This window comes from Drosophila takahashii, chromosome 3R (genome assembly GCF_030179915.1).
Source record: "Drosophila takahashii strain IR98-3 E-12201 chromosome 3R, DtakHiC1v2, whole genome shotgun sequence".
In the NCBI taxonomy this organism is placed as follows: domain Eukaryota; kingdom Metazoa; phylum Arthropoda; class Insecta; order Diptera; family Drosophilidae; genus Drosophila; species Drosophila takahashii.
The window spans coordinates 32,746,055-32,890,233 of NC_091681.1; the positions used below are offsets into that span (position 1 = coordinate 32,746,055).

The 144,179-nt window shown below is 40.7% G+C and overlaps 3 protein-coding genes, 1 long non-coding RNA gene and 1 other non-coding gene across 8 annotated transcripts; 3 read left to right on the plus strand and 2 right to left on the minus strand.

Moving 5' to 3' along the window:
• The first annotated feature begins 2,259 nt into the window (after positions 1–2,259).
• Positions 2,260–3,163, plus strand: LOC108060413 (uncharacterized). The gene is made up of 3 exons (XR_011419230.1): positions 2,260–2,485; positions 2,544–2,589; positions 2,650–3,163. It is a non-coding gene; the product is annotated as an uncharacterized protein (transcript).
• A 141-nt stretch (positions 3,164–3,304) lies between these two features.
• On the plus strand, positions 3,305–5,337 carry LOC108060423 (uncharacterized). 4 transcript variants are annotated; one of them, XR_011419126.1, is made up of 5 exons: positions 3,305–3,493; positions 3,555–3,600; positions 3,653–4,585; positions 4,643–4,688; positions 4,742–5,337. It is a non-coding gene; the product is annotated as an uncharacterized lncRNA (long non-coding RNA). The 4 variants fall into 4 exon arrangements; XR_011419125.1 differs by having other exon boundaries at positions 3,555–3,575; positions 3,606–4,585; positions 4,742–5,336; XR_011419128.1 differs by lacking the exon at positions 3,555–3,600.
• A 308-nt stretch (positions 5,338–5,645) lies between these two features.
• On the plus strand, positions 5,646–7,596 carry LOC138913525 (inactive CLIP domain-containing serine protease A8-like). The gene is made up of 4 exons (XM_070217459.1): positions 5,646–5,828; positions 5,896–5,941; positions 5,996–6,155; positions 7,456–7,596. The coding sequence occupies exons 1-4, from the start codon at positions 5,648–5,650 to the stop codon at positions 7,465–7,467; spliced, it is 399 nt and encodes a 132-aa protein (XP_070073560.1). The 5' UTR covers positions 5,646–5,647; the 3' UTR covers positions 7,468–7,596.
• A 17,635-nt stretch (positions 7,597–25,231) lies between these two features.
• Positions 25,232–28,093, minus strand: LOC108060433 (nuclear transcription factor Y subunit beta-like). The gene has a single exon (XM_017146141.3). It carries the CDS (start codon positions 28,091–28,093, stop codon positions 27,743–27,745), a length of 351 nt encoding a protein of 116 aa, XP_017001630.2. The 3' UTR covers positions 25,232–27,742.
• Positions 28,094–28,105: 12 nt separating this feature from the next.
• On the minus strand, positions 28,106–120,074 carry LOC108060432 (cytotoxic granule associated RNA binding protein TIA1-like). Its single transcript, XM_017146130.3, has 9 exons — positions 119,961–120,074; positions 118,711–119,137; positions 67,250–67,337; positions 40,834–40,909; positions 31,484–31,586; positions 31,212–31,404; positions 29,032–29,376; positions 28,211–28,379; positions 28,106–28,147 (listed from the first exon to the last, which is right to left on the minus strand). The coding sequence occupies exons 1-9, from the start codon at positions 120,054–120,056 to the stop codon at positions 28,106–28,108; spliced, it is 1,539 nt and encodes a 512-aa protein (XP_017001619.2). The 5' UTR covers positions 120,057–120,074.
• Positions 120,075–144,179: the final 24,105 nt, after the last annotated feature.

The window sequence follows — 144,179 nt, forward strand, 5'->3', positions numbered from 1 at the left end:
CAAACCAAAGTCCGAACCAAACGAACGATGGAGAGCGCAAACAAATGCGCTTTGAGGCCTTTCACTCACTTTGGCTAGGTAGCAATTACTGTTTGTTTATGCATTTGTTATTGTTGCCGTTGCAGCCAAAGAAGTAGAATTGAAATTTGAAATTCATAATTCAATTGAAGTTGTGCTTGGCTGGCAGCATCAACAAAGACCGAGACCAACAAATGGAATTACACAAATAGCACAGAAAGAAATACAAATTTTTTTATCTTGGTTTTCGGAAAAATTCTTCAGTTAAAGATCACGGAATGTTTGGAATTGGTTATGAGTATTATTTTCCCAGCTTTACAAGTTAGTTGAGGTTCTTAATAAATTTCAGTTTCGAAGTAGCTTAGTATTATTCAATAAAATAGAAGAAATTAATTTCACTTGATAAATTTTTAAAGTGAAAAATATGTGTATATTGTAAAAAATATGTAATTTGAATAAAGATAAAATGTTTTTTCAACTTTCAAGGGAATTCTAAAATTTTTGTATTTTTTTTAGTTAGGTATTTTAATAATCTCATCTTAATTTCCTTCTGTGCACTGATGCTGCCGCAGAAGGGGGCGTGGTCGCCAAGGGCGGACGTGTATGTGTGTTAATTGAATGCAGTTGCAGTTGCAGCAGGAAAGCAACCGAATGCATATTGGCAACTGGAATTTCTTTGATCATTTGGCCGGAGAAGGAACGAAAAATGTACGATGGCAAAAAATGCCAGCTCCTTTATATGCAAACGTCCATTTGCTGACATTTTGTTTAAAATGCATAAATCATCAAATGCTGCAGTGTCATAAACGAAGCAATGCACAAATACACCGAGACAATAAATAGATATGCGCTTGCATACGAAAATCAAACACGGGATATTATTATTTTGTGAGCTCGGCAAAAAGCAACAGAAGCAATGAGCAAAAAAAAGGCAAAAAATGAGGAAAATAGAGAAAAGAATTCAACTAGAACGAGGCGAAACTCGAACTCTCTTCGCCAGTTGCAATAAATCTGCTGGGGCAGTCATAAATATTGATTTCGAAATTGTCCCTTTGCATGGTGTATCCTTGTGTGTGGGTGTGTGTGTGCCACGCCCACTCCGACCCACTTCACTTAGATTTGTCGCTCATATTAGCTGCAGAAATGAAAATCGTTTTCCAATCGTATTCTTGTCGTTTACCTTTTGCTCTTGCCGCTTCCGACCCCGCTTTTCCCATTTTCCCACTGCCCTGTGTTCCATTCAAGTGTAATTTGCAGTTGCTTTGCCTGTCGTTGTTATTCTTTTGCTGACAAACGTCCTTTTGCCATACCCTTTCAGATTCAAAGTCCTGCTTTCTGAGTAATCAGTAGAAAACAGTAACATTCACCGAGAGTTCTTAAATTTAAAATCTTATATATATTCTCGAACAGGTTAATCATATTTCTAAGATTAAATAAATTATGAACAGCTTCTTTTATTTCTATTTATATTATTATACATTTTTTTTTTGATTATCATCTCTTTATTTATATTAAATTTTATTTGATTCAAATATTTTCATAAAAAAAATGTAATGGTATTTCAATATATTTTATAATTTTATGAACACTGGTCAATTTAGGATAAAGTTTGAAAAGAGCATTTAGCACTCGGCTTTGTCCTAAATTTTCTTCTCGAGTGTTGAACTCAATATTTTCAATATGATGGCAATCGGTTTTTGCGTTTGATGCTTTCGTCATTGACCGTCAATGGTTCCCATGGATTCATCTTGTGTCGCTCATCTTGAACCATTGTTGTTGCCTTTTGTTGTTTCTACCGCCGTTGTTTGGTAGAAAAGTTTCGAATTTATGATCCGTCACTGACTTTAGAATTATGGCCAATGCTTACTGGCAGGTGGTTTGCCAGTGGAACAGATACTCGCCAAGAGAGAAAGGGTAAGCTATCCAAGGGTCGACACATATGGGTCTGGGTCCAGACTGAAATTGAAATTAAAGTCATAATTCATTGCGGGCACGAGTCATGGGCGTTGACTTCGGCTTGAAGCTGCCACTGGTCCAGTTTCTGATTCTAGTTCTTAGATGACACACGGAAAAAAAATATATGGAACAAAATGTCTCGGGAATTCCATCCCTGCAATACGAACAAAAATGTTATCGATGAGGAGCTGAAATTATTTCTTTCTTGTTAATAAGAGAAATAAAGAAGACTGTCAAGTGCACTCTTATCATCTTCTGAATAAATGAAGTAGACCTCGAGCTCAGCTCGCGACGTAGAATCAGTTGTGTCGAGGATTTTCACTTGGAAAGATGGGTACTGTACGATGGTTGGCTGTTTGCACTATTTTGCTGTTTCATCAGGGATCGACCCATTTTCTAGATGCGGATTGTGGACTTGTGAATTCTTTTGACAAGTCTATTTCCGCTCCTTGGTTGGCCGAAATTTGGAGCGGTTCTAAGTTCATTTGTCCTGGCACTCTTATAAGCAAACGTTTGTATATTATCAAGAACTTTTACTTTGGATCTTTACTATTGTATTTATTTTTTAGGTTATGTACTGGCTGCAGCAAGTTGTATAATAAATTTAAAAAAACCGTAAGTTATTAAAACAAAAATCACCTAAAATAAAATGTGTAAATGAAATTTTTTTCACAGCGTAATTCGTTTAGGAAAAAGCAAAGATAAGAACAGCTATACAGACTTCAATTCAACAGAGGGCTACATTCACTACTCATATTCCGAAGATAGGAAAGAGAATAATATAGGCATGCTTAGGTTGGAAAAGGAAGTTGAATATAGTATCTATATCCGACCAATATGCATTACTACTAAGCCTGACAACCACAAAAACAGGTTTACCTTTGAAGAATTGATTGAGAAGCCAGATGTAGGTTTTTTTTGCGGGTTGAGTAGATCTTGTGTTAAAAACGAAAATGCCGTTAAACTGTTATCCAAGCCCATTGGTAGTCCCTGGACTAAAGCAATCCCGGACGGACCTTTACAGCGCTACGCACAACACGGAATCCTAAGTTATCATGATAAATCAAAATATGCTCACGTTTACACCAATATTCCCGCGTATAGCGACTGGATAGAATTACTGGCGTTAGACGCTGAAATCATTATTCAAGATAATAAAGTACTGTACTGAATTATTCTTATTATTTGAATTAAACTCGTTTTCTTTTGAATAAAATCTTATCTTTGCTTTCCAAGAAGGCGGGAAAAAAACAGCTTGAGTCACCGATAAGCATGAAAACCTCTGTGAGCGCAATCGTCGTTCAAATTTAGTTCTTCATTGTATTTTCGTTCGAAATGATGAGTGGCGCACTGTGGATTGCTCTTGGTTCCTTGCTGCTGTTTCATCTCGGATCGGCACAATTTCTAGAGGACGTTTGTGGATTTTATAATCCCCATAACGGGGGTAAATTCCCTCCATGGTCGGCCGAAATTGGGAACGCTTCTAAGAAAATTTGCTCTGGCACTCTTATTAACAAACGTTTGTTTCTATTGTATGCAAATTTACATTGGATATTCAATCAAAGAATTTTATATTTTAGGCTTCGTTCTGACTGCTGCAAGTTGTATAATAAATCAAAAGCAACTGTAAGTTATAATTATAATTACCTTAACAAAAAAATAATTTTATCCTCCGCAGCATTGTTCGTCTGGAAAATAGCAATTATGCGGACAACTATGTAACAAAGGCTTACATCCACAGGTCATATTCAAAAGGCAAAAATGAGAATACCATAGGTTTGCTTAGATTGCAAAGGGAAGTGGAATACAGTTCTCATATACAACCAATATGCATTTCTACAAATCCGGAAGATCAAACAAGCGAGTCTACCTTTGAAAAAATTAATGAAAAGCCTGAAATAGAAGGTTGGTGCAAGTTTGCATCATTTTTTGGTGATGCTTGTGCTGATAAGAAAATTGAGAAATATTTAAAATCCAAGTTTATTGGAAGTCCCTGGAATGAAATAATCTCAGATGGACCTTTACTACGCTACGTACAACACGGAATCCTAAGTTATCGCAATCCAGAAACATATTCTGACGTTTATATCAATGTTTTTGCCTATATCGACTGGATACTGGAAAGGCTATCAACGTCTAGTTGATTTCATTATTCCACAATCCATACATATTAAATAAATATTTGGGCACATTCAAGATTTACAGTCTTATTTAATTTTTTTTAGCGTCTTTCTACGTTTGATCTGGAAATTTAATAGGATTTCCCGGATTCGAAAGAATTTAATTGAGTGTTTAAATGTACTTATATTTCTTTGCAAGTAAGCCTTATCTTGAGAAAAACCAGCTTGAGTCACAGATAAGCCTAAAAAAGTCTCTCAGAGCAATCTCGTCGTTCAAACTTAGTTGTACATTGTATTTTCGTTCGGAATGATGATTGGCGCACAGTGGATAGTTTTTTGTTCTTTGCTGCTGTTCCATCAGGGTTCGGCTATTTTTTTGGAAGAAAATTGTGGAGTCGTTGACCCAAAAGTAAATCTCAATCCTTGGTTGGCCGTTATTCAAAGCAAAGTTAATCCTAAATTTATATGTACTGGAACGCTTATTAACAAACGTAAGTAATCAAGTAATTAATTTAAAAGATCTTGAAGATTGTGAACTTTATTTTTAGGTTATGTACTTTCGACTGCTAGTTGCTTAGTCAACCAACGCGAATTGTAAGTCAAGAATACATTTTTCTACAAAATATTGACTACACTTTTTTATACAGATTCGTTTGCTTGGGGAAGTGCGACAGACCACAAAATAATCGTTATAAAAAAATTGATGCTGTGCACGTCCACGTCCACGAATCATATTTATCAAGCAGCCATCAGAATGATATTGGGTTGCTTAGGTTACAAACTGATGTCGAGTATAAGAAACATATAAAACCGATATGCATTGTCGTAAATCCCCAAGAGATATGGCCTAAATCAAAAATCACCAGCTTGCGGTCAGGCATAAAGGCCAAACCAAAATCATTTGAATCCTCATGTGGTGGCTTACCATGCAAGTCTATTGGGCAACCCCTGAGCATACCGTCTAAATCCAAAAAATATATCCAACATGGAATCCTAAGCTATCGCAACGCTACAACTTATGATTTCGTGTATACACACGTTATGTTCCATGCCGACTGGATTGTGCCACGCGCTCTGGATGTCGATATTAACATCTCTCCAGAAATTTAATTATTAAACAAAATTATATAAAACAACTGAGATCAGGATTAGATCGATAGCTTTGGCTTAAATTAAAAACACATACTAGAAATTCGAAAACGTTTCGATGTTTTCTAATTTCTATAACTATAAATAGCTATTAATAGTTTTGTTAACCATACTTAATAAATATAAAACTTTGTACGAAATTCTTACACCGAATTAACTCTAATTGAAATATGGGTCATAGTTTCATTTTTTAAAACTTATGAGTAGTACTTACAAAAAATTATGAATCATACTTGATTATATTATGCGTCAGAGCACACATAGAAAGCTATGAAATTCTTAAAAACCCTGATAAGCATATTTATTATAATAATGAGAGCGCCAGCTTTAAAGAGCTTTCAGCTTTAAATGGTAAAGCGGCTTTTCGTTATAAATATTTCAACGGAGTCTTTTAGTTTAGAATTATGAGTGCCGCACTCTGGATTGCTTTCTACATTCTGCTGCTGTCTTATCAGGGCTCAGCTCAATTTTTGGAGCAGAATTGTGGAGAATATAAGAATATTCACATTCCCTTTCCTTGGCTGGTTACAGTTCGAAATCCAACGAATTCTACATTCATCTGCGCTGGCACGCTTATCAACGAACGTTAGTAGTTAAAATAATTCTATTATTTATAGTAAATAAATAATTACAAGTTTCAATGATTTTTAAGGGTTTGTCCTGACAGCTTCGAGTTGCATAAAAAAAGGAATCAATCTGTAAGTAACATAACTAGGCTCATGGAGCACAAATACATTGTATTTTCTTAACAGCAACGTTCGCTTGGGTGAAAACAATATAAATATCACATATGAAGAATACGGGGTAAAGAATGCGATAGTGCACAGGTCACCGGAGCTGAATGATATAGCTCTGCTTAAACTGAAAGAGAATGTTGTGTATAAGTCTCATATACAACCGATATGCATTAATGTAAGTTTGGAAGAAAAATCCATGGAATCAACCTTTGAGATCAGCAGGGAAATTGCAAAAATGCCAGAAGAAGTCAAATGTAACTGGTTCAGAAAATTTCTCTCATATTTTAAATTAGCTAGTCCTTGTCTAAGCAACAAAAACAATGTCAATTTACCCCCCGAGCTTTTTGAAAAAGGAAGTCCTTTGGGCCAAGTAAACAACAAAGTTTATCATCAGAAGGGAATCCTCATCTATCATAATGATTCAACAAATAAGGACGTATACACCAATGTAAGGGCGTACGTCGACTGGATTTTACGAATCGCTCTGGAAGTGGATATCATTATGGCTCCAGAACTAAGTTTGTCACAAGAAGAGCTTTAGTTATTTTTACCAATATTGGTAATACTATTTAAGATAAAATATTAGATACATCAATTTGAAGCTGAAAATAGAGAAAGATTATTTTAGGTGTACAGTTTGGCTATTGGCCTGCTGGGCATCTTTTTGCTGCTATTTAATAGGCTTTTATGGTCTCTGACCAGAGGTCAGGATGGGTAATCTGGCCCCCAGACAGGACACCACACACACACATATCTGGCTGGGGTCCCTTTCTTTTATTGGCCTGCCATCGAATCAAACTTCGTAGTTGGGTTGTAAAAACACCATCATACTCATCACTAAATGCTGACAGTTTTTGCATTCCTCAGGGAATGGTTGCTCGGACTTAGGCGGTTACTAAAGCTTATGTCTTATCAGTCCGACCCCTCTTCATATCCGTTTCCTTAAGCTTTGATTAGTTGTCCTTTATTTAATGTCTTGCTAAAGAAAATAAAGTTTGTTTCACTCTAGGTAAGATTAAAGTAGAAGGAAAGTTGAAAAGATGTATGGGTGTTAATCTCCCTTTAAAGGAAAATTTGTTTTAAAGAATATATATATTTTTTTATGAGTATATTAATCATTAGTATTTTCCCCATTATTCTCAAAAATTAGAAGTATGAATCATTAAATATAACATGCATAATTTATATCACGAACTACGAACTAGATTAATTGAATTTCCAGACCTAAAAACCCATATCAAACGCCAACTATCAAGAAATTTGATTACAAATCGATTGATTTGAATCATCGTTTATTAAATTTCCATTTTATCGTTGACCGCAGCTGATTGGAAAAAGTGTTAAAAGGGTGCCGCAAAAAAGTCAATTTATAATTTTATCACACATCCTGACAGAGCATTCCCCCTTTTTCCGAATCTAAAAACTATTTCTATATAACCCAAATACACGACCACGGAAATTTTATCCAATTACAGCTTAACCTTTGACTTTAAAGTGAAAAAGTCGTTATGGAATTGGGGCGAATAACCCGGAATATGAGTCACATAAATTGCCTGCAGCTCCTAAATCCTCGTTCCCCATTTCAGGACCTTTGCGCCCTCGTGTGTGTCGCATTGTTTTTAAATATTGGCACAAAATCAAATTATCTGCTATTTGTCAATAAATAACTAAGGACAAAGGCGAAACTTTATTAAAATTCACCACAAAACGTTGCAGTTTCCGGTTTCAATTACGCCATAAATTTTCGGCTCTACACACCCGCACTTGGGGGCGGTTGGAGGAGGAGGGGCGTGGTCGTGTCGGTCATTGGATGACATAAATCCCATATTGAAATTTAAGGCCCCGTTGGCAACCTGTCGCAATTTACAACCCGTGTCCTTCCCGAGTCGACTCGGTCATCCCTTCTCCGGTATCCTGTGCCATTGCCCAAATACAACTCGTTTCACGAAACACGAAATATGAGCCAATATAAAAGCAATAAAGCTCGACATGCAAATAGAGCAATATCAAATCTGCCTAAATCGAAGGTAAGCCAATGAAATCCGAATATAAGTGATACCAGTACACTTGGGGAAAAATATTTAGAACATTTAATGCTCTCATGTTTGAGGATAATGATAATAAATTAGCCAACCATATATAAAAATTTAAAAATACATAAAATTATGTACAGTCAATTCTTTTTCTTCTAAATATACTTATCCTTATGTAATACTTCGATTAATTCTTATAAAATTTAAATTGCCAATGTACCCTTTTTAAAAGTGAACTCAAGACCTGCTAGCCTTCCGTTATGAATTATTGTAATGGGCGCCAAATGAAATTATAAATTTCATTGGCCAAGTAACTGGCACAGATCAAACGGCGACAGCATGCGGCCATAAACATTAATAACCAATATGCCAAGAGGCACGAGGTAGGAGGATTCGCCCGGTAAAGACAGGCGTGTGAAGCGCATAAACAAGCCGCAAAGGATTGCAGCGAAGAAAGGCCAGATCCTAGTTCTCCGGAACCCAGTTCCCCCGGCAAAGCCACTTTCGCAATTTATGGCAGCGGGGAAAAGGTGAAAAAATCGCTGGCAGAAAAGCGCGGCAGAGCAAGGAAAAGCAAAGTTTGTTACTTTGGCACGGCTTTCACCGATGATGCATTGATGCGGATTTAAAGTTTAAAAGGTTTCGCGGCCGCAGAAAAGAGAGAGAGAGAGAGATTCCTGACAGCCATTTGGCGTTTTGGCGCATAATAAATTCGAGCGGTAGACACACGGTTTAATTTATCATCAAAGGCTGCAAAGGCTGCTGACTGGCAATCAGGGCCTAGCGAGAGGCGAAAGGGAATTTATTGGACTAACTTACGGACAAGCCAGGCTTCGTGGCTTCCAAAGTGGCAGCAAGGTGTCTGTGCATAGTTTATTTCAAATTGGTTGCCTCTGCCAGCGATCCGCCAGCAGATTGATTGGACTGACGAATGAATGCTCATGAGGAGCGGGCTGCCCCTCCATCCCCATTCATTGTGCCTGGAATGGAATCGAGCTTAAAAATTCCATTATATGGTTTGCTGTTTTTGCAGCACTATTTGCCTTCAATTGGTTATTTATTGGCATTCATATTGGAATGTTTAAACAATATGCGGGGTCTGCGGAGGGGCGAGATTCACAACACAAAGGCTTCCACAGTTAAATGAAAGATGCTTTCGCTCAATTGTTATTTTTTGTTTGGCTGTAAATAATATCTTTTACTTTCTAAAATAGCTACCTAAATTTATTATAACTGAATTTCATATGGTTTAAAGTATTATATATTTTTTTTTATTTTTATTGCTTTTTTCATAAGGAGTTCCATAACGTTATTTTGAAAAATATTTGTGTACAATTTGTTGCTTGGTTTTGGACAACATTTTTTAAGAAAAGTTAGGATTAAAAATAATTAGGGATTTATATAAGAGCTGGAATAATTTTCTGATATTTTCGATCCAATTAATTTTATTACAAAATCCACATCACTTTCCGATAGATTTGGAGAAATACCTTTAGTAGATTGACTTTAATTTTCATTTAATGTCCGTTCATTTTATAAATGCTAATATTTATGAAGAGGTTCGGTTTGAAATTAAGCCCAGCAGCATAGATTTTTTTTATCTAAGAGTTCTAAAGGGGAATGTAAAATTCAGATTAGGACCATGAATGATTTTAATGTGCCGCGCAAGTCGTAACTGAAACCGTTCTAATCATCGGCAATGACGGCGGAAGACAAACCAATTTCTTGGCAATGAAAGGGCCTGGAATAAGAGGGGACTCATAATTTGCAGCGCGAGATAAACACATGAGGATACTCGAGGACCAGGCATGACTCGGCTGTATTCTCGTCTATATGGGATAGTAATAAAAGGGCACGCTTCGATGGCCAGAGACGACGGCATCCTCAAATCAGGCAGAAAAATGCTGCCGTGTCTGACTAGCTGCTGATACTGGGATAGAGTCAGTGTGTGTTTGAGTGTTCCACATTTCATTACGCCGAACATGACGTTGCTGGAAGCACGTAACAAGTTTAAATTGCGCTCGTTGACTGTTGACTGCCGTGCGGAAGATGCCGATATCGATGCCCCATATCCTCTATAGCCTCATAGCCTTATAGCCATACCCACAGTCGATTCCTGATTCTGATTCTGTTTCCAATGCCGGCCAAGTCATGGCCAACAGCCGCAATTGAACCAGAAAAGTGTATTTATATGTAACGGAAATGATGCTGCACTTATGTCCTGCCGCATGGAGCAGTGTGGAGCGAATCGAGTTGGCCATCCACTGATTTGCCTTGCTAATAGATGATTATGATACTGTATATGGAGGATAGGATATATATGTAGAACACAGCCCACTCCACGTTGCCATCTTGTGCGGTCTATTGGGCGGGCGATAAGCGCTGTATTATGCATAATTGTAAGTGGAAAATCTGAAAATGGCTGGAGCGGCAATGATAAAAAAAGTAAATAAAGATGGAAGCTGTGAGTACAGAGACAGAAATGTGTTTAAAAATATTCTGGTTATTAAATTCAAATTTAAAAGATCTATGAAATTGTTGTTTGCTTGCCTACGATTCAAAAAAGAATATCCGTGTTCCCAATGCAAGATAGGCGTGTGTTATGACTTAATTTTATTTATTATACCCGTTACTCGTAGAGTAAAAGGGTATACTACACTCATAAAAATATTTTTCTACATTTTAGAAAATCGCCCTAAAAAATTTTTCGCCTTTGAACTGAGAAAAATTTTCTATTTTCACGACAAATTTGCCATAAATTTAAGGCAGGTGACCATAAAAAAATATTTTTAGGGTTAATTTTTCTATTTTTCTAATATTTAGGGCGGTTTTTTTCGATTTGCTTCGTTTTGACCTTTTCTAAATCCAACGGCGAATTGCCCTAATTTTTTTTCTAAAATTTTTCTAAATACAAGGGCGATTTGCCTTAAAAATCACTCCAAAAGTGTGAAATTCGGTAGCCCAGCGGTCTAATCACTTGCGCTTTCAACTTTGCTATATGAGGACTAAGGTTGTGGGTTCGAACCCTGTGTGATTCAACTTGATTTTTATGTTTTTTTTTTTTTGTAAACATTATAATACTGAGGACATTTTTTCGTCCGAATTTTAAATTAAAGTAGTCTTTAAACCTTAAAAACGTATGGGAGTTCTGAGTTAAAAGCATACTTTATACGGTTTAGTTGCCTTTAGTCATATTATAACGTAGACCTCAAGAAAATAAGATATGTGCAGAGTTTGTTCGTCGTCTTGCGCGATGGGTCTGTGGTGCAGCGTTAGGACGTTAGACTCTAAACCGAGAGGTCGTGGGTTCGATTGTCGCAATGACCAAAAAAAGTAAGTAGTTTTTTCTCCTCATATTTATTTCCCTAATTCGTTTACAAACACGATTTTTCAGTTCTAACGGCTGTTCTGTATAGATCGGGCCCCCCTCTTAGCGCAGCTCCCATATAAACTACACACCAATACAATAATATGAAACGGTGTCCTCCGCCGGTGTTGTTTAATTAAAGCAGTCCCAGTTCCCAGAATATACACGATTAAAAAATACATGCTTCCCAAATTCAGTTAAGCATGCTCAAACTCGAATTTTTTTAATTTGTCTAATTTTTTAGGGCATTTGCCTTTAAAAACAGAAAATTCGCCCTTAATTTTAGAAAAATACACCTTAAAATTAGGGCAAATCACCCTAAAAAAAGGAAAATATTTCTTATTTCAAGAAAAATCACCCTAAATTAAACCAAATTTCCATCGGGATTTTTTAGAAAATTTTTCTAAATACACGGGCGAATCGCCAGCGGATACGATTTATGGGCGATTTTCTAAATCCACGGGCGAAAAGTCAGTTTTTTAGGGCGATTTAGGGTAAAAATTTCTATGAGTGTAGATTCGTGCAAAAGTATGTAACAGCTAGAAGGAAGCGTTTCCGACCCCATAAAGTATATATATTCTTGATCAGGGTCACTAGCCGAGTCGATCTAGCCATGTCCGTCTGTCCGTCTGTCCGTCTGTCCGTCTGTCTGTTGAAGGTTGAGGTTGAGATTTCCCACACATATTCTTTGGCTTCCTACGCAGCGCAAGTTTATTTTAGCCGAGCGCCACGCCCCCTCTAACGCCCACAATCGCCCACTAACGATTTTAAAATGGGTCCTGCGCCCACATCTTTAAAGATTTCCGAGAAGTATAAATGCAATTTTGTTGTGTATATTTATACCTATCGAAATGTAGAAGACATTTTTCAAATCGGACCATTCATTAAAAAGTTATACGCTTTATAAATTGTCAACATATATCTATCTCCCTCGCACTCCCTTTAGCTGAGTTACGATTATTAGTCGGGACACCAACCCGACACAGCGTTCGCACTCTTTTTAGCTGAGTGACGGGTATTAGATAGTCGGGACACGAACCCGACTATAGCGTTCTCTCTTGTTTTAAATATTTTTAACGCCATTCACCCAAGATTAAATTAAATTTGCCATATACTTAGAGTAAAATCAAAATTATTTTCTCTCTGTAAAAGCCCAGCCATTGCTATGGCATTACTTTTTATGTAGTTAAAGTTGAATTGATGCGAGTGTGTGTCTGCTGTGATTTTGTTTTTACTTGCTGTGCCTAATTTAATGGGAGCCTCCGCTCATCTCGCTACCCGAGATTTGTTCGCCTGCTCACCTGTTCACCTGGCAATGGAATAATGGCAGACTTATCGCTCCTGCCAACTCTGTTGATTTTTATGGCATCTCGGTTTCGGCTTGGGCTTTCGGTTCGTGGGAATGCGTAAATGAAATTATTATCTGTGGGATTTTTGGCAAGCTGAATAAATAAATTTTATGTCTGCGGCTGTGTGTATTTTTATGGCTTGCTGGGGCAACGGCAACTCTTGCAGTAAGTGTTGCCTGTTTGCTTAGCATTTGCATTTATTGTAATGGGCCAAAAGTTTGCCTATATCAAAGTCATGCACGCTGTCAAGCATTAAGCGTTTCACACATACTCGTACACCAACGGCAATACCACCTACACAAATAGCACGAAGGACGAAGGACGCGGGACAGGTATGCATGCTAATGTTGCGTATACGTTATATTTTCAGCTGCTGCAAAACGCGACTCGCTGCTCTCTCAAATATTTGTGCAGAGCCAAAAACGGGCACACAAATGTGTAACCAACACGCTATTTGCTTGAGGCAAACTCACAGATACAAACGCTCATATCAGATACATATACCAGATACATATACACATACGGATATGCGGATTCCAGATGCGACACAGTGCAAATAAAAATCTTGGGCAAAAAGGTGAAACGTGTATTAAATAATTCCTTTGTCGAGCACATTTTAATCGTGCAGCGGTAGTGGCTTGCGCCACTGGACGCAAGCCCAAATGTCCAGCGGGCAGAACAAACATGGCACTCGGAACATGGCCCATGGCCCATGGCCCACACCCGCCACTTAAGCACCCTTAACCCTTTCTGCACCCCGACAAAAAGTGCAAACTTTGTAAAAATTCAGAAGCAGAAATTTGTTGTGTCCACGTACACGGGCTTTTTGGTCTGTGGTCGCGCATGCCAACTAAGTGGACTCCAGATCGCTGCACTGGAAAAAAGCTAAAAAATAATCAGTCAATGTTTTAATATAACAGCTTAAATTTAAACCTCTTAATAACTTTACCGTCCTTATTTTTAATTTACCTCTTTGATTTTTCAGTTAGAAATGGATAGTTTTAAAATTCAAGCGAATTTGTATTATGAGAACTTATTATTTTTTAGAATTTCTAAAAATATTATTAATAAGTTTTAATCGATTTGGTAAGTTTTGTAAGCTTATAATATTTTAGAAAGGTTCTACAAGAAATCTATGAAATTATTTAAAAGATTCTAATGACATTACTGCTGTTCTTGATAATTTGTAAAAGGCTTCGCTTTAAAAAGTTGCACATTTCTTATGGATTTAACTTAATATAGTTCTTATAAAATAAATATTTTTATATTTTCTCTGCGTGTGTTTTGGACCAGGGTTAAGCCTAGCGAATAGATGACAGCGGTGCAACGGTTTGACAGGCGTGTGAAGACAAATTTCTGGGAATTTTCGCTGGGGCGACGAATTCAAAGCAACGAAAAATGAAAATATAACACTCGTTCTCTCACTCACACACGTATTGTACATATCTACAAATGTTGTGAAAACAAATAAAGGCGAAAAATGTACCCCCTTTTTGTTGGTTGGTGTGTGTTTTATACCTTCAACGTGTGTGTGGGTTTTTGAGAGGGCCCGTTGCGGTTTTGCAAGCATCAGCATCAGAAATAGAAGCAAAAGCAGAAAAAGCCGAAACTGTGGCAACGGCAACGGCAATGACAAAGCCATGCCATCTTTTTATTTATTTATTGTTTTTGTCTGTGCTGCTGCATTGGTGTTATTAGTGGCGTTTTCCTGCTAGTGTAATAAAGTACAAGCCTCACACACACAAAATACAAAAACTGTAGCGTCAGCTGGCATCATTCAGCATTATATTTCTATATTTTACGAGTGCGAGTTGCGCTTGTAAGCCAAAAAAGCGATTCAATTTTTGATTGGCATGGAAAGTTTTTCCTTTCTATTATGGGTTTATTTTATGCTATAAAACCTTTCAAAGTTTAAGAAAGATTTTCCAAATAAAATTCGCATTTAAACAAATTGTCAATTAAAATTAGCACAGAAGAAAAAGTAGAGAAAACCAATTAAAATTCTAGTTATTTATTAGTCAACACCATTGTGTTCAATTACCCACTTTCTCATACATTTAACAAACTATTTTACAATTAGGAAACAATGGAAATTAAATGAAGTTTATTTTAAGTGCATTTAGTTTATGCAAATGAAAAATTTGTAAATGCCAAATGAATATTGTAGTATGAAAATTGAAAACGAACAAAGCGTAGATGCCTTGGCTAGCATTATATTTGATAAAATTTATTGATATAATTATCCGAGCAATTTGTGGCCTGCATTTTTGATGTCCCTTAGGTAAATAACATTATTTTCTTGTTGTCCCTGACAAGAGTTTCCTTTAATCGACTGTTCGTTATCGTCCTCTGCATTTGGTTTATATAAAATGGGAAATTAAATAAAAAACTATGTAAATTACGGCAATAAATTTCATCCGTTCGATGGTTGGGCCCATAAAGCGAAATCAGATAATGGCAATTATCCATCTGGCAGTTAGTTGCCTCGACAAAGGCTTTGCAAAAATTTTAAAACTTGGCAAACTCGTAATCAGTTTTATGCAAATGAAAAGATAATAATTACATCCCACACACATCACTTTTGTGTGTGTGGCTTTGGTTTCCAAGCAATTAATTTACAATTTTCGGTTAACTGGCTGCCAAGAATAACAAAACAATTAATACAATCAAACAAACTTCCCAAAGAAATTAAAGGCAAGTGCCGCAAAACCAAATAAAGTCCTTTACAGTAATATCCCGTTCCACCTGTCTGAGTACTTTTAGGTTTTAGCTTCGTGTGGCAGCTACTAAATGGAAAGCAACAAAAGTACAGCCGCAACAATGACAACAAAGGGGCACTGTGAAAAAATAGGAACAAGGTATGTCCCACAATCCAAACTTAAAATTTTTAAATTTACTGTTCAGTATTTAATATTGAATATTTGATATGTTATTTTGGAAAATATCAGTTAAAACCTTCTCCTTTTGTTTAATTAAATTGACTGAATATTTTTCCTCTGTGTAAAATGTGACCACTGAGCATTGACCAGTTTAGTTGGCTTCTCATTAAAGATTCAGTCCGGTTTCAGGGGAGGCGTAAATCAAGAGGAGCCCTGCCCCCCAACCGCAACAACATAATTTTATGTGAACTTAAATGCTTTTAGCTCGAGTGGGCGACTAACTCAAGAATCGAACTCACAGAAAATTCTCGGCTTTTGAAGCTGCTTTTCGGCAAAAGGCTGTTGCATATTTCATGCAACTCAACCGGTGAGTTGTCGGTCTTGTTTGACTTGAATAATTTGGCAAAGCGAATGAATTTTCCTTTCTCGATTTTTTGGCATGCCTCTTTTTGTTGTTTATACTTGACCGATGTCAATTGCTGGCAAAGTTTAGCATGCATGCCAGAGCGACCGTAAATATTTTAAAGTCAGATGCCAAACTGTTGCATACTTATGGGAGTCGCAGGCCGACGGAGAAACGGACAGACGGACTGAGTCGGCTGAAAGGCATTTCCATTATTAATGTCATTGAGGCTCTGGCTCTCCGAAAGGATCTCATCTCTCAACTGCTGCGTTGTGGAATTTTAATAAATCATTTTCCGTGAAATGCGTATCCAAAAATGAAACGGAACGAAATCAAATGAAATGAATGAATGCCTTGAATACAGTGGGAATGTCTGCCGAATGGTTGGGGAAGCGCCTCCAGTCCGGAATACAAAGCAAATTAGGATCGCTTAGCTGGGGCCCAGGCCCACGAAAGAGGGGGATTTATTTCAGTGGAAATATTTAAAAATTTTCGGGGGTATTTGCTCGGTGGGTTGTAAATCAAAATGCCAGGGCATTGCCAAAATATTAAAGTACGACGAGAAGGAAGGCATCAAAATGTAAATAGCCCTGGACTTCCTTACTCATTTTATGTTTTTACAGGGTTTATGCGGAGCTTTAACAAATTTTTTATTAAGAATGTTAAGTTAAGTACAGATTAAATAAAATGAAATATTAAAAATCTGCTTAATTTACAAACAATAAAATATTTAAATTTCTTAAAGCCTTCTCTTGATATTCCATGGTATAAACTTACCATGTTTTTTCCATAAATTTATGTTGGGGTCTTGAAAGGCCGTTTCATTCATTTTATTGGGCCAATGAAGCTGCTTTTTCCTCGATTATCAGGCTTTGGGCTTGTTTTTTCTACTGTAACTGGAAAAGAGTATAAATCAGCCAAATCACTTTGCTACAAATGTTTCACAGACTCATGAAGTCAAAAAAAATCTTATTTTTTTTTTCCGAATGTAAATGTTGATATATGCTCGTCATGTCAAGGGACTGTTTTTGGGGACACTCTTGTCAGGCTCTCGATTTAAGCATTCATTTGTCAGATGAGCTACAATTTATTGAAAATATATATTTTTTCGCTTAGTCAGCGATATTCCTTTGATGAAGGAAATCAATGAGATTGACTCAGATGGGGTTGTTAGTGCATAGCAGACTATTCTATGATTGTTAAATGGGTTAATGGTCGAAAGTAGCAACCCTAAAAGCCAACAACTTTTTCGCGCATTGTTTAATTTACAATTTGCGCATTAACTTTGTCACATAATTCTAATTAACGCTTTTAATTACTTTATGAGGCACTTTGCGCCGCACCCTAAAAATATGGCTGGCTCAAATTGCCCCGGCAACAACGGCTTAAATGTCATCGCTGCTCCAGCTCCTTTTCCATCTCCTGCCCATCTCTTACCCACATTCACCTGGCCAAATAGCCGAGTGCCTCGTTAGGGGCCAGCATTCGAGGCGCCCACTATTTTCACGCTGATGTTGGCAACTGAGGCCGAAGCCAAAGCCGGGGCCTGGACAAAGTCATTAAATGCGACGCAAATTAGATTTATTGTACGCCACTGCACTTGCCAGGTGACTGCCGAGATGCACGCGAAAAAAACTTGAGATAATTTTTTTAAAAAGCAATGAATCGATGGGTTAAAGGACCTTTCTGTAGTAAGAGTCTAATAAAATAAAGTATAAAAAAGGGAATAAAATATTAATGAATATTTATTTAATTTTGTTAGTAGGCAGTTTTTCTTAAATAAATTTTAACTTGGACTAAAAATTTGTTTATTGAAAATACATAGTGAGCCAACTTTGAAACTAAAGATTTAAACAGACCAAATTATTTAGTTATTAATTATAATACTTGCTTTAGGAATATTTGTTATACAATTATGATTATGAATTATGAATAATTTTTTCCAGTGCATTAGTGGGTGGTTCGGATGGTGGTTTTGTGGGGCCGAATGCCGTGGTGCTGCTGCGGTTACCGCGTTGACCTGCCCGGCAAACGTGGTTCGTGGCCAGGCCCCCCATCCTCCAGTCCACCGCCCACTTTTTGCTTAACAATAAATTTACATTAGCAGAATGTTACATATTTGCAGTGCTCGGAGCGCATTTTAAAAGCGGCCTCGGACAGGCTGCCAACATCCAACATTCAACTGCCAACACCGCAGAAACATGCACGCACCACTAACTGAGCCGCGTCCTTTTACTGCGAGTGTATGTGTAAGTGTGTGTTTGTGGTGAGCGCACTCACCGTTAACTTGCGAAATGATATGCAAATAGGGATAAATTCGTCACCCATTGTATGTCCTGCCACCCCCCAACTGACATATCAACTAAGCTCCATCTTAGTTGTTTGCAATTTTATTTTGTTATTTGTAAGAGTGAAATCAAAGTTTTGTCCATTTAAACGGCAAAAAAAGATTTATATTTTCTTCTTGAGCACGAATTTTCTTTTGCTAGCTATAAAGAAAAGTGATATGTAAATAATGCCAAATTAATATTTTATTTTATTGTATTTGGATGAAGTTACTTTACATTAGCTTAGAAAATATATTTTCTAAAATATGAAATTAATTAAATAATGCATTTTGATCTTCGCAAACTGTCTTTCATATTTTCACTTACCTTTCTAGAAAAAGTTTATTTTATTTTCAGTTCAAACTATTTACCAAATGAAATTCATTTCAAAAGTGCTACGTACGGCCTGCCATGTTGTCTGTGCATTGAGGCTGTGAGCCCGGTCAGGAAATCGTATCTCATAACTCACGTCATTTAATTTAGCAAATATCACGACCCCAACAAAAGCCATTGAATGCAACTGCTGCTGCTTTGGCTTTTGGGAATTCCAGAGTCGGTCGGCGTAATGAAACAAGAAACAGCAGCAGAGCAGCCGAGATAAAGGCCAAAAGGGAGGAGTCTGGGGACAGGAGACTGTGTGCTCGGGAGACGTGCAAAGCGAGACAAATGGTTGGCTTTCTCCTAGATCTCCGCCTTGCAGTCGTCCTTAGTCCTTCTTTTTTGTTTCGGTGGGCAGGTGGCAGGTGTCAGGCGCATGAGTCTAGGCAATGCTGAAGTTTTCGCATAAACAAAGGCAAATATTGCGCACTTGTGCAATTTATATTGCAAAACAATTGTCATTAGAAAATGCCGCACGAACAAAAACGCCGCAGACAAAAGCGCCGTCGTCGACGGTCGACTGTCGACCCACCAAGGACCAAGGACCAAGAACTAAGGACTAGGAGCCGAGGACTGAGGACCGAGCACCATGGACTTCGGTAGGTAGCAACTGCAACTGTCACATGTGAAAGTGGGGCTGTGCTGTGCTGCAAAGCAAATGGCAGCAGCATTTTATGGCGCAGCTTAAGTGCTTCAAAAATTCCACGTAATGCACTCAAAGCAACGTCTGCCGACCCTCAGAGAGAACCGGCCCCCAGATCTGTCCCCATTCCCAGGTCCCTCGCGTCCTGGCCCCAATACAGATGGCAAATAAGAAAACGTGCGAGAAGCAGCGCAAATTAAAGCCATTGCCGGTTGCAGCCACCTAACCCCATCCCCCATCCGCCCTGCACTGAGCCAAAGAAAGGGATATTCAGGGACATGGGTAGGAAACTAGTTAATTAGCTGGGAATAAATGTACTCAAAAAATCGGATAAAGGACAATGGGACCAAATAAAGAATTGGGCAAAAAAATGAACAGTTTAAGGGTCCTTAAATTTAAATAAATAAGAATATTAATTAAAATATATAAAAAGATCTCAAAATATTTATTGTTTTATAAATACTTGGACTGTAAAACTTTAAACTTTAAATTATAAACAAGTTTTTTGGATTTTTGGCAGTAAAATCAATTTACGTCTTTTACAGCGAAAGGCTAAAAAAGGTCATTTGAGGTCACATCATACTTTCGCTAATAACATCGTTGGATATAATGCAACAATTGTTAGAAAAAAAAGTAGGTAGTTTATAAGTAAATAATAGGTTTCGAATGACTAACAAATCCTTTTTCTATAGAAATGTTCATATATGAACATTTTTGTTAAAAATGTTGGAACACTGTTAAATTATTTACTTTATCCATATGTACTTTCAGATATTTAAAGTATATTAAATAGTTTAAATATAAATTATATTTCTCGCAGTTTAGTGATTCTTTGCCTGCTGACAGAGCAACGTGTTCCAGGCCTTCCTTTGCCTTTCCTTTGCCTTTTTCCTTTGCCTTTGCCTCCAGTTGACTCCACCGCCATCGCCAGCCGTGTGTCATTCGTCCGCTGCTCCTTTTTCATCTCCCAGCGAGTGCTGTGCGGCATTTTCTTCATTTAGGTTTTTGTCTGTGCGATTTTCACACACTTTTTGTTCATTAGTGGATAATGAACAATTGCAGCATTATGACAGCGCCAGCAGAGGCAGTGGAAGCCAAAGCAGCTTCCGTGGCGGTGCAGTGCAGTTGAGTTCGCTTTCCCGCTTTTCCGCTTTCCCGGTGGCCGGAGCATTAGCAGCCTGCATCTGGCCAGTTTTTCACCTCTTGCTATCCAGACGCAAGCATTTTTATTAAAATTCCATGTCAGAACCATTAATTTTCCCGCACTGTGCACTCACTCTCCCTGCCTCTCCTGCTTCGTCCTGGTTTTTATGCACCTCTTGGCTTTGCTCTTTTTTCGGTTTTAGATGTTTTGCTGCCGGTTGGGTTAAGTTTCGGTCGGTTTTATTGCAGTTTCGAACAGGCTGTGTGCTTGTTCTTTAATAAAGTCTCTGGAAAGGAATTAATAGCTTTTCGTGTCGAATCCTTCATGTTTTTAGAGCGGTGGGGGGAAAAATGCGAATGGGGATGGGCGAACTCTCTCCTCTTCTGCGTTCAATATGCAAATGATCCGGCTCGGATGGCCCGTATCTGGGGGCGCAATCAAAGTTTTGTTTGGCACATTAAACCACAGCTGGCAATTAATTTGGCTTAGTTTAGTTTAGTGCACTTCCGTTGCGCACAGCGGCCATTTTGTCGCACCGCCATCGCCATCCGGATGGACATCAGCCATCCACCATCCGCCAGCAGTTGCAGCTCTGGCAGCGCTGGCGAATTCATGACCGCTCAAAAGCAGCTTTAGTTTTTATTACCATTAAAAGTGGGCGGTGCTTCTGCTGCCGCTGCCCCGCCCCCAAAACGAAAAACAGAATGTCGCTCATAACTCAAGGCATAAACACACAGAGACTGCATATGAGTGCTGGGGCTATGCACTCTGAAAAATATTATACGAATATTAATTAAATTATGTAATGGGGATTTTATTAAAAATATCTATCGAAGAAAATATTCGTGTTTTTATTCGTGTTTATGCCCAAAAGTATGCCACAATATTTTTTGAGTTAGGAATTACAGGGCTTTTATTCTGAAAAACCCCGTTTTATTTTTCACTGCATACTTTTAGGCAGCCTAATGAGTGACTTTCCTGAAATTGGTTTTCACATTAAACTTTAGCCTAATTAGGCTTAATTTTTTTAAGGCCAAATGGTATAGGTTAAATGGTAGATATTGTTTATTTTTTAACGTGCCTTGTAATTTTTTTACTACCCACCTAAACTTTATAAACCTTGTTCTGCTTGGTTTTACAGCTACAATTTTTATTTTCTCTGTGTACCTGTATGTGCCCCCTGCTGGCTCTTTCGGGGCAACGTGTATTTAACAATTTTGGCAATGCTCTTTGCTGGCATCACCTGAAATCCAGCCCTCGGCTGTGACCCTATTGTCCACTCCCCGGGTCAACGGCGGCTTTGAAAGCCAAAACTGAAATCAACTAACAACATTAACATGGCAAAGCAATTTCCACGCATCCAGCGAGGACGCGGAGGTGGTTGAGAAGGATGGGGATGAGGAGGACCCGGCTTTTGGGCCACACACAAAAGCAGACAATAAGCGAGCTCTCTTCCATTGGTGACGGCTCCAACGGTGGATGTGGATGCGGATGAGCCCAGTCGAGCCCGTGGTGGTGCTGGTGGTTATTGCATATGCACACACCACGCACGGCGACATGGGTTAAATAGGCGAGAGCCCAGCAGGCAGAGAGTGTGCCAAAAAAGAAGGACACACAGTCATGGGAGTGGGTATCCTGGAGTTGGAGCTGCATTTAGGTACTCAAGCGCCGTTGTCATAGTCATTTGCCATGCGAACGGGTTTCGTTTCGGGGCGGAGATGGTTTTAGGTGTGTTAGCTGGGCTACGGATCGGCCCTTTGGCTTTCCATCCAAACGCCGTCACATATGCTCCTAACGATAATAGTTTTCTGCGTAATTTGTTCGCCATTTTAGAGGAAGCTCCGTCGGATGTCGCGCTAAAAACTTGGCCCACGCATCGGATCCGAACCACGATTTTTGGCAGTAGGGAGTGGCTGTTTCCCGACGCTGCGTATAATTTAGTAGCCCAGCAGAGGACCCTGTGGGTGGGCGATTGCAAAGATAAATAGAAAGTGCACTGACAAAAAAGTGAAGCGTAAAGAAGAGGGAAGTTAAAAGACCGTTTCATCTTATTTCTTAAATTAAGTTTTTAACATTATCTTCTTAAACATTTTTATTCAGAAATTCCGATTGTCATAAAACCCGCATTTTTAAAGTATAGATTTCCTTACTTGTATTTTCCTTGTGAAGTGTGGGTTAGATATCGGTGCTGAGAGCGTCCTTTACTTGCCGACACTTTTCGCTTTGACTCGTTAAAATTCATTTCAATTTGGCCCTGCCCCGCTCCGCCTGCTGTCCACCGCCACCAATGGGTTAAGAGGTACTGGGATAGCAGGACTTTGTCTCTATCTCCGCACGTGTCACCGATGCCGCCGCCGTCGCCGCATCCTGCGTAGCTTTATAAACAATTTTGAATTTTGCGGTTGTGCGAAAATTAATGGATGCCTCGCTCTTGTGCGGTTTTTGGCCGCGCTTCCAGACACGCCCCCCCTTCCCGCCGCCCCATTCCCTGCCGCCCCCGGCAAGTGCTGGGCAAATTTTAGCATTTTGTCATTAGCGTTCGCTTTTGCGAAAACGAGATTGTTGTTTGTCGTTGCGGCTGTGGTGCATCGCTGGTGGTGCGATTTTGCAGCTTAATGGCGAGTGAACTATACACGGAAAGGAAGATTATATTAAATTGAGAAAAAATATTAAAATGTTCCTTGTTCATTCGATGGAATATTTAACATGCAAAGAAGGTTATATGTTTTAAAATTTTAGGAAAAATGATTTTGAAAATGTGATTTTTTTTTTGGTATATGGGTAATAATTCCTAAAATTATTATAAGGATATGATTAAGATTCTTAATTTGGGATTTTATACTAGGTACGCCAATGAAGTTTTAAATTCAGTAATAAAATTGGAGGTATTTCGGTTGAAATTTTTCTTGTAAAGGTTTGGGAAAATTGGAAACAAAATAGATCTTAAAATCACAGCCGTAGGGCTCACATATTTTTCCTGTGCTTATTCAAGACAACCCGAGGGGAACAGAGTGCAATCAATTAATGCACCAGCCGACTCCGAAGAAGGCTCACACACATAAAATTGTTGGCCAAGAGTTTTGGTAGTGGTGGTGGTGGTGGTGGTGCAGCACGAGTGCAGCTTCCACATGCTTGTTTCTGTGAGGGTGAGTGTGTGTGTTATGAATAAGGCAGGACGAAAACTTGGGCTTTTGACTTTGGCAGCGCCAAGGAGTCGAGTCAGGCAGCCAGGCACGGTTAATAAAACAGACAAACACTCAAACTTTTGCTATAAAAATTTCGAGCTAGCGTGTGTTTGTGTGTCTGTGTGCGTGGAGGGGGCCAGAAGCGAGTTTTTTAAGTTGCCAGCGTTGTTTGCTTGCTAAACAAGTGCTATTAAAAGAGCATAAAAAGGTGGAAGGTGAATTGCGATTTGGGGAATGGGCCAATGGGAGATGGTAGATGGGACCAAAGACAAAGGAAACCCAGGCCAGCCTTCAGGCATCGTTAAGGTCCTGGTTGCAGGATATGCCCATCTCCTCCTCCCCCGATTCGTAATAAGCCCCGGCAAATCTTCATGCAAACTCCGAGTTTTTATATTTGGCAGCTTAGGTGCACTTCTGCATCTGTCCTTTTGACGTTTTTAATGCACTGCACACACAGAAAAAAAAAGAACAGAATGCATAAAAAGGAAACAAAAGCCGAAGGAGCAACTACATGATGCAGTGAAATTTTATGCGCTTAGTTTTTATTGCGGAATATTTTGCATGGCAGGGCAGTATAAAGAATTATCCACTAAAACTGCTGTAAAGTGAGTCAAGTGTTTGTTAAGAAGTACGGCCCGTTCCTAACTCAAGAGCCGCCCCAAACTTTCATCCCCCGAACCGACGACCCTTTTACGGTGCACCCAATTTCCGAGCTCGATGCGTTTGCCGTTTGTGCGGCCAACGGGGCGTATGAGTAACATGTGCACTTTATGGAGGGAGGGAGCGAAAAGAGGGGCCTATTTGTTTTATTTATATTTCAGCGCTGTGCCATTTTGAGCGCGCATATTAAACAGGACATGGCTGTGTGTGGCCATGGCAGCAGGACAGGCCAGCGGGCAGGATAACAGAGGCCCAGAGACACGGCCAAAGTGCAAAATGCAGTAAAATATTGAAATTGTACAGTTCCCGTTGTGCAATGAGCCGCAATGCCAGCGACGTTTCAGTGTTTCTCTCTGCATTTTTTTGTGCACTCACATGTGGGGAAAATTTTTGATTTTACGTGACTGGCATGCGACGATTGCAGCAGTGTCGGGGGCACTGGCAAAAATAAAATGGGGGATCGATTGTGGGCGGGTGACTTCGAAGCAGCTTTTCTCTTATTTCCAATTAGCATTGCAAATTCATTTGCAGTTTATCGGGCTGAAATAATTCCACGGAACCCTGGGTGGAAATTACCAATAATTTTAAATTCTGCATACATCCATTTTCGTGTTGAAGTTTGACAACTGACAATAAATCTATAAATATAAAGTGTAAAAAAAATATTTAAAATAAACTTAATTAAGCTGTCTTACTTTATGCTAAAAAAATTACAAAAGTTTTTAAAAATCAATTATTGATTTAGTCGACAATAAAACTGTCTAATTTGTAAAATTACCTTTTTTGAAATCTATCCAATTGTCCTTCAACTCCGTCTTAATAGACTTTAAACTTCCGTTGAAATCTTAGCAACCCCCCAAGAAAATAAGAAGACGTCAAATCATTTGTTTTTAATTTTGTTTTTCTGTTTTTTGATTAACATTTTTCCATTTTATTTGATTATTTCTCTCTTGCTCGGCTGCAATCGCTGGCAGCGCCTTTTTCTATGCATATATTAACGTGTTTGCAGCCACACACTCAAGTGTGCTTGTGTGTGTGATTGTGTGGGTGTTGGTGTGGGCCGGTATGTGTATTTGTATTGGTATTTGTATTTGTGAGTTTGTTCCGGGGGCTTCGTTCGGTTTTGATTGAATTGGATAGGCTTTTGATAGGCGCTTAACATAATTATGGCATTTTGCTTGCACACTTTTCATAATTCTCTTTTTTTGCTGTACGTTTTTTATGCTTGTTTATATTTTTTCTTCTTCGATTTTTCCTGCTGCTGTCACAAATGCAATTATATAGCCGTGTTGTTGGGTTGGTTGGTTGGGTCTGATGGCGCTATTTTATGATCTATCATATGTCTGCGCTGGGCCTTTGCAAAAACAGATGCTCTCCTGCAGCTTTGTTTGCACTCGGCGCTTTTTTTACATTTATATGCAAATATTAATACAATCTTCTTGTTAGTTAGTTTGCCTTTGTTATGCGCACATATTTCTTGTTTTTAATTATATGTTTTTTTTATATATATCTTTTTTTATATATTTATATGTACATACACAACATTGAATCATTTATTTATATTCCTTTTGCTTACACCATAACTATGTTTACATAATTAAATATAATTATGCTATTATGTATATGTCGTAGAGTATTTCTGATTTTTTCCATCCATTTCATTATATTTATTTCGTAATTTTACCATAATTTTCCAACATTTCCAACATATGTTCAGCTACAATTTTATTTAATTTCCATTGGTTTCTTCATATAGTTTTTATTTATTTATATTTATATATTTATATTTACGCATAGCTTGTTCTGACACACAGTTTTCTTGTCTGCTCAAATAACATTTAGTATATATATATATATGTATGTATATATATAGGTGTATATATATAGATTTGTATATATGTAAAGTGATGCATTCGTCGATGCACAGTTTGTCGTTGGCCTTCAAAAACACGTTATGCCAAGTTGAAAAAATAAATCAGTTTCCTTTGTCCGTAACATCGATTTGCTCTCATCACAACTTATAGAAATTAGACTGGCTTCATCTTGGCTCTTCATCTACCTCGATTATCCAATTGAAAGTTCTCTAATTTTGATTTATCCGTTTTTCCATTTTGAATTTGTTTTTCTCTCGATTTTTGGTTTTCTTTGGTATGTAAAAAATAGTTTACAATTTGTATTCGCTTCGTTTTCCGTTCCTTAGCCATTTCGCCTTTGTAAATACCATAAATAATTGTGTTTAGGTTTACATTTTAGTGTATAGTGTTACAGTTACGCTTACGATTCTTAGCTAAACATTGACTACATTTTGTATTTTGCTTTTGCTACACGTTTTCCTTTCATATCCTTTTCTAAATATTTCGCTATTTCCTTAGTTTCTTATAGGTTTCCCTTAATACATTTACACGTTACACAAACACAGATACATGAATAAGGTTCCTTATGTGTGCGTGTGTGTGTGTGTGTGCGTGCATGCGTATGCGTGTGCCAGTGTGTGTATGTGTAGTAGCCTCTTCTATGGATATCGTTTAGGATATATAGTTTTATCTAGTCATGGGTCCGTCTACATATATATCTATGTATATATATTCTCTGGCTCGATCGATCCGTTCTGTTTTCGATTTTCGGTTTTCAGTGCAATTATCTACTCGATTTCTGGTGTGTTTTCTCTTTTGGGTTTGGTTTAGTTGTCGGTGCTTAACTCAGTTAGTACATTTACTTTGATATTTCTCTAGATAATGCTGGATAAACACTCATAATCGTGAATCAACTGATCGAAGCCTTGATTACTTGCTAATTCTTAGGCCTATGCACGTCGATATATCGGTAATGAAATGATACTATTGGGAAATAATCGGTTCCTTATGAATTTCATCGAATATGAGTCAAAATTTCCAAAATGAGTTCTCAGTCAACGAAACAGTTTCTCTTAACCTTTGTTTGGTTTTTCTTAACCTATGCTTAAGTATTAGTTTCCAGTTTGTTATGCCTTCTTTTGCCAACTGAAAAGCAAGCCCTGGTAAATCAAAACCACCTCCTTATAGCACCCACTCTATTCTTACTCTGGTATATACATACCTACATACTCGTGTATATGTTTATACCTACTAAAATACATTTAGAGCTTCTGGTTTTTATATTTTACTTTTCTTTTTTACTGAAGCGACTTCCTCGAACCGCAGGAAAGCCCCTCAAAAATAGACACAAATAACACACATTCATAACTTTGGTTTTAGGGTTAACCATTTCGGTTTTCGATTGATTAGATCAACTTTGGATTATGGCTATTGCACTGGCTGGCCTGTGTGGTTGCTGCTGTCGCCATTTCGAATACTTAATCTACGGTTAGATTGGGTTTACGTGTGTTCCTGTTCCTGGCCAATAATGCTGCTTCTTTTTACACTTCGGGCATGCCATAAACCTGGGCCACTGGTGGTTGTTGCTGCTGCTGTGCTTGTTGCTCGTTGTTTGCGACCTGCTGCTGCTGCTGCTGTTGCTGCTGTTGTTGCTGCTGCTGCTGCACCCAGTGCGATGGATAGTACAGTTGGGGGATATAGTGTTGCTGCTGCTGCTGCTGGTGATGCTGGTTGTGGGACTGCTGCTGCTGCAGTTGTTGATGCTGCAGCTGCTGCGATTGGTAGGGCTGCTCCTTCACATACTCCCCGGACGTCTGCTGCTCATGTTGCTGCTGCAGCTGCTGTTGCTGCTGCTGTTGCTGCTGCTGCTGCTGTGTGGGATACATGGCCATCCCTCATGGCAGCTACACGAGCAAACTGGGCGCCAGCCACTCGTCCTCCGCCAGCTAAACGATTCACAATCGTTAGGCACCGCCATATCATAATCATCGCAATCGGCGAGCACTCACCTGTGGACTGACCTGGAACTGCTGCATCGGATAGGCAACCACTCCGGCCGCCTGTGGCAGTGCGCTGCCCACGCTCTGTGTGATCTGCGGTGCAGTGGCTGCCGCTGCACTGGCCAGCTGAGGCTGGGGCGGCACACTCTGCCAGGTGCCCGGCAGCTGGACGCCCATTCTGAAACGGAGCAGGAATACAAACGTATAATTAGTTGTACCCCTCAATAAGTCGAAAATAATAGGATCCGAACTAGCAAAATTTATGTTTTACTTTACTTCTACTGTTTTGCTGAAATAGTAAATGGTTTTTACTTTAATTGTTTGGTGTGTTTTAAATGGGGTTGGAATTCAATATAAAAATCTGGTGTTTTGTTAGGATATTGATCTTGCGGCAAAATCATAAACTTTTCTTCATGTTTTTATTACGAAATTTGTCACAGCTACTAGCAACCTAAGCTATCAATCCACATAACTTTTTAAAGGGTTAAATTTTTTTAATTTTCACAATTTTTTTTTTTACAAAATCTGAAAAGTTTAAATTCTTTAGAGTTGAAAGCCAATCGATAGGGAATTTTATTACGAACTCAACGAAATTCTGTGTTGGAACAACTTGTCTCTTAGTTATAGATACAAATACTGCTAATTTTTTAACAAAAAGTTCGGATTATGGATTTAAAAGACAGGATTTTTGTTTTGTGCGTTTTTGAGATTTTTTATTAGAACATTATAAGTAACTAAGAATATTAAAAAAAAAATGTGGTATTCAAAAAGAATGCAACATACATTTAGTTTTGAAAGCCCCTCGCTCTTGGTAACGCCTCTGAACTTACCCCATGTATCCCGCCTGCTGGTAGCCGGCGAATTGACCGTAGGTGAATCCCTGCATGCCCTGCAGGAACTGGCCTGGCTGAAGGGCGCTGGCGGGGGCTGCCGCCGGATATGTGGGTGCTGGCGGGTACCAGTATCCGGCCACCTGCTGTCCGTAGGCAGCCGCTGCGGCCGCCGCTGCCGCCGAGCCGAAGGGGAATCCCTGGGCCAAGGCCCCGCCGGCGATGGCCGACATGTGGTTGGGGTCGCCGCTCTCCTTGCCCCACGCACACTTCACCGGCTGCTGGTTGATCTCCGTGTTGTTCACGGCCACGATGGCGTGGGTAGCCGCCTCCTTGGTGGAGAAGCTATGGGGTTACAGAGAAAAATAATATTGGTGGTTAACAATAAATTTTCTGCTCATATCTGATGAAAAAAGCTGTCATGTTTCAAATACATCCTTGTACAAAATATGATAAAATATTTTACATATTTTTATATTGATTTTTATGGATAACCTGAGATTTTATAATGATCTAAACTAATGGGTTTATCTTTATTATTGTTTTGCATAGGTTTCCTGTCTTTTTTTTTTTGTTAGCAGTCAGCAGATTGGCCTGGTTTAATTTCCGCTTAACCCGCTGCGGCAACAAAGCGCAAAAGTGGTACAAGCGTCTGTGGAATTGTTTCGTTGTTGCTGGATTGGTTATAATGATGCAGCAACTCTGCCACAGCTGCTGCTGCACTTGTAGTCCCCGAGCTCATTATGTTACAAAATGCCAAACAATGCCTCCGCTTCGCTTCAGTCGCCCCTCTTTCGCCCACTTTCTCCCTGGCTTTCTTTTCCCCCATGCCGCCTTTTTTTGCATCACGTTTGCAACACACAAATGAGTTTTGGAGCAGTGCACAAAAGGCGCCCATGGACATGGCCAGCAACTGCAATGCGTTTGTTGCCCGCCCTTCGCTCTCATCACACTTCACAGGTACACTTGGAAAAAAATACATTTCATAAAAAAATTAATTAGTTTTTTAGTAACTATAGATCATTTTCTAAAACTATTTATAATGTATTATTTCTTAAAGAACATAATTTTTATTTGTAAAAAACATTGATTGCATTGATTCATTTACTTTAAATACATTCAATTTGTAAAAATATTAATGAAACAGGAAAACCTCTTAGATTTAAGAAACTGATTTAAATACCATTATTTTTTGATTTTTTTTATTGTTTTCTTAATTTTTGTACCTTTTCTGGATTTAGTAATATTTTGGCTTAGTGAACGAATCCTATCCGTTTCTGCCCTTTTGGTTGCGGTGGGGTGAACTCAGTCCGTCGTGGGCCAACGGCTGCCATTAAAACCCTATCAGCATTCGTGACGGCAGCTGCGATCTCCACCGCCAACACCACCAGCACCACTGTATATCCAGCACCACTGACTCCTTGGTACGGTTTTTTGCTCGCTTGTACCATTTTTCCTTTTTTTCCCCCCTTTTTACTCTTGGCCGTACCATCGTTGTCATCCCTGTTATTGCGGTTCATTGTTCTGTTTGTAACTTCAAATTTGCCTCCCGTTGTTGTCGTTGTTGTTGCTGCTGTTGCAGTTCTTGTTATTGTTGTCGAGTGTAAAAGTGTTGTTGATTTATTAACGGCGGGCGGTTTGGATGGGGGCCACAAACACTCGCACACTCACACACATACTCGGCGACAATGACAATGGGAATTCAGCGATGACACCGCAGACCGCCGCACACGCACACTCACACAATCAAACGGCAAATCAAAATGGCTGGCAACAAAGGGTTAATGTAGCACACTTCTAGGGGCACACAAAATGGGGGAAAGAGTAGGGCGACTCATTGACTGCTCTATTATTTGATCGATTTCTTGATCGCTTTTTCTTAAGATGTACTCAAAAAAATGGTATAGCCATAGTTAAAAAATGTATAATATGATAAAATAGTTACAAGTTGATTTGTAATAAATTCTGTTTATTTATTTTCAACTAGACTTGCTATATTCTCAAACCAAAATTAAGAAATATTTGTAAAAGATATTGATATTTTTAAATATATTTAGTATGGAAAAGAGAGTACCTATAGCTTTTATTTTTTTTTTTTTGATATTGATCCTCATTTTCTCTTTTCATTTATCATTCTCTGATCTCCTAGTACTTTTTTCCCAGTGCACCTGTCAACTTACCGCACAAATGCATATCCTTTGTCCTTGAAGACCCGTATCTCTTGTATTGTGCCGTAGGGCGAGAAGGTCTTCTGCAGTATCTCCTCGTTGAGGAAGCCGGAGAGGGCTCCGTTGATGCCGCCACAGTAGACAGTGCAATTGGTGGGGCTGCTCTGATTGTAGACCTCGTCAAAGGTCAGCGGCTTGGCGTTCACTGCAATGGGGAGCATCAAGATGTGACAATGAGATGCGGGATGGACTGGTGGAATGGCTGGGATGGGATGGATACTCACTGTCTGCCTTGGTTGCCGGCGGCTTTCGTGTGGCCCAATTTGTGCGTATCGAGCGCGAGCCCAGCCATTGGCCATTCATTGCAGTGATGGCGGTTTCCGCCTCCTGCAACGGGACAAATTAAACGGAGAGCGCAATTAGCTAAAAGCCCATCCCATTTACGCGGGTTTGTCTAGCCGCTTAAGCCGCTTACAGCGGCTGCTAAGTCGGCTCCCAAAGACTTCCACTGCTTTTTCAGCGAGGCCAAGCCGAAATTTATAAACAAACAGCTCAGAAAGTGTTAAGGAAAGAGCATCAAAAATAGCGGCACACTCGGAAAAATATAATTGTTCCTTAATTATTGGAAAAGGATTAATAAAAGCTATTTCACTGAAGAAAATAAAATTTGTTAATTAAAACTTTTTTATTTAATTTATTTGTTGTTGAAAAATATATAAAATAATTGTTTTAGAATATTTTTTTAAGCTTTTATTTGGAAAAAATATAAGATATATTTAGATAACAAGAAAAGTCTACAGGAAAAATGTTTTAAAGCTAAAATTTCTAAGAATTATATTTTTAAAAATCCCCATAAATTCTTTAAGTGCTCAGGCAGCTACAAAAAAATAAAAAAGACATGGGAAAACAATCGCGTTGGCTGGAAAGTTGCTCCTTGTGGTAAGCAGGCGACATTGTTGCTGCCGCTCTTTGATATTCCTTGGCTGTGTTTGGGCAAAGCAAAGTAAAAGGAAAGTAAGAGCGGTGGAAAGTGGGTGGTAACAGGGTGTAGGGAGTGGGAGGCTATATACGTAGCATTTACAAGGCCGTGCACAAATTATAATTTCAATTTCGCATAAAAGGTAATTCGTGCGTATCAAACGTGATTCATGCCGAAATGATTGCAACTGCCAGAAGGTCTTGCATGCAGTCTGCCTTTCAATGTGTGTGTGTGTGTGTCGGAAGGGCGAGTGTATGTGTGTGTGGTGAGCGTTTCATAGCAATTTACTTGCGGCACACCAAAAGACCGAAGACCGAAACCGAGTGGAGCCAGCTAAAGCAATGCAATGCAATAATGGCATTTGCGGCGCTGCAGACGCTGCAGCTGCTCATTGCACGTCCTTTAAATGGCGCAAAGTCGAATCCGCATCCGCATCCGGCTACGACTGCGGCTGGCAGCAGCAACTGTAACTAGGCACCTACGTACAACAGCCCACCATCCACCCACCCACCTTTCCCCTCTTTTTTTCCATTAATTTTCCTACTCTTTGTGGCGGCTACGTGCAACGCTCGAAATCAGCGTTGACGTGCACCGGCTGAAAAACGACGTTTTCAAACCGAAACAAGACTCGAACTTTACGAGCGAGAAACTTTCGAGGGCTGCTCAAGAGCAGATCTCATTCGTGAGGGTCTGTAATTGCTAAGCACTATAAAAGCTTATCCTTATTTTCAACTTACTTAAGCGATCCTTAGTATCAAAGGATCTATTGTTTCTGGTAGAAGAATGTAAGGTAGCAGAGTTCTAACCAGAAATACTTCATATTATTATGTATATCTTATCAAGTGAAATATTAATGTAATAAATACGGACTTCTGATAAGAGAAATGTAATATATTTATTACGTATATCAGACATATAAGTTTTAAATCCGAAAAATGCGAATTAAAGTGAAAACAACTTTGAGCGTAATATCGCATTAAAGACTTTTGTTGTATGTACAATGGCTTTTGCATGGCTCTTAAATTCCCTCAGCATAAATTGCTGTGTATTGGTTTTCTTGGGCCTTTAATTTAACCACTTGAGCAAAAGTCAACAATTGAGTGCTTGCCCCGTCAGCGATAAACCACGCAACTGTCGCCCAACTTTGGCCGTAATTTAATGTCTGCATGTGTGAGTTGTATCAGGGTGTGTGTGTGTGTATGGTATATGTGTGTGTGTTTTTTGTACAAGTGTGCGTTTGTTCCCGGGCAACGTCGCTCAGTTTGCGTGCGTGCGCATTTTTATGCATTGCCAGTTGCATTTTTCATATTTGCATAAACTATAAATTTTACATTTTTTAAGCGATACGCATCGTTGATTACATATACACTCACGTCCCCTTACAGCAAATGCCACAGCAACAACAACAACGGGAATGGCAACCACAACAAGAACAAGTCCAGCAAACAATACCGCAACAATATATATATATACATATCCCTCGTCCTGCGATTTTCTGCCGGGCATGAAATGTTATTTTAAATATTTCACCATTGACTTTACGGCAGCTTTAAGCCTGGCATTTTCCCCCCATCCGACTGTTTGGTCCCTTTTCACAGCGGGAAACATCATTCAGGACTTATCAAAGGACAGACACATCAAGTGCAGTTACAAGTGCCTTCCCTTCTTCGGCTTTTTCTTTTCTTTGCCAATTCCAATTGCAATCGCATGTGTCAATGAAAATTGTCTTGCCATGATTGTGTGAGGATTAGAGGAATGAGACAGGGCGATTGTTAGAACAACTTTGGCCAGGGCTAATGCAATGGCCAGAAAGTCCAGACACACACAAACACACGGAAAAGCTTGTACTGAGTGCAACGGACATTTTTGGTCGAGTTTTTCCAGTTTTCCCCAGCTTTGACAAGTCTTTGAAGTCAGCAAACTTTATCAATCATTTTGGTGGTAAATTGCTTAGAAAACAGGAAGTGGATGCTTGTGTAAGGCGAAAGAAAGTTAACAGAATAATGGAAACTAATAAAAATGGTGAAATGTAATGATAGAAAAATATATATTGTGTAATAATAAAGCTTTAAATGGTTAAAATATTAAAAAAAAATTAAACGTTGCAGGATCAAACCAGTTAAAAGTTCACTAAACTGAAGTTCGCACCTTAAGTTAATCCCTTTCGATTCGGAAATCCCCAAGCACCCTTAATGAGTTGATTATAACACAATTCCGGGGCTCAAGAGTCTCTCGAGTAATTTACCAATTCATCTTGCTCAAAATGGAACCTCGACGACCGCAATATGGCACCCACTACGACTTGTCAAACTATTTATGAAAGTCGTGGGCCCCGAAAGCCGAAAACCGAATCGAAGCCAAAACTGTTGTTGGCAAGAACGTCTAAGCTAATTGCAAATCTACGGCATTGGGTCAAGAGGCTGACTGCAGAGGCAGACGACAATGGAAACTGTTTTCGGGGTTTTGGCCCATACGCCTCATTGGCAGTTGGAGCGACACATTTTCTTTGTGTGCGGCTTTGGCTGTTGTTTCGGCTGGGAGAAATTAATTAATGGTGAATGGCAAATTTGCAGCTAATAGGAGGAAAACTTGAATCGTTTTCTGGTCTGTAGCTGTGACAACCAGTTAGGTTTGCACAGAAAGAAAAATAGTTTGATTAAATCACGAATAGATTTGATTTGATATAATTTTTTCCTTGTATCTCACTAGTTCCTCTTTCTGTACTGATTCACAAATTAATTCCCCTTTGATTAAAAGTTCAGGCCTTCGTCGAAGTTTTTCCTTGTCGCTGGAAAATTTCCTAAATGACAACTTCCGCTTTCGAGATAACTTAATTAATTTTCATGGACATGGCTGGCTGGCAAAACTTTTCCGCCGCGCGACACTCAAATTTAAGAACATTTTAGCCGTTGCGTACAGATTGAATTTTCAGGCGAAACTTGTGTAAAGTCAACTGAGACCGAGAGTTAGGGCGCTGGGTCTTTTGTAAATATTGATTACTTGATAAGGCGCAGAATCCTTTAATGCTGCGGACCATGGCTAACAACGGAAATGGGTTGGATGGAGGACCAAAATTTTGGAAGGGGGGCTCAAGAAACAAGACCAAAAAGGCGAAATACCTTCATTAAGCGAATGAAGAAAAGCAAAAGTAAGTTGAAGAATTTTTAAGTGGTTTAAAAGGGTTTTGTCATACTTTTCATGTGGATCTCTCATCTCATCTCGTCTCGACCCGACCCCTTTATCTTATGGCCACAAAATGGGGGCTGCCGCTGGTTGCGGCTGACGTTTCGTGTGTATTTGGTATTTGGTATACAAAAAACACCGTAAGCCGAGAGCAAGACATTTTAAATGTTTATTAAAACAATAAGGAAATGGTTTGTGCCGCAAAACGGAAAAAGGCCAGGCGGAAAAGGAAAAACTGTAGCGAAAGAAGGTGAAAAAAGGCAAGCTCAACACACACAAAAAGGGGATAATCCCCCCTACCAACACATAGACACCCTGGCACATGGACACATTCGCATTCAGGGAAAATACGAAAATAAGAAGGTTCTGGCTTTGGCTTTGGCTTTTCTCTCTCGGCGACCGTTTTGTCTTAAAAAGGTAGCAGACGCCCCAGTATTTAGTGTGTTGGCCCCTTCTATATTTCTTTTCCTTTTCGGCTAAAAGGTTTTCTTGCCTTCGTAGCTCCTAAGCCGGTTTAGCTTTGTTCTTCGGTCAGATTCATTAACGTGGCTATTTAGATAAGCGTGAAAGTAACCAACCATCCCCAAACCCCAAGTTGAATATTAAAGCTGTCCAGATAAAACTCCAACTCAAACCCGAGACTCGCAGTTCCGATGATGATTTTTTGATATTTATAAAATAACTCAAGTGGCAAATCGTTTGCCCAGTGGAAATGCCCGTCCATTTGCCGACTTCTTCTTGTCAAACGATAATGATGGCCAGCATGATGATGTTCTGATGTTCTTATGGTGGTGGTGGAATCATAGCCAGCAGATAAGGCCCAGTCATCTTTGAATCTGTCTGGCCCAGTCAACGGTAAAAACTGTTTTCATTCCGCTTAGGCCCAAAACGCTTTTCGATTTTTGACCACACACACACACATCCATGATTCGGGTTTGAGTTTTGGGTTGTGGGCGGGAATTGTTGACCAAAAAATCAGTATTTCACGCTAGAACGCATTTTTGTCAAGGCATAATAATTCCATGGGATTTATTTATGTATGTATGTCAGTTCTGGCCGTTGTTTCTCATTCCCATTCGGCATCCATCTCCCCGTCTGCCCCTCACATTTTGCACATTTTTTTTATAGTTACTGCCTCCGAGCTTTGAGCTTATGCGTGTGTAGGCAGTTTGTAGGCCCCCAAATCACTAGTTCCTGAATTATTATGGAAAGCATAAAATGAATGTCCAGGCCATTTATATTTATAACCGAGTTTTGTACGCTTCAGCAAATTTATTGCCTGGCTTGAAATTAAATAAATTGAAAAGGGGGGAGAAACTTTAAAGGGCAAGTGGGGACTAAAGGGAAATATATTAAGAATAGGTATTGAGAAATGGACAAGAAATCTGTTTGATCAATTAGCTGTGATATCTGCATGTGTTTTGTGACAGAGTAGGGTCAATTAAGGTCTAATTGATTTATTTTCTTGAGGAAGTTATAGAGGATTTTTAGGGAAATCAAGTCTGAATACTAATAGATATTTGTTGAGAAAATTGTAAATCTTTAATGGGGGAAAAAATATATGAGAAATAAAACTTAAGGACTTATTATGCTGGCGAAATATTTAAAATCGAAGGGGATATTTTTTGGGAAAGCCGTCTATCTTTAATAAATTATTCCTTTTAATAAGCAAAATGATATTAATGATACTTTACACTCAAAAAAAAATTTTAGAAAATCGCCTATGGATTTGCTTTACTGGCGATTTTTTTCTATATTTCTGGAATATTTCTTGAATTTAATGAATTTTGATTAATTGGAAGAAAATTTTCTTTACCAGTAGAAAATTTTTTTATTTTAAAGAAAAAAATCGCCAGTGAAGCAAATCCATAGGCGATTTTCTAAAATTCAGGGCGATTCATTTTCTGAGTGTAAGAACAGGCTTATAGCATCGGAGGGGTTAATCAATCTCCTGGCGGTTGATGATACAATATTTCTCATATTTTTGGCTCTGGCAAGACGGCACGTAGCGCAAATTAAGGCCAATGTATGCGGAATGCTTTTTAATTTAAGTGCACATGCACATGACAAGGCAGCCAGCAGGAGCAACACGCAACGGAATCATAAAAGAAACATCACAACTGGCATTGGAATGGGTGGTGCGGGTGGTTTGGGTGGTTCTGGGTGCTGTGGGTGGGTTGTCTGGGGGTGGTGCGAGGTTAACCACAGGCATTCTGAGCTCCGCGACAACGGCAGCAGCGACAACAATAAGAACAAATGATAATAATGCAACAATGAACTGCACAAGAAGATGATGAAAAGAATGAGGGGGCGTGGCCGGGAAGTCGACATTATATCTTGTTCGCTGCACACATTGTCAATTCGTTTGCCTTCTCGTCCTGCAGCTTTTTTGTTGCCCCGCCCACTCCCTTTTTGTTGTGGCAACTTTTAAATAAATTTAAGTGCATTATACAACGAAAAATCTGTCGTGGAAAAGCGACAGAAGCGAAGGCGGTGGGGAGTAATGCGATTAAATGCATCTCGGGCCCTGAGCCTCTGCCTTTGTCTCCATAACGCTGGCAAATCAGTTTTGCGTCAAAAAGAAAAGCCACTCAAGATGCAGCAGGCGGTGATTTCCTTTTTGCTGAATTTCCTGATCTTTTTTCCTTTGCCATGTGAGTATGCAATAATATGTTAATATGCCTCGGCTGTGTGACAATAACAGGAGCCGTCGACAATGGCGGCAGACATTAGCATTTCGGTTGGAGCTCAAGGAGCAGGAAGTACAGATGCACAGGAAGAAAAATGATGGTCCTACATTAGTAACTTTTAACACACCTATCTACAAAAACCAGGTATAGGAATTAAATGAAATTAACATTAATAAAAAAGCGAATATAAATCTCCAGTATTTATCGAATCACTTCAAAAGGTGCTTTAAAGTATGCAACAAAATATTTTAAATCTTACTTATTACAGCATACTTTTAGCCACTTTCCTGATAAACATAAAGTACATAGCGATATGATAGAAAAATGTTTATAAAACATAAAACTGATATTAAACGTGTTTACATTTTTCTCTCTGTATTCTCCTCCTGGCATCGACATGTTTATTGCGTTTAATGTTTGCGTAAATTTTTTCGTACTTGCTGTCTTTCTTGCTGTTGTTGTTGTGATTTATGATGCTAATGACACGCAGACAGGCATCGTCTTCCCGAGTAGAAGAGCTTCTCCCCATGCAAATGCTCAGCTTGCCTTGATGGTTATTAAATTATGGCAATTTGTATGCGTCGCACAGGAGGAACAACAAAAAAAATATATAACAAAAAAAAATAAAGGGAGTAATGGCAGCCGGAGAAGATGTGCTGGTGTTTATTTAAAACATGTTGCCAAACAATTTGCGTTAAATATTTCTAGAGATGCTTGAGCGGATTTGGCATTTCGGCATTGGGTTTATGCAAAGCCATGGCGATTGGCAAAATTTCATGCGCCGGCAAACGGAAGTGCTGAATGAAAGAAAACTGTTTCTTCCTTTTCCGCTTGCAGTTGCCATTGCACACACTCATGTGTGCGAGTGTGAGTGCAGTAAGCCATTCGAAAAATAACTTTTCAATTTCCGCAAAACCACAGAAAATATCAACTTTGCACAAAAATTTAATAAAACTTTTCGCATAAATAAAATTTGCATTAAATCAGCTGCAAGCGACGCCGGGACTCTGGGACTCAGGGACAAGGGGGCGTGGCGGCTTAGGGCGTACGACTGTGTACAAAACGCATGTCGAGAAACTTAATTTGAAATATTTGAGTTTGCTATTTGGTCTGTAAATGTGTGTGTGTGCATTTGTGTGTTTGCACTTCTTCCTCTTTTCGTTTGCATCGAAACTAATCGAGAAAGTTCGAAAATTGGCATCCCATTCCCCACTTGCAGCACAAAAAGTTAACTAGTTAGCTGGGGAAAAGCATTAAGTATACGCCGCATTGGCCATAATTCCAACTAAAACAAGTCAGTTGCCAAAAAGGCTTCGAGCGTAAAGTTCGACTTTGGCTTAAATATATCTTTCTGTCTGTCTGTCTGTCTGTGTGTGTTTAATATCTACACGGCTGAATGACAGCTGGGGCGGGGGCAAGGATGGGGGCGTGGCAGCAGCCAAGTGTCAGAGATTATGTTGTATTTGCACACGACACATTCCAACGCAAATCCGCGCTCATCTGCTCGATGTCAAACAAATCATTGGCTTGCCTGCCAAATTATTGGCCCGTGTCTGGCGCACACTTCATGGCATTAGCATTAAAATTTAATTAATAATTTGGATTTTGATTTTGAGCATTTTGCCATTTTGCCGCCTAATTGACTAGTAGCAGCACCTTTGGCTTTTACGCCTTCGCCGGCATTTCTGATTTGGCTTTTCCACGAAGTAGATATGAGTGTAGATCTCCGTGTGAGGCTGTTTGATTTTGTGTTCTAAGCCTTAAGCTTGCGCATTTTTTCTGCTCCACTGACTGGCAATCTGCTCCAATTCGTTTGGCTTTGGGCTGCCTTCTTTGATGATTTAAACCGCGTTTATGCCTTGAATTTTATGAATTCTGAATTAAATTATTTTTGTATGTAATATTTTTTCAAATACAAAATACATTTTAAGCTGTAGAGTAAAGTTTCTTATTCAGAATGCGTTCTATAAAATTTCTTAACCAGAACTTTTTGTGAAAAGATTTAACCACAAGGACCTCACATAAACTTGCTTAAAGTCGCTGTCTTTCGGTTTCTTGGGCTCTTTTGTCAAATTTTCTACCTATTAGGCACATGAAATTCAATCACAACACAAACACACACTGGGATACACTGGGTTATGGGACATGGAGTCCTGCCAGCAGTTACTTGGACCCTTATCAGTTGCGGTTTAAACATATTGAATATGATGTGTAAATGTTTACAGTGCCCCCAGGGGTGGTTTTCTTTTCCAGCCTCGGGAGCCCGTGAGATTCGCTGCATCTGTGGCCATAAAAAACATTACAGATTCGTGAGCCGCACGCTTTTGATATACGAGTGTGTCCATGAGGAAGAGAATAAAATCAAATACTCGCCCCCTGGCAGTTAACCAGTGGCGTAGAGAAAAGGAAAAGCGGAATGCATTAAATCTTAAAAATGTGTGCGCTTCGTTTGGTTTTTCCTTGGCTTATGTATATCTTAAGCAAACGAAGGGGAAAGGAAATATATGCGAGAGAGTGTAGGTGGGGATGTGTGGGGTGTAGGAAAGGAAAAGCCACAGGTGTCTTTTGATATGTTAAGTTGCTGGGACGTCAACCGGGATTTTAGCTAAAGTTTCCACTTGTTTTAATTAAGATTTCATTCGAGCAGCTTTGTGTGTGCGTATGCTTACTTAGAAAATTAAACTTGTGTAGCGACTAATGCGAATTTGATTGAAACATTCACTAATTGCCGCCGAAAGGAAGCCTTTGATGTTGCTGGGATAAATCTGCTGGCATAGCTTACCGATTTCTTCACAAAGCTGACAAAGCCATAGCCCTTTGATTTCAATGTCTGCGGATCACGCACAACTCTGCAGTCTCTGAAAGAAAGAAAGGGAGAAAATATAAAAATATTTAATCTTGAGAATAAAACTTTTTTGCTCTGATGAGAAGGGGAAACAATTAAAATGTAATTTATTTAGGTAATTTAGAGTTATCTGTTTTATGTTTATACACTTTTGACCCAGGAAAGGTCTTCTAACTGGGATAACAGGACCCTTGAGCAAATTAAAAGGCCAGCGTTTGGCCAAAGTAAAAGTCAAGAAGCAAAGTCGATGTCGACATTGGAAATCCAATGGAATTACGTGTGAGGAAATATGAAGCGGTGGGCAAACGGGAAAGGGATTTCGTAAGTGGAAGTGCAGAGATATAGAGTGCAGGCCACCGCCTTGCCTTTTCCTTTAAGGGTGTATCAGAGGGCGTGGCCAAAGGGGATTTGCTGCGGCCTCCATTCCCCATTCTGCGTTCTCCGCTCTCAATTCTAAATCCCATTCCGAAAGCCATTCCGTAACCCCGCCAAACCACCAAACCACGTGTCGTGCCATGTCGTGGACGCTGCTCGAGAATCGGGCGTCAGCATTCGGCTTAAATATGTTGGCCCGTCCAACCTAAGCCACGAAGAAATATTTAGCCCCCTCCACCACCCCCTTTGGGTTCGACAGTGTGTGTGTGTGGGCCAACCGCAACAGCAACAACAAGCTGGCGGAGCAACTAGGCAACCAGTTTGGGCCACTCCAAAAAACATGGTGTTCTCTTAAGATAAAAAAAAATGTAAAAGCGTTATGAAAACCAAAATTGGGAAAAATAATTATTTTAAATATATTTTTTTATAAACAATTTTCTTCCAAGATTTGTCTTTTTTTAAATTAATAATTTCTTCAAATTAAATACTTTTTTTTTTAATTTTAATAGAACTTTGTACAACAATATTATGTTCCAAAATATATTCTTCAATTATTTTCGCATATCTTTTTTTTGAAAGTGCACTAGAAGCCGGGAAGGCAAAGCCCGCATGTCGACCACGGCATTTAAAAAAGGCCAACTTGATTGTAAATCACGATAAAAGTCAATTTTTAATATGAGTTTTAGTTTAGACCGTGTTCTCCCGCCCCATGCCCACATCCCACCCACCATGTTAAGTGGCCGGCGAAAAAAAAACAGAACCGTATTTTAATGGCCTTTGGCGCTTTGGCTTTGGTGGCGGCGCTGCAAGGTTGTAAATTTATGGGTGGGCCGGCCAGAAGCTAAATTGCAATGCGATTGCCAGCGAGATTCAGTCGATGCACACACATAAATATCGAACAAAAAACATATTTAATTAAAGTTTAATATTTATTAGCTACCAGAGGAATTCGGCAGCAATTGCTCGGGGCCAGGCCGAGGTTTGTCTGGTTTGGTCAGGCGAAAGGATTTTCGACTGGCACGCAAACCAGCACACAAACACGGCATGCTAAAGCACCAATACAAAAGGGTTAACAAACACTCAATGTGTATTTAAATACACGTTGGAAAAAAAAAAATATAATAAATATATAACAAGTTTTAGAAGAACAGGTGTAACATAATTTTTAATTTTATAATATTAATCAATCATTAAAATTTCAAGAAATATTATAAATAAATATGATTTTCTCTCCAAAATTATTTGTTAGATTTGTTCATTAAACCTTCCCAAACAAATCAGAATTATCCAAAAAATATGTTCTCTGTACAAAAGCCTGCACACATCCTGTCAGCGGGACTGACTGCCATTGGGAAGGATTGTGCTAACAAATTAAAGGCCAGAACAGTATGTGCACTCCCTTTGGGACCTACCACCTCCCACCGCCCACCACCCCTTCCCCGGAGTATATCATATTTCACAATCGATAAACATCACAGTTCATATTTTCATAACGTTTTTGTTTGAATATTTTAACATGCAGACACAAGAAGAGCAGCGGGTGGAGGTATACAATTTCCTGCTTGCATGTAAATACAAGTTCGAAAATGTCTGCAAGAGCTCTTCGCCTTGGAACACAGCCCCTTCCCCTTCCTCCACATTCCACATCCACATCTCAGGGGCTGCAATAATATATTTGAACATTTAACAGAAAACAAACACAACCTTTGTGCCTCGGGCCAAGAGATTTCCGTGGAGGAGCATCGATGGCCCTCGAACTGCGTTCGCCACACAGTTTGTTATCATGCACGAAATGTTTGGAAAATTTCATGCAACGGCTGCAGCAATGTGGGCGGGGCACAGGGCTTTTGGGGGCGTGGCAGCAGCTGCGCCCAATGTTTGTCCAAAGAATTGAGCGACGAAGTCGATGGGGAAAGTGTGAGGCGCTCGGGAGATGCAAAAGACAACTGCGAAATGAGGATTTCTTTGGCTGAATTTGATATGCCCTTTAAATATCATTTAAAAAAAGAATTTTAATTTAAATATAAAAAAATATTTCTATGTTTTCCGAGAAATTTAAAATATAAACCATACATTACCAATTTTTAAAAGTGTATGCATTTAATTTTCCATTAGCTAAGTTAATCACTATTTAATAGCAATTTTTAAAATTTGTTTTTTTATTTTAACTAAAATTAAATGTTTTCATTAAAAATTGTTTCAAGAAGTCCAAAGTTTTCCTCTTCAAAAAGCGCTAAAGGACAGGATAAATGCAAGTGCATAAGTAAGATCTGTATGCACATGAACATGCATATATAAGCCTTTTCCGTCTTCTTATTTCACCCTTTACTCTCTCAACTCGACTCAGGCCAATCAATATATTTTTTACAAATATTGGCAAAAGTTTTGCTTTTGGCTTAAACCCTGTGCCTGATACTCGAAAATAAATTTAAGCAGAAGTGAAGGAAAATATTTTGCCATCTTAAGTGCATAAAACTATAAACGTTAAACAAAATATTTCGCATACACGCACGTATCCGTACAAATGTGGTTATTTATACTGCATATACATATATATATTTTTTTTGGCTTTATTCCCAAAGCCTTTGGCCCGGGACTCGAGTAGCTTTTGGCCCGACCGATCTATTTTTTTTTTGGTGGGGGCTTTTCGGTACGAAGGAATGTTTGCGGTGCGCGCTGAGCGCATTAGTTGTGTGGAGTCCTCGCTATTTTTGGCCTTTGCAATTGGTTTATGCCAACAATGCAGCTCAGCCCCGGCCATGTGTTGGAAATTCTTTTGTATTTGAATTAAAATTGCATACATGATTTATAGACGCTTCGAAGAGTTGGCCTGGCGAAATAAACTTATGCATGGGATTTTTGTGTGCGCCACGATAGTGAAATGGGATATATGCAATTGATAACGGCGCAAGATATAGCTCTTGAGTTTGAGTGGGAAAATAAAAGGATAACAATATCCACTGCTTCTCCATATATATTTATCCATTTAAACGGAAATTGTTGTGTGGCCTTTGGCTTCTCTCCATATCAACCATTCAAATATAGACATAAGGCGAGCTGAAATAGCCAAGAAATCGAGTAGTAACATATTTATTAGGGCGTAACTTGCTTACGCAACTTAACCAGCAATTTGCAATTTCCTGGCCACTTTAAGAGCATTATCTGCACCCCATCGGCACACTTGGCAGACATATAATTTACAAATCGGGGGATCGGGATCGGGATAGGAATCGGAATCGGGCTGGCAGGACATGCTAAACACATCAACAGCAATGGCAAACACAAATTACTCAGCAGAGCAAACAAATGAAAAGCGATAATATCGCGTACAGCACAAGGGAGAATATTGAATGGATAATATATATATTTGGTGTGTACGAGTATATGTAGGATAAGTTAGAGCCAAGAGCCGAGTCAAAATCCCTGGCACTAAATCAATGAATTGCGGTTGTCCTTCAATTTCCTTTTTGGCCAAGTTAAGTAAAGCGAGAAAGAGGAGCTCGAGCTCGGGCTCATCGCTTCTCATCCAGCATTGGCATCATCATCGAATCGACATTGAGTTGCGTGTTTGAAATATTGAAATATTTTTGTTGGCCATGTTTACACATCGGGCTATTGACTGCGCACAGTTATTCCCCATTTTTTTCGTTTTTCGTTTTTCGATTTTCGTTATTCGTTAGCTTTACAGTTTTGAATTTCCAAAGCGCATTTTTTGCCAAGCATTTTTATTCGATTTGTGTTTGTCTCGTGCTTGCATTTTATTGGCTTCCTCTGCGCCGATAACCCTGATGGCTGATGATGATGATTTCCATTTCCTTGTTCGATAGCACAGGGGGCGGGTGGAGTAGTGAGGGCGTGGAAGAGTTACTTCAGCGCCCGTTCAAATACCAAATACAGTTGTAAATTCAAATGAAATGCAAGCGAGCGCATTGTTTGAGCTTCGGAATGGGTCGAAAATCGGGGTGGTGGTGCTTCAATTCTGGCTTTTTGGTTAGCCAAATATTTAAAGTGGATTTCTTGGAGCATTTTATGAGCTTTCCACTGCGGCTGCCTTCTTTTATTTGATTTGATTTTCCGGCCAGTGGCATCTGTGCCGTCGCCATTGCCATCGCCGTCGCATTTGCCGTCCCAGAGAATTAAGTAATAAATTTGGGTTCGAGAAAATATGTTTGCGGTTGCCGGAATCGAAATGGAATGGCAGACCGTGCTGAATTGCTGTGAATTACAAATCCGTAAACGTCGCATCTTTGATGCGGCATGCACTCTGCGAAATGGCCAAAAGTGCCAGAACCGAAAACCCAAAAACGAGATGAAGAAAAACCAGCAAACACAATCGAAAACGGAAAAACCGGATAAAAGTCGGGCTCATCACGTCCTTGTCCTTGTCCCTCCGCCTCAGACATCGTTACATTTATTTACACCAACATGCAAAACTCGCATTGAGACAATTTCATGCTCATCTGCATAAAATCAATTCCATTTTGGAGACAATTTGAAGATTGGAATACAAATTTCGAATTATCAACATGGGACCCGACGTCGGGGAGTCGTGGCAAAATGGCCAAACCGGCAGCGATCGCAATCAGCATTGCGACCTGACCCCAACCTCTCCCATTTCTCCACTCCTTTAGCTATTTGGCACTGGTAAAAAATTTTAAGTCTATTTTGAATTTTGGGAACAAAATAAAACAATTTTTTACAATTTATTTTTCAATAGGTGGAAAGTAAAATTACTAAGATTCCCTTTGAAATTTATAGCCCAGCTTTTTACATATTTTGTAGCATACTTCTAAAAACCTTCGTAATTAATTTTTAAGTCTAAGTGATTTATGTATGATTTCTTTAATAGCGAATAATTCTGTATAGTAACAAAACATTTTTAATATTTTCACGGCATAAAAAATTAAAAATTAATGTAATCTTTTAATTAATTATAACTAATTTATGTTGTGAAAATATTAAAAATATTTTGTTGCATACTTTTAGACACCTTCAGAAATAATTTTTAAGTACTAGCGGTTCTTTTATTATTTTAAAGTAAATAATTCTGAAATATTTAATTTCCTTTTATTTTATTTTTGGTAATGCCATTTCCGAGTGTATGTAAGACCATCTATCGCTTGGCTGGTGGCTGCGGCTGCGACTGCTTGACTTGTTTTGCTAGTTTTCCGCTTTTTTGGGAGGAGCAGTCGCAGGCTCTTGCTCCTGTCCAGGCATTTACGCCATTCACGATGCGACGCGGCTGCTTTGGTGGCCGCTTCGTCCTTTTCGTCCTGCCAACGTCATGCATACGTAATGCGCCTGGGGATCCTGGCAGCAGCGACTGTCTCACTAATTCCAGGCCAGCCATTACGCGTCCGTCTGGCTGAGTGTGTGTGTGTGTCTCCAGTGCAGCGGGAAAATTATGTGGTGTGTGATTTGCCATGGACACTGAACGTTTCCCGTTTGCCGCCCCTGCCCCAGCCCACCAATCGCTTTTCCTCCTCGGTCCTCCCCGCTTTGCTATTGAAATTTCCCTTTGAGAGAGAGCAAGAGGCGGAGCTGATATTTCAGAGCAGAAAACGAGAAACAAAAAGGAGAAATTTGCATGCAACTCGTTACGCTTGGCACTTGTGTGTTAAGCCCGCTCACCCCATAGCCCCATGGCCCCTTAACCCCTGACACCCCAACCCTTTTTTGCAAGCACGTAGGGAAAAGTGTGATGGAAGGGGGAAGAGTGGGGGCAAAAAGCCATATCGATTTTGCAGTAAATAAAACATTCAAAGATTGAAGTTGCCGCTTTTGAGCTTAGCCGAATGGTGTGTGGCCTCCTTTTTTATGGAGTGCGCTTCCTTTTATGGCTTCCGTTTCTATAGCAGCTGCCGCTGTGTGGTGGCTCCACTGGGGTGGGGATAGCGGGGTTCCACTGTGGCGCGCTGAAGGGACACTGCCGCTGCCAAATTGTAAATATTTTTGTCGGCCACGTAGCGGCGCAGGAGAAAATATTGCATTTCTCGCTTGGCATAATAAACGATGTGCCGGCACACAGCAAAAAAAAAACAAAAAGAAGAATAAAACACACACAGAAACCGAAAGAGCACCGCCAAAAACCACGCAGAAATACCAACAGCTGCACCACACAAAGAATACCACATGTACACACTGGACAATGCCGGGATCTTTGAAAAGGACGAAGGGTAAACAATATGGTCGTGGTGGTCAGCTAAAAAAAAAGTAGCAAAAACTGTTTTATGAAAGCGACGGTTTAGCTGAAAAGGCGATTAAATCTATTTTTCGGCCAAAGTAATGGAAATCTATCTTGAAGTAATTGCTTACAGGGAGTTATCATTGTAATCATATTAATAACACGGTGTCACGAAGGACATCTCAACGTATCCTTTATAATAGGGTGCTAATGAGTTAAAGGTCAAAAGAAACTATTTTGTGACAAAGTTACAAAACAGTAAAAATATATATTTTTGTGCCAAGTTCAGATCCTGATTTAATGATCAAAATATGGAATCCCAAATCTTTTTGACCTCGTAAAGAAACTATAAGAAAAAATTTCTAATATTTTTAAAAACCCACATAATTATCCACACAATAATAATCCGAAATAATGGAATTATCCATTCAAACATTCATCCAAGTATTGACCTGTAAAAATATAAATTTAATTTTTAAATATTTGAATTTATAAATCTCTCTGCGAAAGAAAATGGAAAATAGATTTCCCATTTGCGTAATATCCTTTGCCTACGATTGTGCCTTGTGCCTGACATTTGGCAATTCTTTTTATTCAATTTGCGTCCGCTTAGTTGAATTCTCATCAGCTAAAATCCTTAAATGGTCAGTCCTGTCACATATGGCCAAAACGACGCCAATGGCAGACGGCGGACAGAGCTCAGAAAAAGGAAAAAATTGAAATGGTAAAATCAAATTAAAATGGCGCCGAAGACCATACATACACGCAAACCCAGCAACTTTCCCTGCCGTATGTGTGTTCAATAAATTATATAAGATATAGCACGGCTATATTGCTCTCTCTTCCTTTCGGCATTGATTTGACATGAATTATTGCAGATCCTCGTTCTTCTTCTTCTTCTTGTTCGGCCCGAGGAGGACAAGAGCGAAATCCTGAAAATCTTTCTCGTAAACTTTAAGGCTTCCGTGAGAATGGATAAATTCCATTAACCGATGCCAGCCGCAGGCTAAACGTTGAAGTGCATTTCCCAACCATCGACCGAATGAAGCGGGCGTTATTTATAACGCAACAGTCCCCCCATGCGAAACCCCGTTTTATATATCTCCTTGAATCCATGGATCCATGGATCCAGTCCCCCCATTCGCTCCCCCTTTGGGACCACGCCCGGACACACGTCAATAAAACTGCTTCAAACTGTCCACATTGAAGTTGCTGGCCGCTGCAACTGAAGCTGATGCCGTGGCGATAAGGCTACTTTAACGCTGTCCCCGATTTCTGCATGATGCCACACACGGTCGGCCCCTTTCGTGTTTGCCCCCAATAGTGGTTGATGGCCAGTGAATGGGGTGTTCGAGCGATGTTGGGGGGATGTGGGGTTTCTGGGTGGTGCAATGGTGCGATGGTGCAATGGTGGATGGAATGGCGGTTTCAAACATGCAAATTGCTTGCGGTTCGCTTCGGGTTTCCCCGCCATCGCTTTTCCCAGCCCCTTTTCCCCTTCGGCATTTTTCGCTTTCATTGAGTGCTCCGCTTACAGTTAACTCGACTTTATCATGTGTGTGTGAGTGTGTTTGCTTTATATGCACGAGTGCAAAATGCAACAACAAAAATCCATTTAGATTAATTAGTTTTTAAGCGAACCAAGGCGACGCCGAGCTCCTGCGGCATAGCTTAAATTTCACCAGGCAAAGCGGTAAATTCCAAAAGAGAGATTCCCTTTGATTTGTTTTATTTATAGGAAATAAATCCGTCCCTTTTTGTGAGTTAGGAAATCAAAAAGTAGGCATAAAACGCCTAAGGTTGGCCAACACTTTTAGCGATAAATCAGTTAATTTTATTATTATTATTTTAATAATGTGCATCATTCATTTTAAGTTTTTTAATATTTTTCTTTTTATATTTATATTCACATAACAAACATTTGTTTATTTCGTAGAGAAATAAATGTTATTGGAATTAATATTGTGCAAAACGAATACTTTAAGTCTAAAATGTTGGTTTCCTGAAGAGCTTCTTTTTTTAGTATTCCTGCCTTAAACAGGGCGTCTGGCAGTCATAAAAGCTGAAATATTCGCCTTTGTATCTTGGCCCGGACAAGTTGAGACTCACTTTCTGCCCGACTGCACTTGGCTAACTCCGTTCGTCGGCCATACGCCACCTGCAGAATCCCCAACTCCCCAACTGCAGCGAGTGGCGTCCGTAAAACGGCGCTTAATGATGCCAAAGATGAGCGACCCCGGCGTGTCAATGGACTGGATGCGACCAGAGACCAGCGACCGGCGAACAGCGACCCCATCTTCTACATCCACATCTATATCATCTACATGGCTAACTAAGCGTGCCATGTTCGGCTGCTCCTTTGGTGTTAAACTTGTCGTACATGCACCACTCAGCATCGCTTCCCTTCCGAGTGGCTCTGCACAAAAAATACGATGCGAAAGTAGTGAACTAAAGTTGGCTCAAAAGTTTGTTTATTACACCGACAACGGACACACAAAAAACTCGAGTGGCTTTCACTGCGACCAACTTTATGGAGTCGTTTGTGAATTCATCATCTTTTCAGCAGTTTATGCGCCAGTTTGCTGCCTACTTTTTCAGGGGGGCTCGGCAGCTCTTTGTTTCGCTCTATTAAAAACTTGTTACAACTTGGCTCGTTATCCATATTTTTTGGTAAGCATAATTTCATCCCGCCATTCGTTTGCATGTCACATCGCTGGCCATAGTTTTATTGATAGCCGAGTGCTGGGTAGCAATTAAGCGGCAGTTCGAAGAGCCAGTTCAAGACAAATGCCCCAGACATTTACTTGAGCTGCGAAACTTTGATTGCTTCGGGCTAAGAAAAGGCTAAGAAGCGGATAGGAAGGAGGCTGTAAAAAAGTTTTCTTGGCCAAACTGTAAGCCACGGTGACTGAGATAAAGCTGAAGATGGGAATATGAAAAAACAGAGTATCTACAATATCTGAAACTATAAGGTACCCACTAATTTATTTAAATAATATTATAAATTATTTTAAATAAATATACATAAATATGTTTTTAAGTCATCCAGCAACTACATCTGCGATTTCTGGCTTTAAGCCACTCTCTAAGTTTGAACGTCTTCAATATACCCCAGTTAGCAAAAAGTACTTGGTACAAGAAGCACATTTTACAGCATCATTAAGGATAAGCATCGCTGGCTGGCTTTGAATTTGTTTGTTACCATTCTGTGCCTGTGCTTTGTGCGATTCACTTCCTTGAGATAGAATTTTTGTGTTTCGGGCCTCCCCCGCACAAAAGGCAGAAAGATAGAGTAAACTTTAATCTTGAATTCAACACCAATCGTTGAGGGGGTTCATTTGGAATACTTCTTCTTGGCCTCCCCAAGCCAATTAAGAAATAATTTAGAGCGCCAACAAGTTAACAAGTGTGACCTTTCAGTGCCACCTGCCACTCGGCCAGCTCCTTTTGTTTTTGCTTTTGCCGCTGCCCTCCATGTGGATGGCCAAAAGTCCGTAAATAAAACTCGAGATCTCCAAGCTGACCTGGGCCGTGAAATCCTAGCGAAATCCTTGGAAATGTTTTATTAGCCCTACGTACGCTTGAATAAGCCAGCTTAGCGGAAGCTATCGGATTTTATGCTTTTGACTTTTGCAACGAGTGCAGCGGCGTTCTTAGCCCTCTCAGCTGACCTGGGAGTTGCATTTCCCCGATTTTCCACCCCCTTTTCCCCCGCTTTTCCACCCCCCTTTCCTGTCTGTCTTGGCCAGTCCATCGCCGCTTAAGCTGTGTGCCTTGCAGCAGCTTTTTCTTGCCGCTTGTTGGTTTTTGTAGCTCTTTGTTTTTCGTTTCGTTTTATGGGTTTTGGTGGCGAGTGCACCTCTGGGTGCTGATTATCTGTACGTGGCTAATATTTGGTTTTCTTTTTGGGCACTGGGAGAAAATTGGAAATTGTATTTTTTTTAATTAATTAAAAGCAGTTGGGTGAGGAGAAAAGTTCAATAAATGTTACAAATTAATTGTAAAATATTTTTAAAATAATAATTAACTTCCTCTATTATTTCAATATTTTTTTCTATATTTTCCCTAAGTGTAAATGTTGCATTTCACAATGCTTTTACCAGCTTTCACCGGCCAGTGTCCCGATCATTAAGTCGCTGGCATCCCTAAGAGCATTCCACTGCGGCTGGGATTTCCTAGGTGGATTGCAATCGGAATTTCAGTGCGGTGCGAGGGGGCGGGGTCCACAATGTTATTGCACACATTACTGTATTGGCCAAATATTTATTTCATGAGAGCTGCTTGGCCGGGCATCAATTTTCGGTATTTCGCATTGAATGGAATTTCAGTGCAGTCTCGGGTCTCGGCAACATATGCTGGGAAATACACGCATCCTGGCTGGCATCCTCATGCTCCTGAAATGCGAATACAACACAACAAAGAGCAAAGAGCCGGCTTAATCCAGCAGCAACAGCAATGCCCACGATGATGGAGCCCCCAGATTTTCCCTCCTTTTTCTTCTGGCCCGGCTTAGTGAGTTCGCCTGTGTGCGGGTAAGTTAGAAATATTGAAAAATTTTTTTATTGAATCACGATATATGAATCGCAGACGCAGAATGTGCTGCACAGCAAAGAAAACAAAACGTGAAATCAAATTCCATTGCAAAGGAGTAGGAGCTTTGTTGGGAAATATTTTAGATTTCCAACAGATGTTCTCGTTCGTAAACAGATTTTTAGAAATCGTCTCCCGCCGTGATTTGCATAATGCTCGTGGCGAAAGAAGAGCTTTTCACGCGTTATTGAGAACGAAATCGATAAGGTTTGCCTGCTTTTAAGAGCTGTGTTTATGAGTTTCTCCCCCAAGAGTGTGTTTTGCATATACCGTCGCAGCGGAAGTTGCCATTGTCCTTGTCATTAATTATTCACCGGCAGGAGGAGGAGGAGGATTTTGAACAGGATTTACCAAATCATGAGGTGGGCTCGGCTCTCTCATGTTGCTCTCATTTCGCATTTCCCGTTTCCCATTTTGGCAGCAAAATAAAGATACGACGTAGACAAAAATGTAACTTCCGGTGGCCATAATTGATGATGTGCTGCCACAGATAAATACAGTGGGACCTGGCTGAGCGAAATTTAATATTGACCCCACTGTTTCGCTCGGCAGCAAACAGGAAGCAGCCACTCCATATACATAAATATTCCTCAGCTAATAGCACACACAAAAGCGAACACTTCCGCTTACGAGATGTAAACTTGAGGGTAAACTTTTCCCCCGATTTCCTAGCTGATTGAAGACCGATTGCGTGCGTGGGTAGAAGAGAAAAAAGATATATAGAATTTCGTGTTAGCTAGACAAACATCAGCTTCATCATATTTATAAATTAAACGTCATCGATACGATACATCGATTGAGGTGGGGGAATAAATGTGTGGAGAGCCCGCCAGACCGAAACATAAAAATGAAATATTTATCATCCAAGGCGGTATCACTCGACGTCCCAATAACAATCCTCGATTGCGAACGTGCGTTGGCATCTGCCGATTGTCGACTGCCGATTGCCGGCAATCAGTGCCAAAAAGGACGAATGCTGACAAATACGAGTGTGCGGATACGGATACTAGTCCTCTCAAATTTGTCATCATTTTGTCATCGACTTTTCGGTGTGGGTTCTCCGCTTAATTTCCTTTCGAGTGCCTGTGATTGGGCAAAAGTCGAGGCCAGCAAATAAGCAGCCATCGATGGTCATTTCATTTATTAAAACTGAGAAAAAATGCATAATCAAATGTGAAATTTATCCGCGATATAAAAAAAAATTGTATTATAAAGCAATAAATGAGAGGATAGTAAATGCATTCGGGAAAACACTGAAAAATATTTTCCCCTTTTCTGCTGGCTTTATTTCAAGTTATTAAAAATTCCGAATTTTATTAAAAACAAAATATACTATGTTAGCTGTTTAAATCCCCAGTGTTCAAAGCAAAAAGCCCAATAAACATGTTTAAAGAATTGAAAAAATTTAACTCACAACAAGAAATTTGTTGAAATGGCATCAACTTTTTTATGGCAATCAATAAGAAGAGAAGGCAGCCAGCAAAAAAAGGCAGAAAAAACAACTTGTACCAATTTGGAGTTTTGTCATAAAAAATTGAAAATGTCAAAAACAACGTGGACGTTTTGCCAGTTTGCCACCACACATGTGTATGGTTGTATGGGTTTATGGGAGTGTTTGTGTGTAATCCAGAGTGTGTTTGTGTGTGTGTGTAGCCGGCATGTAGTTGACATCATTGATTGATTTAGCTGTCAATTGCATAATCACTCAAGCGTTATTGTTCGACCGCTGGGTTGTAGTCAGCCTCTCGCTCGCTTTCAGTTTTGGTCGCTTTCCCTGCCCCGCCCACTTTTCCGCCGCCCACCTCCTGACTTCTGTTTGTCTGACTTGGCTGGGCCAAATCAATGGGCAAACCGGGGGTGTGGACTGGAGTCCACGTGTGCGGGGCAAATAAAGCAGCTGCCCAGTGTCAGGCAATTGTCAGCATGCCGCCGGCCCACTAGCAACTACCCACCACCCACTGCCACCCAAACCCAATCGAATGGCCACCCACCAAGTTGCCTTGCAGCCTCTTTTGTTGCCTGCCCTTCATGCTGCCGTTGCAATAGTTGTAGCTGCAAACCGCAACAGCGCCAGCTGTCGGTGAGATTGTTACACAAGCATCCCGAGTCCAGAGTCCTGAACGGGTGTCTATGTGTATGTGCACTGAGAAAAACTAATGGTAATGCAAATAGAATTCAATAAAAATATGAGCATGACCTTTAGTACAAAAGCTCTTAATAAAAGTATCTCCAAGATATTAGAAAACTTGGATTTGTGGAATAACATTAAAAGGATAAGTGGTATTTAAGGAGTGTGCAAAAAAATATTTGTTCTAAACACGCCACTACATTGAACTAGACATGTCAATGGCATTCTATTTCGATTTCAGACTCTGGTGGAAATTTCCCAGGGGGCTATGACGGCCTTCACGGGGATCATAATGTGATTAAAAGATTCGATCGAAGAAAGGATTAAATGCTCTCGACCATAAATTTCTCCCCCCAAGTGAAAATGTACAGGAAAGGTGCATTGTATTAAGGTACAGTTTCGGGATTTACTGGAACCTTAACCTTCGACAGCATTGTGTAAAATTAATTACTAAATCTTCGTCACACAATGGCCGACGATGCAGGCTGCACATTAGAATCGATTCCTTTAAGCTGGTTAAAGGGGAAGTAAGATATTAATTTCACTAATTTCACTTCAGCAAGATAAACGTTGATATTGATAAAACGACTATGTTGATAATACTTATAATAAGGGAATAATAAGGGAATTAATATAAATAATTTGAAGGAACTTTCTACAGTACTTCCATTCCCCCAATTTTTCTCAGCGTATGGGTGCGCCTTTGATTGTAAGCGCTTCGCTTGTTTGTGCATTCGCCTCGCATATTGGCAACAGCAATTGATGTGGCAACAAATTAACATGCCGCAAATGGAAGTAATGGCCAAGTATTAATTGTTGTATGAGTGCGGCATACACACATACACACACAAATCCAGCCACCAAACAAAGCATTCCCCCATTTATAGCCATTTAATAATGACGTGATTTAAAATTGATTTATTTCTATTTCGGGGAGGTGAAAGACAGGAATTGACCCACAGAACAGAACAGAAAAATCAAGTCACAAAAAAATAATAAATTACCTTCATGGCAGCCCGATTGTCGTTGTTGTTATTTGCGTTGCCTGTGGGCCAATGGCCATTGTTATTCCAATAATACACAAACACACACACAGGGCAAAGAGAAGGACCAGCATAAGTCCTGGCAAATAGAAAAGGAATGACCAGGCAGCCGGAGGGGCCAGTGAGCTTGTCTAGGCTTGTAAAAAATGGATATGTCAACGTCCGGCATGTCAACAAGATAACATGACCATGCCCACATCGGCTGGCCCTTGTCAAAGAAAAAGGAAAAAAGATGAACAAAAGTTCAAATCAACAAAAGCCAAGTCTCAGGCTCTGGGAGCAACAATTGTGGGCAGAGGCATTCAGCTTTCAGTTTCTATTTTTCGCTTTTTTCCTATTTTGTGTGGCATCTTGTATTGCTTACCGAAAATCCAACTCAAAGTCAGCCGAAAGGCTGCTGAAAACATCCTGAGTGGGTGACCTGAATAAAGCCAAGATTAAGCAGCCAAACGGGATAGTTGAATGCAACAAGGAATATGAGTGCACTGGGAAAATAAATGGGGCCTTAAAAGGGATTGTGTGTAGCACGTCTTGGAAAACATAAATTTGGCAGAAAACTAATGATTTTAACCAGTCAATTTAATTTTAGGTAAAAGTTAAAAATAAATTAGTTAAACTATAAATATATCCCAATCTTGAATACATATTGTATAATAATATAATTTATCAATTATCTAAAGACTTATTTCATTATTTATTGCTTAACTTTTTTCTCAGTGTATCAATTGCGGTCGCAGGGACCGGGACCCAGGTCCAACAAGATGTCCTCGAAGTGGACATAAAGCCTCTACTGTGGGCCGGAGTAATCGTCCGCTGCCAAGTATCCGTTTACGGCCAATGCATTTCGGCTGCTTGTCGTGTCATTCCGGATATCCGGCGGAGTTGCAAGTGCATGGCGCGGACCATAAATCTTTAAGGAGCGGCGAGCGGTAAAAGAACAGCGTCCTCGAGTCCACGACGAGTCCCTTAATCGTGTCACAACAGAACGGCCAAAACAGCTTTCACCGAATTGCAGTGTCATAAAAGTGGCAGCAGCGTTTTCTCTCTCGTTTTGTACTTGCTTTCTATTTTCTTTTTTTTGGCCTGGCCAAAACATTTTATCGCTCGCTTTGACGGCTGATGGGCTCTTGTTAAGTCGACCGGCGGAAGCGCCTAAGCAGCTCGCATTTCTGGCATGTTTTTTAACTGCCAGCCCAGCCGCATGCAAAATAAATTCGCAACGCGAGCTGCTGATGTGTGGGTGGTTTTTGTGGGAGGTTGTGGCAAACGGCAATTGCAATTGCAGCCAATGAAGGCTTGTTGCATACGCGTTGCAATTGCACGTCAGTGGCATGTTTGCACTTGACAATTCATTTCATTGTTTGTAGATTGCATTTGTCGCCCCTTCCCCCTTTTCTCGGCAAATTGTTAACGCAGTCTGAAAGGGGGGAAAAGGAGGCGTGGTCGTGCAGCAGCTCCGAAATTGCATTCGCAGCACGCGATGCGCGCATTTCACTTGGCCACCCCCTTCTATGATTCCCTTTTCGTCTCCACCTCTTTTAAATTCACTCAAAAAAATATACAGTTATTTTATTTGGTAATAAAATTAACACGAGATATTTATTTTGAATTTTGTTACACTCTTAGGCTATTCAAAATATTAATTTCCATTTTTTAATGTGATTTGTGGACCTTAAACTTTAATTTTCCTCTATTTTAAATTCTAAAAATATATATTTTTTTAAATATCTCTATTTTCTTTGAGTGTACAGTTCCCGCTGCCTATTCCCGACAAACACAAAGCGCCGGAGTTTATTTCCCAGCTGCCTTTGCCTTTTACTTATTTTGCACTGTCGCCAGTCGAGGTTGCTACCTTTTTCATGTTTCTCCTGCTCCGGCGAAAATGCAATTTTCTTGGCATTTTTCGGCAAAACTTGAGTTGGGTTGTTTGAATTGCAGTATGCACGTGGTCAACAGGTTATCCTGTCCGGGTAACTGGTCCCTGGTCCTTGTTCCTTAGTCCTTGGCTGCCTGCCTGCAACGTTTATTTCCGCTTTTGTACCTTTTTGGCATTTTTGCTTTCTTTGCTCCCGAGTCCTTGTGCCTCGGCATTTTTTCTTTCTTTTCTATTTTTTGTATATTTCTGTGTTTTCTGTTTTGTCGGTTGCTGTTGCATTGTGGTTTTCTCATTTATTTCGCCCTGCACTATGCCGCAACATATTGTTGTTGCAACAGGAAATGACTTCAATTTGCTGTTAACAAGTTTAAAATTTCGCAATTGCAACGGAAATACACAACATGATTTCCACCTGAGCTCGAGCATTGGGGCACATAATTACTCAACCCGGGAGTTCACTTGAGGTGTGTTGGCGAATTAATATCACCGACTTGATTTAGAAAGAGAGTTTAGTTGAGTTGGCGAGAGCTGAAGCTAACTAATCTGATGACTTCATCTTCCCATTTTGCTTTTGCAAGGCAAAAAGGAAGCAATCAGTCGGTCTCAAAGCTCAGCATCTTGGCATCTGGCTCATCCGGTTTTGGCCAAAGTCCGAGGACTTTGCACTGCAGCAGCTGTTACCCGATGCCAATGAACTCCGCACTTCACATCTGCTTACATCTGGAAAATAAATTCACGCCATTTGGCACAATCCTCGCAACTCGCACAGCCAGCTCTTTGTGGACATTGTAGGGCATATATACTACATAGTATATATTCATATGCCGTGTCTGGGATTCTTGGAGTGCGTAGGTGTGGGCGAAGTGTCTGTGATAAATCAACAAATTCATCAGGCCGAGACTGGCAGCAGCTGGCGACACTTTGGTAACAGAGCAAGACATTTAAATCCTGGAGAGCTTTTTCAGATTTTGTTTTACCAGTTTCTAAACAGAGATAAATCGACTAGAAAGTTTTAGTTTTCAGGGGTTCTTTTCGAAAGATTAAAAATTAATAAATAAATTTAAGGTTTTTCCATAATAATAATGAATCCAGCCTTAAACATTTGGGGATTTTTTATTTCTATCACCTCTTTAAAAATAATTTTTATCAGAATCGTGAGCCACCTTAATGAGCTTAATAACCCTTTGTCATTCTGAGTACCTATGTTAGCTTTTTAAAACTCCTTAATGCGTTCCATTTTTTCTCAGAATCTACGAGTAAGGTAGAAGCCATTTAAATGGAAATCAAATTAACAATTTTAATTTAACCTGCTTCGCCACCTTTGCGTCATCGCTAGCATTTTGGGAATTGTCACTGGGTAGGTGGGTACTTCATATAAATTGTCAACGTTTTTATTTAATTTGTTGTGGCTTTGCGCCTCAGTTTTTCTATTTGGTTTAATTAATTTAAGCGCGACCCCACATTCTCCTCCGCATGATGACAGTGCCGAGCGAGAGGCCCACACATGCACAATTTTATTACCTATTTTAATCATAAAAAGCGCGTGGCCATGTGGCACAGACAAATTGACATTATCATGGCCAGGAGCAGGGGACTACCAACCACCCATCCACGCACGCATTATCCTGGCCATGTTTCTGTTTCGCTGCAGATGCGTAAGTTGATTATTAACTGGTGCGAGTGGGTGATGAAGTGGTGGATGGGCGGGTATGTTGCTTCTATAATTACGAGCGTGCCCAGAACCAGACTTTGCTCATGGTTCATGCCCAGTTAAATACAGACATTAGGCATGCATAGCTATTTAGCTATACAAACACATCTCACTCCGCTTTCTTTTGTACACGGCGGCTAAATATATGATTATTATAATAGCTGGTCGATTGATGATCAAATTAAATAAAATATTTTTTGAGCTCCCAAAACTTATTATTATTATTACAGGATGGTTATTATATTCTGCTTCAAACTTAAAACCTATTTATATAGGTTTCACCCTTCCTTTTTTTCTATTATCAAATTAATGATTTTTTCTCCCTGTGTAGCTGGATGATTTTATTAAAGCGCGTGCGTTCGAGGATTTCACTGCGGCCGGGTCTCAATTATAATTTCGTTTGATGGCAGCCCAGAATCGTAATGTCCTTCGTGCGTTTTGCAATAACAACAAAGAAATGAAATTAGCTCAAGGCACAAATTAAGCGTCCTTACATATACGAAGAGCTCTGTGTGTGTGTGTGCGTGCCGAGAGGATAATCTAACGCAATTAATCGACTCGTCACTACGCACACATGTCACTGTCCTCCGTTGGCTGTGTAGTTGGAAATGTCAGCGGTCTAATATGCAAATTAATCTGAAATTACAGCGCACTTCGAGTGGAGGGGGCGTAGACTTTTCAGGCGAAAGCCCTACCTATTCTTTGGGGGCGTGGCATCGCCCTCCATCGCTACTCATGTGTTTTAATTAATTTTAATTGCAGACAAACGCCGGAGTGGAGTGGTTCTGCACCGAGGCTTTGCGGCTTTGCGAGTGAAAAAGATTAATTTGAAATGCATTCAATTCTCCATTGTTGGGCTGGGTTCAAAAACAAATTGATAGACCCTCGAAACTAAATGCAAATCAAAAAGACATTATGCAAATTGTTTCTGGCCCCGAAAAACACATTAAATTGATATCAATCTACAAGGAAATAATCTAAATATTAAATATGTATGGCTGCTGCTGGACCCGTAGCTCCATGGCTTCACTGTGGCCATTATGCCGGATGACGAACCGGAACCCCTGAACCAAAGACCTCCCACCGACTCCAATCCCAGACAAATTCAATCAATCAAACAAGGGCCAGGCCAAAAGCAATGCCAATGCCGTTACGTGCCCGTAATGAAGTCCTGTCCAAATTTGCCTTTTTCTAAATTAGCACAAATGTTCTTTTTACGACGAGGAAGGAGGAAAGAGGACGTGGAAGTGGCAATGGTCCTGCCATCGACTACGGCTCCTGCTACGGCTCCTATCTGCGGCACTGTGGCTCTGACTCTGGCATTGTCTCTAATTTCTCATTAATTTGCAAGCGAAATCAGTGAACACGGTGCGGCGCTAGCGAAATGACAACAAGCTGAGAGCAGGCACTGAGCGAAAAAAGCTGTCTTTATTGGGAATTTTATAGATTAACAAGCTATCAGCTATTTATCAGTAATCCGAAATATTGAAAACTATTTTTTATTAAATTTTAAATTTGTAATCGGTTTAAAAAAATAGTTTTTGTCATGAAAATCCCAAAAAAAAAATAATAGATCGATTGATTAAAAATAAGTACCTATTTAATAATAGGTAATTTAAAAGCCTTAAAAAAATATTTCTTTTCCTACGAATATATTTTCCAATGCCTTTTTCATCACAGTGTCAGACGACAGGTTCAAAATGTAACGACAAAAGCGAAACGAGGCAACAGGGCGTATGAGCGCTCTGTGCAAACGGCGGTTGTGAATGGGCGAGAACGGGAAGGAGATGGAAGTCGATGGCCAGCTGAGGGCAGGTGGCATCGAATGAATGCTCGTCAGGTGTTTGCGGTGGTTTTTCGAGTATTTTGCCAGAGACCAATGCCAACGAACGCTGTCAGCGGCACAGCCACTGCCAAAGTCAATAAGAGACAACGGCGGAGAATGGTGAATCGTGGGCAGCTGCTGCTCCGGCTTTCGACTTAATTGAAAGGCGTTTATTTGGCTTTAAAAACGTAAATCAAATTCATTTAATTCGCCCCTCTGCCATCTTCGCTGCCCTTATCTTTTCTTTTCTACTTTGAGCCCCGTCCCGCCCCTTCGGGCGTTTACCTTTGTCCGGCAATTACAGGGCACTCGACACTTGGCCGTCTCTGTGGCAGATCTGCATGGCCGTCCTCATCCGCATCCGCCAGATCCGCATCCGCATCCGGCAGCTCATTTTATAGCTTGTATTTTAAATAAATGTCTACCATCTACCGGGGCCCTTGAGTCTGGCCAAGCAAATTTCCGCGCTTACGCCACTTGGGGCAAACAAAAGGCGCTTGACATTGCTCGGCATTCGCTTTTGTTGGATTAGCTTTGATTAGATTTCTCTTGTTTGCAGCTCCATCGCCATCCTGCCGCAGAGTGTCACTCAAGTGGGAGGGTCACCTGTACAGGCGGCACACTGGAAAACCGTGTAGTACTAAATTAAATGTAGACAAATTGTCTAGACTGGCTAAAGGATTACTTATTTCCAAAGAATGAAAACCTTAAATGACCTCTTATGGGAAAGTATCTTAAAATACAGGAAAAATAAAATGTGGTACTAAAATTGATATTGATTATTTTCAGGAAATGTACGTAAAAACTTTTGAAATATTTCAATTTTTTATTTTTAATATTTCTTTATCTATTTTATTTCTGTGTACCGTCCGACTTTATTGGTCCATGATTATATTATTTTGTGCCTCTCCTGCTAATTTTTTTCCAGGCTCAAACTTCTGGAAGCGTTGCCCCCGAGGTCGTTGAGTGCTTTAAAATTACATTTCCGTGTCGAAATTGCACCTGTGACTTCGGCGTAGAGCCGGAGGCCCATAAAATGGGCCACTCAATCTGTGTGACTCATTTTGTCAAATTATTTGGGGGATTTATGCGTTGGCAGCCATTTTTTATTCGCTTACTTTAATGGCAGTCAATTTATTGCCAATAAATTTGTAGCCAAAAGTTTAGAGCAAGGCCGTCGAGTCGAGTGAAGGCCCGAGTAGCAAATTTTTATTTGGCCAAGTGATAAACTTTCAACATATGTGCGGGCCCCGGAGGGTCGACGCCGCCGCCGACGACGACGACTTGTTTTTTTGGCAGCGGCTCAATTGAGAAAGGCGGGCAGAAAGCCGAGGAGGCCCAGAAAGTGCAGTTAAATTCAATTTGTGCCGCGCTGCCTGCAAATGACAGGCAGCCAAAGTGCCATTTTAAGCGCCAGCCAAAAATTGTCGCCCCTCGTCCAAGGACGAAAAGGACTATACTCGTTGTCGTCTTCATTGCAGCATAATTTCTGGCGCGGCTTTGTTGGCGCGATAAAAAAGTTTTGGGCTGCTGTGCCACTGCTACTGCTACTGCTGCTGCCCTTATATCCCTCTTGTTGTCCCTTTTATTTCCGTTGATTTAATTTTAAAAGGCGCCGCCGCTCCTCTCCGCAGCGACTGAAGCACTTTTATTTATATACATTTAGCCGCTGTGGGGCGCCGTTTTGCAAACTGTTTTGGCTCCGTTTAGTTGGCCCCAAAAACGCAGGACATTGTCAGTCACTCAGTCATTCAGTTCGCTCAGTTTGCCCGGCATTTGGCAACAGACACTGTCCAAAAGGCAGCCAACCGTGCTTGGCACTCGTGTTTCGCCTTTGTCAATTTTAATGAATTAATGCGTATTTTATGGGCAAAGTTGCCTCTGCCGTCGCCTTTGCCGCGGCATGAAAGTAAATTAAATAAATTTATGCCCCAGGACCCAAGTCGCCACCACCATTCGCCGCCTGCTGGCCTTCTGTCTATTATCTAAGCATTAAACCTGTGTGTATTGATACACAATCTGTACAAATTGAAAACGTTGAAAATTGTTTGCCATTTAATGATTGTGCAAACTTTGCCGGCCATTAAAACGATATTAAAAAGTTTACACAGCCGAATGTACTCGGAGCCGATTTCAATTTGCTTTAATTTGCATTGAGTGGCGCTTTAAAGTCGCCAGAACTTGGTCCAACTTTTGACACTCGCCACAAATATAAATCGTCGCAGGCGGCATGAAAAAGTGTCAGGCTTTTGCGGCTGCAACACAAACTGCCAAGACTCATTTTTCACACTACGCACAAACAGAGCGAAGGATTGAGAGAAAATCCGGGAAAGTCACAGAGAGAAAAATACGCATTAGTAAATACAATTTTCTAAAAATCGTAAATGAAAAAATCTGAAAGTTATTTTCAGCAAATAAAAACCATTTTTGAAAGATATATAAAAATTGATATAATTTTTATGTTATCCCTTGATAACAAATTTGTTGTTGATTATTTTTTGAATACCACACTTCCTTTCACTTTTCACCCGAGTGCGTGGATATTTATCCCGCTAAAAATGCTTCTCATGCTTCAACTTCATAGGCTAAGCGATTAAATTTTTTAAATTATTCTTTACTTACTTTTTAAACTTGATCGGGAATTCTAAATATTCACTCACATTCTTTTTTTTAAGTGCATGGGAAATCGCGAAGAGTGCCAAGGAGAGATGCTTGACTGATTGTGCGCGTTTTGGGGCAAAAGTTTTTCGCATTAACTTCCGCTGCACGCCGCGTCGCATTTGAATGCGATTTTGATTTGTCACTCGCCGCCTCGCAACAAAAGCCGCCGCCTACTTAAGAGCAGAGTTAGATGGCGCGGGCCGCTCAACTTTTCCACCATTTCCGCCGCCCACTTGTCGCCGATCATTGGTTTCCGTTTCCCCTTTTCTCTCCCGCTCTTCTCGGCAACTGAAAGTCGAACTGCAGAAATGCAGAACTGCAGAAAGGAGCCAAGTTAACTTGACGACGTGCACAAGCGCATTTTGAAGTTTATGAAAAGGGCTGAGGCCGAAGAAGCTGAATCCATCGGTGGAGCTGAATCTGAAGCTGAAGCTGAGGCAACTTTCTGAATAGATTAAGTTGAAAGTTTTGCTCATTTTCAGCATTGCCCCAATCGAGAGCTGTCGCTAAAACGGGGCGACAAAATTATATGCCCCGTTAAAACGAAAAAAACAACAAAAAAATGGGGAAGGAGAAGGAACATCAACGTAATGACGTCGTGGCAAGGTGGCAAAGGAGTGCAGTCTGCAGTCTGGAGATGGTAGACAGCAAACCAAAATCAAAACTTTTCCAAGTGTCATTAAAAGTAACCGAAAAAAAAGCAAACGAGATAGCGAGCGAGTTTATTTCCATTCGCATTCCCATTCCCAGTCGCAACTATCAACTATTATCTTGTTGATTTCTTTGCTTTTTTCCGGCAACCTCTTCAGGACTTTAACACACAAGTTCAGCATAAGTTTTGTGTAGGTTATACAGGGAAAAAAAGGGATTTAAAAAAAGATTTAAATATACTATTAAAAAAAACGTTAAGTTCTGATGATCTTTTAAATATTTAGGTAATAAAATTTAAAATTATTATATACGTCATGTTGAAATACCCCACATTTCACTGTGATTTTTTTCCTTGTGAATTTTGAAATTTGTTTGGTCCAAACTTGAGCACAAAAGGCCAAGTTAAGCCTTTTGTGGCCGACAATGAAAGGCGGCAAACAGCAACAAGCTAGAAGGGCTGCCAATTACAGGCCGAGAAGGCCTCGTTAGCCAGGCAGCACAAAAATGTAATTGAATTATGAGAGGCGGCAACAATATCGAGGAAACTAATCAGGCAAGGACCCACAGTGGAAGGTCCTGCCGGCCAAATGGCCAGGACGTGTCCATGTCCCGCTCGCTAATCAATTTGCCCATTGTGCCGGGCCTCTTTGTTTGTCTCTCCTCGGCACTCATGATTCCGAATCCGATTCTCATTCTGATTCCGAATCGGATTCTGGTTTTATTTATGAATACGGCTGGCAACGAGTGCCAAGTCGAGGAGGGGTCAGGTCAGAACATATTGCATGTGATTAATCAGGAGTATGGCATTCTGTGCTATCTGGTTATGGTTTTTGGGCTGCGGCGACTGCATCGACAAGCAGACGCAATTTGAGCCGCCCACCGCAGGCGGATAATTGAATTTCAGTTTTGTGCTCGGTCACGACTATGGTATTATATGTATGCTATATGCTATATGCCATATATATCGAACTGCCTCTTGAACTGCCCGTCATCGTCTTGGCACTTTCGGCCATGGCTGCTGCAGTCGATTGGTTTCTGCGAATATTACCCTAATTGGCCGAGCAAGAAGTGGTTATGGTTTGAGTTTCATTTTGATCCTTTCGAACCAGCCAAATAATTAATTAGCTGCATTAAAGCAAGCACACTCCGGGGCCTTGTGTTTTATGGCCATTATAAGAATGAGCGCCTCGGCATTATATTGTCTAATCGGATTTTTGGTGTGTGCCAGTCCATTAAACAGTTGCGATAAGGAAACTATATATTAGTGGTGCCCCAGAGGCAAATTGTCTGATGCTCCTACCGCTTCTGTTGCTGGGAAAGTGGACAAGTGTGCGCTCGGTGGTTTTGATTAAGCACAAGGTGTTGATTGATTTGGAAACTCAAAGAGACTTAATTATTTTGAAGGGATTATGAGGGCGATTACGGTTGCCATTCCGATTGCGATTGCGTTTGCGATTGCCAAAGGGAAGCAATTAATTGGGGGATTAAGTTTCTTTTGTTTCCGCCGCACAGCCTTTCCTTTTCAATAATTTTCCATCGACTTTCATAATGAGTTCTGTCTTCTGTGCATCGCCCGTCTGCCAAACTAAAACCACAAAAACTTTCGGTTATGGTGAATTTTCCACACACATATTACTTTGTAAAGTTTCCACTGTTCGCCGCCGCAGTTGGAAAGTTAAGCCAGTTAATTAAAAACGAGCTCAAGTCTGGGGGCGAGATTGTTGTATAAATTTAGCTTGCCAAATGAAAAATCCACCCATGAGTGCTGTTAACCTGATGATGAAAAGTAGGTAATGCCGGGAATGGGACGACAACATATTTGCGATTATTTCCCACGCGGGCACTCAAGGCATAAAGAGCAATAAATTAAGAGGCCAGGCGAGGATGGAAGGATGTCCTGGCAAGAGGATGTCTTTGAAGCGGGCTCCTTGGATTCCTTGGGCCCCGCAGGCAGCGCGGAACCACTTCAGGTGTAGATGAAAAATGTAATTATTTCGTAGATTTGCTCCCGCTATAAAATAAACATGCGGAAGAACAGTATTTGCAGATGCCGGGCCGCGGGATAAACCGCTACCAAAAATCCAAGCCAGGCACTTCAAAAGGCCAAGCCCTCAAAATGTAAAATAAACGTTTGACAATGCACAAGAAAAAAATGTATTTTTAGAAATTAGTTCAGTTCAGAAATTAATATTAAAATTTGAAATATCTTTTCAACTTAGTTTTTAAAATTTATTTAACTTTAAATTCTAGAATATACAAAATATAATCTTAACTTAACCTGTATTTTAAACTTTAAGCCCTTATATCGTTAGCATTTTTCTTTTATACTTTTTTTCCCAGTGTGCTCTCGAATAAATAGTTTCTGGCAAAATGAGTTCAACGTTTCTCAAAAGAACCGTGAGCAAATAGCGAGGGGCGAATGGAAGACGGAGACGAAGGCTGATGCTCATTAATTAAGGAAGTGGCAAATGAAAAGCCTGCGAAAAACGCTCCCATGACGTCTTTTTTGGTTGCTGACCTGATCAGCAGGCATAAAAATATATATATATAAGCAGGGTAAGGCGCGGCAAGGTAAGGCAAGTTATACGTATTCCCCACCTGTACAGGTATGTATATAAATCAGTTTTATTTGCTTTCACTTGTTCTGCTCTAATATTTTTTTGGGCCACTCGCCCGGCATCATTTGTTTGCCCCGGCGTCGACAGCTGCTTGTGGCTTTCAACTGGTCCCGGTCCCTATTGCAGTTTGTTTTTCCCCCTTTCTTGTTTTTTTTTTTGCTTTTTGCTCTTTGCTGCTCAAACAAAAAAGTCGAAAATTAAATTATTAATTTATTGCCCGTTGCTCGGGAGCCCCACGTTTCTATGGACCATTCACTCGTGATTTTCAGAAGCAGAAAGCCAGCAGGAAAAAAAAAACAAAAGCAAAGCTAGAAACGAGAGAAATTCACGTTGCTGTGGCCCAACATTTCGCGGTTTCCTTCGACATGCACCCTCGGCTCGCTAATTATTCATAAATTAGGCGCAGAAAGACGGGGGACTTCATTTGCCGTTTGTTTGTTTATTTAACAATTTGCTCGGCCGGCACAAGTGCGGCAAAATGTTCTTTGATTGGAGTTAATGTGCTGGCCGAAAAACATGGATCGATGGTGGAAAAGGTTTTTGCTAATTAAGAAGTAAGTAGCCAGGATCCTTGTTATAAATTAAATCAGAATGAATAGCACTATTTAGAAATTTATGTATTTTATAAAAATATCTTTATTAAAATTATTTCATAAAATAATAAGTTTATTATCGTTCACTTAGTACTTACGATATTTCTCCGAATGGGGTGAATGCATCTTTCAGCTGTTGCGTCTCGATTTCGGCACTCAGATCGCCCACAAAAATGTGAAACTGTTCTGTAAAGACAAAAAGCGGAGACAAATTCAGCGGCAATTACAAGGAAATGGGGGGGCAAGTGTTAAACTATAGTTGCTTAGTTTTGCCATCGGCCATCGGCTACCAGACAAACCGCACTCGACGATGGCCCAGACAGACACTTGAGATGGGATGGCCATGTGTGCCCGGCCAAGTGGCAACCGGCTGAAATCGCAACGTGCAATTGTCCACCCCCGATTCTCGAGTCCCCCAGTTGGCTGGTGTCTGTTGCTGATTTGGGGCCTGACATTATCAAATGCCGCCTGTCAGCCCGGCTGCCTGGGATCTCTCTGCCTCCGCCCAGAATCGCTTCCCTGAGACCCAGAGCCCGTCACTCTAGTTGCCACTTTGCTTGCCGGTTGTTGCCGGCTATTTTCGGCACTCCGGCTCCAGCTCAGAGTCAGAGTCAGAATCAGAATCAGCCGAGAGCCCAGAGCCAGAGCTTCTGGTTCCGCATCCGGTTGCAGCTGCAATCGCAATCGCCAGGGTGAAAAGTGCCAGGAGCCGGCTGCCAGGTGGACACGAGTGCCATCACAAGTGCGCCAACGTGTCATGTTTGCATGCACGCGCTGCCAACAAATACAGGCAAACGTCGATAAGTTGGTTTTCCAATGAGGGTGTAATTCAATAAGATTTTATATATGTTAGCTTACTTTTCAATAATAATGTAAGAGTTACTAAAACTCTTTAATTTCTTTATAATACATTAGAAAAATTCCATTACCTATAATAATTTTAAAGGTAGTCGAAATATAGGAAATATTCCTATTTCTTATTGTTATCAATAATAAATTGTTATAGCAAAAATCTTTTTTTTAATTGAAAATACATTTTTTAATTTTTCAGGATAGTTTATGGGGCTTGCCTGTACCTAGGGCCCCATCCGGCATCCTGGAACTGCTTTTCGGCTCGCGTCCGTGCCAAAATGACATAGTTTCGCATTACAAGGAAATTGCACTTGAATGTGCCAGTCAGTGGTGTACGGCTGATGGGCGTGGCGGCCCTAAACTCCTGCACCACCGCCCCCCATAACCCCACCGCCAGTACCCAATTCCCAACCCACTGCCCACCTCATCATGTGTGCAGTGGAAACAGAGTTGACAAATATGCCAAAAAAGAAAACTCCCCCAGCGACATGAATTACAATTCTGGTGGGTGGTGGCTGGGTGGTGCTGCGCGTCGTCCCGTAGCTGTGGATACTTTCATTTGTCCGTTCGTTTGTCCGCTTGTCCGCCGAAGCGAACAGGAAGTTGTGCTAAGCGTCATTTCCGTTGTTTTGAGTGATTGCAATTGAGATACGGTTTTTGCGGTTTCTTTTTTCGGCCACCGCTGGGGATCCGCATGTCTCCCTGTCTGGCCAATGGAGCACGTGTCGACGCTTCTCTTTTCACTTAAGCGGTTTAAATTCCTCTCGAATCGGGTGTCTGCCTAATGTGCTGTAAAATGTGCCCTTAAAGATTCACTCAGGAAAAATTTTTCGACGAAGTTAGTTATTTGAAAAGGGAAATTAAATTCAAAAAAAAATTAGTATTTGAAATTAATTTTGTAGAAGTTGAAATGCTCTTTCTTTAAATATGCGATAATTATAGCTCCTAAAATCCCTAAGAAAATCCCTTAAAAATTCAATCCACGAAAACCCTTAACTCACAAAAAATGCTTTCCGTGTAGGTCACGCAAAAAGGATTAAGGGAAAAATATTTGACTGGGTCGGGCATTCGACTGGAATGGAATGTTGCCATTTTGATGTTGACACTCAAATGCCTTTATCTCGGTGGTAATAAATTGTTCGGCAAATCCCCCAAATCAATCGCTGACCAATTTATTTTATGCAATCTCTGCATCTGACACATCCCCTGCCCCCCGAAACCTCCGAAAATCCCGCAAACCGAATGGAGCTAACAATTTATTGCCCTAACTAACAAAACTGCAGCTGCAATCGCTGCTGCGTTTACAAACCTTCCCCTGACCTTTCACCCTTTCATCCAGCAATCCTTTCATTCCCCTCCCCACCACCCCTCTCGAAAACAAAAACAAACCGTGGCAAAAACAAATGCACATTAAATCTGCACCAGTTACAAATTTTTGTTGGTTTTAGTCAATTGGTCAGTCGCAAAACAATTTGGACAGGGCATTTTATTTGCCAGCGGCAGATTTTTCAGCTTTTTCTGTGTGTGTGGGCCATTCAAAAGCGGGTTAGGGTTGGGGTTCGGGTTTCTGTCCGGGGCCAATTAAGTTCCAGTCCATAAAATTTGCATCAAAAGGCGACCATTGACCTTTGGGCGTGTCCATAATTAAGAGCCCAAAAATATACCCATCCGGCGTGGCCTGCATTACGCACAATTCAGTTCAGTTCCACAATTAAAGAGTCCCGAGTTCTGGGGCTCCATTAAAAGCAGGGCCAACTTCCCAGCGAGTGGGCATAAAGCAGCTGGCCAAAAGAATTCACAGCCAAACACCAGAGCACGAAAATGAGCGAACATCAACGGCGGGGGAATGGGAATGGGAATGCGAATGGGGATGGAAATGCCGGGTGGTACGTAATTCGACATAAAAATATCGTAAATCTTAAATTAGAAATTTCGCACATTAAAAACTTGGAAATTGCATTTGGCTTTCTGACTTCAACTTGCTCGTCCGCTGGCTTTCAGGCAAAAGGCGAGAAATTCAAGCGGAAACAGCCGAAAATATACATAGGGAAAAATAATTTATATATGTTTTGTTAGAATTACTAATTAATTATATTGATTATTTTCTTAAGTATTTGTTACTTCAGAAATGATTGGTGTTTAAAGCAGCATAAAATGTGAATTAATTTTAAATTTGTAATTAATTGTTTTGAAATTTTCCTTTCAATGTTGAAGTATTTTTGCCCCGATTCTGTTTATATACCAATGTGTATGTGTGGTAACAGAACGAAGCTTGAGCCAAAATCGTAGGGGAGAGGAATCAAGGATCCCCGGACTGGCCTGCATAAAGTCCATTGGCGCACATTTTTAATGAGTTGGACATAAAAAAGTTTTAGCTTTTGAAAAGCTGCTGTTGAAATGAAGCCAATGAAACCCTCGCAAACACCCAAAGTGCCAAGGCAAATAAGGGAGACGAGGAGGATAAGGATGAAGGACAACGGAAGGAGGCCTTTGTCTCAGCGGGGATTTGAGTGTTGTCCTGCCTGCCGTCTGCTGTTTTATTGCATAATCGTGAGTCAATCAGCGGCCGGAGGGAATCCTTGCCATTTCCTAGGACCTCTCATCTAGCGAACAACCCACCACCCCCATATTCCTTCCCCCTCTTTCAGTGGATCACGCATTCGCTGGTTCGACCTTCATCAATGCACGTGAGCTAATAAATACGTGCTGCATTTTGCCCTGACCTCCCCAGAGAGGAAAAGCCAGAGAGCAAAAGGGGAATCGGTCCCCCATGCAATTAAATTTCACTTCAGCTATACCGGTTCGCTTTAATTTGCCGAATTTAATTGAATTGCGAGCACATCAAATTGCGCATACGCCCCATGGTACGTACGTAAACACACAAGTGCCGCACACACACAGGCGGGCGCAAAAAGTTCGAAAAACATCGCATTGCGATAAAAATGTACTCTAATTTCGTTGGAAATTATAGATTTGTATGGTAATGCGTTTCAATTTGCCGGCATTTCTAATTCATTTCCTGCGCTCTCGCGATTATCGAGCCCAACCAAATTCAAATGATGAGCCATTAAACGAGGAGTGGCTATCTAAACTGCGGCGCTCTCATTGCGGACTATAAATAGGCGATTCCCGGGCGATCAATATGCCACAAATGTATGTAATTATAAAATTTGTTTCATGCTTTTGTCAACTATTCAAAAAGTGAGATCATAATACTTTAAGGTAGTCAAAAGTTTCGTTGGCCTTTCTTCTTTCAGGCACTTGAATTCTTTTTTGGAGCCCCTGTTTCGTTTTTTTTTTGGCGTTTTTCCAAAACCGGAGTGACTACAAATGTGGTTGAAATGTGCGCGAAAAGCGGCAAACCGCAAAAGTAGCTGAACAAACAAAAATGTGCCAGGCCAAATCGACAGAGAAAAAAGCGATAAAATGGGTTGTGGAACGGAGGTAAACACTACTACATGTTCACCGACAAGTGTGACGGACATGGACATGTGTATGCCACGCCCCCTCAGCCCCTTCCACTCGACGGCAGAAAATGCAAAATGCAAACACAAATATAAACACAGATGCTAACTAACCACATCAACATATCTGCCTGTGTGTGAAGTTTAGACTGCTGTGCAAACATATGAAAATGGAGATTTTCACGATGGTCCATTTTGATGTATTTTGCACGGAAATTATGTTACAATGCCACTCGTATTTGCATCGCCCCCCGAAAAGCCGAGCAATTATGCCGGAAAAGCGGGGATAACAGATCCCTTGAATCGCTGTACACTTTTCATACGGGCCCTCGACATTGGAAATGCATGGCCTCTTGAATTAAATCAACAGCAACTCAAGCTGAAAATGCCGTGTAAACGAAAGCGGTGAGTATACGTATATCCCGGCTATGCCCCGATCCTTTTTCGAGTGCCCCGGGGCATATTATAGCCATGGGCAACGCATCTGCTGGCCAAGAGAGCCCTTGCCGCCCATTGTGTTGGCCGAATATAATTCATGGCTCAGCCGGAGAATTCCCTTCGTCAAGCTCTTCGGATATAATAAATGCGAAAGATGAACTAAATAAAGCAAAAGGGAAATATAGTTAAGTCCTTAGGATGATATTTGAATGTAAATGAGCAGAAGGGAAATTTAATAGCTCTGTTCTTGGCATTTGAACGAAGGCTGTTTTAATTAAAAAATATGTAGTTGGAAAACAATAAAGCCAAAAACCCCTTTCTCAGAAAAAAGTTAACATTCGATAAATGTAACTTCCAAATTAACGCATTTAAAAAGGATTAAATATCCAATTAAAATGTATATAAAATAATTCCGGAAAATCTCCATTTGTTTTGTTAAAATAATACAATCTAAGAAATGAAAATCTCAATTTGTTTTTATTTTAAAAGTTTTAAATATCCATATCCATATGTAAAAACATTTGGGAAAATCCCTATTTGTTTTGTTAAAATAAGTTAACATTCGATGAATATATCTTCCAAAGAAACGCATTTAAAAAGTATTAAATATCCAATTAAAATGCATATAAAATATTTCCGAAATATCTCAATTTGTTTTGCTAAAATAATACAATCTAAGAAATGAAAATCTCAATTTGTTTTGTTAAAATGAGTTAACATTCGATGAATATATGTTCCAAATAAACTTATTTTAAAAGTTTTAAATATCCAATTAAAATGTATGTAAAAACATTTCGGAAAATCCCTATTTGTTTTGTTAAAATAAGTTAACATTCGATGAAAATATTTTCCAAAGAAACGTATTTAAAAAGTATTAAATATCCAATTTAAATGCATTTAAAATAATTCCGAAATATCTCAATTTGTTTTGCTAAAATAATACAATCTAAGAAATGAATATCTGCATCATCAGCACTAGCAAGTTATTAAAGCGCTTTAAATGCTTCCAACTCCCGGTAGTTTTCCTCCGGAATCAGTACTTCTGTTTATCAAAGAAAACTCTGCATTTTGGGAGCCAAGTTTCCCTTTGTTGTTTACATTGTCAAATGGATTCGGAACCGCCGCTTGCACCGCCACCGTTAAAAGCGAAGCGTAAAAGTGCCACAAAAGTTGGCATGAAGAGGGGAGAAGGCTAAAAGCGAATGGATTAAAACACGTGAAGCACGCGACCTCAAAGCGCATTATTTGTTGTAAAAAAGTATTACACACACACGTAAGCGGGCTGAAACCAAATGGCAATCACACACATACACACATAGAGAGGAAAAACGAGTGGCAGGGAAAACCTAATAAGCTTTTGTGCAATTGCAAGCCATTGTGCTGCAGCTTTGCCCGGCCAACCCACAGAAAGCTAATTCAAACACCTGCCACAAAAGGTAGGAAAAAGCCGCGTGTGTGTAAGTGAGGGCTGAGAATATGCAAACGTCGAATGCAACAAAAAAAGAGAGGAAAAAGGATAAAAGCGAAAGGATTTTGCCAGCCGCAAATGCATGCAGCGCGTATCATTTAGCCTGCCAGCAGCGGCGGTCCTTCGGTGGTGCAATGCATTGCAATGGCTGTGGTGGTGCATTAACACATGCGCCAATAAGTATGCAATGCGCTGTGACATTTTTAACGCTTCCAACAAAGACAGCAGCAGGCGGCAACAACAATGCTCCTATGTATCCCATGTATCTCTAACCCTCTCGCTCGCTCGCCCTGTCGCCTTCACTTTCACCGTCTGTTGCACAGAAAATCACGATTACAGTGAGTCAAATGCAGCAGTACACAGGGAAAAATGTATATTAATTGTACTTAAAGCAATGGGAATTCGGAAAAATAGAGTAAGCATATTAATATATATAAAAACAAATGCTTAGTATTTTATCAATTTATTTTATAGTCTAAAAGTATGCAATAATATATTTTAAACTCAAAAGTTCGAAGAATTCATTCAGGAAGACGAATATCCTTAATGCACTGCATACTTTTAGACACTTATTTTGGCATTTAAAAGAGTTTATTTGGCACACCTTCTATAAATAATTTATTTTTTTCTTCGATGAAACAATAGTTGTGATATTAATATATGTGTTTCAAAATAACCTAACATAAAATATATTTCTTTCCCTGCACAAGCAGCATCAGTTGCATGGAGAATGTGAAAGCGTGTCGCTGTTTGCTGAGTGACAAAATTAGATTTAAATATGCCCCGCCCGCAAACGCCTCTTGGCGAAATGTCACCGCATGTCCTGCTTCCTTGCTCCTGGAAACTGAAAACTGGAAAGCTCGCATCGCATCTCGATGAAAATGAGCTGTCGGCAGGGTGAAGTGTTTTTTGTCGCGCATATGGGACGCCAGCATTTAGCTGATTGTTTTTTATTTGTATTTTATACAACGACGACAGCGGCTGAAAGTTTTCGCTTCGGCTTATATAAAAATCAATTCCCTATCCGTACACACGCTTATGTGAAAAGTTTTCCCATGAAACTCGAGACGCCTGTTCCCTCACAATGGAACAATGGCGGCCATCCACGGGGGGATTACATATTTTCAATATGATTATTTTCATTTGATAATTACTATGAAAGCTCGCTGAGCTATTACGAAGTATTGATCCGATTTATAGAGACCTTAGGGCACGCCGCTTATTAAAAAACACTTGGCCCCATTTCTTTGTTTCAATTTCTGTTGTTTTTTTATTTTGGCAACTGCTTCTTTCATTTCCGCCCATTGTCTGTCAATCGGCTTGGATCCTTGGATCGCCTTCCCTTGGATCCGCTGCCACTGTCTTTGTCATTATGAAACGTAAAACGAAAACGATTTACAGTAATGCCAACACTTTGCCACCCTGCCAGTGTCTTTTCCGCCCCACCTTGCCGTCGTCCTTGTCGCCGCCCGACATTGTTGTTAAATGAAGAAAGTATTTTTCAAATGCGAATTTCCGTTATGCTCCTCGCCCTCGACATGAAGACATTTTTGACTATTGTCTGGCAGAGCAGCGAGCTAAAAGTAGAAGCTGAGGCAGCCGAAGACAGCAACAAAGTCGGTGCACTTGGAAAAATTAGTGAAACTAAGTAACCGATTTATTTTAGGCTTAAGGAAGGCTAAAAGCCCTTCTTCCTTTCACGGCTTTAAAATCATTTTTAAAGGTGCCTAAAAATATGCATAAAAAATTTTCATCAAGTTATTTTTATACTGCATACTTCTTAGCACATAGCACAATTCAATTTCATTTAAAAACTAAACTTTTTTAATTATTTAAAGCAACAAAAAAATAAGGAAACCTTTAATTAAAATAAAAGAATAAGAAAAACATTTACAGTATTTTTTTTCTGTGCACAAAACTATTGCCAATGACAACGAGAACGACAACGACAGCGAAAGACGATGAGCACGACGCTGATGATGGCAAGCGTTTCCGCTTTTGTTGTTGTCACCGTTGTAGCTGCCTCAGTTCTCAGTTGTTGTTGTTGTTGTCCTGGTTGCTGTGCGCGGGACACACAAAACATTGAATGACATTATCCTTTATTGCTTATCCCACGCCTTGCTTTGTGTCCTGTGGCCCGCGTTAACAGCTGTGCGCCCTACACACACATACACATTTGCCACGCAAAATGGTCGAAGGAACTGCTTTTTTTTTTGTTTTGGGGGTACTAGGGGCAAAAAGTCAAAAGGGCATACGCGGCGTATGCGTAATATTAACTAGAACTTGCAGGACAAGTGGTTTGCGTATGTGTATGTGTGCTTCTGTGTCTGTGTAGCGGGGTGAAAAGATCGAGGGCAGCCGCATTGTGTCCACCAGGACAAACTTTTTCATTTCCCCGCGGAAAAATTTTCGAAAAAATTTCATTTCCCAACGACTGAAGGAAAAACTTTGCACCAAAGACATAGAAACTAGTTAGGAGGGCGGATATAAGAGGGGGGTTAGTTGAAAGTGGGGCCAACAAAGCTGAAAAAGTCATGTCGTTTCATTCCCCCAACCACCCCGAAAAAACCAGCCACCCACTCACTTACACTCATACACACAGACGCACACACAAACGCATTTCACGAAATAAAGTATTCAAATAAAATATGCTAAAATCTTTGAAGTACTTCAAATAGCAAAAAGTAGAAAAAGAACCCAAACGAGACGAACAAAAAGAAAACGCCACACAGAAACAGTCGAAAACTTTTGATAGAGCGAAAGGAATACGGTAAGGGGGAGGGGGTAGGGGAGTAGGAAAATGGGAAAGCCAGGGAAAGCAAAACTCCGCATAAAAGGCATCGAGAGAAATAAAGAAATGGCAGGCGAAATGGCAATAGCCAGGCACAAAAAGTAAATATCGTTTATGTTGTCATAACGCGCAATGCCCTGCAGCCAGGCACCACCCACTTTTAAGGGCCACCCGCACCACCCAAACCACCCACACCACCCACAGATTGAGCTCGGTGCGCCACAGCCTTATCATTTGAATTTTCCGGCGACGTGTTTGTCGAGCTGGAGCCGATAAAGATGCGATAAAGTGAGAACAAGTTGTCGGGCAGCCGGAGAAAAGTTTTGACCGAATTCTGACTTTTGCCCGGCTTTTGCCCAGCTCGACTTGACGGACATTATTCGGCCAGCAGAATTGGCAATTTGTGTAAATTATTGCCTCAACTTTTTCGCAAACTTTCCTTCAAATTAATATGATGTTATGAGAATTCATTTGATTATTTCAACCGTTTGACGACATAAGTCCCCGTCCCTCTTTCGTAGCATACTTAATTAAGCAGAAACGTTGCACAAAAGTTTCGCTCGAAAATGGTATTAAAAATTCATATTTGCCTCGAAATTCGTCGTTCGTCGTCCGCACACATGAAAAATTCACAGCTGTTAGATTTAATTTGACTGCAAATAATATATGAACAAGGCGGGTATTTGTCTTGCTGGTGGGAAAACTCGGCTCAAACTCAAACACTCTCGACACTTTGGCAACGGCAACGGCAACTGGAAAACTGTTAACGGAAATTTTGTGTAATGCCCGGCAGGCGGCTGAATTTATGCATTTTAAATGATATGTGAGAGAGTTTTGGGCTCTGATTCTGGTTTTTGGGCGAGGCGGCTGCAACAATATTTGGATTTGCCAATGTGTCGGCGCTCTAGCGGAATAACCAGCCATGTTTGCATTTCAACAAAATGCAGCCAACTTTTAGGCGCAAATTGTCGGCAGATTATATTGTCCTGCCTGTCATAGTGTCTGTATTTCTATATGTGTGTATGTGTGCACTAATGCTGCGGCAAGTCTGCTGGAAATTATCCACATGCCAGACGATTCTACATTTTCCATCGCAGATCCTGATATTTGTTTTTAATTTTTCTGCCCGGTTCTTTTCGCTCTGTGTGCTTTCAATTATCATTGTTTTGATTATTATTTTAATGTTTTGCACAAACATTTAGCTCATCCCAGTTGTCTGACTCATCTGCATCTACTGTCACATTTGTCCGCCTGCTCTCTTTTATTTTTATTTTTTATTTTTCGTTGTTGTTCGTTAGCCGCCTTTGTTTTGTTATTATTTATTATTTTTGCGTGACACAAACATTTCATTACACTTCATTTTTGGGATCAGGGCATGGAAGATTATAAGATTTTAAATAAAGTTTTAAGATAAGCTTTAAATGTAGAATTTAAATACTTAAATATTTACTTGCCTTTAGTTCATTGAATAAATATAACAATTTCAAAATGCTCTTTAAATCCTTAAATTGGAAATATCTTCTTTATATAGGCCACTGCCTTGCCTACATATTTTATTTGAGTGACCAATTCCTGTCACACCTGCGCCACTTGTCATGGAAAACACTTGAAGCGTTATGTAACGCAATCATCTGTGCATGGCCAGCAGTTGTGAGTTTGATTCTCTAAAGGAAAATATCTTTTTTAAGGGTTCATATTGATTTGTCTATTTACGCTTCAAATGTGTCATTCGTTCGTCGCCTTCCCCCAGCCCACGGATTATTTTGCAAAGGGACGCCTCGTCAAATTGTCATATCGAATTTAGCTGGCCAACAAGCTGCATTGATTTTGGCTGCCCGAGCAATGTCCTGGTCACGTTTATTGTGCAATCGTGGCAATAACGTTCAATTTGTCCAAGCCCCAACAAGTTCACCAATAGAAGAAAAAGAAGGAGTCAAAGGCCAGGGCAAAGTTCACCGCAAAAGCAGTTCGATTCGGGCAATTAGAAGGAGAGCATAGACAATTGCAATGCGATTTCGATCGTATGTTTCGAGAAGTAGAGGTGAGAGAAGTAATATTTTTATTGAAGGTATAGAGTTTAAAAAGAAATATTTTAAGTAAAAATCCAGATAAACATATTTTAAAAATAAATTCTAGAAACTCTCACTATCATAAGAAACCCTCGAAAAATCATTTAAATTTAATATTTATTAAAATTATATTTAGAGTTTTTAATGACAACTTTTAGAATTATTTAATCATTTTTAAAATACTTTTTTTAAGTTTATCTGCTTGTAAGACTCCCCATCACTGCGGACAACGTGTCGTATGCTCAACGCAAACGCATGCAATGGCAAACATTTTTTTGCATATTGCCACACATCCACATGGCCACATCCCCACCCTCTAAGCCAACTTAAAGCGAGCCAAGGCAAGCCACATTTATTGATGTCTCAATTTCCTTTGCCAAATCACCTATTACAAATCGACAGGCAGCTTTTGTTGGTTCTTACAACTGCTTGTGATGGTGGTAGTCGAAGTGGTGGTGGTGCTGCTGCAGCAATTCGTACAAATTTGGCTGGCAAATAAAGCGCCTGGAAAAGCTGGAAAAGTAAAAATTACCCTTCTGGCTGGTAATGGTTGGCAATTTGTTTGGCTCTTGCCGTTGCCATTTTGGCCATTGCACAAACTGCAGATACGTGTGGGCCAAAATGGATGGGTGGTGTTCGGCGGTGTTTGTTGCTACACTCATTTGAGGTGAAATTGATAAGAGTGCCGCCTTTTATGCCTCATTTCCAATAGTTTGGGCGAAAAACCCCGCTGCTCACTGATAGCAGTTTGATCATTCCATTACAGCTCGCTGCAGCTTGAAGCAATTTGCCACAAATTTCAATCAAACGTGCTCGCTAAAAAGTTGCCATAAGTTGCAACACCACCCACTCAGGTGGTGCAAGTGCCACGCCCCCATTCTCCCATTCCCACTCCCACCACTTACAGCTTACAAACTTTTACATTAAGACATTAGCGAAAAAGTTCCTTTTTCTCCTTTTTTTGCCCTTTTCCCAGCGCTGTTTGCGATTTTTCTCTCATTCGGCTGCAGCTGCAACAACTTTCGCTCGAACTAATTTCTTATTTGTTTGGCTCTTGCGGTGCAGCACGGAAAAGTGCGGCGGAAAAGCGGGGGAAAACTGGGAACTGGCACTGCCATGTGGCAGCGACTGGCCGGCAAATGGAGTCCTCCATTTTCATTTGCTCCTTTTCTCCCTCTCTTTTTTATTTTTCCTGCTGGCCAGCGGGATATTGCACATGAAAAACTTTTCGTATTTTCATTGGCTTTGATTCGGTTTTGCAAATGGCTTAGCATTGTTGAGGAGTCGAGAGTTAAGAGCTGATTGGATGATCTTTCGATGGCCGTGTGCAGTCGTAATGGGGAATAATGCTAATAAAGGCAGCTGCGCCACGCGGATTCAATTTAAGTTTCTGCCTAATTATGCGGATTTCTTTTGATTACTTAAAATGCAAAGTATTCTGCTCAACAGCTGCCTCTGATTATGCTTATTATTAATGCATTTGCAAGGGGGACTAGGGATATTGTTTCATTCCCTAAGCTTTGAATGATCAAATCGTCGCCTTTCAACCTTCTAAGCTGCACAGCATGATGATCCATTTCATCCGCAGATATAATTTCCTCTCCATTTCCCAGCAACCGCAGCCTTGACATTTTCCCCCTTTCCCCCTCGCAGCACTTTAAAAATGCAAAACGCGTTAATGGCAGCCTGGGCAGCACCTGTGCCACATTGCCGGTGGTTCGGGTGGTTCGGATGGTTCGGTTGGTGCAAAGTGAAGAGTGATGGTGTCCACGTTATGGCTCGCTGCCTTTTTGCACTACTGCAACGCACTTGGCTGCGCTACGCAATTTCCGTTTCCGGTTGCGCAGGACCAGGGCCAAAGGCAGACACAACTGCAGGATAACATCCCGGCCTCATCCTTGGCAGCCATTTGGCGCACAAACAATCCGTTAACACTTTTCTGCGCTGCTCTTTCCTCTTTTTCCCATCTTTCCCCCCTTTTCCACGCTTTTTGCAACTTTGTGGCGCTTGTTTCGGGGTTTCCGGACTGGGAAAACTCCTGTTGCTGTCGCTGACGCGACTCCAGGTTGTAAATTTCCATTAAATGTGCATTTTTGTACAAGTTTTTGAATTAAACTTTTTTCGCCCTGGCCATAGCTCAGCTCAGCTGGCTGGCTGTTCGGAAGGCTGGCAGAGCAACTGCCGAGCTCTTAGCCCGCTGCGCCATCGCCTGGCAATCTTGGCCAACCGCTCGTGCAAAAAAGTTTGCTCGCAACTGAAACAAGTTCATTTCCGAGGGTCTCATTATTTTGCCAAATGCAGCAGATACGTTACGTGTAACTACAGCCAAAGTAGTAAGCGCCGAAATGTCTGCTTAATGTGGGTTCTCTTAACTGGAAATGCTTTTGCAAAGATCTCTACTAGAGTTTTCTTAATTTTTGATTTTTACTTAAGTTTTCAAAGTATCATGTATCCGAATTGGTCTTAAAAATGTATATATAATTATTTATTTAATTGTTTATTGTATCCAAACGTTAAAAGTTCTAGAAACTTATGAATTAATACCTATATTATTATATAAATTATAACAAATAAGTTATACAAGCTGTGATGTTTGATATTTATAAATTGTTTTAATATAATGCTTAAATTCTTCACCAAGAGCCAAGAGCTCCGAATGGTTTTTCTTGGCGTGTCTAATCTGTGGTCTAAATTTTGTTAAGCTTTCGCTCTCAGTTGCAGGCGAATGTTATAATTTTGCACACCGCCCCCTATTTTTCTGGCCACATCTACAACCACATCCAGATCCACATCCTCAGCCATATCCACACGGTGCATCTGTCGCTGGCTGGGCAAGTCATAAAAATCTCACGAAGGGTCAGGCTAAGTGGGACACTTGACCGGGGTTCAGGGGATTCCCAGTAGTGCGGTGGCATGCTATTATTTTTAGAATATGACCGAAACATGCAAAAGATTTCTCGCTAGCAGTTTGCCAAGGGCTGTGAGGGAGAGAGACAATGCAGCCATGGCTTGACACTGAAAAATGTGAAAATTATGCAGCAAACATTAAAGAAACTATGTAAATTGGCTGCTGTTGCTGCTTCTACTGCTGCTTTTGCCGGGGGGCGTGGCATCTGAAGGAGGTAAAGATCCCCCTGCCCCCTCTAAATCCACCAGGCCATCAAATTTTATTCCCATGGCAAGTTTGACTCACGCCTAATGGTTTTAATTAAGCGACTGCAACTGCAACTCCGACTCGTGATTTGCATGTCATGCATGAAATTCATTAGGTTCTGCCGACGTCTGCTTAGTGTCTTACCCGTCCTGCCAGAGAGTCGCGCCTTTCCAGCTTCCTTTGATATACTTATACATGGCATTTTCTTAAGCAAAAACTTTGCTGGCAACTAAAACCAAACTTGACATAGTTTCGGCAAAAATTGCAGCTAAAAACTTACTTAATTTCTACCAACTGCACTTACTCTGCACCAACTGTCGCCGTAGGGGTGGCGATACTACTTCTTTTCTGGCTCTTACACGGAGAGAAATCTTGCTAACGGTTTACAAAAATATTAACTGCGTGGTGATTAAATCGAAGAACTTCTCTGATTGAAGGAAAGGGACCCAAGTATTGAAAAATTAAATTGAAGGGTAAAACTCCATTCTATAAGATTTTATATAAAATATTTAAATTTTTTTTAGAAATAAAAAAAATATTTGTTTACGATAAATAAATTATAATATAAATAATTTCCAAATTCAAAACCTCTTTGTTCTTAGTGTACCCGTATTTCTGGAGGTGCACGCAGACACACACACATGCCACTCTTATTTGCATAGTTAGTCAAGTTTTCTTTGGCCCAATGGGGATGGCCAAAATGGGGTCGGGTGGCTAAGACCTGAGACAGTGGCAACTGCTACACTGCTACTTCTACTGCTACTTCTTCCCGCATGTGAAGAGTCCACTCACTTTGACACTATTTCAACAGCAAATAAACATGGGGTTCAGGGGGTTGGTTTTGCCGTCTTTTATTTATCTTTGACACTTGCTAATTTTTGTTGAGTTGTTGATGAAAATATTTTGCCTGGCAAGTGTCAACTTCTTAAGTTGTTTAGCAACCAAATACAACGAATTTGACTTGGCTCTCCCCTCCAAGGGGGTTTAGGTTTTTGAAGCCCGACTGACGACTGTCACTCGCATTTTGCACCAGAAATTAGCCCGTCTAATAACAGAAATTCCAATGCCAAGGAATTTTGCGAGCTAAACTACGACGAGCGAACTTTCGGGTGAAATGATGCTGAAATCTGTGCAACGCTCTAATGATTGTTCATGTCAACAATTTGCAAAACTAAATGAACACATTTCGCAATCATAAATTATGCAATAGCACGGAGCTAGCATTTTGCCCACAAACACATGTGTGTGCCAGTTGCCAGTTGGCAGCAACTTGTTAGCCAACTAGGAGACTCCACTCGACTCGGCTGGCCATAAAATACAAAACAGGCAACAGAGAACAGGCAACAGAAAACTGAAACGACGGCAAGACACGGAGCCTGTTGAGGCCAACATGGCATACTGACAACATGTGTTCTGAGGTGAAGCTTATAAATAAATTATTGATAAGCATCTGGCATAGAGGAAACGTCAAAAGTTGTATGCTAAAATAAGCACGGGACCAGTGACGTGGCAAACTTGTTGTGCTGCTAGCTTTTGAATTTTTAAATGCATTGAAATTACTGCGGGAAAATCTAGAGTAAGTGGGATGAAAATTTAAATTGCCGAAGTCGAGGCGAGAAACGAGGGCAAACTTTTTGCAAGTTTGTTGCGCATTTTTAATTAATTTTCTTGCCTCTTCCTCGCTGCGCCCAAAGGTATGCCATAGAATTTTTCGCCCGGGCTTTTAGCCATATTTAAACGGCCCACACACACAGTCTGTGTTCAGTATGTGTGTGTGTGTGGTGCATTGACATGTCAATAAGAAATGAAAATGAATACAAAGATGGGTGTGCGCTGCCCGCTTGCCTGCTGCCTAGAAAGCCTTCTGAGCATCGACGGTGCTGCAATTAAAATTTTAAGACAAATTAAAAACGGCAAACTGCCAGCCGACACAAAGAGAAAAAAGCGGGTTAAACTATAAAAAAATAAAATTAAGATCTGTTAAGAAAGAAGTAAGCACACACAAAAAAACACACCATGATCAAATCGTAATGCGCATGGTAAACTTCTGTTATTTATACGCATATCGTATTTACCATGCAATACCGGTTCAACTGAAATTGGGAACATATCTCTTTGATTGGAGTTTTAACTGCTATATATTTTTCCCAGTGCCTTCGCATAACACTTGCAAATACAGAAGGAATAAGCCAAGGAGCGATAGGAGTGAAAAGATTTGCACTTGGCTGCTGATTGCAGTTTCCGACTCGTGTCCCCAATTTGACATTTATGCGAGCTCAGGCAAGCGTTTCTTAATCGAAGCAACTGCGATTCCTTTCTTTCCTGGCAATTGTACGAACACATGTATATGTGTGTGTGTGTGTTAGCCAGGATATCGGCCTGCAGGCCAAGGCAAAGTTTGACAACCTCCTCCTCCGTTCCATTGCGAACTGAAAGTTTTAATTAATTTATTTTGCCCAACATTCGCTTTGTCTCGCCGACTCGCTGTCTGTTTGCCTGGCAGCGCCTCAATAAATGTTTTTGCCCTGACCATAAATGATTTATTTGTTATTTATGCGTGCCATGTTGGACAAGTGATGGCTCCTTCCTTCGACGGCACAATCAGTCCAGTCAAACAACTTTATTTAATGTCAAAGTAAACACGCTGTCACAGCCTCGCTCGCCGTTCTGTAGATGGTGCACTTGAAAAAATATATTTTTTAAAGTAAAACTAAAGTGCAGAATTTAATATTTAATAAATAACTTATTTAAATAGTTTTTTATCCTAAAAATCCGAAGTTAATTATTAAGATATTATTGTAAGACCTTTGTACCTTTATATTGTATGTAAATAAATTATAAATATTTTTTCCCATTAAATATCCCCTCCCTAGATTTTTTTGTAGTGTGTATTTCGCCCCACTGTGTCACCTGAAAATTCCGCTTCATTTTTCCCATTTCCCAGCCCCATTTCCCAACCCCATTTGCCAAACAGCCGCTGCTGCGTTTTTAATTTGCACATTGCGGTCGGCGGGGCGGACTGCGCGCGCATTTAAACGATTTTCGGTTAATTATACGCCGTTACATAATGACATTTGCGCAGAGCCACGCCCACAGCGACCGCCCACTTGCCATTGGGCTGTTAACCGAGCTTCCTGACGGCCAACCGACCGGCTTCCATTTCATTTCAAGTGTCTTGCGCTGTTTGTTCAGGCTCTGCGACTGTGAACCTCTGGTTTGCATTCCTCGCGGTTTCATTACCCAGCCACAGTTGCCGTTGACAGTTAGCCGCCACCCACATTGAGCCACCCACTGAGCCACCCACATAGCCCACCCACTCTACCCACCCACACAGCTGGCAGTTCATAAATAGCAGCGTATCCTTCTGTTCATTGGTATGTCGTCAGTGGGCCAAAAGCCTCGAAAGACAATCGCTGGAGATGAAATGCATGTGTCAGATTGCATAAAATACCAGAAACGAGTGGCGCGCAGTGCATTAATTCCGCGGTGAAAATCCCGAGAATTTATGTTTTCTTCATTTTCACTTTGATTTCTCCATTTTACAAAATATTCTAAATTAGAGTTTTTGGGCAGAAGACAAATTTAATCCAGTTAAGTTGTAATTATCTGTTGCTTAATCATTAACAAAATATTTCAAATAAAGCCGAATGGTTCATGAAATAAATATATAATGACTGCTATTCGATTGTAAAATAATATTTTGCAACTGTTTTTTTATTACCGTTACAAATATTTAAAAAATACGAAGCATTTTTACAAATTATTTTAAATTTTCATCAGAGTTTCAGATTTTATTTGGACTTTGGGTTTCCTTGTTTGTAATTGAATTATAGGTACTTTGTGAAATTTTTAAAATTGCAATTACAATTACATCGCCATTTTCTTTACAATAAAAAAATAACCTGCTCCCCTCGATGGCCTTTCAATATTCGTTGTTAAGCGAACACGACCGCAGAAACCATAAAACTAACAAAAATGCAACGTAAATGGAAATTAAATGCACCAGGGAATCGCTGGCGAAAAAAAGTGGGCAAAAAAATGTGCCAGCAGCTAACAAAACTTTGTGTTGGTCAACTGTATTCTTTTTATCTTGTAATGTTGGCGCAAAAAATATTAAATAACAAAAAGCGCTCAAACAAAAGCAAAGACAATAACACCAGCAACTATTTACCATATTTTCGACCCTCTGGATGAAAAAGATGGAATTATTGTTTGTATATGAGGCTGGGATGATGCACACAAACGCAAACACACAGCAACGCATAAGGGCATGTGGCTGGATGCGTATTTATGTATTTAAATTCAATTAATAATTAAGGTGTAAATGCATTTGCATGCTGGTTAATTAAATTTGTGCGGCTTTATTAAAGGAAATTACGTATTTTAATGCGGCAACCACCGCAGAACCACCACTCGCAATAACAACAAAAACAAGAACGACAACGACAGGAAAGCCCCGATCAAAGGATGGTGAATGGCTGTGGGATAATGTAAATTCCGGATTCCCGCCAGCTGTTTGCCAGCGAGCTTAAAGCCAGTTCGAGCAAACACTTAAAGCCCCGAGTGGATGTGGATGTGGATGTGAATGGTGGATGTGAGTGCCGGGATACGGATACACAGGCCGGGCGCATCTATAAATATTTCATGCGTTGCACTGCAGTCATTATGGCATTCATTAAATATAGAGTGCACGACATCCATACCCCATCCATGCCACATACAACTGCAATCCACCCGCAGATAGGGAGCGTCAACTAAAACCGCCTCGCATCCATAAATCTCTACCAGCCTCATCTTCCTCATGGCCATGCCATGCCACCGCTTTTGTCAGTAGTTATTCATATAAATATACAGTGGGTACAGTGGGCACAGAGGCTACAGTGGGGCCACAATGGCACCGACTCAGTCATGGTGTTAGTGTATTTCTGATTTGTGGTCTGACAGTTTAACCAAAACTGCATGCATGTAAATTTATTTGCGCTCATTTTTGTGGGGCACAGAGAACAGAGAACAGGGGACAAAGTACATGGCACCGCCTTCCCCGCCACGCTTACATATGTCAAAATATTCAATTTATGCAGCGGCAGAAACAAAATGAGCCCAGAAGAACGACAGGGCTTGAATAGAGTAAATAGAGGGTGAGGGTGGGATTTTCGCACAGGAGCAATGAGCCCGGAATGTCAGCCATTATTTGGCGTGTTCCTATTTCATTTCTGACGCTTAATAATGGTGCAAGTGTAATAGGCGTTTTGTTTTATATTAACTAAGAAATAACAAACAACAATAAATATTTAAAATTTTAAGAAATTAGTTATTAATTTAAGAATTTTTTATATATTGCAAAAGACCATTTTATAAATAAATCAAAAATGTTATGATTATATTTTGTAGTATTTTTAAATACATAAAATAATTTAAAGAAATTGTGGATGTTGCTGAATGTTTCAGAAATAGTGTAATTCAATTAAGTACTTTAACACTTAATAGTTTGTAGTTATATATTCAAATTGAATAAAATCTTTTTACTATTTAACTTTCCTCTTCATGCAAATTTTCAATCCCTCTGATCGCAAAAGAGTATCCATGATGCAGCACAAGGATTGATATATTTGATTTGTCATTCAACCGACCACTTGGCTGGTGCTCCCCCTTTTGGATCCGCCTTCCTGAGCCCCATTTCAGCTCTATATATATACTTTGCATGTGTGACATTTATTTTTGCATGCTGCTGGCCACTGACAATGGGTCAGTTGAGTTCAGTGTTCAGCTTCCAGTTTCCAGTTGCCGGCGCCATTGTTCCCTTCCGACCAGGCCCAAAAGCGAAGCCAACCGCTGCCGTTGGTGGCTTGACATTTCTGACATTTGCAACATTTATGGCCCTCTGCTGATACCCCTGCCACGCCATTTCCTCCACAGACCGCACGCATAAATGGATTGCAATTTCGCAGCTCTTTACGGCAATTTGTTGGCCAAAGTGCTTCATTCGATCAACTTATTAGGGAGCAGTCTTAAAGTCTCTGATCTTTTTGAAACACTGTTGCAATTGACCCTCACCTTCTGGTTATTTGTTATCGCCGATGCCCCGTCTTTTTTTTACAGCCGCCACATTTTTATAGCGGCCATAGCGTTTTATGCTTTTTTTTCACATTACCAACTGAACGGGAAAACAAGCAGCAGAACTAACGTGCTACTTTATTTGCAACTTATTCACTTCACTCACTTCGCCCGAAACTCCCTCATCATGCAGATTTAGTTATTATTTGAAATTTCATAATACTTTTACAACTTTATGCAACTGTTTCGCTGGCGGGGCTGCCTTAACGCGGATTTCATGCTTTATTTTTTGCGGTTGCCCAAAAACCACCCACTCAGCCACCCAACTTGGGTTGTTTACTTTTGCAATTTTCAACGCTCCAACTGCATGCCATTTATTTCAGCCTTCTGCCCCCCTTTTCGCCTCCATCTCAGTCTCTGTTTATTTAGCCGGGCTTTTTGCTTTTGTTTCGTAGCCTCTGCTAGCTCCATTTTTATGTAAAACATATTTTTCTTAAATAATTTATTTTTGGTTCTTGTTTTCCTCCTTCGTTCCTGCTACTTTTCTGCTGCTTGAGCAAACTAAAATGAAGCTTTTATTGAGTTCAGGTGCGCTGTGCTTTCCCACTCTCTTTTTTGGCTCTGTTTATAGCCATGTCTAGGTGCTACATGGAAAAATACTGGATGATAAATTGCCAGCTGAAAAATTTAATATAATCTGAAGATTGAAAGAAGAGAAATCAATAAATATTATAAGAAATTTAGTATCCTATTTTAAAAATTATATATATTTTATTCAATTTTAATCTAATATCCTTAGATTGCTAATCTTTTTCAGTGCACAACTCCGCTGGCTTTCTTTAGGGCAACTTTTGATTTCGCCTCTTTGCTTCTTTTTCAATTTGTGGCCACATTAACGTTAGAGGAGAAGAAAAAATATGAATGCACACGAAAAGTGTAAAGAAATGGCCCGGGCCCCTCGTGAATGCAAAGCCAGGGTGGTCTGGGTTTTTTAGGGTGGACCCAGAGTGGGTTAGAGCCGGGTAAGCCGGAGTCTTCGCGTGCACGGAAACGTTTAGCCGCCGCATATTGCCGGGCTCCGGTGGCCGAAAAGCGTCTGCTTTTATTTTTAGAAAATATTGGCACTATTTACCCCACTCCTACAGTCGGCAGATTCAGTTTACATTTACCTCGTACGCCACTCGAGGACTCGCAGGACTCCTCGGGCTTTGTTCTCCGGGCCAAATGGGGGCAAAGTGGAAATGTTTGCTTATGCATGGCCAAAAAGTGGCTCTGCTTACCTGCAATGGAAAAAGAGAGAGAAATGGATATTAATTAGAGTGCAAGTCGTAGTGTTTTCTATTTGCCTGCTTATTATTTGTGGGCCCAACTTATCTCGCACAACAACAGAGAGACTTTAAGGCAGAACTTAATTTATTATTTCGTTCTTGGGCAAACACATCAATTTGTCGCAAGTAAACACTTCGAGCGCTTTTCGTTATCTTTGGCCAACAGTTGAGGGAGAGCCGAGTTCATTAGAAATCCCACAGCAAATAGGAAAAAATGGACGCAAAAATATGGATAGATATGTGCGTGTGTATTTCGGTTGGGTCAGATGTTTGTTTAGGACCCATGAAAAAGCGACCGAAATAACTTTTCGACTTGCCCGAACCCAAAAGGCCACCTGGCCATTGGTTTTCATAATTTTTCAATAAATTCCTATTTCCCAGACCATTATATCGATCTAAATGGGGGGAGCTTCTTTTTCAATAAAGTCGGCATTACGTTTTGGCAACCCTAACTAGCCTGATTGCTCCTGTCCCTCAGCCACTCGGCCACTTTTCTACTTGGCTGCTGTTTAACCGCAATTGAAATTACGCGCTCGCTTCCGTGACGACGAAGGCCGCTTGAGAAATTTATGCAAATTGCGTCACGTGCCCCGATGATTTCTTTCGAGGTTCGCCGAAGGACTCGCCAGGATGTGAGCCACCTTTTGGGAAAGGCACTCCTTTCGTGTCACCGCTGTCGCTGCCACTGTCGCTGCCAAGTGAATCATTATTTAATTTAATGTAAAATAATTAGCATGAGCCGGAGCCCTCTCTCCGATTGCGAGTCCTCGTCGGCTGACAGTGATGAATACTTGAGCTCCTCTCCACACTTGCTGATATTACTCTGACACTTTTTCAGCCACTGGCGGTGGTGGTGGCCCTTCCGAGTCCCATTTGCGGTCAGTCGATGATATATTACACACTGAGATACCCGCACTCGGGGCCCGATTACAATTGAAGGCCCCTCGACTGCCACACACTTGTCTTATTCTTTCCGAAAGAAACTTTTTCCGCTGTTAACATAATTTCCGCAGTTGATTGATTCACTCGGATCGGCAGGACCGCAGGATGCGAAGGATACGAAGGATACGCATCCGGCTGGAGCACTTAAGCTGCCTGCCTGCTGCTCACAAGTCCACATCCGTCGACTGGCGCTTAGACAAATTGTACTTTAATGTAATTTTATTGCAAAACTTTTCGATTTGCATATTAGACGACGACGAGAAGCGAACACAATAAAAATTTCATAAGCGGTCGGCAAGGACTTTGACACGTGCCAAGGATAAAATTTGTGAGCGGGGATATATATCATGCGGGATATATATTTTACATGTCTACAAGAGTGGTGAAAATGTTATCAGAAATCTAAGTAAAAAGGGAGGTAACTTTAAGATAATAATAGATACTGCCAAGTCACCTATTAGCCGTAGTTTATCAGCCGACCAATCACATAAATAGACACAAAAATAACCTAATTGAATGGTAGTTTCTCTTACGAAACTGGTCAACGATGGCGATTTGGCTAAACAGGTAATTACGGGCTAAGAATACAACTTAACGGGCTACAAACACATACATAACCCGGCACACACACTTGTCACCAAAAAAAAAGGTCAAACTCAGACAGGCACACTCACAAAATTGATGCAGAGAAGTCAACCTTGGGGTCATCGATGCGATTGCTTAACAAAGCCAAAGTCTGGCGGGCTCAACTTTCGGGCATTAGCTCAAATTGGCAAAGGGAGACCCTTGAGTGGAGTGATTCCGGGTGGATGGGGCCGGGCCGAAAGGGTCCTCATTTCTTATTCATAAACATTCATATTTTCCCATTCATGCAGCAGCAGCTGCTTCCTTTGCCTTTGTCCTGTCAGTATCTTTTGCCTTTTTTTGCTATTCCATTTTTGCTGATTTCATATCCACAATTTGTGTTGATTGATAAGCAATAAGCGGAAGCTTTGAAGTGGGGCCAAAAGTGCAGGCTCTCCATATAGGGTACACTTGCATTATATATTCATTACTAATTAAATTACATTTATGTTACATTTTTCCTGTTCTTTAAGCTTACACATTAATTGCTACTTTAATTCCTCTTAACTTAATTAATAATCGGATCAAAAGGGAGTTGAGTTTCTAAATTTAGCCTTCAGTGGCTCACTGCGGTGTGCATGTAAAATCCTATCTCAATGCCCCCCATCTTAATCGGTGTTAATTGTGTGTACTGGCATATATGTATAGCCTGTGCTTATATATCTCAGATCCTGCCCCTGCACCTTGTGGCGTTCATTGGCATTGTTGCAACGACAACTTCAATTTACACGCCTCGTCGGACGCTCGTTCCCTTTGTTTTGCCGGCGAGGCTGCCTTCTCGTTGTGCTCCAGTAGCTCTATATAATTAGAGCCACCGTATGTGTATGTGTGTATCCATATATATTTGTGCGTTGTTGGAACAACAATTATCCACCCACACACAAGCAGCACTGCCAATAGACATTTTCATAAATTGTTAACAATTATTGCCGTGCGGCAACAAAGCGAAAGTCCGCCTGTGTCTAGCCAACCCGAACCCAAGCCCAAACTCATCCTCTCTTGGCTCAGTTTTCCCTTTTCCCATTTCCCATTTCCCCACTGCACTGTCTGCCTAATACAATTTCAATATTTGCCGGGGCAACGTGGCGTATACGTTATGCTTACATACACACAAATATGCCGCAGTTGCCGTTGCACTCATGTCTGATTAAATTAAATTTACAATTCATACGTCTGCTCGGCATTATTACAGTGAATTTGAGTGTGTGTGTGTCAGTGTATGTATTAACGAGGGAAAGAAACTTTCAGTGAGATTGCAAAACCAGACGACAATGTTGTTGTTTAATTGTTGGCTTCGTTTTTGCCATCTGCGCGAGCCACGCCCCCTCAAATTGCCAGTCACATTTGCCCGCCTCTAATTAGAGCTGGCATATGGAAAAGGAAAAAGAAAATTTGCAATTTTCCACTTCAGGGTTTATTATTTACATTTAACAATCATTTTGACATTTGCTGTTAAATTATAAATTAAATATCAGTATGAGTAAAAAAATAAAAATAAAATAATAACTAGCACTTTTATTAGGCTAAAATAACATAGATAATATTTTCGTTGAAACATTTAATCACATTTATCGATTGAGAACCTGTGGTAATTTAATGAGCATTTAATAAATAAACCAAAAGTGTTAGTGATTTCGATTTAACCCCAAACTGCTCATTAATCTAATCTTAATGCGTTGCTAAGTCAATTTGGAGGTGAAACAAACTCACTCAACAAGCCGGTCCAAAACCCTTTAATTGCCACAAACGTAAAGGCGGCGACGGTGAAAACTCCTGAGAAATGACCCGAGAAACGATTACAACAAAAAGTAATGGTCAAACATTAGCAAGAACACGCTCAGCATTTTGCATTCAGCATTCGGCATTGGGCACTTTGCATTTGGCCACAACAGAGACGTCGACGGATTCGGCCAGGGCATAATTGCATTTGCGTTAAAACGCAAGCAAACAATTCACTTAAAGTGCAAATAAGTGAGGAGAGAAACCACTCTGCCCGCCCGTATCCCTTATCTGTTATCCTTCATCCTCCATCCTCTAAGCGAGGATATATATCAGTGTGTGGGAGGGCCGAAACCAAAATGGCCAAACTGACAAACGTGGACAACGGAAGTCAATCAGACGGAGACGACAGACTTTGATACGCAAGCGCAGCGGAAGTTCAATTGCAATGAGAATGAGAAGGTGGTTGAGAGGGGACCAAGGACTCGGGGACTGTAGGAGGTGGCAATGTCCTGGCGACAGGCCAACAACAGCTGGCGATTAGGCGAAGGAGGGAGCAGCAGCAGGATGACCGACCACGACAAACGCTGTTTAACTTAATTCAATAATCATTGGCAATTGCAATTTGCGGTCTGGCGACGTCCGGGCGACATTTGTGCAAATACAGAAATTATAATAATGACAGACTGTAGACGGCAGGCAGGCAGGACTTGAAAGTCCTGTCCGACTTGTGCAACGTCCTGTGACCGAAGCGGCATTAAGTGGCCCAAAAGTCAGGCACATCGATCCGAGGGACCCAGTTTTTGCGGTTCACTTGGGCAATTACCATGCCAAGATCCCAAACCGAAGCCCCAAAACCGATTCTACACATCTGATGGAAGATGTTAGATGGAAGATGTTAGTTGGAAGACTGTGTCGATGGGTACGTGACATTTGGACCAAAACAAAATTCACTTATTGCCCGATAATGTTTCCAGCTTATATTAAATAATCATTTGGGTAATTTCGAATTATTGCTAGGTGGTCCGAACATCGAATATCCCAACAGCCGAACAGAACAGGCCGAGAATTGTGTTCGATGCACTAATTGCTGAATGGGCAGCTGGTCAAAATGGCAGGCGTATGAAGGGGAGGAGCGATTTAGGGGAAGTAAAAGGGGTGTTCGAGCATTAGCAGTGCACAACCACAATATTGAATTGAAATTTCATTAACGTATTAGTGTGTGTTTGGCAGACAAATGGGGCAGGAGATTAAATGGTAACAATTGTATACAGAAAATGTACTTTTAGGGCTTTAAATGTTTGTAAATAACTATTTCAATATTATTATCGAAAAGTGGGAAATTTATTCATTAAACTGGGAAACTTTTCTGCCAATTTATTGAACACTTACAGCATGTTTACCTGTGGATTACAACCGCTTAACAAACAAGACAAAGATGCCCCCTTTCCTCGGTTTATTTTCATTTGATTCTCGCGTAAGTGGCTCCGCTTGCCACTCACCTCATGTGTGTATAATTAAAATAATAGCAGCAAAGCCTAGTTTTATTATTAATTATGCAAGAGCACACAAACACACAGCGCGACACGCCCCCTCATTAATAAAACATGGGCGGAGGCGAGGTAACCACGGCGCATGTGGCATATTCAATATTGAAGTTGGCCAGGAATATTATTTTCTCTTCTTTTTTTCGTTTCTCCCAGCTACTACTAATATTTGTGTGTTTGGCTTTTAATGCCAATTAATTACACAATATTTAATACACATGTTTCTCTCCGCATTGTCTAGTAGTTAATTTATGCATGAGATGTTTATTAGCTAAGTTCCTTATGCTTCCATCTTTTGTGCGGCCGAAAGAAAGTAATCAGGGAAATTAAAAGCCCGTAGGATGGAAATTACACAAAAAATCAACATCGGAGAAAAATATGTTTTTCCGTTTTGCGGAACCAAAAGCCGCCATTGCCATGACAGCATATTTCTGGTGTCTCCTGTTAAAGTTGAACCATAAATTTATGAGCGATTTTTAATGCTTTAAAAATGAAAATGAAAATCTCGGCGGGGCGAGAAAAACGAAATGGGCGAAATGGCGAAAGAAAAGCGGCAATGAATTGGATGGAAAGATGGAAAGAAATCCGGGTCCTGAGTCCTGAGTCCTGAATCCCGAGGTCCTGGGTCCATCGGCCGTAGCGCAATAAAACTGCGTCATTTTGGGCGGCATAAAAAATCGTTTTTGTGTGTCCTGACAGTTTCGAGGGGCATGGCGAAGGGACAGGGGCGCAAAAAATCATGTCATGTCATTGTCGGCATCGTAAAAATGTTATCAGCCATAATAACGAGCCACGATTTCGGGGGATCCGACATGGCGAGCATGCGGGGGTGTCGCCAGCGCTAATGGTGCGCAGCTAATGACTGGGTAAGGGGCTCCTGGCCATCTCCCCACCCACGATGATGTAGAGACGGCCAGAGCGGAGAGCTTTAAATTCCAATACCCAATACTCGGGGCTGGTGGATATTAAATTGCCGCATTCGCAGCCTCACTCGCCACTCGGGCAACTTACGCTTAATGGTAATAAAAAGTAAATCAAATCAGTGTCCTTAATCCCTGAATTGATGTGGGGCTTCCTCGATTGCGACACAGACACAGACTCCTCGCCCCCTATTCTTGCCTCGTATTTATGCGAAGGCATTTCTTTTTGCCGGCTGCTCTCGCTCTTACTTACAATTCAATTTCTGAACCGACTTTGACTGAGGCCACATCGTTGGCTGCCTTTTGTGCCCGCTGCGGTGCAATGGAAGCACTTTGACCGGTCTTAAAGCCGGCATCTTATGGCAGATGCATTGAGCTGCTTGTGGTTTTCCTGATTGAGCCGCAGCCGGCAGACGAGGCGTATACTTAATATTTTCTGGCATCGTTTTGAGGGGCTTTAAATAAATAAGGGACTTTTATTTCTAGTAACTTGCAGCTTTGAAGCTGGTTTAAAGCTTTAGTTAAATTAAAATAATAATTTAAATTCTCTTAAAATCATCTTTCATTCCCTTATGTGATATATATTTCTCCTTTTACACTACTCTAGATAGAAAAATGATCTCTATCTCTTTAAGCCAATCGATGTTGCTCGCACTGCCAGTCGACTTGAATGGATGGCGGCCAATGCTGCGTATGCGCAATATTCAGGGCAACTGCCTGGAGCCGCCAAAAATGAACTGCCAGCTCGAGTTGCACTCATTAATCAAATGTTAAGGAAGAGAGGTCCTTTTGCCGGCACCCCAATGAAAGCAAGAAAAAAAGAAGGAGACTTTGGCAAGATTTTTTTCACTCCCAGGGATTTTAAGTGGGGGGAAACTGCGAGTGTTTGTGCAAGCTGAAAATGCATTTAAAATACACAAAAATCCGCAACGAGAAGCTAAGTGAAAAAGCGAGCAGAGCGAGGGAGACAGAGCGAAGAGCTTGAGGAGGCGCCTCGGCATTGTGTTTCATGCTATTTGCATTTTCTCTCCGCTTTTTCCCACTTTTTTCCCCTTTTTTTGGCAAGGCAAATAGCAGCGAGTACATAAAAAACAAGTTGAGAGGGGCCAAAACACATACACCCATTTATGGGGGGTGGGGGATGGGCGAAAGAGAGATAGATATAAATAATAAGTCTGTGTGTGCAAAAAATGGGCGTGCCGCCCCCGTCGAAACAAAACCAACCAAAAAACACAGAAAACGAAAAAAAATAAAAGAGAAATGCTGCAAAAAAATGCATTTTATATGCAGATGCATGGCGTAAATTGTAGTTACGTACTAAATAAGTAAAATAGCGCTGAGTATTTTTCACTTAAAATGCAGCAAGGCAAAAAGCAAAGGGGCCAGAGACCCTCTGGTCTAAAAAAGGGGTCGTTTGGGTTGGAAAAGGGGGCGTGGAGACGAACCTCTTAATTGGATGCATGCAGGCAAAATAACATGCGAGGCGTGCGCAAATTGTTCGGGGTTGAATCAAAGTGGAGGCTAAGTTAACTAGCCGACGGCTAATTAAAACCTGAAAAGTTGGCCACACTTGAATATCCAACTTGGGCGTACTTCTGCTGCTGTGTGTGTGTGTGTGAATGGAATTTGCATTGGGAATTGGACTAAGACAAGAGCCGGCTTTTGTGAAAGTTGCTAAAGTCGAATTGGCTCAGAGACTTGTACGTCTTCGCCCCTACACTTTTCCCCTCTCCGCTCGCATTAACAGCTGCTCAATGGGAATGGAGATGTACATGTGGATGTAGATGGAAATGGAAATGTCGCTTGGGCTCTCATTTTCCGCAAAAACACACACACACACTCAAACCCTGCTTTATTTGCATAAGCATTTTGTGTCCCTGCCTTTGTACACATGTTGGCAATAAAGCCAAAGGCAGCAGCAGCAACCACAAGAGCGTCAAAATTAAACACAATCAGAGCAGAAACTCATTTAAGGCGCTAAGCATTCGCAACAATTTCGCCAACAACATAAATTACACTTTTCTCAAGAGAGGAAAAGGGAAAAAAGAGGAGGAAAAGAAATTGAAATTGCTGGAACGCCTCTAATGAAAGGATTAGCTTAGATTGCTATCAAAATATGAAAATTTATTCCAGCTGGGGAAAGCCCCCTGGTTTTTACGAGACCCGCCCCATCCAGAAATCCTTTTCTGACCGAGAAAATCTTTGAGTTGCCGCCGCATTAAATGAAACATTGCCGTCCCTTATTTTACTCACATTTTTTGTTTGCTGCCCACGGCCTGTGTTTTTTAATTTCATGCTGAAGGACACGCCTTGGAGCTTCTTCATTTTGTCAAGTTAATGGAGAATAATAAAGCGCAAAAGTAAATAAGTAAACAGAGCGGAGACGCAAAACTACAACAATAAAAGGCGGCAGGCGCAAAAAGCTGAGACGGCAAACGGCCGGAAAATAAAAGCGGACGACCAAAGCCGCGCCAAAGGACCTCCTCTTCCTTTGAGGGGAAAAGGAAGAAGAGGGAGGGGAGCCCAGCACAGCGAGGCATCTTTTTGTTTTATGCGAAATGCACTAAAAATATATTTAAATTTATTTCATTTTGCCTTGCAGCCTTGCCGTTTTCGGGTGGCGAATGTAAATGGCGGGGGGTCGACGTCGTCGGACGTGGGGCTGCCATGACGCCAGCCAGGCGACAAGGACGATTACTTCGCGACCCCCTCCCTGCATACTAGGAGCTGCACGGAAAAAAAAATTATAAAAATAAAAAATAAATATTGTGTTTTCGAAATTATTCTAATCCTAGTCAAGGTCACCAAAATTAAAAATAAAATATTTATAAAGATGTATCAGTGTATAAGTTGCTTTTTTAACAAAATTTATCAAAGAAAATATTAAATTTATTTAAATGTGAAAAGATATTTAATAATATTTTAAATATGAATCAGAATATTGTTTCCAATATTAATAATAGGTAGGGGAGTGTAGGGTAAGGTGACGAACGATTCGTTTTTTGAATGTAACTTTTGTAAAAATCAATATTTTTCAAAAGTGTAAACGCAGAAAGTTGCTTACATCTACTGAGCATATCCCTGTAAAATTCGAAATTCGAAATTCCAATGCAGCTAAATCCCACAGCGTTTGGCGTGAACCCTACTTTTTTTGCACTTTCAAAAGTTGTAGGGTAATGTGACGAACGATTTGTTCTTTAATGTAACTTCTCCAAAAATCAATATTTTTTAAAAGTGTAAAAGCAGAAAGTTGCTTACATTTACTGAGCATATTTCTAAAAAAATTTGGATTCGAAATTTCAACGTAGCCAAATCCCACAGCGTTTGGTGTAAACCATCCTTTTTACAAACAAAAAAATACATTTTTTTATATATTATTTACGGAAAGGTTATTTTCGATACGGAAAAGAAAAAAGTAATAAGATAATACCCAAACTTACAAAAAAAAATGGTCAAAGTGCAAATTTTTTTTTATATTAAATTAAACTGACGTCACTATTAAAAACAACAATAAAACTGCAGCAGTAAATGTTATCTGGTATTATTATATTTTTTTTACAAATAATCAACGATAACAGTTAAAATTCTTGAATAAAAAAAGTTCGTCACAATACCCTACAAAAAGTTCGTCACGATACCCTACAAGGTAGACTTGGAGCAAAAACGGTGTCACTCTCAAACGGCGCAAAAGAAAAAAACGCGAGGTACCAAAAACTGTTGATAAAGATCTCATGTATACGTGCATATATTTGCCTGATTTTATTTTCCACTCATCTTTGCTCTGGCACTGCTGAAACACAAGTAAATTGAATGGGTTTGCTAGTTTGCGCACCACATTTTTAGCGAAAATTACCTCACGAACAAATTACGGGACTTCTTATTAATATTACTGTAAATACATTGTCGACACGATAAGAGGAGACGACTACATTTATTTGGAATTTTTGTCGTGACGTCATATGTGAGATTCGACGAGTTCGTCACATTACCCTACTCGTCAAATTACCCTACACTCCCCTATTATTTTAGATATTGATATAAAGTTCTTATAATACAATACTTTTTCTCTGTGCAGCCCCTCTACTCACTGTGTTCTGTAATAAACTTGATTGCGCATCTCTTATGTTGTATTTCCTTCTACCCCTCACTACCCTTGTCGTTTGTTGTAGTTGCTGCTTTTTAAATAAAATTTTTATGAAATTTTTGGCAATTGAACTCAAGTTTTAATGGAACGCCATAAATTAGTGGCGCTGTCCTTCTTCTCGGCCACTTGAGTCCCGCTGCGAAATTGGATACAAGCGCTTAATAAAGCACTCGAGAGGCTGAGCGGCGTCGTCTGACCACTCCACTCCCCTCCAGCCCCTCAAAACCCCTCAAACCCTCTCAATCGACCCCCCTGACTCACCCTCCCCGATGTCACATCCATTTCATTTGCGCTTGGCAACCGACATCAATTCATTTTGTGCGCAATTAGATTGTTGTTGTCGAGGCGCACACACACGCGAGACTTAACTTTCCAATATGATCCGTTTTATTTTTATTCGTATTTTTATGTCCTTTTGCAGCGCCGTCCAACTTTTGGCCATTCAGCGAACACTTTGCCACTGGCCATGGCAACGATTGACTGGGCCCGGGCCCCCCGAATGGCTTTGAATGTATTTCGCACTCGAAACTTTTCAGATTCATGCACAAGAGATAGATAGATAGATGGTCGAATCAAAGCGCCAACTAAAAAATTTGAATGGCCAACAAAAAAGTGAAAATCCCCCGGCAGTGGAGTAACAAAAACGGAAATTCTAATTAGTTTAACTGCGCACTTTTTTATAAGCACTTTGTGCGGAGCTTAAAGGGATATTGTATTCATAAAGGGGATAACTAAAAATGTAGTTATACGAGTTATATTTAAAACAAAAATTATAGGAATTTAAGAATAAGTTTAAAACTTTTTAAAATTTAAGGGAATTAATTGGAACGTTTTGAAAAATATAATTCCTAACTACAGGGTGATTTTTAATCGAAACCCCTGTCCGTGACTTTTTTCATTTGCTTTTGAATTTAGCTGTTGTTTTGGCATTTTCATTGGGCATTTGCTGCGTGCATTCTGATGTTTCATTAGTTGGACTGCAAAACGAAAGTTTGCGGTTTGTTGTCCTTACCTCTTCCCTTTTCCCATATCTCCGCAGTTCCCCATCATCCGTTCATCCCTTTGCCAGCAATATATTTCAGCTGCTGGATCCATTGGGGCAGTTGTAAAGTTTGTCTTGCAGTTTGTCGGGAATGGATTGTCAGAGTGGAGTCAGTGGGATAGGGATTCAGTGGTGCTCTGGTGGTTGGTCATTGGCCGAACGCGTTGATGTGTAATTGAGGACCCGGAATCCGACGGCAGATTTATGAGGGAGTGAGCCATTCCCCATGAAATATTTGATACAACAATCTTTTATTATAAAAGGAAACCGAAATAGTAAATTGAAAACAAGTAATACAAAAAGAAAATCAATAAGTATTGTAAGTATTACTGAAAAAATTGTTTAGAAAATATTAAACTTAGTTTTTAAGCTGTTGAAGCACTCCTAGATTTAAACACCATACAGAGCACCCAAAATGGGGTGGCAGTGGGTGAAATGCAGCTGCCATGTTGCATGTGCCAGACGTGACTGAAAAGTTGCTGCTATCATTTTTACTCGCAATAGTTTCCACTGCCGGCAATTAATTTATGTGACAAACTGTTTAAAAAGTTAAAGCCGCCGCCCAAGCAGCCGGAAATGGAATGGATTCAACTAAATCTGCTGCATCTGATTTCAACTGGAAGTACAGCGACCACTTGACTGCAGATTCTGGAGTGGCAGAGTGGAAAGTTGGCGATGAAATAATCATGTTTTCGGCTTCGAGCGTATTTTTGTTTTATTTAAGGTCAGTCGTGGAAATGTGATGAAATTTATTATAACTCGAGTTGGCCACTGCAAACTTTGCACAATCAACGGAATGGCCGAAACAACGACCAGATATGACCGCCCCGATAATGGAAGACAAAGAAGGGCGGCGGCCCAAGGAGCTCTGAAAACACTGAGGCTAAATTACGGAATCCTTCTTGCATTATCCGGCAGCTAGATTAAAATGAACTATTGCATGACAACAACGCCGCAGCAATACAATGGCAATAATAATACAAGCAAACGATAAGCAACACGAAGCAGGGCGAAAGAACTTGGCTCGCAAGTGCTAAAGAATGAATGAATAAAAGAAGCCTGGCCAAAGAAATCTGTGAAAGACGCCGGGGCAAAGGCAACAGCAGCAAGGAAGGCCATAATAATGGCTGGGATAATAATAAGAATTAAGCAAGAAAACACATCAGACAGACATCCAAGCTATGGCCAGGGATTCGGATTCGGATTCGGTCTTGGATTCGCATTCGACTCTCCTCTGTTTTTTGGTCTTGGGAGCCGGGTTTTGGGATTGGGATTGGGTCTGTTCACAGGAGCAAGGAGCAGGGAGCTGAGCACAACACAACACAACACAACACACGGCTTCCGTTTCCGCAGCCATTTTCGTGGGGATTTATTAGTTTTTGCTCGTTAGAACTGCGCACAGCTGCCGGGCCATGTTGAGAAGTGTTTAAGCAAGGCTACACAGAGAGAAAATAAATGCAGGGATTTTGGAGCATGAATAGAAGTAACTTCTAAGTTATTGGAAATCAAAATAAAATATTTTAAATATATAAATCAAGACTTTCAGGTGTTTCTCGAAGTATAAAAGATGTAATTTCTTAAGAAGATTTTTTATAAATTGATTTAAAATTGATTAAACTCTTGATTGTTCTATTACAACTCTTCTTCGCATTTATTAACTTATTTGGAATTTTAAAATCTTTTTTCCTTAAATGCTTAACAAGAAAAGAATGCAGATTTAGTAGTATTTATTTCTCTGTAGAAATAGGGAAAAAGGAGCTCTTGCAGCTAGAAAGCCCTGGCAGCAGAAGACGACTTCATGAACCAACAAAAATTAACACCCAGTGCAAAAAGCAGAAAACGAACGACTGAAACACACATAAGCTGCTTGTTTATAGTTACAGCTTATGCTGCCACCTAACCCACTCCCTTCGACTTTTCCGCCTTCCCACTTTCCCCGCTTTTCCAGTGACCAAGCCATTTCGCCTATGAACCATTTTCTTTGGCTAAAACTGCAGTCGAGGCAACGACGGCAGCTTCTGTTGCTGATGTGCATCAAAGTGAGAATGATTGATTCAATTTTAAAGTTGTTGCTATGTGTGTATTGGTGGGTTAAGCTCCTCCGCGTGTGTGTGTGAATGCAGGAGTGGAAGGGGGGGGCGTTTTTTGTTTTTCGGTGTGTGGGTGTGTGTGTTATAAGCACAGTCTGCTGCTCAGTTGCCAGCTTTAACAAATAATCTCGCTGCCGTCCATTCGTTTTGAGTCGTTGGTGCTTTCTATACACCTAGGAAAACAGCAGCTCTTTAAATATCTACAATCAAAATTATAGATTTTTGGCTTTATCTTAAGATTATTCTACGTTTTTTCTTCAAGAAAAATATTTTAATAATAAATGTATATATTTTGGTAACTAAATTATCATTGGTGAATATTTAAAAATTAGAAAACGTAGGGAAATAAAGAATCCTTAGTCCTTAGATTTCCAGAGAATATTTTTAAAAGTATTTACAGATTTTATAAATGAACTTCGCTCACTTCTGCTCTTCAGATTAGAGGTCTTTCATTTTAAATCCCTTATGTTTCAGTGTAAGGACATGAGTGGGTGCTGAGGATTTAAGGGGTTTCGGGGGCTGCCATGATGGAGTTCGGTCAGAGCCAGCAGTCGTTGGCTGACTTTTCTCCGCTTGTTACCTCAGCTACTAATACCAGAAATAATTACAAAAGTGAATTTATGTTGCTGCGGCGATAACAAATGCTTTTTAGCACTCCCCCTTGGACCCCTTTGACCCCTTCAACCCCTTGCAGTGCAAACACACTAAAGTCGAAGATTTATTTTTTCCCCGAAGGGTTTCGGGGGGTTTGAAATGCGCGTAACTTTTGCCAATGACGCAAAGGAATTTTCAGCCAGAGCAGAGAGCAGATGTATGAATCGCCATAGATGGGGGATTGCGATGTCAGAGTGAAGTATGGCCTGCAAAGTGCAGCAATCCCCCTGGAAAGCACCCTGAAAAACCCCCCGAAAATCCTGCACCCAATGATCCACTGGGTGTGGCATCCATCTAAGCATGTGGCATACAAGACTGAACTTTCTTTATCAAGTTTTGGCAACATCACAGATTAAAATTTGGCTTTCTGACACTGCCGAAGCGACAGACTCTGGAATTAGTTCTAGTGCTTCGTGATGGAACAATGGGCGGAGGTCGATGGGCGTGGCAGTGTTGTGAATTAAGCTGAGTGACTTTCAAATGAGTGGATGCGCCCTGAAGTTCATTAGCAAAAGCCAAAAGTTGCTTGATTGACGCCCGGCATTGACTGCAGTTTAGCTAGCTGAAGTTGCATGATTTCTGCTCTTCTGGCACTTGACAGTTACTTTTGGCTGGGAAAACCTATTTCGAAACACTTCAAAAAAAAAATATGTTTTGAAAAGGTTAAAAATATTAGAATTTTTTCCTATCAAAATGTCTTACCTTTAAGAAAATATTATCAAGAAATTATATTTAAATGTATATTTTTATCTTATAATACTTCTTGTACCTAAACTTTCATTTTTTCAGCTTGAAGAAAAATCGAAATCCGCATTCCATCACCGGCAGTGCAGCCAATTAAATCCTTGTCAGGCAACTTTTTTCCTCGACCCCTTTGCCATAATTATTTTTCGTGTCCGTAATTACGTTTTCCACTTTCCATTTACCATTTACATAACCTTTGCCCCGGCCAGCACCGAAAGCAATCACTTAAGTGGCGCTAAAAAATTATCTAACAAAATTATTTCAAGCGAAAACCGAAAAGAGCACCGCCACAAAAGCGAGTAACAATCGATGCGAAATACTTGGATAATTGGCGCTTATTGATACTTGAGCGCCACATAATCGTCTTAATTACTTTGCAAACTAACTTTAATTGGCCCGAACGGTGGACGAGATAAAAGGGCCCAATTACAAACGCCCGAACGACGGAGATCCCGGGCTGATTGCATGTCTGCCTGCCATTTGAGGCCAACGAAAAAAAAAGTGGGAAATTCTGGAAAGAAAAACTAGAGTAGAGCAAAGGAAAAAAAGAAGAAAAAAGGAAAAGATGCCGACGCCGATGCCACCATTCATTATCTGCCGCCCCGACGTCCTCTGGAGCAGCGCAGCCAACACTTGAGCCGGCGGACCCTTTCAATAAATAATATAATAATAATCCAATCATATTGTTACATCCGCGACTGCCAGTCATCGGAATGAGGGGGGGATTCCTGCAGCTGCACTGCCCGTTTAGAGCTGTCCGGATCTGGCTACTTTGTTCTTGCGCTTCCGCCGTGATGCTTCCGTCGCCTGTCCGCCAGGAATCCCGGACTGAGGACCCTGAGTCCACTGAATCCACTGGCAGCCAGCTAATATGCGTCCCGCCGGCGCAGCGGAAATTGCAAGGCGAGCCGTGGGGCGAGGGGGGAAGGCAGCTGGGCATCAGGATGCGGACAGAGACTAAGCAGCTTAAGGGCGCATCATCGATGCCAACGCTTCCAGCTGAAGATTTATCGTCCTGTTCGGGTTCAGTTTGGGTTTTGCCACGTGAGATGTGTTTGGTCCTCGAAAGGGGAAAGGGGATCCGTTGGCCAGGGACACGTTGCTTTTCATTTGAGTGGCAGCCACAAGATGCAGGCGAAAGGATAGCGAATGCTAGAATGCATCTATTAGCCAAATTGTTTTCGCTTTTGCACGTATTCAGATTAAGTTGGTTTAACGATTTGCTTTAATTTAATAAAACCAGTAGCATATTGAGGGGAATTTCTATGAATGAATAAGTGAATAAATCGTTGCTTTAGCAAAATTATCGATTAAAAATTTTAATATGAACTCAACGCGTATTTTTAGATTTAAACAATAAACAATTTAGGAATTTCTTTATCATATGACAATGCATATTTAAACAATTTACTGCTTAGTTGTGGATAAAAAACTCATATTTTGTTTAGGAATACTTTGGACCAGGGATTAATAGCAAAAACATTATTTTACTGTTTTCAAGTATTAATTAAACTTATGTAGCCTCGTCTGTTTAATTACTGCACTAATTCGGGAGTAAATATCCCAGCCATGTTTCCGCTATCAGCAGCATTGTGCAACATTAATTCGGGCCATTTGATTTTGCAACATGCAATTTGAGATTGCGATCGGCTTTTGACTCCCCACATCCATGTGCCTATTTATTTATGCCAAGGGGAAATATCAGATTTACTGCAGCCGCTTGCCAAATGGCTGGGCCAAAAGCGGCGTCCATTATCATCAGCGGCAGCCAAGCATTACGGCCTCGTCTCAGCTCAACTGAGCTGCCTTTAATGTCATTGGGCAGGCGCCGCTGATTTGTCAACTCTCAAAACCCACGGCCCACAGCCCACGACCCAGTCGCAATTCTGATAATGGTCTAGCTCTCAACGATTTCCTTCCCGCGATTTTCCATTCCCTCGGCGGCAAGGTGAAAATTGCAAATTACAGCCGAGCAAATAAAGCCGGTGACATAGACCTACGAGGAACTTTTGGGAAATTACCAAAGGAATGAGCCGGGCTTCGCCCTAAACCAAATTGAATTCAGTGCTTTGATGGCAGACGACATTGCCCCCGCCCTCTGTACCCACGAAGGACATTTTGCGGGGGCGGACATTTTTTAGCTGCGGCATTTCAAAGAAATTGTCATGACAAATTGAAACAATTTCTTTGGCTTTTGTGGCTTGCCAACATAGGAAAACCCGAAAACATTTTATGCAATAAATTAAAAAATTTGCGTACAAAACCTCGGGCTTCGTCTTCTTCGGCTTCTTGGCATTTGTTTGCCGTTTAATGGAGCGTGTGCGAGACCCGAAAACGAAGAACCCAACACGAAATTTCAAATTGAGTGATTTTTGAGGGCGAGATTGGTAAAGTGATGTGTTTAATTGCATTTGCCATTCGGTCTTGACTTATGTATGGCCATGACATTCCCCGAATTGGCAATAAATATAATTCGAAGCCCGGATTCCAGGATTCCCCGATTCCCGGGACTCTCACATAAAAGTCAAGAGTCGCAAATATCTTATTTCCAATTCCGATTCCCAGCAATTGTCAACGCAAATGTCTCAACTTGGGCGCTAAGCGTCCAGCTCTCGTTCTTCGCTCCTCGTTCCCTGTTTTCTGCTTTCTGGCATCCCTGTCACTTTCGCTCCGTCCGGACAATGCGCAAAATTTCAGGAATGTCGACCCCGTAGACAGGACCAAGACATTTGGTATAATACAAATGGGGCGAAGGACGAGAAACAAAAACGAAGAAACGGGCAATGGTCACAATCGCACGGCACAGGACATTTAATGTAAACGTTTTGTCGACAAATGTCAAATGGCCACTCTGCAGGACAACTGGAAACCGACAAATGGGGTGGTGGTGCTGATGAGGATGGTGATGGTGGGCCAACCAAAAACACCCGAAATTAATTCGATTTAATGCTCACCTTAGTGCGACGGTCAGGCGGATTAAGCAACAAAATCAATGATAATTTGCCAGGGCAATGAATAAGAGAACAAAGGCTACCCTAACAAGTTCATTTCATTACGGAAATGAAAATGGCATAATTAAATGTTAACGATGCTGTCCGTGGTCCCCCGCCTGTGTGGCCCTTTTCTTTCGCTTTACTTTCACTTTTCTTGGCGCCCCCGGGTGCATCCACGTGTACGAATAAATCAAATTTGCCACGACTCCCAGTCGGTATGCGGCTTTTGCAACTCACCGTGGCGGCCTTCAAAATTACCGACTTCCAATCAGTTTTTGGGCTCCCTTTTTGGCAAATGAACTCGTGGTTGGCTTACCTGCAAGGAAAATAGAAACGGGGGTGAGCGATGAGCATTAAGTGTGGCTTAAAAAATAATAATAAAAAGTGCGCTTTGGCTGAGGGCACGCACAGTTTCATTAGCCGCATTCATAGGGCATTAAAAATGACGGCGGGATATCAATTTGGCCAGACGCGAGACCCATTAACACCGACACACACATACACACACACAGAGGGATCTCCTGCTAAATAGAAAATATGAAGCACGAAAATTAAAAAAGGCAGCTACGCCTTCGCTTTCATTTTTTCTTGGGCTCCTTGCCATTAAAGTGTTAGTCCCGCCAAGGCATCGAAAATGAAGAGATTCCCCCAGCGACGCCTTGCAACATTATGATCACCGCCACTCGCACACATGTGCATGCTGAAATAATTTTTATGATTATTTCTTCCTTCCGTCGCTGGCTCATCCACGGCCCAGAGAAAACCCAGACCAGACCAAACCAGACCAGAAGCTCAGCTCGGTTCAGCTGCTAAAAAGTATTTCTCTACTTTCCTCGTGCGCCATTTAAGTGCGCCAAAGTCCTAGGACTCTTGCTCTGCCCAGATAAGCACAGTGGAAATAAACATTACGAGTTGCCCTGAGTCTGATTCTTTGTGGGAGCGTTTAGCCACTCAGATTACGCAATGATCGTTTGGGTTTTAGCCATAAGGCAGATAGTGGGAGCAATCTTTTTATATCGCTTTTTTTTGAAGGGCAAAGGTAATACTTAATTAACTAAATTCACCTTTTTTGTTATTGGGTTGTATTTCTTTCATTGGGAGAGCTACTGAACAAAACAACTTTTAATTCCTAACTTTTGAATTATAGCTGAAAAAATAGTTTTGGCGCCCCCGGGGGGACTCATGTAATTTAGCTGTTTATCCTTTAGTTTTAGTTAGTGAAAAGTTGGGTAATACCTTGTTTTTTATAGCAAACCCGGGAACTTTGAAATTCAATTACAAGAGAACCATGGCCGACCGCCAAGTTCTTTTGCACGTAAATTCTTAAGAAATCGCGGTCCATCGAGGATAATTTTTTCGCGAATTTCGGGGGTGAGTCCGCTAATATATAGTTTTACCAAAAGTTGTAGGGTAAGCTAATTAGAGATACTTTCATTACTAAATATATTTTGAATCCAAAATTGTTAAATAGGGGGAACATTAAGCAGTAAATCGGGCAGCACATAAGCTTGCTTATTAATTACTTATTCCCGGCTATTTCGGTGAAAACCTAAACTGATAATTCTGAAAGCCCTTCTAGGGTTACGCCGATTTCCGTTCGACTACATTTGCCACACGACAACAGAGAACAGACAACCGACAGCCGACAACATCCAACTTTGCTTCACGGTGCCAAATGGTTGCCTTCGCCTGGCTTCCCCACTGGCTGCGATATGGAATTCCTTGGATTAAATGTTATGTTGGCATTATATTTCTTTCTCTTTACGCCCATGTCTGGCAATGTGTGGGTGTGTGCTGGTAACGCATGCTGGGCCTTAATGTCTTCATCCTTGTGGCTTGGCTATGGCATTGTTGTTGCCATTTGGCCGCTGCCTGCGCTCTGCCGACGTCGCTGCTGCACTAATAGCTGCGCCCACAAAAGTAGACTTGACTTTTTGGAGCGGCTAAAATAGAGCAGAGCCGAGTTAAGTAAATAATGCCAACACATGTAATACATCAAGGCGCGCGTGTGTGCGTCTGTGTCGGTGTTTATTTATGATGTTTTGTGCGGTTGGTTATGGCGAAAAGCTTTAAGAATCTGGGCATTCAATTTGTACAGCATGCGTATCTCCTCTTTCCCGAGCCATTTCATTTAATTTAAAAGCAAATGAAAAAATAGCAAAAATTGCCAGCGCACATAGAAGAAAGTATAATAATATTAAAGCGTTTTTTTGCGACATAGAACTAAGCACTTGTAAATCCCCATGGAGGATGTGCCATCAAGTTAGTCTCAAACACAAACACACACACACCCACGCACACCCGCTGCACTTTTATTCTATCCACATGCAAACATGAGTGAGCTTCCACCCCGGCCATGGATATGCATATATGTATGCGTGTATATGTTGGGGTGTGTGTGTGGCCAAACTCATAGGAACTTATGCATAAGTGACATTAAGAAAAAGCTCTTCAAATGCAAGAGAAACACTTTGGCCACCGCCACCGCAGCCGACAAGGAAAATAGGAAAAACCCAAGTAAAAGTTTTCTCAGCTGAAAGCATCACAGAAATAAAAAAAAAGTAGAGTAGAAGGAGGATAGAAAATATATATGGCAGGAAGCAGAAAAGCAGGAGGAGAAAAGCGGGAATCCGGCTGGCATGCAGCAGCCAAATGAACGCAAACTTTCGGCGGCATTAGGGATATGGCAGCGTCTCTGGCGAAGGATATGCAATCATCATGCGGATTTCCATAAGCAGCCAGCGAGCAGCGAGTCGAAGGCAAATAGAAAACCAACAGAGGACACCAGCACATGAGCAAACACACTGTACACTAGAGAAAAATTTAGGCGATTTTTGGAAATTTTCCGTAAAGAATTGAGAATTTGATTGGCAATTCTGATTCATTCCGAAGACCAATGCATTGGTCATTGCAATGTTAAGAACACTGATTTTATTTTAATTAAATTAATGCATATTTCCATTGCCATGATTTATATGGATTTATTATTTAAAAACTCCTAAGAGAACTCCTATTAGAAGTCCTTTGTAATGCCTAATTTATAAAATTTGGTTAGATATTTTAATCCCCCAAATGTTTCGAGTGTAAAGAGAACTCACATACTCCTCCATGTAAGCTGCAACTGGCTTAGCTCAATATCCTTTTTGGTGCAACTTTAAACTATTTTCAATGGCATTTCCGACTGCATCTCCGCTTCGTTTTGACTTTGCCATTGCCTCTCCGCCGGAGTCAAATGTTTGTACAGTCTGCAGTCCAACCCCCCTTAAAAAAGCCACCCCCTCTGCATATACCTCCCCCTTGGGATCTCCTTTAAGTACGTTTGAGCATGGAAAAATTGATAAGTTGCCGGGGATGTACGGTGTGCGTGCTTATTGACATATCTAACTCCAGTTCGCCATGACTTCTGCGCTGAAAAGTGCGATGAAAATGTTTAAAGTTTGCTGCTTGCGGAAGGAGGAGACATGAGAAAAAGCCACCGCAGATCCGGCAAAGTTGGCAAATTGTTTTCTGCGGCTTCCATTCAACTCTTGGCTTGGCCAAGCAACGAATGTGAAATGGTCATGGCAACTGATATTTATAATTAGAGAAAGTTTTTGCAGCCAGCACAAAGCGTGCTCTCAGCGTGGTTTATGCCGGAAACATATCAGAAAAGTACTGAATTTTCGGTATTACTCGGTTTGAGGCTTAAGCTTCAAAAACTGGCTTGGTAATCCTTTTTTTCCCCCTTTTTTTGGCCAGAAGGCAAACCTTTTAACGTTTGCCATATGCAATTCGGAGCGTAGTTGGCCACAGCCCCCGGCCAAAAGGTGAGCAACCCAAAAAAAAAGCCAGGCCAGAGGTGCAGTTTAAAATCGCTCTTTTTGGCCAAGAAAAAAGGCTCCTCGTGGGTACGAGCAGTGTCAGCTGGCAACAAATGCAGGTATGCAAAAATAACAGGGGAACACGCATCCTGCCGAAAAAGGGCAGCAGTTGCTCTTTTCCCGTATCGCCAATTGGCAGTAGTTAGCGGCAGTCACACAAATGCACACGGAAAAACTCAAAAGAAGATTTTATAGGTTTATAGCTTATATTCTTACTGCTTACTTATAAAAATCTGAAATAGTTTGAATCAAAATTTACTTTTAATCCAAAGGCGCGAGTTCTTTAGATTCTTGTGGTTTATGTCTCAGCTAAATTATAGCAAAGCACTTTTTCAAGTACTAGCGAATAAGGTATACAAAATTTCATTTTATTTATATTTTAATTTAAGTTTCCTTTAACTTTACAAGCTTTTCCCCCAGTGTAAAAGCCTGGCCACCAACAAACTCCAAACGAACAATACAAACGCACTTGTCGCCGTTTATTGATTCAATCATTGGAAATGTGTTAAGGTTTTTAAAGCAGTCTCTCTATTTGCTTCAAGTTTTTTGCAGGACACCCCAGCTGGGCACATCCAGCCCTTACCCCCCAATCCTTTTTTCACCCCCTCCCCAGTCGACCCTTACCACCCCTTTCCGCTTTCCGGCGAGTTGCCTTTTTGCTGTGTTTGTTTTCTGTTTGCATTTTTTTGTTTGTTTCGAGCTCTGCAGCAACTCAACTGTCGACTGTTTGCTTTGCGTTGCTTTAACGCTATTTTCGCTCTGTTTTGTTTTGTTTTGTTAAGCACTTTTGTACAGTTTGTTGTTGCTGGCTGACCCTCCAACACCATTTCCCCCCACCACCGCCACCAGTCGTTGATTTTTCCCCATTTTTTTCGGGCCGTAAATTTATGCTAACAGCTCTCCATTGAAAATGCATAAATTTATGTGTTTACACTATGTGCAGGCATTTGCTTTGCGGGTGCGGATGTGCAAAGAGCGGGGGCGGGGGCGGGGGTCCCGGGCACATGTGTTTACTTAGCACTTTTTATGGCCGGGCCAAGTCGAAAGCCCTGGCCAGCCCGCAGTCCATGTTTTATTTACCTACAGTTTGTTTTATTTAGACCGAACTGTTTTTATTTTCGGCTAAGCTCTCGTTCGCCCCGGAAAACTATGCGAAATTTTATAAATTATTATTTGCATAAATTGCCGTATTTGCCAGTACAAATGAGACCAAAGTCAAACAGACGTTCACACGCACAGCTCATAAAATTTAGCTCAAGACTAAACGCTTTTACCCGGCGATCGGCGATGGGAGGTTCGTTCAAAAATTCCATCAACGCCCCAAATGACTTTATGCAAAAGTTTGGCCCAGGCATAAAAACGAAGGCAAAGAAAGCCGAAGAGCCGGAATGCCAAACGAGCAAAACAATGCGGGCACGGCGGTAAAGGGTTAAAGAAAAGGACACACACGTCCACTTAACACAGAGAAAAATACAATATTGTTATCAATATTTATAAAGATTTTATTTTTAGAAAATAAATGGAATGAGATCTTTTTAAAGACACTCCTTATATATGTATTTATGATTTTTAAAAATACAGCATTAAATACAAAAAAGATTTAAGATTCTTTAAAAACTTTTTTAGAATGAAAAATTCGATTATAATTGTTTTTGGGAAATAAAAAATGTCACTTAATGCAAATTATGATTTAAAAAATTCAACTATACTTTATTTATTTTAAAAAATAAACTAACATTTATTTATTTACTGTGTAACCTCAGTCCCAGCTTGCCGGCTGGAGGAGGAACTGTGGCCAATGCATTAAAACGTGCCAAAGTCAGCCAGCGGCTGAGGAAAAAACAAGAAGTGTGAGGACAAAGTCTGGGGCGGGCACATAAATGCGAAATAAAAACCATTTGAATGGCAGGCGACACTCAAAATCGATACGAACCGAACTACTATACCGGATGGGGTCTTGGGGTCGCAGAGATGAAGAGCGTTGGACGCTGGGCATTGCAGGAGTACGAAAATGTAAATGGGCCTCGGTTCTCGAGCCCAAGTGTTTCTGTGTGTCCTTCGTATATATTGGGCTGCAGCAGTAAAATAGATGGGCATTTAAGATGAGCCAACTTCCCGTTCGGCCCCCTTTTTTCTCAGTCTCTTAATCCACAGTTGCGGTCATCAGATCAGTTGGCCAATTCATTGCAAAGTCATTTGAAAGCTGTATCTGTTTTGTGGGTAACAATTGCCAGTAGGTCCTTGGAAAAGGTCCTTAAATTGTGTAAGGAAATTATTAGACAACTTAAATTTTTTCATAAAATCATTTGTTTAAGATTTTAAGTGAAGAAAAATTAAATAAAATGTTAACCATTATAAAGCTGGTTGGTGTTTGGAATTTAGGCTGCACCAATTGCAACACTTTTTCTACACAGATCTTAAACTGGAACGTACTATTCATATATTATAAACATTTTCTTGATGCACCACTATTTTCGCCGCTGCTGTGGCACTCTATCTTGGCCAGCCTCTGTAAAAGCGTTCACGTCGTTGGCCCTGGGTAATGGAGGACCCCAGTCGAGTGGTCGCCTCCTTTTTGGCGTTAATGAAAAATGCATGAAATTTAAATTGCGCCAAAGTGTTGACCAGTGGCCGGACCCACACCTTTTCTTCCTCCAACTTCCACCGACTGCCACCTTCCACCAAAATCCGCTTTGCTCGGATGCGATGCGGGCATGAGCAATTTGTTACACCGTGCAACAAGCGAACGGTCCGCAGACACTTTTATTACACGGCGCCAGCAAAACAAGGGGGAAAAGAGGAAAAGCGACAAAAAATCGACAGACAAAAAGCGACAAATGCGATGACAAACAATACGAACAACAACAATGACGCCGCCGCTGTCAATTGTTTGAGTTCTGAAAACCAAAAACAAAAAAACGAGGAAAACGAAAAAAAAAAGAAATGAAAACACTGAAAATCGGAGACTGTGCAAAAACTGAACCTCATTTTCTATGCCAGTGCCGCTGCCAAATGTCAAATGTCGAATTGAGCAATGAAATGTAAACTTTTCATTTGCCGCCGCCAACAGGAAACAAAGCGAAGCACAAAAGAAATTGCAGTGTAAAAAATGGACAGTCAAAAATGTTACCAATCAAATGAAATGTAATCAAACGGAATGAACAGGACAACGGGGAGGCATCAAATCGAGCAAGGATTTCTGTGTTTCACTCGATGACGATTATACATACTTAAAAAAGTGTCCTATTTTTTAAGTGAGTGTTACGCATTCGAGAGTTTTTATTAACGATTCGATTATCTAAACACGCTTTTCACTAAAATATCATTCATTTCGTTTTACTCAAAATATCTATGTTGGTATTATGTTTCCATGAAAATATCAGGCCAAATAAATTCTTTTATTTCTGTAATGAATTAATTATAATAGATGGTAAAAACCCCGAAATTTGTGGCTTATATTTCAGAAACCAAACAAGATTTTTATCTCAATAGCTCTGTTAAAAACACTACGATTTTGTAGGAAAATGGAAATATTTACTAATTCTTCCAAATAATTATACAAAACCACAATTTTCCATTCGCATCGAACGTCCTTTATTTAAAGCAATAAAACATTAATTCCTTGACACGCTTTCCTTAAACATTTTATCGCATCCTCCACTTTGTACCCAATTCAAGGAGAATTTATTGAGAGTCTTTAAGCACGAGCACTCCGCACCAATACCAATACCAATACCAATAGGAAAACCAGTGCGGATGGGAATTCAAATAGCTCACACAGACACTCGCACATAGGAATGGCCAGAGCTACTCAATTGTAATGGCCGCTGGCATAAAATAAAGCTCACAACGAGGAGCAGCGCCCAGAAACGGCCACGCCCACAAGGCCAACCAACACCTTTTTTATGCGTTTTCATTTGCGAAACGAAACGAAAGCGTAGGAAATATCTTGCCCACGGGGCGTATTAAAATCAATTCATTTAATTTTGATCAAAGCGAAATAAATCTTTGCGCTTTTTGCTTAATTTCCTTAGCTTTTCGTGAGGGGAAAATGGTGGAAAATCCACAACAACGTCAGTGAGTAATTTTGTATAAGTAAGTGAGTGTGTGTGTGAGTCTGTAAAGTAAGACAAAAAGCACAAGTAACAGAGAAATACCGTAAGCGAAATGAGAAGTCATTAGTAAGTAAAAAGCTTGTCAATGTGTGTGTGTAAGTACAAACACAGACGAAGCGAAGATAAAGACACACATAAAAGGAAAGCGGCGTGTAAAAGTTTTCCCAGCTCCCTGTACTTTCCTTATCAATGCCAGCGACGGCAACTGAATTAATTTTTCAATTCGCCAAACGAATTCATTGACTTTTTGTGTTCACCACCCGTTCACCCATTTACCCATTACCCATTCACCCGCTCACCAATACACCCGCACAGCCAGCTCCTTGCTCATACACACACAGTCAAAGATACTGATGCAGACTCCACGTTTCTGCTGGGGTATTAAAATCCTTTAAACAGATTTCATTTCGAACGCTTTGCGGTCGATAAATGCATTTCACTTTGGTGGTTTTTTACCCACACAAACTTACACACACCCATACACACTCACTGTACATATTACACGCTTTTCCCGCCACTCGCATGTGTGAGTGTTTCATTTGGCATTGCATACTTTTCGGCTGCTGCTATCCTTTTCAGCTATTCCGCCTTCGCAGCTGACTCTTTCCAATGATTTGCTGGCAAATTACTTTGAGGTGTTGCCTGCTGTCTCTCGCCTCACTTTGCCACTTTTCCCCGCCTCGCTTTCCTCGGTTTTCCCTCCTGCTGTACAAAAATTGCCAAATTCATTTCCAAAACAAACATTTAGTATGTGTTTTTGTCCGTATGCGGGTGTCTGTGCGCCTGTGTATATGTTAGCTGCAAGTGTTGGCAACCAATTTAAAAGTTTTGCTGTCGCCTTTGCCTGAGCGAAAGTAAAGCGCGCTCTCCGCCGTTGTTCCATCATTTGGGGGCAACGAAAAACAGCCAGGAGCAGGCGGATCACAGCCAGATGGAGATAATACAGCGAATTACAGTGGAAATTATCTAAGCGGAATGCCATCACGATTTGGTTAGAAATATTCGCTTTCTTTTATTCCAAATACGTTTTTCTTAGTTGAAATTTAAATTAATTTAAATCAATTGAAATGCTTTTAAACCCTTTTTTAATAAAACAGAAATCGTATTTAATTATAAGTTGATATCACGTTAAAATCTAAAAACATGAGTCTGAAGGAATGCAGTGAATAAAGGATAGTAGGACGGAATTCATATAGCTTTTGCATTAAAAATTTATTGTTGCATACTTTTAGACACCTAACTTATTTATAAAATTTAGTTTTCTAGATTCATTAAAATTTGAATAAATGTATATTCTGGTATAAGTCTTAAATTTGATTTATGGATAAAATCGGCAAAGTTTATACAAATATCTTGCTATCTTGCTTATTAATGAAAAAAAGGTTTATTCTTAGACTGTTTTGTCATTTAAAAGCGAAGAAATGTTATGAAAATTGCAGTAAGCCTAATTTAAGTGAAATTTAAGGTGGTTTGCTCGGCATATGGACAATCTTTTAGGGGCAACTGCCACTGTAGTTGGCCATTACGGAGGCTGATGCTGTTGTGATGCTCTGGCTGGCTGGCTGCATGGGTCTCCTTCCACAGCCAACTGCTGTGGCACTTGTTGGCCTGGCTGCTGCTGTTGCAGTTGCGACACTTGAGAAACTCGCAGTCGCTGTTTGTTTTTGCAACAGCGGCTTGTAGGTGTAACCCGCCCCCTCTTTTCGCTCTATGTGTGTGTGTGAGTGTAAGTGCTGCTCGAAAGTTCATGCACCGTGTGCCACTGCAGCTGTGTGGGTGTATGGGTGTATGGGAGTGCTCTGTGTGTCCTTACTGCATATATAAATTTATATGCATGTGCCTGTTACGCTCTGCTCCTTTCGGTTTGCCGGCAGTTTGGCCGACTCGACTCTCTCGCATTTGAATTGGAAATTCAGCGGCGTGCTTAATTTTCAATTTGCAATCATTTGGCCTGGTAATCAATGTTTGCTTTGTCGGTGTGCGGTTGTCGACTTTTTCTAGTCCTCTGCTAATTAGTAACTAAGTGTGGCTCATCACAAAGTCAATTGTCCTCCTTCTTCCCTTTTTTCTATTTGATTCTTTTCACAGGGCAACCAGAGGAGAATTTGTAGATGTAGTTTTTGAGATTAAGTGAAGGATCTATTATAACATTTACCTATCTAAATCTACCTAAAGTATTATAAAATAAACTAAAATTATAATAAATATATTATTTCTATCATTAAAGAAAATATTTAAATGTCAAATTAAATTTCAAAGATTAAAGTATGTTAATTTTCAATAAGCAATCACTTTCCTCTGTCGCATACCGACGGTTATCGACTTTTTCTACATCCCTGCTAATTAGTAACTAAGTGTGGATCATCGCCAAGTCAATTGTCCTGGAAATGACTCTCCATGTCTGTTTTTTTTGTGTGCCGGTTAACCACTAGCGAATTTGCCCCACTTTCGCACTCATTTCCCAGGGCTTTTCCACCAACGATGATTTCCCGGACTTGCAGTAAGCCGCCCCGCATTAAGCCAACTTACACAATGCCCGGAACCGGCAGACTCTTCACTTTCGCCCCGGCTCCTATTTATGTGCCCCGGCTGCCAGTTGGTTGGCTGGTGTTGTCTTGTCTAGTAATTTTCTCACACTTTGCAGCCGCTCATCAACGCTCCGGCGGCCAAAGGGAAAGGCAAACTTCGCAGACTCAAGTGTGGAAATTTTCACTTTTTTGCCATAATTAAATTCATTTTCAAGTTGCTCTTGCTGCCTTTCGACTCGACGACGAGATGCCACACCGACGCACACTCGACTTTTCACTATTTTCAGTCGTCGCTGTACGAGTAGTAGACATTTTCCATTTTTCATTACAGTCCAAAGTCAGGCCGCCCGGCCGCCTGGCCGCCTTTCCTCGTTTCATTTTCATGCAGCTTCCTGTGCCGTTGTTTCCGGTTTTATGCCTGCCAGTGTCTATTTGTGTATAGTTTTTGCCATTAGCAACCGTTGCTGGGCCGAGGGGCTTGAGAAGGGGGCCAACAAATTGGAGAATAGTCCCAGTTTCTCTATCCCAATCCCTGTCTCTCTGTTTCTCTATCCCTGCCTTTGTTTCCAAGTTTCGGCTTAAGTTGTTTTTAAGTTGTAAATCTCTACGGGCATGCAATTTTCCTTGCCTTCCCTTCTCCTCCCTTCTCCTGTAGCCCTGCAGGCTGTATCAAATTTTTCATTTGTGGTTAAAAATATGAAAATTGCAACTGATATTTATGCTTGTAATGCCTTCGCTTGACATTTCAGCCCGCCGGCTGGGTGGTGTCCACAATAATTCATCTCCGAAATGCGTGTTCGAGCTTTGTTATTTGTCGGATTACGTGTGCGAATTCGGTCTGCTGGAATTCTACTCATTCAAAACTGGCCGAAAGTGATACTTGTGCTTTATTGGAATTTTTGAGTCCTACCTCCTTGACTTCCGACCGACTGTCTGGGCTGCGTTTAATTGAATGTGTTGCCAGGATGATGATTTTGGCCATGTGACGCATACGAAATTTCTATAAATATGAAATACTTTATCGTGCCCTGAAATCGATCGCCCGGGGTGTTTTCTGGTTTGAATTGTAATTGTTCAGACACTGCTTTGAATACATAAGCCGATGTCTTTTCTGAAGAGCTGCTTGTTTTATTGATGTTTTTGCTTTAAGCTTTGGTACTTTTGCGTATGTTCTCTACAATTTAATTGGTGTTTGATATTTTTAAATTCCCGTATTTTTGCGAAAAAAAAAGATACACACGCCCGGCAATTAAAATAGATTTTAGCACAAACAGCATTTTATTAAGACCCAACTAATACGATAAATTATGTTTTTGCCATGGCCATGGTTTGAATGATTTGCTAACTTTTTAAGCCTTCACAAATCCTTGGCTGAAAATGAAATGCAATTATATCGCAAAATAAAATTCATTCAATTAAATCCAAGCTGAAAGCCAATCTGAATGCGTTTAGAATTGCAAATGACTGTGCTGACGTTTTTTTAAATTAATCTAATGCTTGATTTATTTGCTTTTACATAGTATTAAATTGTTTGCTCTTGTTCGGTGTTCTGCTTTAAAATGTTTAGGCAATTGAAATAAATTTATGTGATTTTGATAACATTTTATAATAATTCGTTTTATGTTTTTTTAAAGAATTAATTAGAAACAATTTATAAATTATATGTGATGTTGATAATATTTGATAAAACACGTTTTATTTTTATAAAAGTTCATAAGTAATAAAATTTTAATTTACTTGAACTACATTTTTATTCTCTTCCCAGAATATTGACAATTCCTCTTCAATGCATTCCATTAAATATTCACATTTCTACGAAGACCATTGTTGCTGTGAAAATTCCCAAATCACAACAAAGCGAAGCCCGCTGTCTGCTGCATTCAAAACACGTCTCAGGGGCAAAATGGCAGCGACATTTCTCAATTTATGCAACACCTTTTGTCGGTGGAAATGGCGCCGAAACAGAAATCGAAATCGAAAGGACATTCAACTCGGGAGAAAACTCGCTTTTCCACTCACCTGGCTTGGAGTTGCTGCCCACGAGCTGCTGCTGCTGTTGCTGCTGCGACATCTGCTGTTGCTGCTGGCCATTGTGCTGCAAATGGGCAGCTGTCACCGACTGCTGCTGCTGCTGGGCGGCTGCTGCGGCCGCCGCGGCGGGATGGATGGCCAGCAGCTTCGTTTCCGGGGGCTTGTGCGGACCCATTGTGATCTGCGGGGCACCCATGGCTATGGTCGGTGCTGGCATCATCAGGGTCGACATGGTCAGCATTATTTGCGAGTGAATTTTGGTCGCTTTCGCTAAGGGGAACGGATGCTCTGCCGATGCAGTGGCTCTGTCTTTGTCTCTAATGATTCGCTGACCCCTCCGCAGGATCTGAACTCGGTGCCAAAGGTCGTGCGTTAGCCTTTGTCGCCAGCTTTCTCTGGCTCTCGCCTGGGTTTTCTATATGTGCGGAGTGCAAACTTATGAAATATGCTCTCGCCTTTCGCCTCTATGTATTTTCACTTTTCGTGCTGGCTGGTTTATATACTACATATACTTTTATATATTTATTGGCATAAGTATGGGGCATGTGGAATTTCTTATTTTTTTTTCTTCCGCCTCTCCTTTATGTTTCGCTTATGTGTTTGTTCAACCGGAAATACACGAACTCAAGCGCACTTGGCTTGTAATATCGTTTCAGGGATTTCCTTCGCCTTCTGCCTGCCAGTAATCGCAAATTATTCTTTCTTTTCTGTTGTGTCTGCTGGCAGCGGAAATTATAAATATTCCTGTCATGCGAGTAGTACTACAACTGCGAGTTTTCTGCCTTCTGCCAGACGTCCTCTGTTTTAATATCAATGTCTGGTATGTAAAATGTCAGGCAAAAAAAAACCGAAAGGGAAAAATAATAGAAAAATATGTGAGAGGAAAGGCGGGGGAAAAACAGGGCAAACAAAAAAGTGAAGCTCTGCTCAGCCGGCTCAAAGTCGCTGGTAAAGTTTCAAGCAGCTGGCTGCAATGGCAATTATTTTGCCGGCAGTTTCTGGCTTTTTGTCGCGCGCGAATTCGGTGGCAACTTTAGAAGTCAGTGACTCCAAAAGTATTTGCGATAGGACCAGCTTAAAAATAAATAACTAAAGGTGGCTGCAGTGATCGTTTAAAAATTATATGTGTTCATGGCCCAGAATAATTTGCCATTACAAGCAGGGCAAATCTCAGAAAGAAGTCTATGTTTCGAACTACGCACGAACCAGGCAGACGAGATCAATCGTATCGCACACACAGGATATAATTTACAGGATATACAAAGCGTTCGGTATACGTTCGTACTAGACCGCTGGGCGACGCTTTTCTTACTGAACGCCAGGAGCACACGCATTGGCCAAAATTCGGAGGCGCTGCTGCCACTGCAACGACGGCAGAAAGGCTGCCGATTTTCCTGCCGCTGTTGCTGCTGGGAAAATCGCTGCGCTGCTGCTGCTCGCAGCCGCTGCCGCCGATGCCGACGACGGGATGCGTTTCCCTACTTTTCTCTTCGGCAAGGGAGCATAGGAGCTCGGAAATCGGCAGCCCGAAGCTGGCTGCCATCGCTGCCGTCGTTCATGAAATATTCACGAATGGCTCGCTCTCACTCGCGCCGCCTGCTCCTTGCTGAATCCTTGCTCTCCGCCGCCCCCTCCGTCCCTCTCGCCGTCCCCAACACTGGCTCGTTGTTTCCTCGCTCCGGGCGCCATTCACAAGTTCGTCCGCCTCGTCCTTTCTGGTCCTTTCGGCTCCTTTCGCCGCAGAGCGCAGAATCCGAGCGGCCGAGAGGACAGGCCTTTTCGAAAGCGCCAGCCACATTTGAAATTTGTTAAGAAGGCTGAGGACTAAGATTGGGTTTTTAATATCTTCTTCCGCGTGAGTAGGGCTAAAATATTTTTAAATTAAAATTAGGAATCTTATTTAAATATCTGTTTTTAAAGCTTTACTTTATTCTCTTTACTTTACTTATTTTAAACGGTTTTTCTTGCTAACCATCGTCTTTTATTGAACTTCGAAAAATTTCCCTTTTCCTGCTTGCTAAGCGAAAATCCCAGTATTTTTATGGAACGTTAAAAAACTGTTATATGCAGGCCTGCCAAGCCAAATGTAAATAACAGATTTGGGTTTCTTTTTTTGTTTAATGAAATCCAATTTAAAGTCTCTAAATTGAATATTTTAAGAAATATAAATAGACACTTTTATTTTTATAAATTAAAGACTTAATTTTAAACGGTACTTTTTTACAGCTTGAATTTTAGATCGATGTTTTTTCCTATGAGGCATCTTATCTTTAATATTTAAAAAATGCGATTTTCAAAAAAAAATCAAATAAATTTAAATTATACCTACTTTATTTTAAACCAACTTTCTTTACTACAAAAGTAAGCCAATTATGAATAAAGTGGTTCGATAGACTAGCAGCCAACTGAACGTTTGTAGTGAGTGCCAGAGAGACCACATTCAGATGTCATACATTGTGAAGAGGGTAAGTATAAATCGACTGATTCCTTGCCAAAGGGAACATTTTGCAGCCTGAGCTTCTTCTAAAGAAATATAAAATGGTGGTGAGTCGCATAAGCAGTATGTCTCCTTCTGCTGCTGCCGATTTCCTTGTCTTAATTGTAGCCCTGAAAGGTAAGCCAAAAGGAAAAACAAAAAGGATGCAATTTCAGGTGCAGCTCCCCATTACAGCACTCACCTTACTCCTCGTTATTATTTCTTTTTTCTCGTTATTAACATACTTTCTCGTGTCGACAGCGGTGACAGGGAAAGCGACCGAGACGTTGACGGTGTTTTGAGGTAATGTTGCAAAGAGCACTGCTCGAAAAAGTGTAAGGACCGACAGCGAAACGAAACTGGAGTAGGGGAAAATACATAATTACATGTAATTTACCATGCGACATTATCATTGTTCTGCTCGTATTTAGCATAGAATCAACGTCGCACGGCACACAGACGTCGAGTGTCCGTGGAATATCTCGTGTGGCGGACAACGGGTCCTGAATGTCCTTTGTCTTTGCTTCTCCATACATATGAGTAAACATAGAGAAAAGGGTTGTGGAACTTGGTGTTTTCAAACTATATTAAAGTTTAAATTAAAAAATATTAAAAAAATGAGAATAATTTAATATAATTTCAATAGTTACAGTTACTAAAATTAAACTAAAAACCTTACTTTGACCATATTGTGTAGTAAACTCCTTCGACCTCATTATTTTATTCAGTTGAACTATTTAAAACAAAATTGTCAAGTAACAAAAGACTATTATAATAATGCCACTTTTCGGATGTAATCGGATTACATTTTCTTCTTGTGTAGTATTGCATGTGCTTAAATGCAACAAAAACAGCAGCAACTTCACGTAATAACAAAAGTGAAGTAAACAATAAGAAGAGGCCGTTAGAGCGATGCAAAAGACGAGTTTCTTTCTTTCATTTTTTCGCTCTCTTTCGCCATGTCCTTCCATGCACTTGTGTGTGTGTGTGTGAGGGTAAGTGTGTGTGTGATGACAATTGCCCTTTGAATTTTTTAAATCCCTTTAAATGAAAACAACAACAGGAATAGGAATCCCCCTGGCTTTTGGCCTTTTGTTCTTCGAGTTGCGCTTGTTAGGTAAATCAGCGCCAGTGTTTGTATGTATTGGTGTGCGCCTGCAGTTGTGTGAGTGAGTGAGCCTTTGCAGCAACAACGAGGAGGGAACAACAACAACAACAATATCATCGTGCGAAAAGTTATAACGTGCTTAAGCGTCTTTAGCTGAAATGAGGCTAAAAATATTTGCTTATAATGAAGTACACGCCTGTGTGAGTGTGAGTGTGACCTGTGACCATGCACAAATACACCCATACATTTGTTCTTCTGTTTGTTTGTTTGTCACTGTGTGTGTGGCGACATAACAATAGCGCATTCGGTGCCGTTGTTGTTGTTTCACTCGAGAAGGAGGGGCCTCTGCACCCCTCTCATAAGCAGAAAATTAAGGCATTGTTAAAGCCAATTAGGGTATTTAGTCGGCGTATGCGTGATATTTCATGGCGGATGACAGCTGTCAAGGATAAAAGCGCGAAACCGAGGGGAAAACTTCATGGGCGTTTTCTTGGAAAACCATGAAAAGGGCAGATGCATTTGGGGATGCACATGGAATAATATTTAAGGAGAGCTTATAAAATTATTAAATTCATTTCATTCGTAAGATGGTAACACTATGTAATCCCTTAACCAATTTAACCCAATTTAGTGTAAAGCAAATGCTTAACAGGCTTTCCATTTATCGAACAAAAGCTTTTAAGTCTTTAAAACCAAAGTTTTAAGTGCAAATTAATCGGGTGCGAGCCAAATCAAACCCTGGGAAACTAAGCCACAACAAACATGCCACTTCTTGACATAACCAATTGTCTGGGTTGGAGCCAAATACACTCAGAAAAAAAAAATTCCTAGATTTAAGGAAACATGGACTACATTGCCTAAAATGGTGATTTAAGGCCATTGTGGACTTAAAAATAGTAAAAATGGCCATAAATGTTCAATTTAAGGCCATAGATTTTAAGGAATTAAAAGCGTGATATACAGTCCACTACCTAAAAAATAGCACATGCCTATAAACAACACAAAAAAACTTTTTTTTTTAACAAAAAATAAAAACTAATAATTTTTTATTATTCGTAGGGAAATTACGATCTTGGTACTTATCAAAATTTTACCCATATATGAGTATATTTAAAAAAAATAGTCTATAAACAATAATATATGTATTTGTTTTTATATTTTCAAGAAAATGTTTAATTAATTTTTTTGTGTTGATTTTTTATATAGCGAAAACGTATAAAACTATACATTTAGTTTTTTTTTGCCATACAGTAATCATTTGGTAATTACTTAATGTATGGACAGCCCCAAGTTTGATGATTTGGCTTCAATGTATTTTTAGGAAAAGTATCCCTAAATGGAAAATAATATGCAATTAAAGACGCTCTAAATCCTTCGTTCAAGGACTAGCTATCGATCGGCTTAATAGTTTTTTAGTAATCGTGTCCACCGCAAAGGTAATTTCGAAAAAACAAGATTCTGAGATAATCGCGTTTAAAGTTTCAAGTTTGTAACGGCCGATGTGCAGGTAGTGGTAGTGCGCTATAAATAGCTACAACTTCGGTTCTAATGCTCCGATCGTTCTGAATTTTTGGAAGAGTATTCTCAACAGTATATACTTCAAGAATATGCAATAAAAAAAAAACCGATTTTTTCATCTATCACAACTGTATATAAAAAATAGTCATAAATATGTTAACTATGCTGTTAAATTAACAATGTTTATCTTATCCATATGATTTGTTAGCTTAGTAAGAGAGTGCGGCGTACACATAATATTTTAATAATTTTTATCTAATAAAAAATTTTAAAAATGATTTAATGTGTCGCTTAGACACATGTACTTAACAGTGTTTGATGGTGTGATTGGTAAGGCGAACCCCGGTTCGAATCCCACTGGTGCAAATGAGTTGGAAGTTTTTTTCAGTTGTAAAATTCATTTACTAATAACAATAAAAAATAAATACAATAATAAAATTAAAAAATAAATGTAAAAAAAAAAATAAAACATGTCTTGTACTGGACTCGAACCCGGTTCAAAATAACCGGAAGCTGGCATAATTTCCTCTGGGCTACGCCCTTATTAAAGTTTCGAGTGGCTAACGGCTTTTGTAAGTTAAGATGAATATCTAAATGCTTTAATTTTTGGGTAATATGGACTTTTTAAGGACCATCATGGCCTTAAAACAAGTCAGTGTGTTAGGACTTAAAACAAGTCTAAGATTCCTTAGGTCCAAAATTAGTCCATATTACCTTAGTTTAAGTCCATTTTTTGGGTTTTAAGTCCATATTTTTTTCTGGGTGTAGGTCGAAGGCAGATCCTTTGAAGGACAATGGGAGCCAACATGAGCTGGAAAAAGGAGGGGTGGTGGGACACAAGTTGATGGCGGATTCGCTGGTGATGCTTTTGGGGCCAAAGCAACTAAGCACCTTTTGGGAAGACTTGCCACATTGATGGCCCAGCAAGGAATTTGTAAATTTCGGGCACCCGAAAAGTGCCACTAAATAAATACACGTTCGCATGCTCAAGACGAGAGAACGAGGAGCAGATCCCGAAATAAGTAAATTATTTATGCAGACCCTCTTTGGTCTTAGGTGCCACCTAATGGGGGTCACACTTGGAGATTTAAATTTTTAAATAGGTGTGTCAGATAATGAAAATAAGTACCCGTCGGGGGAGTTTTCCAAGCGCCAGAAGAGGCGAAAGTACGAGCGGTGTCACAGTTTTGTGTTTTCCGGCCGCTTTCCAACGCCGCTTTTCCTCTTGGCCCTCTGATGTGGACACGGCCTTTTGCCTTTCAACTTGGCTAACGATAATTTGTTTGGCAACTGGCGGCACTGCCGCTGCGTAATGAATTTTTATGCCCCTTTAATGTACTTTACGCAGATATGAAATTATGTGACCAAAGCGACCGAATACACAGTTCGGAGTCCAGAGTTCTGAGCCCACCCTTCATTTTGAGCTCTTCGCTCGTCGTTCGTTCGGTCGAGCGACCGCCTGCCATGTTAATTATTAATATTTTTTAATTAAAATGTGCACTAGCCACGAAAACACAAACATGCCTGTTAGGCAAACACGAACGGGTGCTAAAAGTGTTCACAAAAAGCAAGTCAAACACAAATAAAATCCCACACACTGCCGTAAAGAGAAATAAAGAATAAGCAAGCACTAAATCAACACAGAACTTTGGTGGGGCAAAAAATGTTGAATTTAAAATGGAGCGACTGCCAGCTCGTCAGTCTGCGGTCTGCCAGATAAATCTCCAGTGGGTCTGGAATCTGGGCTCTGAATCTGTATCTGTATCTGAATCGGGGCAGGAAAATGCCCGTATGAATTATCGCATTCAAATATAAGGCCTGCGACTCCTCTGGCCAAGAACGAGTGCGCCCAACTTAATGTAGCGCGAAATAACTCGAATAATTCAAATGCGAAACTGTAGCAAATCGTGGTGTTCATATATTCCGCCTGTCCCATTATGCATGACCAAATTATGACTGCCAATAATCAAGAGAGAAGGCGCGAACATTTACAGTCAGTTCAACCCTGCCGGCGAAAGAGTTACGCACCCTTCACTCGATTATATTTTTGGGCTGAGTTAGTGTAGCCATTAAAGTGAAATGGTATCTATAAGTTAAGGGAGAGGAAGGGAGTCGAAAATGTTACGTGAAGGAGGATATATTAAGTATTAAAGTGTGAAAAAACTCAAGGAAAGTTAAAGGGAATTTTATTTGGAATAGTAATTTTTTTGATAATTATTGTAGATACATCAGCTGAAAATAGATATATAAAATTAACATTTTTAATAATTCATTTTTAATCATTATAAATTTAACTCCCACACATAAAATTTTTTTAAATTTAATTCCTGAATAATTAAATCCAATTTATACAGAATTTTGTAATAACCTTAAATATAAGAAATATTGTTGTTTCAAAAAGTTGACAATCTTTTTCCCCATTGACCTCTTTTTTTTTGATAACAGGAAACATAGCAAAGTAACTTTATTTATGAACAACCAAAGGTAAAGAAACACATAATTTAAAGGTAGTTCTTTTTTATTTTCTTCGTTCTGGCAGCCTCAATTGCAGCTTCTTGTGACAATTTTCGGTTTCAACGGCTTTCGCTGTAATTGTCGCCATCCTTGGCCATTTGATGGCCCCAACCGAACCGGCATTTCCAACCGGAAGCGCGTCCCATCGATTTGTCTCTGTCGCTGTCTTTCACTGCGATCTGCTCCGTTCTGTTCTTTTCTGAGCTGGCACAATTTAGTGTTTAAGTAATATTTCGTTACATCGGCGCGGTGCAGGAAAAAGGGAGAGAGTTACACTGGCTGGCTGCACATAACTGTGTAATTTATATTGCCCATTTCGCTTTGACTCGCACACACTCACGGTCGCAAAGTGCTTCTGCGACAAAGTAAATTGTAAAATGTCACCCATAAAGCGTAAATTGTAACAAAAAGCACTCGAGGCCACGCAGTGATTTAAATTTTGTCGTCTGTAGGCTCCGGCTGCAAAGTTATGTGTATCTGCGGGTACCCCCGAAAAGCACATCCCCATCTCCGTCCCCCTTCCCTGCATCATCATTTCATCCTGCAGCTTTCCAGGACCCAGCTGGCAAGGCCTCTTCGTCCTTTTGGTGCGGCTGGGGGCACTTGGCAGCACTGGCGACAAGTTTTTTGGCCCGATGCGAGCACACACAGTGTCCACAATTTACACAATTCATAATTCATCCGCAAATATTGTTCATACAATATATAGAGCGTCGGGGCGATTCCAGCATTTCGCAGTCGCAGCTGCAGCTGCTGCTGTAAACTTTAATTATATCCGTAGCTATATCTATGCGTGTGCGTTTTAATTGAGTTTTGGTATGCAAAACACTGGGCCAAAGTGACAAATTGATTATCAATTCGCATGCTTTATGCACACGGCGGAAGGCCTTTAAATTTTTGGTCTCATTTTAAATCGCCGCACAGTGAAAAAAAGTTATAGAAAATATAATTATAATGATGTAGGGATAATTATTTATATTTTATTCTTAATATTAAATGTTTTTAATTTTTCAAGAAATTTGTAAGTTCTAAGATCTATATTTTTCTGAGTGCCTTGCCGAATTAAAACCGGAAACAATTTATTTCACGCACTATTGAGCCCGAGAACGAATGATTTTTCTTCGCCGCAATTTGAGCAAATATTAATTTTTTTGCCCGCTCTTATTCATGAACCTGTCCGCCGAGTCTGGGAATTTCCTTTTCCCACGAAACTCCGTCTGTGACTGTGGCGGCAGAGTTTTCCCGCTGCTCGCAGCTCGCCTTTCGTTTGGCCTGGCGAGGACGAAAGGACGACGACAATCAATTTTTCTTCATCACAAAATTGCATTCTTCAAACAGAGCGATGGGGAATGAGAATGAGAATGAGGACGAGAAAGGCGGGAAAGAACACAAAAATTCGCACTTTATTCATTTCCGTCCGAATCAAATGCTTTCCTTTTGCCGAGGCCAACGATCTCTGTTCTCCTTCGCTTTTCTCCTTTCTGGACTGTGGACTATGGACTGCGGACTCTGGATTGTGGATTCCGGTTTCCGTATTTCCGCATTTCCGCATTTTGTATTCATTAATCAACTTTCAAATCTTACCACAACAAACGAAAGGCTGGGTGCCTGGCGAAATCCTCGCCGTATCCTCGCAACCCGGGCGGCACTTTGCACTAATTTGCGGCCGCATCTCCTGACAGTCGCAACAAGCAGCGACAAGCTGTCCACTCAGCGGCAGGCTTTTCTCTCCCAACCACCCACCTTCGCAGCTTGTTTGTATCGTTTACGCGCCGTGAATTGAGTCGCGGCTCACATGGCGTATGCGTGCTGGCCCATCACTCAATGGCAGCGGCAGAGTCACAGTTAGCGGGCGTCAGTTTTCATTTGCGTCAATTGTTTGCAACTGGTTAAAGCTTCGGGATGTCGACGGGAGACAAGGCGGGCTGCAGTGCGTCTTGCAGATGGAAAAATGATGGCTTTTGTATTTTGAAAGGAGTTTTTTAAAGTTTTACAGATAGTACTTAATTAAATCTTCAGACAATTTCACTTGGAATATAATACAAGCAGTTGTATCTTATAGAAAGATCAGGATATTAAATTACAATTTATAATTGATAAATATCAAAGTAGAAAACATTTATTTATACATTTTCGTAAATCCATTCGGAATATACAATTCATAGATTAATAACTATCAAATATAGTTAAATTTATACATTTTTTTCTGGACAGTTTTAGTTTTACAAGATTGCCATATTAATTCTATTGTTTAGTCCTTTGTGGATTTCTCACAGTGCTGGGCTGTGAAAATCCTTGCGCCGCCTTCGGATGCTTGAGCATATTACGCTGCCTGTCTTCCAGCTTCAGTGGCAGCAGGCAGGCAGCAGTCATTAACAACCGGAGATGAGTTTGGTTTAATGCGGTTGTCGTTTACAAATGGAATTTTTTAGTGGCTCAACAGCCCAGGCAGCCGACGACGACGAGTAGTCAAAATGCCAGGCGGCACAAGGCAAAGATGCCAAGATGCACAGATGCCGGAATAAATGGCAGACTGAGGGATGAAGGACGAGGGATGAAGGATGCAGGATTTGGCAGAACGGAAGTCACTTTTGCGGGAGTGCGTGAGCACTGAATTTGTGCATTTCTTGAAATTTAATGCTCTGCTCGGACGGGAGGCCAATCAGAAAAAGGGGCATCGTCATTATCACCAAAAAGCAAAAACTTGGCATACTTACTTTTAGATTATTCCATCTGCAGGTCGGTCGATGCAATTGCATAGAGTGGTGTGTGGAAGGTGGGGAAACATGAAAATACTAATACCTAACTACTAATACTGCTCGGTCATTTTTCTATGCGCACTCGGACGAGCATTTAATCCATCTCCATCAAAACGAATGAATCTCCGAATCATTTCATTTCCCAGCCAAAAACAAGTGCTATTGCAGTTGATAAAGCTGCTTATAATTGTGAGTGTGTGTTTGTGAGGGGTTTTTCCTAAAGGTTTTCCCCTTTTTTTTGGTTTTAAGTTATTTGCCGGGCTGTGGACCTACCTATCCATCCCATCAACAATTCAAATGACTAAAAAACTATGTAAAATAAAGGTGAAAATCGAAAATCCAAAATCGGTACATTAATGAGTTGCCAGAGAAGAAGCTTATGTTTCGTTTGTAGGAAAAAAAGTTGGGAAGCTTTTTTGAAAATGTAGAAAACTTAAATCCAAATCAAATAATATCCTTGAATTTTACAAAAACGTTTTGTGCAATTCATGTTTTCATAACTTTCGATTGACTCAATCGCTGCCGGAAATCTTTGAAACTCATAAAGTCGTGTATGTGTCAAGGCGCCCGAAATCCGAAAAACTAATTAAAAATCCTCTGGATTTTTGTCCTTTATGCATTTCTGAAGTGGATGGCAATCTACACTTCTGGACTTGACTGGTCCGCTGGGCAAACTTTTCATTAGCCACATTTGGGTGGAAAAGTTTCGGTCCGAATCTTTTACACTTGCATGCCAAGAATCGTCGCCTACTTATGCGCAATTTTTCGACAACTATTTATGCAGTGAAAACTTTATGTTTTCCGCCCTTCCCGAGCACCGCCCCCATGGCCACGCCCCCCCATTCACTTGGCTTCGAGTCCGAGTCAGAGTGCTCAACTATTTATGTTAGAACTGCAAAGCGTAGAGCCGAAACCAATGAAATTTCCTGAAAATACTTGGGACAACGCGCAAAGTGCAGCCTATACACGAAGGAAAACAGGGGGTAAGTGCCTATGTTTAAAAAATGTATAATGATAAATATCTAATAAATTTGTCATAAATAACTACATTTTGACATTAATGTTGAAAATATTTAAAATAATTTATTTTAATTTTAAAACTTGTTTTGATAATCTAATCTATTCGTTTGATTTATAGTATTTATATGTTATTGAAACACTTTTCTCTCCGTGTATGCACTGCCAGTGGGCGTTGGGCGTGGCCAGGTTATACACTTTGACTTTACTTAGTTGGCTTTTACCTTGCCGGTGATTTTAGCCAGCTGCCTGGGAAGTGGCGAGCAGTCAGGCAGCATATTTTTCTTAGCCACTCGGCCCGTTCTTATGATTTGGCGTGTGGGTGGGTGGATCAGGTGGTGCACATAGGGTGTACTGAGTGGGTGGTGCCACGAAATCCCCGTGTATGCGCATACATTAGAAGCGTTAAGCTTCAGAAGCGGTGTGTTTGCACAAGTGCTGGTAACTAAACGCCCTGCAAAAATGGGGCTGGGAAAGGGCGAAAGTTTTGCGACTTGCCGAGTTTATGGGCAGAGTCAATGGTCAATTTGTTTGAGATTTGAGAATTTGTGCTGCTCCGGGGTCTTGGCCTAATTAAAATTGCATTAAAGCCGAGTGTTTGTGTGTGGCCCTTTAAAAGGGACGAACGCGTGGCCTTCGCCTGGGATTTCTGGGCTTCTGGGTTCTGTGATCTGATCTACTCCCGAATGTTCGAGAGCCGGGCTAACCAAGCGAATCGCTGCCCCGTGCTCCATACAAATTGCAGTCAACATGGCGCGTAAGTCAGCCGGAACTGGCAAACGCCAGCAATGAAATACACATGGGCCGCTTCGAAATTCTCATGAGCTACTCGATGGTAGATGGTGGATGGCATAGGGGATTGGCGGAGGCATTAGGCCAGGCAGTGACAAATAAACAGTGACAGGAGGCAAAACAAACAAACGACATTGGGAGGCAGGAATGGGGAGCGAAATAAGGCAGCGGCAGACGAGGACAATTCGTCGTCATCAGGAGCCTCATTTTGGACTTAATATAATACGCAGCGACGCGTCAAGGGACTGTAGATGTGGATGTGGATGGATGTGGCTGGTTCTGTGGACGCGGAGCTGGAAAGGCGTAGAAAATCATTGCAGACATATGAAATATTAAATATGTATGGCCACCAGCGTACACATAAACATACTGAAAGAAAGGCATGCACTTAAAAACTAAATAAATAAAAAGTATTTCTTTAATATTCTTATTATTATTTAATTTATTTTATTATTATTTATAATATTTGATAACAAAAGATAGTCTTTAAAAAATCCAAAAACAAATTTATTAATTAATATCATAATAATGTTATTTCTTTAAAAATCTTTTCAAGTTAATACAAGTTTAAGTGGCTACACCTTTTCGTTACAATAATGTATAAATACTTCTTATAACTAAATTACTCGCACAAGTACTTATAAATAAGCTTGAATTGACAATTTTGCTGAAGTGTACGGTGCACACATAAACAATCATTTGGCCCCAAATGTCTGGGCTGTTGTCTAGTGGAGCAGAGCACCGAGGAAATGGCAGGCTGATGATCCCATTTCCGAGAGGTAAGTGATGCCAGTCAGCTCCGCATCGGGAAATGTAGAAGGTAGGGTGGTGGCAAGGGGGTGCTGAGGAGTCCGAGCTCGGGGGAAACTGTGCGGAACGGAGGGAAAAACGAGCAACGAGAAGCGAAACTCACACAGCGACAGAAACAACCTTCAATGAGACAAAATCGACTTGTGCATTCGCCGTTGCACGAAGGAGAAAGGCGAGTGGAGAAAGGCGACTGGAGAAAGGAGAAAGGCGGGCGAAATAAGGTTACACACAGGCAGCGAATGTGTGTGCGTGAGCAGGCAGCTCCTGGCCCGAGTCCTTTTCATTATAATTTAAGCATGGCAACATGACAACGTGGTTAACTTTTGCTTTTTTTCCACATTTCGTTACTTTGTTGCTGTGATCAGTGACTGTGGGGATTCTGCAGCTTCTGCCGCTTCGGGGGAAATGAAATTGCCTCAAAATGTTTGCCACTTTTATTCTCTGCCCCTCCCCCTCGCTTTTTGTGGCCTTTGACGGGCGATGGGCGGTGGGTGGTGGTGGTGGTACGTGTGTGGGTGGTTTTTTTGTGTGCAGCTAAGGTTGAAGTATTTAATGAGCTGAAATTCGGAACGTGTGTCCTTGGCATGGATGGGAAAACGTCAGAAATCTGTTACACAAAACTGTGGCTCTGTGACTCGGTGACTCTGGCGACTTTGGCTCGCTCTCTAATGAGGAGTGGCTCAAAGGATACGATTCAATGCTGGATTTTCCCTTTCAACGAATCCCGCTTGTCGCAATGATGGCAATTAAATGGCTCAATCACGCAACATGACTGTCTTGTGTCCAACTGCAAACATGTTAATTAAATGGCAGCCGCGACGGCACAAATTTGCATACAATCAAATTTAAGAAGCGAACAAGAAAATCCATTTTTGCCATTTCCCCGAACATTTCTCAATGGGTGACATGTGCGCGCAATTTGTATGCGGAAAACAAACACAGATGCACTGCAAAAAAATGGTCAGCTAATATGGAAAATATCAAATGAACTCGATAAGGAGAAATATATTCAAACTGGACTTAAATACAGTTAGGGTGTTCAATTGCGTTGCAAACTTTGTAAAGTGTAAAAGTGTAAATCAATTCCAACAACAATTTCTATACAAAATAGTTTTAAAGGCCTACTTTCATTACGGTGTAATTTAAAAAAAATAAATAAAGGTATATTTTATTGCATTTCTCAATTTCCTTAATTTTTCATTTATGTCTTTAAACTTCAAATAATTTTTATAATACTCAACCGTATTTTCCTGAGTGTGCAACCAAACGCCCGCTTATATACGCGTACGGCATTATTATTTATTTTTATGCTTTACAATATTTATGCTTTGTGTCAGCGTCCGGCATACGAAACAGCCTCGATGGACATCGCATTTAATTAATGAAGAAACCGCCGTACAACCGCGATCATGGGTGGCAGCACAAAGGGGTTGGGGCGCGAAATGGGGACGGCCTTTTAATAAAGCTGAGCAAATAGATGGCCGGAACACAGGATTGGAGCGCTGGGAGGCGGAGGCCAGGCATTAAGCCTTTGACATGCGCCAATCGTAAATCTTGGCCAACATATCTGAGCAATGTTTGTCCAATGTCCAGTGTGTCCAGAGGGGGTTAAGGCTGAATCCAGGACCCAGAGCACGCATGGCCAAAAAGAAGGGAAAAAAATCCGAAAAAATGGCCGGCGGCGTCGCTTTGTCCGCTCAAACGCTCGGGAGCCCAAAGTCCAAAGAACGAACGAACCAGCAGCATTGACAAGGCCGCCTATGCAAATATTTAGTAAATGAATCAGCGCTTTGCGACTGTTATCATTTATGTCCCCCAGAATTTCCAGCTTGGCCAGGATTTCTCATGCCCAGAAAAACAAGAAAGAATTGTTAGGTGAAGTGAATAGACTACAAGGTACCCAGATTTTTATTGTTAATTTTATTATAATAATATTATATTTAAATTAATATTACATTTTACTTACCCACAGAACAAAAAGAATGTACCTATACAAAAATTGTAATTAATATTAAATCTTCAGGAATATTATCTTAAATTAAAATATTTCTCATGATATTATTTCTCAATCTAAAGAATAATTAAAATAAATAAAAAGACATTATGCTTTTTTATTATTATTTCTCATTGTTTTCCCACGAAAGTGGTTAAACCATATACTCATGGCCTGCCCAATGACAGGGTATAAAAAGCGGGTGACAGGCGACAGCGAATTTGTCAATTTGTAGCAATGACTGTAAACAGACTGGCCCAAAGAGAGGATAGGAGGATGGGGGGACGGTGGACAGGGGAAGGATGTGGAGGGCAGAGAGTGACCCCTGCACATGCGGGCCTGAATTTATGGCCCAGCTAGTGACGCACTTGTCCGGCCAAAAGCCTGGGAAGAGAAAAGAGCAAGGAGGGGGATTGGCCGAAAGTGGAAACTGGAGCTGGTAACTGCCAACGGCTATGCATACAAAACGCTGCGGCAATTATCTGAAATGCAAATGCTTTGCTTGGCTCGAATCCGAGGGGAGATGGCCATGGCTAAGCATGTAATGAATTGTCTTTTTGGCCATTCGATAAATTTGCAACTCTATGAAGTTGCCCAGCTGCAGTGGAGCTCAGCGCAGCTCAGCTTGGGTCGGTTTCAGTTGCAGTTTGGGTTCCCAGTTTCGGGCACCCGAACCCAAATCCCCATCCCATCCCCTGCAGCGTCGTAAAGTATGCAACGTTTTATGGGCGGGCAAAGGAAGGGGGCTCGAATCGGGGGGCGTAATTAAAAATCATAAGAAATGGAATACAAACAGAAATAAACATGCCATAGCCGAGAGCATAAAAGCAGCTGCAGCTCTCCATCTCTGTATCTGTATCTGCATTTGTATCTGTATCTGCAGATGTAGATGTGCGATGTTACAGTGCGAGTGCGATGCCAAAAGGAAAGCGAGCCAAAGCGAAAGAGGAAATAAAAATAAAAGCGCTGAAATAAAATAAATTGCACTCAAAAATCCTTTTTCCGTGCCTGCAACTCATTACAAATTTTATTACAGATACTTGCCCGGCACTCACCCAACGGCAAGGCTGCGGGCCTGCGATTCTGGTATTCTCATACCCTCGTACCCCCGTATTCTGGTATTCCGGGGGGCTAGCACACACACTCACCCTCACTCACTCACGCCCACTGGAAGATAGAGATACTGCACATAAGCACAGAACTGACATTTAATACAACACTTGATGTCGCTCATTAAGAAGAATTCAGCGCACGAGCGCCACTGCTTCTGGCTAGCTGAGGCGTCCAAAAAAAGTAAGGAGAGTGGAACTTGTTGCCGAATAAGCAGCTGCCATTACGTATACATACGTCTGCAGAGGTACAGGAAAAAATTTAGCCATCTTATCTCAGTTCCTATGAAAAATGGGATCATCATTTTAATGGGTTTTTAAAAGAATATTTTGATACTCAAGTTTCTGTTGAAAATTCCAACTACTCTGTTGTCTGCCTCTAAAATTTACAGGGAAAATTTTACTTATTACTTATAAAAATGTCTAAAAGTATGCTACAAGAAATATTAAATTGGGAAGCCATATCTCATTGCATACTTTTAGGCGCCCTTTTAAAAGGTTTTTAAATATCTCGGGAGATTTCTTCGGCATTTATGGGTTATACTGGGTTACTTTTTTTTCTGTGTACCCACACACACTGCGGCAGACATAATGAGCAGACACTGCTAAAGACAAGACAAGACAACGAACGCAATGCCTGCCGGGCGACAAGTGAAAGCATGTGTGATTCTACCCCGCCCTGTCTTCGAAAACAGCAGACGGCAGTTGCACTTGCAGCCAGGCTTCTCTGGGTATTCTGGGTTGCTGGGCTCTGCGATTCTGGGATTCTTGGCGGCGCAGATTCCCCATCCCTCGGATGAGATTCAGATGAGCTACTGCCTATGGCAAGGCGTCGGTTGTCACCTGCCGCCGGCGTCGCCATTCTGCAAAGGAGATGCCAACATGACGACAACTTGTCTACATTTCGTCTTCTTGTCTGCAGTTGCAGCTGCATTTGCCGTTGTACTCTCAGACATGTGTAGCTGACATGTCCTCATATACTTACACATGTGCAGGGGGAGACAACGGTGCGTATGCGCCTCATTTATGCATTTCACACTCTTTTTCCACTTACTTAGCATATTACGTGGAGATTGAATAAGGTTGGAGTGATGATTTAGTTAGAAATAAATGGGAGTGATCCATCCGAGTATTACACAGACTCTTTCTGTATTTCTGGTCAAAAATTAAAATACTTGGAAATACCTTAGGAAAATATTTTAAAAATCAAGGACCATCAGTAAATGTTTAGCCTTTATGGGCCCTTTGTTTTATGACGGATAGTTGCTTGTGCTTCAACATTTACAATATTTACGCTCAGTGTTTTATCACAATGATCTCAGGCGTTTCTTGAGGAGAATAGCAATTGGCGACAAGAAACTATTTCCATTTTATTGGGTCCTTGCTGTGGCTATTGGGAGGAGGAACAGGATTAGGAGGATGGGCAGGAGGACCAGCGACCACAGTGATTATGCATTCTGATATCCCATTCGGTCGTGTGCGAAATGCTTTTGGTGCTGTCATGCGTCTAACTTATCGCTCTCATTGTGCCGCAGCACTACAAAAGTTTTTATTCATATTTTATATGGGCCTTTTATGTGGCAATCAAAGCCTATACAAACAGGCCGGAGTCAAGTGATACAGCGGCGGGCAGAAACGAGAACCGAGAAAGAAACCCAAGTATGTCAAATTAACAATGTCATCAAAGCGATTTAGCATGTTGGCGCGCCATGTCCTGCCCGTGTCCCTCTGCCGCATGCGATTACATGGCAAATCTTTTCAAAGCTTTTAACAAACACGCTCAACCGCACACAAAATGGCGAACGCAAACACACGAGCATGGGTTAAGGCGGGATGACGGGGGGTTAAGGATTGCGGGGCTCCGCTGATGTCCCTCCCGCACAAAAGACAAGCCAAAAACTTTGAATTAAAATGCGTTTATTTGAGCTCTTCACCAGCACCAGCAAATGGCAATTGGGCCCAGGCACATATATGTATGTATGCGTATTTTGGCCAGCTTTTCGGAGGGGGAGGCGGAAGGGGGCGTGGCGAAAAAATCTTAACCCAAATAACTTGGCGGAGAACTATTCAAAACATTTACTTAATATTCGCAACTTGGGCAAAGGCAAACGGCGCCTGGCGAGAGGCAATGAAAGCGCTTTGTAAGCCCTTGTTATCTTGATCTCGTTTCCCCTGCCCCTTCCACCATGATGTTTAATATTAAATCATATTAAAATATTCAAAGGACTCTTCGCCACGCAGCATTTATAAACATTAGCACGCCGACATGGACGCGACACCGAAAAACACGTTGGCAAACGTGGAGAGAAGCTGCACTGTAAAAACAATAAAAGGGGTTATTATTTAAATTGAATAACTTTAATTTGGTTAAAAAATTTAATTTGGTTAAGTTATAAAAATTTCATGATATAACAGTACAAAATAACTCCGAAATCCTTCAACAAAGAGTTTTAAAAATGTATTTATTTTATAAAGTTATATTAAAATATTTTTATTTATTTTATGTATATTTTTTAATTTTCCCCAGTGTATTCCCAAATGTATGCAATGCCTAAAAAGCGTCACCCACAAAGTCAGCAAGTTGCCAAACGAACAAACACACACACATACACACACTCGACGAAAAGGATGTTCCGAGTGCTGGCAAGGATCTGGCCCAGTTCTACGAAATTGTTTGCAAGAATTTTAGAATAATTTTTTGCTGCCTTCAAAGTGAGTTTGCAATTGTGTGTGCGAGCATCTTTAGCCACGAACATAAACTGCATGAGTTGTGCTTAGAAAGTGTTTAGAGCGCGCTTAAAAATTTATCAACGGCATGACGAGTGTGGCCGCAAGGCAACCCTTGAATTTGCCAACCAAAAATGCCACATCGTTTTTCAGGCATTTTTACGTCAATCGATTCCTAATGGCTTGGTGGTGGCAACTTTTGCCGAAAGTCATGCCAAGACAAATAGTTTTGTTTGTCAAAGCATATTTGCGGCAGCAGGTTGGTTCGTCAAGGAGCTAAAAAAGCATAAATTTCAGTCATGTCAAGCTATTTCAGTCAATGACTCGGAAAGATCAAAAAAGACAAGGGTGCCGATAAATGGGCCAAAAAGGTTTCAATGGATGCGGTTCATGAGAGAGAAATATGGAGCAAATTTTAAAAAAATTCTTTAAATTCCTTGGGTAGGTATTTTTAATATTTGTTTAATTTGATCATTTATTTCAGTTACATTTTTTTAATAGTTCACTTGGATTAAGTATTATAAAATGAATTCTTTCTCATGATTTTAATAAAATTGGTTTTAAATATTTATTGAAAAAAGCTTTGCATTTATTAAATAGATTTAAATTCTGTCAAGATCTAAACAACTTATAATTATCTACAAAATCGGATAATCATTTATTTATAAAGACAACTAGATCCTTTTACTTGGGCACTTATCTCCTTTGGTATGTGCAGCAATGGGTTTTAATTTGTATGCGATTGAAGGGACTGCAATTAGCTGCACATTTCACGTTGCGCCTCCCAGTGGCAAGTTTATCGCAGGACGTAGGGGATCCGGAACGGCCATCTCCTTACATGGCACCCGGCCATGGCAACTCCGAGTTCGTTTAACACGCTCCGAATGGAAACAGGCAGCATAAATTTACTGCCAGGCACTGCAGCAAAAGTTGCTTTCGCTATTGTTGCTCTGGGGACACACGCAGGAGGCATCAGGTGCAGTGGCAGCAGTAGCAGCCAAAGCAAAAGCAAAGGCAAAGGCAGGAGCAACAACAAGGACATCGAGCAGACAGAAAGAAAGCAGCGCAAGATGCATTTAATTAAACTTAAACATTTTCATTGTCAAGCGAAAAATAATTAGTTGTGTGGCAAAGAGAAGGAAACAGGCAGCGGAACATTTGGCGTATACGTAACGTGCACCGGAAGTAATATGGATGGCACACACACATGGAGCACACACACTCGTGCAGAAAGACAGGGCCTCCCAGTTTGTGTGTGTGTGGAAAGCCGGGAAGTACAAGTTTCAAAATTAAAATGAATGCACGGAGCTGAAAGAAGGGATACAAGACTTTTGCACCAGCAGACATTTACAAGCGCCGTCTTACACACACACATTTAAGCGCGAACAGAGGATGCCAATACATGTGCACGGCGGATGGCAGTTATAAACGACAAAGTCACATGCATGAGCTTGTCAAAAAACCTAGTTAGTCCTTCTGGCAGCGACAGGAGCCCCGAAGAAGAAGAAGCAGCAGCAGCAGAAGAAGCGCCAGCCAAAGAAAACTGCCAAGAGAGTGGAAAAAAGTATCCGAGATTGTTGTTCTTGTCGAAATAATGTGCAGCATTAACTAACTGCGCCTGCAAGCGACACCACGACAACGACAGCCAGGATTCCAAGGACACGCGGAGGCAGGACGAAAGCACGGCTGGCAAGCTCAGCTCTCAAGTTTACCCAGGATCGCGGCCAGAGGCGCCTGCAACATTATATATTTAGTTAAGGTATTAGCAGCAGCTACATCAATGGCAGTCACACTAGTTAACCAGGTGAGGTGTTGAATCCTTTGGCTAAGCATGTTGGCTAAATAACTGATTTTCCACTAAAATGCCTATTATTACATCGTTTTTTGATCAAATCAGGGTCAATCATAATTTTGGCAAATCTTTTATTGGAAATGACTAAAATCTAAGTTTAAGAAATATTTATTTTAGTTTACATTATCGTTTCCCAAGCAGTAAAGTGTAGTTATAGTTAGCGAGGCGTTCAAGTTTTAGCTGCTCTGCGCTTGCAGAGATTAATTAAATTAGAGCCCTGTCGCGCAGCCTTTTCCCCACCTTACTCTTTGCCCAGCCATCGATGTGTCGCTCGGATTTTCTTGACGCGCTTTTCTACCGATAGACGTCCATCGACAGACCTGAAAGGCTTCCCTTTGGGTTACGCGTTGCGTGGCCAGCTAATAAATTAAGGCTAATTATGTTTTCAATTAGGCAACAATGGCCAATTTAATATTTTACCCAGCCGCCGTTCATCGTTGTCGTTGTTCCGCTGTCCCCTGATTGATGTGCGTCGCAATTTTTCGCGCGATTTGCAATTGCAAAAACGCAATTGGGGTAGCGGCAGTGAGAGGGGCTGCATCGCTTCTAATGGCAAATGCCTGTAAAGCTTCCCTATTTCCGCATCCCCTCGGATCTTTATTTTTTTTTTGTTATGCCGGCGGGCCTATGGGCGGCGGGATATATCGGTATTCGAGCGCCGACCTTTTGGGAGGCGAATTTAATGGAAATTCTCGACATTGCCGGGGCATCAAATCAATATGTCATGAGAAGGGCTGCCCTCATGCCGCCGATGCTGCGGCAACGGAAACAGTATCATGCTGATGTGTTGACGGTGTTGCCTCCTGTATGAATGTGTGCTTCAGTCGTGTGAGTGAATAACGCGTTATTGCGTATACGCAACGTTGTGCTTCCTACAAATGAGCAATCGCTTAGGTCTGCAATGGCGCTGTAATGAGCTATAAAATGGAGTAAATATAATGATTTTATTGTTTAATTACCGATTATAAATTTTATATATTTTTTTGATATAAATAAGCTTTAGATCTTTATGAAATGAGAAACATTTTTGTGGAATATATTTTTTGCTGTTTTGAGACATTTAGAATTTCTTTCATAAGCTTTTCAGAGCCCAAGTGGCCACGAATTTTAAATTGCAACCTAATAGATTTATTATATACGAACCACACGAACTTATTGCAGGGCATTGCCAACTGCAATAGCCTCAATTGTAGAGAGGCCAAAAATGTCAAATGGCGAGCAGGGAGATGGGGGACAAAAAAATGGTTAAAAAATTTGCCTCAGTCGCTGCATGTGCGCCTAAATCGTTGATTTACGATTCACGCCACACTGAGGAGCCGCTGGATGAGAACACCGACAATACAAGGGTGTGTGTGTGTGAGTGTGCGTGTGTGAGTAGGGATATGTGTATGTGTCTGTGGTGAGGACACGCATGACAGACGCGCAGGCAGCCGTGCAAACCACTTTGGCGGCAATGCGTTGGCTTGGCCCCTGCCAACTTGCCCGCATTTTTGCTGCAGCGCATAATAAAAAATTTTAAAATTTATTACATGTCTCCAGCCAATATTTCACTTTGACATGCAGTGTCGCGAAATGAAGCTGTCCAGTGCGGCTCGTCCTGTTCTGTTCGTCCTGCCACTCGGACTCATCCTGGCCTGGAGTAAATTTGCTTGCAATGAAGTGCGGAACCTGGGCTGCTTGGGCTGCCAATTAAAATTACCAGCTATAGCGGTGCACCGGCTACCCATATATTGAACCATGTCCGAAGTTCGAACGGCCAATCAATATTTCCGGTCGCTTCTTTTAATTAATTCCATGCGTTTGACATGGAAAATGTAGCACTCCTTGGCCGCTTCCTCCATCCGGCTATCTCGTATTAGCCCGTCTGGGCCGAAAGGCATCATTCTTCGAGTGTGCGATGCGATGCGATGTTTCACTGGTTCACTGGAATTTTATGCGTGCGCAAATGAAAAGGAAATGTTATCGTTTAATTTTATTTTCGCCATTGGCGCCATTGCATAATAACTGCGAGCGAGTGCAGAGCAAAAGGAGTTGCTGCAGCACTCACACAAAATGTGTTCGATATTCCTCATAAGATGAGGGAATTCTCCATAAATCTAAGAAATTTATTATGAGACACAGAAGGTTTGTACTTTTCGTAGAAAGTAATAAAATGGTTTTCCCTTGGAAATGAGATTTTCATTTGCACCTTATTGCTATTTTTGGTGCAACATTATGAATTTAGCAGTTTCGGGAATTCATAGCCTTTGAAAGGTGCTTTAGCAAGTGTACTCAGTAAATAAGGTTTATGAAAGGATAGTACCACTTATTTCTCTGAGTGTGGGAACAGGAGCAAAGAGAGAGTGTATCCGAACGAGGACAGGACAACGCTCCTCTTCGCTTGGCTGCTTGGCAGGCAGGCTCGGGACGCACATAAGTAGGTCCTGGGCAGCGCAAAAATGGCATCGCGTCCAAACATAATTAAAGACAAACAACTGCACGCAGCATCAGCATCCCGCCCCCTTCCCCTTGCCCCTTCACCATCTCCGTTCCCCTGTCATGTTGTTGTTGTTGCTGCTGACGGAGCCACGATAAACGCATGAAGGCAAATAAAGGCAATGGACGGATCGGAGCACATAACTCACGCACACACATTTGGCCCAGGATACGTACATTGTACACACACACACACTCTTGACACTGCAACGCCAACATCCTTGGAAGCCTGCCACATGCGGCACACCCAACCCATCCCTCCCCCTCCCCCACCATCCTTCTCCTGCTGCTGCTGCACCTCCAAAAAATATGGTGAAATAAAAGCCAAAAACGAAAAATGCCAGCCCAAAGTGTTGCGGCATATTTTTATGTAATTAATTTGCAGGATGGCGGAGGAGGAGGAGGGAAGGAGCGAGAAGCAGTTACCAGATTTAATTGGCAGTGACCGTAGTTCGTTTCGCAATGATTTCCCCATTAGTCCTGCAAGGTGGTCACTTACCTGTGGCTACACAAAAGCCAAGGGAAATGTTTTAAAGCTGATATTTTCTATTTGTTACATTTTAGAATCAATTAAGAATTAAGAAAAAACTCTTTTTGACAACTTACAAAACCAGTGAAATTACCAATTTATTGGCGTTCACATATAAAATCTTTAATTTTGAAAGATAAAAAAAAAACGTAACGTAAAAAATAAAAAATTTTACAAAAAAATTAGTTGTTTTGAATTTAACAAAAAGTGATGTGGATTGTTTGCTAACAAAACAGTCAGTTTTTTATCTGAGGCAGCTATTCTGATAGAATTACGATAAAATAATGCAAAAATAACGCCTTATTTGATGGTCAAAACCATTTTTAGAGGCTATATACCGTTTTATAGGTATAATCTTTATTTTTAACATTGATGATTTGCATTTTTGTAAAATTTTAATACATATAAATTTCATGCTTAAGGGCTAGTACTCAACCCAACAAAAAGTCGTCCAAAACAAAAAACTTCATATGAAAAACAACGTCAAAAAATTTGGTTTCATATGAAGTTTTTGATTTGGACGACTTTTTGTTGGGTTGAGTACTAGCCCTAATTGTACTAGGTTTCGGTGTTTAATCTGCTTATTCAAAAACCAAGTTAAATAAGGCAGAAGACAACCCGTGAAGCGGCGACCTCGCCACCCACATTTTCCTGCCCACCCCTTTTGATGGCATTGCGAATGTGTGACGATGTTGCTCGCTTTTCCACCTTCCCTCGCCCAAAGTGAATTCTTTTTTTCTCATAGGACCAGCAGGGGCAACAATTTTGTACATCATTTTACTTTCATTATGGCTTAACCTTGCAGTTTGATAGCCGCCTGCATCCCCCTTTATACCCCCCCCCCCCCCCACCCCCTCCCTATATAGAGCTTGAGTGTGTGCGGCAAAAGGAAAACACTGCGTGGAAAACTGGGTGGAAAGCTGGGGCACAGGCACAGCCACTGTGGACTTCCGCTCGCTCGGGCAGCAAAACGAGCAGAAGTTGTTGTTCAATTTTCCATTTTTAGTTGCCAGCCGTTGCCGAAGGACGGGATGGGATGGGGGCTGGATGAAAGTCCTGGCGAAAGGTGGAAACGGTGGGCAAAAAAGAAGTGCTGAGGACCCAGCGCCGTGTAAGATAATGGCAAACATGAGGAGAATGAGCTGCGTATGTGAGTGTGCTAGTGTGTGTGTTGAAAGCCATGCAAAAACTGTAAACAAACAGAATGCGGCTAAACACAAACACCTTTGAGAGACGCACACACACACACTCACTCACGCAGACACCGACTTGGTGCAAGGGGTAAAGTGGCGAGTGTGTGAGTGAGTGTATTTATAAAAGTCAGGCACAGGTATAGGTGCACTGAAAAATAGGTAGGGTATTTACAATTAATATTAATTAATATTAAGTAATATGTTTCCTTTTATAATTTTTAAATTAAATATTTCTTTCATTTTTTGAATACCAAAAGTACTTTTCAAGGGACTAGAAAATATTTCTCCAAGTGCACTGGACCTCACACCCTTGCTCAGTAGCAAAACACTTTGCGCGCCCCCAATACACAACCCGAACTAGTTGTTGTTGTTCCACATCTGCCACGCCCCGAATGTTGAAAGTAAAAAATATCCTACCCTTTGCCTTCGTCCTGTACGTCCACCCCTAACCCCTCAAACATTTTCCAAAGCCCCCCTCCCGCCATCAAGTTGTGAAACTGTGCCAGAAAAACATAATTAATATGCAATTTTTTGTGTTTTTTTCCTGCTCTTACATTTCTTTTGCAAACATTTTGCTCCTGTTCT

Coding starts and splice junctions, on each gene's coding strand:
- LOC138913525 (XM_070217459.1), top strand. CDS start 5,648: ATGAGTGCCGCACTCTGGATTGCTTTCTACATTCTGCTGCTGTCTTAT. Junction 5,829..5,895: donor TGGCACGCTTATCAACGAAC/GTTAGTAGTTAA, acceptor ATGATTTTTAAG/GGTTTGTCCTGACAGCTTCG. Junction 5,942..5,995: donor ATAAAAAAAGGAATCAATCT/GTAAGTAACATA, acceptor TTTTCTTAACAG/CAACGTTCGCTTGGGTGAAA.
- LOC108060432 (XM_017146130.3), bottom strand. CDS start 120,056: ATGCGTGTGCTCCTGGCGTTCAGTAAGAAAAGCGTCGCCCAGCGGTCT. Junction 40,910..67,249: donor ACCCCATTCGGAGAAATATC/GTAAGTACTAAG, acceptor TCTTTCTTTCAG/AGACTGCAGAGTTGTGCGTG. Junction 31,587..40,833: donor TCAGCTTTGTGAAGAAATCG/GTAAGCTATGCC, acceptor GTCCCGTTGCAG/GAGGCGGAAACCGCCATCAC.
- LOC108060433 (XM_017146141.3), bottom strand. CDS start 28,093: ATGGCCATGTATCCCACACAGCAGCAGCAGCAGCAACAGCAGCAGCAA.